This window comes from Bufo bufo, chromosome 3 (assembly GCF_905171765.1).
Source record: "Bufo bufo chromosome 3, aBufBuf1.1, whole genome shotgun sequence".
Taxonomy (NCBI): Eukaryota; Metazoa; Chordata; class Amphibia; order Anura; family Bufonidae; genus Bufo; species Bufo bufo.
The window spans coordinates 221,877,391-222,021,569 of NC_053391.1; the positions used below are offsets into that span (position 1 = coordinate 221,877,391).

General features: G+C 44.0%; 1 protein-coding gene and 1 long non-coding RNA gene across 3 annotated transcripts; one reads left to right on the plus strand and one right to left on the minus strand.

The window, feature by feature from the left end:
• Positions 1-7,440: 7,440 nt before the first annotated feature.
• On the plus strand, positions 7,441-77,023 carry SLC45A3 (solute carrier family 45 member 3). 2 transcript variants are annotated; one of them, XM_040421847.1, is made up of 6 exons: positions 7,441-7,516; positions 25,229-25,294; positions 60,181-60,600; positions 63,376-64,188; positions 65,731-65,996; positions 76,412-77,023. In XM_040421847.1, the coding sequence occupies exons 3-6, from the start codon at positions 60,429-60,431 to the stop codon at positions 76,805-76,807; spliced, it is 1,647 nt and encodes a 548-aa protein (XP_040277781.1). In that variant the 5' UTR covers positions 7,441-7,516; positions 25,229-25,294; positions 60,181-60,428; the 3' UTR covers positions 76,808-77,023. The 2 variants fall into 2 exon arrangements, with proteins under 2 accessions (XP_040277781.1, XP_040277782.1); XM_040421848.1 differs by lacking the exons at positions 7,441-7,516; positions 25,229-25,294 and adding an exon at positions 37,680-37,774.
• A 7,068-nt stretch (positions 77,024-84,091) lies between these two features.
• Positions 84,092-84,696, minus strand: LOC120993323. The gene is made up of 3 exons (XR_005777215.1): positions 84,530-84,696; positions 84,158-84,247; positions 84,092-84,126 (listed from the first exon to the last, which is right to left on the minus strand). It is a non-coding gene; the product is annotated as an uncharacterized LOC120993323 (long non-coding RNA).
• Positions 84,697-144,179: the final 59,483 nt, after the last annotated feature.

Genomic DNA, 144,179 nt, shown 5'->3' on the forward strand with positions numbered 1-144,179 from the left:
CCCTGTATACAGACCCCTAGACTAAAATCCCCCATTGGTTACAGACCCAAGACCAGATTCCCTCTCTACAGACCCCAGACCAGACATTTAAATAGACCCCGAACAGACCACATGCCAGAACCACTAAACAAATACAAAGCATTAATAAATGCAGATTTTCCCCCTAAAAAAGGCCTCCTAAAGAAATACAGACCACAGATGAGAACCCCCTCTTTTTATAGACCTCGGACTACAGCTCCCCTTGGGCATAACAAGGACTCTTGGGGCCCCATAGCAAAACTTGAAATGGGGCCCTGCACCACCATGAACACCTTAGGTAACATGAATATGAGAAAATGTTGGTATACCTAATGCACAGAGATAATGCACACAGTGATGTCACAATAGTGGGATAATGTTTTCCGAGACTTTAATACTGATGACCTATCCTCTGGATAGTGTCCAAAAAAATGAAGAAAGCAGCACTCCAAAGCCCGCAATAGGGTAAATAATACTCCCAGTACTCGGGTACCTGATGATGATTCAGGGTATCTTGGTGCCCGCGGTGTTAGATCCTGGCTCCGGGTCCCAGCATATAGGAAGAAAAGGGATCTGCAGCACTCACTTCAAGCAATGGTTATTTTTAGTGATGAGCAAAGCGAGCTTCAGATGCTACATCCGAAGTCGCTTCGCTCAAAACTTCGGATTAATGCTGTACGGAGATCCATCTCCGCATAGCATTAAAATGTATGGGCTCCGATGAGCCAAAGTCAGTTATTCGCAAAGTCACGTGAGACGCCAGTAGCCGGAAGAAGCGCAGTTGCGCGAAACGGCCGTCGCTACTTAGCGCTCTGGGAGAAGCGAGTCCGCCCCAGCCCTGCTTTTATCTCTACTCATATTGATGAATAAAGAAGATTGATGATTCCAGTGGTGAGTGCCGCCTGTTTATTCTATGCAGGGCCGGCCTTAGGTGTCCAGGCGCCCTGTGCGAGCTAACCTTGTGGCGCCCCCCCCCCCCCCCCAAAAAAAAAAAAAAAACACTGCTTGTTGCTGGCATCATGGCATAGGCTGGCTGACTATCCAACCAATTAGTTACCAGCCCACACACCCCAAAGGCCGGTGTAATGTTATACTTCCCTACTTCGTGAGATTTCCCTACCCTCGTCACTTCCAGTCGCACCGGACATGACGTGAGGAGGTGTGCAGCGCCGCGCAGGCGCACAACGACAGGTTAGGGAAGTTTCACAGCAGAGTGCGCATGCGCCAGGAGCCTCACCAGCGGTTAGGGAAGGGAAAAATTACGTACGGGCCAGTGCTTTTTCCCTACCCTAACCGCTGGTGAGGCTCCCAGCGCATGCGCAGTGTCGGCCGGTGTCCAGCTGAGAACATCCATCCGATCACCGCACCTGTGCACTGGCCCATAATTTTTCCCTACCCTAACCGCCGGCGAGGCTCCCAGCGCATGCGCACTCTGCTGTGAAATTTCCCTAACCCATCGTTGTGCGCAGTGCGCCCCCCCAATATAATAAACATTGGTGGCGCAGTGCGCCCCCCCAATATAATAAACATTGGTGGCGCAGTGCGCCCCCCCAATATAATAAACATTGGTGGCGCAGTGCGCCCCCCCAATATAATAAACATTGGTGGCGCAGTGCGCCCCCCCAACACCCCAGTATAATAAACATTGGTGGCGCAGTGCGCCCCCCCCAATATAATAAACATTGGTGGCGCAGTGCGCCCCCCCAATATAATAAACATTGGTGGCGCAGTGCGCCCCCCCAACACCCCAGTATAATAAACATTGGTGGCGCAGTGCGCCCCCCCCCCAATATAATAAACATTGGTGGCGCAGTGCGCCCCCCCCAATATAATAAACATTGGTGGCGCAGTGCGCCCCCCCTCAATATAATAAACATTGGTGGCGCAGTGCGCCCCCCCAACACCCCAGTATAATAAACATTGGTGGCGCAGTGCGCCCCCCCAGTATAATAAACATTGGTGGCGCAGTGCGCCCCCCCAACACCCCAGTATAATAAACATTGGTGGCGCAGTGCGCCCCCCCCAATATAATAAACATTGGTGGCGCAGTGCGCCCCCCCCAATATAATAAACATTGGTGGTGCAGTGCGCCCCCCCTCAATATAATAAACATTGGTGGCGCAGTGGGCAGTGCCAATGAGGGTTAAAAAATAATTAACTCACCTCCTCCAATTGATCGTCTTCTGTTCTTTCTTCATGACCTGTCAAAGGACCTGTGGTGACATCACTGTGCTCATCACATGATCCATCACCATGGTAATGGGTCATGTGATGAGCTCAGTGACGTCACCACAGGTCCTGAAGAAAACAGGAGACCGGCAGCTATGCGATCAACTGGAGGAGGTGAGTTAATTTTTTTAAATTATTTTTTAACCCTCACTGGCACTTCCCACTGTGCCACCAATGTTTCTTATACTGGGGTGTTGGGGGGGGGGGGGGGCCGCACTGTGCCACCGTTTCTTATACTGGGGTGTTGGGGGGGGGGCCGCACTGTGCCACCGTTTCTTATACTGGGGTGTTGGGGGGGGGGGGCCGCACTGTGCCACCGTTTCTTATACTGGGGTGTTGGGGGGGGGGCCGCACTGTGCCACCGTTTCTTATACTGGGGTGTTGGGGGGGGGGGGCCGCACTGTGCCACCGTTTCTTATACTGGGGTGTTGGGGGGGCGCACTGTGCCACCAACGTTTCTTATACAAATACAGGAGGCGGGTGCTGGAATCAAATAGCCGGCACCCGACCTTTGTGACAGGGAGCTGCGATCAGCGGCAGTTAACCCCTCAGGTACCGCACCTGAAGGGTTAACTCAACTGCAGCTGATCGCAGCTCCCTGTCACAGAGGTCGGGTGCCGGCTATTTGATTCCAGCACCCGCCTCCTGTATTTGTATTTCAGGTCAGTTTTTTTCCATTGGTGGCGCAGTGGCCACAGCCCCTCCCCTCCTCCTCCTGCCTCTCTTCTTATTGGCAGCGGCGGGGGCAGCAGGCAGGTCAGACAGGGGAGAGGGAGATGGAGGGGGCGCCCCGAGGGAGAACACAAGTGCAGCCTCGCCTGCCGCAGATTACATTGCGAGCTGTCGGCCGCCCAGCGCCCCTGTTACTATGGCGCCCTGTGCGGCCGCACAGCCCGCACACCCCAAAGGCCGGCCCTGATTCTATGTCTACAATCACGTGAGACTTCGCTGAATAACTTCGGTAGTTGATAAAGTGGAAAACCACTTTAAAATGTAGAACCTTCTCTCAGCTTTTCCTAGGCCAGTGACGACACATTCATCGATCACGTGGCCTAGACGCAGCTCAGCGCCATAGAAGTGAATGGTGCTGTGCGTGATACCCAGGGCCGGCCTTTGGGGTGTGCGGGCTGTGCGGCCGCACAGGGCGCCATAGTAACAGGGGCGCTGGGCGGCCGACAGCTCGCAATGTAATCTGCGGCAGGCGAGGCTGCACTTGTGTTCTCCCTCGGGGCGCCCCCTCCATCTCCCTCTCCCCTGTCTGACCTGCCTGCTGCCCCCGCCGCTGCCAATAAGAAGAGAGGCAGGAGGAGGAGGGGAGGGGCTGTGGCCACTGCGCCACCAATGAAAAAAACTGACCTGAAATACAAATACAGGAGGCGGGTGCTGGAATCAAATAGCCGGCACCCGACCTCTGTGACAGGGAGCTGCGATCAGCTGCAGTTGAGTTAACCCTTCAGGTGCGGTACCTGAGGGGTTAACTGCCGCTGATCGCAGCTCCCTGTCACAAAGGTCGGGTGCCGGCTATTTGATTCCAGCACCCGCCTCCTGTATTTGTATAAGAAACGTTGGTGGCACAGTGCGCCCCCCCAACACCCCAGTATAAGAAACGGTGGCACAGTGCGGCCCCCCCCCCCCCAACCCCCCAGTATAAGAAACGGTGGCACAGTGCGGCCCCCCCCCCCAACACCCCAGTATAAGAAACGGTGGCACAGTGCGGCCCCCCCCCCCCCAACACCCCAGTATAAGAAACGGTGGCACAGTGCGGCCCCCCCCCAACACCCCAGTATAAGAAACGGTGGCACAGTGCGGCCCCCCCCCCCCCCAACACCCCAGTATAAGAAACATTGGTGGCACAGTGGGAAGTGCCAGTGAGGGTTAAAAAATAATTTAAAAAAATTAACTCACCTCCTCCAGTTGATCGCATAGCTGCCGGTCTCCTGTTTTCTTCAGGACCTGTGGTGACGTCACTGAGCTCATCACATGACCCATTACCATGGTGATGGATCATGTGATGAGCACAGTGATGTCACCACAGGTCCTTTGACAGGTCATGAAGAAAGAACAGAAGACCATCAATTGGAGGAGGTGAGTTAATTATTTTTTAACCCTCATTGGCACTGCCCACTGCGCCACCAATGTTTATTATATTGAGGGGGGGCGCACTGCACCACCAATGTTTATTATATTGGGGGGGGCGCACTGCGCCACCAATGTTTATTATATTGGGGGGGGGCGCACTGCGCCACCAATGTTTATTATACTGGGGTGTTGGGGGGGCGCACTGCGCCACCAATGTTTATTATACTGGGGGGGCGCACTGCGCCACCAATGTTTATTATACTGGGGTGTTGGGGGGGGCGCACTGCGCCACCAATGTTTATTATATTGAGGGGGGGCACACTGCACCACCAATGTTTATTATATTGGGGGGGGGGCGCACTGCGCCACCAATGTTTATTATATTGGGGGGGGGCGCACTGCGCCACCAATGTTTATTATATTGGGGGGGGCGCACTGCGCCACCAATGTTTATTATACTGGGGTGTTGGGGGGGCGCACTGCGCCACCAATGTTTATTATACTGGGGGGCGCACTGCGCCACCAATGTTTATTATACTGGGGTGTTGGGGGGGGCGCACTGCGCCACCAATGTTTATTATATTGAGGGGGGGCGCACTGCGCCACCAATGTTTATTATATTGGGGGGGCGCACTGCGCCACCAATGTTTATTATATTGGGGGGGGGGGCGCACTGCGCCACCAATGTTTATTATACTGGGGTGTTGGGGGGGCGCACTGCGCCACCAATGTTTATTATATTGGGGGGGCGCACTGCGCCACCAATGTTTATTATATTGGGGGGGGCGCACTGCGCCACCAATGTTTATTATACTGGGGTGTTGGGGGGGCGCACTGCGCCACCAATGTTTATTATATTGGGGGGGCGCACTGCGCCACCAATGTTTATTATATTGGGGGGGCGCACTGCGCCACCAATGTTTATTATATTGGGGGGGCGCACTGCGCCACCAATGTTTATTATATTGGGGGGGCGCACTGCGCACAACGATGGGTTAGGGAAATTTCACAGCAGAGTGCGCATGCGCTGGGAGCCTCGCCGGCGGTTAGGGTAGGGAAAAATTATGGGCCAGTGCACAGGTGCGGTGATCGGATGGATGTTCTCAGCTGGACACCGGCCGACACTGCGCATGCGCTGGGAGCCTCACCAGCGGTTAGGGTAGGGAAAAAGCACTGGCCCGTACGTAATTTTTCCCTTCCCTAACCGCTGGTGAGGCTCCTGGCGCATGCGCACTCTGCTGTGAAACTTCCCTAACCTGTCGTTGTGCGCCTGCGCGGCGCTGCACACCTCCTCACGTCATGTCCGGTGCGACTGGAAGTGACGAGGGTAGGGAAATCTCACGAAGTAGGGAAGTATAACATTACACCGGCCTTTGGGGTGTGTGGGCTGGTAACTACTTGGTTGGATAGTCAGCCAGCCTATGCCATGATGCCAGCAACAAGCAGTGTTTTTTTTTTTTTTGGGGGGGGGGGGGGGCGCCACAAGGTTAGCTCGCACAGGGCGCCTGGACACCTAAGGCCGGCCCTGGTGATACCAATGTACGGCGCTGTGCCTGGTGAGCACGGAGAAGGCACAGGGGCTCCCAGAAGCACTGGTGCCTTCTCAAACAGCTGATCGGTGGGGGTCCCGGGAGTCAGACCAGTCCAGAGGACAGTCACCAGTATTTAAATCTAGGAAAAAGGCACAGTAATAATATGCACAGTGATGTCACGGTACAGCAGTAAGGCTCACAGTGATGTCACCATGCGTATGATAATACATGTGGTGATGTACAGTAATAAATCAGTGATGTCACAGCACAGTAATAATATGCACAGTGATGTCACGGTACAGCAGTAAGGCTCACAGTGATGTCACCATGCGTATGATAATACATGTGGTGATGTACAGTAATAAATCAGTGATGTCACAGCACAGTAATAATATGCACAGTGATGTCACGGTGCAGCAGTAAGGCTCACAGTGATGTCACCATGCGTATGATAATACATGTGGTGATGTACAGTAATAAATCAGTGATGTCACAGCACAGTAATAATATGCACAGTGATGTCACGGTACAGCAGTAAGGCTCACAGTGATGTCACCATGCGTATGATAATACATGTGGTGATGTACAGTAATAAATCAGTGATGTCACAGCACAGTAATAATATGCACAGTGATGTCACGGTACAGCAGTAAGGCTCACAGTGATGTCACCATGCCTATGATAATACATGTGGTGATGTACAGTAATAAATCAGTGATGTCACAGCACAGTAATAATATGCACAGTGATGTCACGGTGCAGCAGTAAGGCTTACAGTGATGTCACCATGCGTATGATAATACATGTGGTGATGTACAGTAATAAATCAGTGATGTCACAGCACAGTAATAATATGCACAGTGATGTCACGGTACAGCAGTAAGGCTCACAGTGATGTCACCATGCGTATGATAATACATGTGGTGATGTACAGTAATAAATCAGTGATGTCACAGCACAGTAATAATATGCACAGTGATGTCACGGTACAGCAGTAAGGCTCACAGTGATGTCACCATGCCTATGATAATACATGTGGTGATGTACAGTAATAAATCAGTGATGTCACAGCACAGTAAAAACGCTAAACATAATGCAGGCGTCTATTTTCCATAAACATCACTATCTGCACATTGTCTGGGTGGAGATGGGCCCCCAGTTATTGGGGCCCCACAGTAGCAGTTATGCCCAGTGCTTTACCAACTATCTCAAGTTGAAGATCTGTTCAGTAGAAACAGAAGGTTCCAGGGGATCCAGCCATGACACCTGCTAAACGTATGGGCTGTGGAGGAGAATTAAAGGAAGAGATTTTGTGTTGGGGATTGCTATGTAAGCAACTGCTTAGTACTTCATCCACAGAGTGCAGGCAGGAATGTGTATGGCTAGAGAGGAGCACTTTGGGTGCCGTGGAGAGAGGACTCCCCCTCAGGAGGTGCCCACACCTGTATTCTGGTCTGCCCTGCCTATGACAAGTGACAGCGCGGACTCCGTGTCACACCTCCTCCCTCACAGGTCTCGGTCGTGTAACCTCCCTGTCTCACACCGCGCATGCGCCGCCCCCTGAGCTTTAAAACTGCAGCCCGGAGTGAGAAGGTGCAGAGCTGTCGCCTAGGACACGTCCGGGAAGGTGGTCCAGGGGCGCAGGTACATCCCGCCAGGTGAGACATTTCCCTGCTATAGCCTTGCGCCATTCTCAGGAGAAGAAGCCGCGCCACTGTCCTCCGGAGACTTTATCCGGCTTCTTGTCCTGGAAGCGGTGACCCCCGGGTGCAGCCTCAATGCCCCTGTCATGGACCCCCTTATATTATGTGACAAGCCGTTTAACCCTTCCCTGCTCATCGTGTACCTGTAGATGCTGGGGAGAGTAGTACATCTGGCAGCCCCCCACTATTCCTATGCTGTCCCGGAGAAGCCCCGCTCTTCCCTCTCATCTTCCGGAGGAAGAATTGTGACTCACATCAAATGAATACTTAGGATGCTAGTTCGTCCTCAGTACTTCCCTGTGCCCTCCATTAACCCTTCCTTGCCACTGACCTATAGCGTCCTATAAGCCCATATTACAATGACCTTTATATACTAAAGAGCTTTAAGGGACAGTTCACACTGAGTTTTCGGTGCTGATTTTGGAGCGTTTCTGCCTCGAAATCAGCTGCAAAAAAACAAACGCCTCTAAACAGCCCCCCATTCACTTCAATGGGAAGTAGCACTTGCTTATTTTAAATATTTTTTTACACGTGGAAAAAAGAAGCAGCGTGCCCTATATTGGGGCAGAATCAGCGCTGATTCTCCCATTGAAATGAATGGGAAGCATAAAAGAACAGCTCCATGTAAGTCTTTACGCTTTTTCAGTGCATTTTCCATGCTTGGTTTTGGCGTAGATCCGCGTCAAAAACCTCAAGCTGAAAATGCAGCTTTGTATTGAAGTGAACAACCATTGGTTAAAAGAAGACACGTCAAAAAAACGCCCTGACAAAACCCACGCTGATTTTATTAAAGGGTGTCTTTCAAAATCAAGTTGTGTGAACTGGGCCCATGGCTCCCTGCACATATTGCAGATAACGTGCGGATTTCTGTGCAGAAAAAACGCGGCGTAATACAGTACAGTGTATGAGATCGGTCAAATCTCATGTGCACATTGCATATTTTGTACGCACGTAAAAAGGCCTGCCGCGAGGGGTTTAAAATCCGCAGCCTGTCATTTGTTAGTGCGATTCCGCACCTTAGGGCTCATTCACGGCCGTATGCTGCCCGCAAAAATGCTGATCCGTTTTTTGCAAACAGTTCAGCATGTCTGCAAAACAAAACGGATTGCATTCCACATTTTTGTGGACCCAAAGACTTCATTGGGGCCACGTCCTGATTTTCACTGACAAGTATAGGACATGTTTTATTTGTTTTGCGGAGCCGCAGAACGGAAGCAAAGAGCCCCATAGAAGAGAATGGGTCTGCATCTAATCCACAAAAAAACGGATCCGCATTTTTGCGGACAGCATACGGCCGTCTGAATTAGGCCTTATGTAGAGAGGTTTTCTCTATAGACTTTAATGCCATCATTAAAATAAGCAGAAAATCTGCAACAAAAACCTCACCAAAAGCACGATAAATAATGCGGGTTTGTGTGCGTTTTTTTTTTTCCCTGCATACAAATCCACACTATGTGCAGGTACCGGCCTCATCACACGAGCGATACGGATTGTGTCAGGATCTGTTCAGGGAAAAACGGATGGTTTTGCACGCGAGTTCAGTCAGTCTTGTCTGCGATTGTGTTCATTGTTTCAGTTTTTCCGCACGGATGTAATTAGTTTTGATGCGTTTTTCACGCACATGAAGTAAAACTGAAGAATAACAGCAACCATCCGTGAAAAACGCATTGCATCCGGATTCCTTACGTTTTTCACCAAAGCCCCATTCACTTCTATGGAACCAGAGCTGCATGAAAAATGCACAATATAGAACATGCGGCCATTTTTCCTGAACGCAGATGATCAATGAAAATGTTTGGGTCAGGATTCAGTCCGGATGCTATGCGTTCACTGCACGCATCGCACCCGGACAGAAACTCGCTTGTGTGAAATTAGCCTCGTCACACGTATTTTTGTTCTGGCATTTTGGGTTTTTTCTTACCACAAAAAAAAGCCATAAACCCAAAACTCCTTGTGTTTTTTTCAGTGGCTGTTTTTTTTCATTAGTTCGGTTTTTCCAGGAGAAATGTGTGGATGGCAAAATGTCAATTCAATATATTTGTGTTTTAGCGGGACATCGGCTATATGGTAATCATTTTATCTCCATAGGGGGTCGCACAATTACCCCTAGAGCTTTGAGTGTCAAATCTGACCAGATATGAGCGATATTGGAATAAGGATCCCTGCGCACACGTTTCATGTGCCTTCAGAATAACCGCAAGCAGGGTTTTTTTTTTAAGTTTTTTTTTGCAAACAGTGGCCCAGATTTACTAATCCTAAAGATGGTGCCGGACAGGCTGACTCCATCAGGACCAGATGTATCTCCGGGGATCAGGCAGGATGATAATCTGGTGCAGGAATAGGCACTTTGCGCTAACTCTATATGAACTCTTTTTACGCCAGAATTGTGGCGCCAGTTTGGTACAAAATGTAATATCCTTAGGCCCCGCCCTTTCCTGTGAAGCTCCACCCATTTCCAAGCCCCGCCGTTGTTGAACATTCAGAAAAAAAGTGTCAATTTCAAGCAGATTTTTGGCGCAGTCACGTTCTAAAAAACAAACAAAACGCAACTAAAATGCAGGTGCAAAAAAACATACCGAAAATGCAAAAGTGTAGACAGAAACAGCAAAAACCTATGTTGGAAAGCGCCCCAAGGGATATCCCCACCAGACCAGTGAAGGTCAGTCTATAGAAGAAGCAGTTGTAGCGCTTAGAAAGCAGAGCGCAGCTCTTGACCTGGTATAGGGCAATTCAGCCCGGACCACAGCAGTAACACAATGATTACTATGGCGGGCAGTGTATTTGGGTAGATTAACCATTTCTACCATCTCTAGGGAATTTGGGTGACTGTGGACGCTGTAAGGGTGGCCAGAAACGTGTGAATAAGTTGCCGTCCTTTGATAAATCTTTAGGTATGTCTTAGTGACTCTGATCAATGAGGGTGCGGGGGCAGATCGATGAAACAAGGGGGCAGATTGGCCCAGCTGAGCACCGTGCCCCTTCTGCTGCGGTTGGCTCTCCTTTCCAGTCACGTGATCTACGAATATCATTCCAATATTTGACATTATTTGGATCCATTACTAGGGATAGAAGACAATAATCAGGGTGTGTACAGTCCATACATCCCTAGAGCTTGGATCAAATGTCCTGTAATTATAGCAGAAGCTAATGAATACTTCACCAGTTCCCCGTATAGTCCTTTCACTTCTTATCTCAAAGGGATTCGCTTTCTTCAGTGCGTGAAGCAGCACATTCTTTATACGTATATGTGTTGCTGGAGGTTGTTTATCTGCTTGAAATATGGAAACAAATATTCGCAGAGTCTCACGTCACATCAGCAAATACAATCTTCCTTAAAGGGAACCTGTCATCAACGTTAGGCTGATCTCACTGAGGGCAGCATAAATCAGTGACAGAAATGCTGATGTCAGCGCTGTGCCACTCATGAGCTAAAAGTAAGTGGTTGCTGAGAACCAACATCATAATCATTACAGCCCAGGCCTTGAGAAGAGTCAGATCTACCTGAGAAGAGTCCTGGTTATACATCATCTCCTGCTCTCTCACCATCTACTGATGATTGGCAGTTCTCTCCTAGACAGAAAGGGAGAAAACAGTCAGTCATCAGTAGGTAGGTGGGAAGAATAGGAATTCATGAATAACCAGGACTCTTCTCAGATAGCCGGGACTCTTTTCCAGGCCCAGTCTGCAATGATTGTGATGTTGGTTCTCGGCAACCACTTACTTTTAACTTATAAATGACAGACCTCTGAAATCATCTCACCCGTCTATACTTTATGCTGCTGTTAGTATGGGCATCATATAGTTGATGACAGGTTCCCTTTAACACATTAAATTGCTGCATTTTTGTAGAAACTTTTAAAGGGGTTCTCCGGGATTTTGATATTGAGGTCCTATCCTCAGACCTCCAGGAGTCAGACCCCTGCCAATCTCATATTAATGACCTATACTAAGGATTGGTCATCAGTTTCTGATCGGTGGGGGTCTGACACCCTGGACTCCCCCCAATCAGCTCCGACACTCACAGTAGCGCCGTGGCCTTCTCGCAGCTTAGTGTAGGCCATGTGACGGCTCGCTCATCTGTCACATGACGTAGGCACAGCTCAGCCCCATTTAAGTGAATGGGGCTGAGTTGCGATACCAAGCACAGCCGCTATACAATGTACGAGCGCTGCTGCCTTCTCAAACAGCTGATCAGCAGGGGTCCCGGGTGTCAGACCCCCAGCCAAGGATAGGTCATCAACATGAAAATCCCAGAGAACCTGTTAAGGTCGCCAACAAGTAAAGGCAACATTAGGTTTGAACCAGCAACCACATATATCACAGTATTAGGCCTCATGTACATGACCGTGCTGTGTTTTACGGTCCGCAAATTGCAGATCCGCAAAACACGGATGCCGTTTGTGTGCGTCCCGCAATTTGCGGAATAGAACGGGCGACCTTAATAGAAATGCCTATTCTTGTCCTCAAAACGGATCTAACATTATTATTTTTTTTTTTCGGGGCCACGGAACGGAGCGACGGATGCGGACAGCACACGGAGTCCTGTCTGCATCTTTTGCAGCCCCATTGAAGTGAACGGGTCTGCATCTGACCTGCAAAATATGCGGCTCGGATGCGGACCAAAACAACAGCATGAGGCCTTAAAAAAAAAAATTTGATCCGTTATTTAGAGCTTCAGTCAGAGATCAGTTATTTTTAATGGGTGAAAAAGTACTGATCTCTGACAGAAGTGACACAAACGGATTATAACTGATGCTCTAAATAACGGATCCGATTAGAAAAAAAAAGTTTCTGTTCTTCTGATGGATCAGAAGAACGGAAAGCTAAAAGGCGATGAGAACCCGGCCTGAACTATCTTATCTATACAACCATAAATATGGTAATGGTATCCTGTGGAGATCAGGACATTTGCGGACTGTGCTCTGGTAATGTTGGCTATGACATTACTGAGGATTATCATATCACAATTCACTAACATTTGGTCAGTTTGCTCATTAGTGCTTTGCACTGCTTCTCTCCGGCCTATGTTATAGTCCACCGCTACAGCCATGGTTCTGCAGGGTGCACAGCATGAATTGCTTGCCCATCTGTTTTGCATTTTTTTTATGTAGTTTGTTTTCAGGGTAAGGCCTCTTGCACACGACCATATGTATTTTGCGGTCTGCAGAAAACGGAACCACAAAAAATACAGATAACGTCCGTGTGCATTCTGTATTTTGCGGAACGGAACAGCTGGCCCCTAATAGAACAGTCCTATCCTTGTTCATAATGCGGACAATAATAGGACATGTTCTATTTTTTTGTGGAACGGACATACGGTAACGGAATGCACAAGGAGTAACTTCCGTTTTTTTGCGGACCCATTGAAATTAAATGGTTCCGTATACGGTTTGCAAAAAAAACTGAATGTACACGGAAAGAAAATAAGTTTGTGTGCATGAGGCCTAAGGGAACGGCAACACTTTCAGTTTTTTTCATGCCGTTCTTTAATCCTAAATTAGGTCGGATCATAAAAGGAAATAAAGTATTAAAGAGGACCTTTCACTGATCCTGACATTGTGAACTAAGTATACAGACATGTAGAGCGGCGCCCGGGGATCTCACTGCACTTACTATTATCCCTGGGCGCCGCTCCGTTCTCCTGCTATGCCCTCTGGTATCTCCGTTCACTAAGTTATGGTAGGCGTAGTCTGCCCTTGTTCTTCTCTAGCGCTGGCCAATCACATTGCAGAGCTCACAGCCTGGGAGAAATTAACCTCCCAGGCTGTGAGCTCTGCGCTGCGATTGGCCAGCGCTAGAGCAGAACAAGGGCAGACTCCGCCTACCATAACTTAGTGACTGAAATCTCCGCCTACTATAACTTAGTGAGCGGAGATACCGGAGGGCATAGCGGGAGAACGGAGCGGCGCCCGGGGATAATAGTAAGTGCAGTGAGATCCCTGGGTGCCGCTCTACATGTCTGTATAGTTAGTTCATAGTGTAATAATCGGTGAAAGGTCCTCTTTAAATAGGTTGTCCTGTTTTAGCAGAAAGCCAGACAACTCAGGGGATCCACCTGCAATAAGGAAGTGATCATTACTAGGGTTGTCACGATATCAAAATTTTGATTCGATTTCGATAAAAAGTATTGCGATACTCTATACCATTCTATACCACGCGAAAAAAATGAAACACCAAAAAAGCCACGTGCATTCCGCATTTTATGGAACGTCTGGCCCATTATCGAACAGTCCGATCCTATTTTTGGGGGGGGACAAGGTGACAAAAAAATAGCGAATCGCCAATAGAGCTATATTAGGGTGAATAGGACTTTACACTCCTTTCTGCCCTGTGCTTTGAGCACAGGGCAGCAGGGAACTGACCATGGCTTCAGTAGCATCCTGGCTGCCATGGTAACTGATCGGAGCCCCGCGATTACACTCCGGGGGCTCCGATCTGAACTGCCACTGCACCACCAATGAAGAGGGGGGGGGGGGGGAGGGGACTCTGCGGCCACTGCCACCAATTATTTAATACTGGGGTGGTGTGGGGGGGACGCACTGCGCCACCAATGTTTTTAAACCATTAATACAAATACAGGGGGAGGGCACCGGCGGCAGAATCACATAGCCGGCACTCGACCTCCATGACAGGGAGCTGCGATCAGCGGAAGTTAACCCCTCTTCATTGGTGGCGCAGTGGCCACAGCCCCTTCCCTCCTCCTCCCCTCTCTCTCCTCATAAGTGGCAACGGCAGCAGCGGCACAGGGGGAGGGAGAGACTGCTTCCTTCTCCCCTGTGCTGCTGAGAGAACATGGCGCGCGCTCCATGTTCTCTGATACTAGGCTACACAGTAGCACAGCCTAGTATCGGTAAAGGGCAAATCCCGGTATCAGATCCGGGTTAACAGATCCCGGCCAAGAGAACCGGAGCCCGGTAAGCAATGATCACTTCTATATTTTTTTTTTTCAGTTACAAAGCAAGGGTTAACAGCCAAACAAAACTCAATATTTATGGCCCTGATTCTGTAATTTACAGAAACACCCCATATGTGGTCGTAAACTGCTGTACGGGCACACGGCAGGGCACAGAAGGAAAGGAATGCCATACGGTTTTTCGGAAGGCACATTTTGCTAGACTGGTTTTTTGACACCATGTCCCATTTGAAGCCCGCCTGATGCACCCCTAGAGTAGAAACTACAAAAAAGTGACCCTATTTTAGAAACTACGGGATAGGGTGGAAGTTTTGTTGGTATTAGTTTAGGGTACATATGATTTTTGGTTACTCTATATTACACTTTTTGTGAGGCAAGGTAACAAGAAATAGCTGTTTTGGCATCGTTTTTATTTTTTGTTATTTACAACATTCATCTGACAGGTTAGATCATGTGGTATTTTTATAGACCAGGTTGTCACGGACGCGGCGATACCTAATATGTATACTTTTTATTTTATTTATGTAAGTTTTACACAATGATTTCATTTTTGAAACAAAAGTTTTAGTGTTTCCATATTCTGAGAGCCATAGTTTTTTCAGTTTTTGGCCGATTATATTAGGTAGGGTCTATTTTTTGCGGGATGAGATGACAATTTGATTGGCACTATTTTGGGGTGCATATGACTTTTTGATCGCTTGCTATTACACTTTTTGTGATGTAAGGTGACAAAAAATTGTTTATTTAGCACAAATTTTATTTTTTATTTTTTACAGTGTTCCTCTGAGGGGTTAGGTCATGTGATATTTTTATAGAGCCGGACGATACGGACGCGGCGATACCTAATATGTATACTTTTTTATTTATTTCTGTAAGTTTTACACAATAACAGCTTTAAAAATAAATAAATGATGTTTTAGTGTCTCCATATTCTGAGCCATAGTTTTTTTTATTTTTTGGGCGATTGTCTCAGGTAGGGGCTCATTTTTTGCGGGATGAGGTGATGGTTAGATTGGTACTATTGGTGGGCATACGCCTTTTTGATCGCTTGCTGTTGTTCATTTTGTGATGTAAGCCGACAATTTTTTTTTATTTAGCACAGTTTTTATTTTTTACGGTGTTCATCTGAGAGGGTTAGGTCTAGGGATCGACCGATTATCGGTTTTACCGATATTATTGGCCGATATTCAGGATTTTGACAGTTATCGGTATCGGCATCTATTTTGCCGATATTCCGATAACGTATGGGGAACACAGATCGCGCTGCTCAGCGCTCTCTGTGTTCCCTCAGCAGCACAGGGGAGAAGGAAGCAGTGTCTCCCTCCCCCCTGTGATTCTGCTGCCGCTGCCGCCAATGATGAGACAGATGGGAAGAGGAGGGGAGGGGCTGTGGCCACTGCGCCACCAATGATGTTAACTTACTCATTCATTCAAATTGAACAGGAGGCGGGAGCTGGCTGCAGAATCACATAGCCGGCTCCCGACCTCTATGAGCGGTAGCTGCGATCCGCAGTAGATAACCCCTCAGGTGCCGTGGATCGCACCTACCGCTCATAGAGGTCGGGAGACGGCTATGTGATTCTGCAGCCAGCTCCCGCCTCCTGTATGTGAATAAATGAGAGATTTATGTTCATTGGTGGCGCAGTGCGCCCCCCCCAAGCCCCCCAGTATTAATCATTGGTGGCGCAGTGCGCCCCCCACCCCCGTATTAAAAACATTGGTGGCGCAGTGCGCCCCCCACCCCCGTATTAAAAACATTGGTGGCGCAGTGCGCCCCCCACCCCCACCCCAGTATTAAAAACATTGGTGGAGCAGTGCGCCCCCCCACCCAAGCCCCCCCAGTTTTAATCATTGGTGGCAGTGGCCACAGGGTCCCCTCTCCCCTCCTCCTCCGATCGGAGCCCCAGCAGTGTAAGCCTGGGGCTCCGATCGGTTACCATGGCAGCCTGGACGCTATTGAAGCCCTGGCTGCCATGGTAAGCTCCATGCTACTGTGTGCACAGAGCACAGGGCAGCAGGGACAGTGTGAGCTCCTATTCACCCTGATAGAGATCTATCAGGGTGAATAGGACAAGGGTTCTAGTCCCTAAGGGGGCTAAAGGTTAGTAAAAAAAAAAACACCAAAATATTAAGTATAAATAAAAAAGAAAGATTTACAAAAGAAAAAAAAACCTACACATTAACAATAAAAATTTACATTTTCAGCAGATTTGTGTAGGAATTTATTTTTTTCAAAAATGACATTTTACAGAATATCGGTATAAATTATCGGCTGATAGCACTCTACATCCAGCAATTTGCCTCCATGCTGGATGAGGCATTGGTGTACATTTTGGCCAAAGCGTAGTAAGCCACTCACCACGTCAAGGTCGCCTCTACTTGAGTGGTCCCTAACACTAGTTCCTACCTGCTTATGGGCCATGACAGCCACACAAAATCCAGGGAATGCAGGTCAGCGTGCACGCCAAGCACACTCTGCTTTTAACCCCGTCCGGTGCCATTACAGCTTTCATCGGATCCAGGGATGCAAGTACCAACATGCACGCTGAGCCCACCATATACTTCTCCTGGAATGGCTACTGGTAGGTTCTATATAAGCAGACTCAGTTTTATACTGACTTTAAAACCAGCCTCCAGGACAGATTGACTGGTCAGGTGTGCAATGACTCCAAGGAGATCGCCACGCCTCCAATATATATTACAAAGAAAAAATGTGGGGGATTGGGTCAGCACAACCCGTATGTGGTGCATATCACTATGGCGAAATACATATACAAACGGAAAATGCAAATGTGATCGCACACTACATCCAGCACTCTGCCCTGCCTCCGTGCTGGATGAGACATTGGTGTACATTTTGGCCAAAGCGTAGTAAGCCACTCTCCACGTCAAGGTCGCCTCTACTTGAGTGGTCCCTAACACTAGTTCCTACCTGCTTATGGGCCATGACAGCCACACAAAATCCAGGGAATGCAGGTCAGCGTGCACGCCAAGCACACTCTGCTTTTAACCCCGTCCGGTGCCATTACAGCTTTCATCGGATCCAGGGATGCAAGTACCAACATGCACGCTGAGCCCACCATATACTTCTCCTGGAATGGCTACTGGTAGGTTCTATATAAGCAGACTCAGTTTTATACTGACTTTAAAACCAGCCTCCAGGACAGATTGACTGGTCAGGTGTGCATGACTCCAAGGAGATCGCCACGCCTCCAATATATACTACAAAGAAAAAATGTGGGGAATTGGGTCAGCACAACCTGTGGCTCCATTTGGCTCCAGGAGAAGTATATGGTGGGCTCAGCGTGCATGTTGGTACTTGCATCCCTGGATCCGATGAAAGCTGTAATGGCACCGGACGGGGTTAAAAGCAGAGTGTGCTTGGCGTGCACGCTGACCTGCATTCCCTGGATTTTGTGTGGCTGTCATGGCCCATAAGCAGGTATGACAGTTTATGAAATCAATAAAGTGTGACGTTAAAGCCTCATAGCTATCTATATAACATATACTGTATACAGTACAGACCAAATGTTTGGACACACCTCATTCAAAGAGTTTTCTTTATTTTCATGACTATGAAGGCATCAAAACTATGAATTAACACATGTGGAATTATATACATAACAAACAAGTGTGAAACAACTGAAAAGATGTCATATTCTAGGTTCTTCAAAGTTGCCACCTTTTGCTTTGATTACTGCTTTGCACACTCTTGGCATTCTCTTGATGAGCTTCAAGAGGTAGTCCCCTGAAATGGTCTTCCAACAGTCTTGAAGGAGTTCCCAGAGATGCTTAGCACTTGTTGGCCCTTTTGCCTTCACTCTGCGGTCCAGCTCACCCCAAACCATCTCGATTGGGTTCAGGTCCGGTGACTGTGGAGGCCAGGTAATCTGGCGTAGCACCCCATCACTCTCCTTCATGGTCAAATAGCCCTTACTTTCAAAGTTTTCCCAATTTTTCGGCTGACTGACTGGCCTTCATTTCTTAAAGTAATGATGGCCACTCGTTTTTCTTTACTTAGCTGCTTTTTTTCTTGCCATAATACAAATTCTAACAGTCTATTCAGTAGGACTATCAGCTGTGTATCCACCTGACTTCTCCTCAACGCAACTGATGGTCCCAACCCCATTTATAAGGCAAGAAATCCCACTTATTAAACCTGATAGGGCACACCTGTGAAGTGAAAACCATTTCAGGGGACTACCTCTTGAAGCTTATCAAGGGAATGCCAAGAGTGTGCAAAGCAGTAATCAAAGCAAAAGGTGGCTACTTTGAAGAACCTAGAATATGACATATTTTCAGTTGTTTCATACTTGTTTGTTATGTATATAATTCCACATGTGTTAATTCATAGTTTTGATGCCTTCAGTGTGAATCTACAATTTTGATAGTCATGAAAATAAAGAAAACTCTTTGAATGAGAAGGTGTGTCCAAACTTTTGGTCTGTACTGTATGTGTGGTGTAATTCAGAAGGGGAAAGGTAATGTCAGTGTACTAGTAGGGGACAGGCAGGCGGGAATGATGTGTTCTACAGTAGGATACATGTACTGTATTGAGCCTAAAGGTGTAACAATTAAAAATCTACCAAAAAACCCCTCAAACAATGCTCCGGAAATAAAAAAAAACACAGGGAACGGCCACGTGAACAGAAGGGATCATTTATCACCGTCCTTCTTGAAGGAACTTCATAGATGCAGTGACCACTAACACAAATTTACTATGACACAAGCACGAACTGGTAACCCACCTGCGGAATATGTGGCGTATGCAAGTCCCATAAGGCTGGAATCACACCTGCAGTTTATAAAGGAATTTTTTGAGCCAAAACTAGAGGTGGATCCAGCAAGAATGAGATGTACAAGTCTATCCTTTATATTTCTCATAACTTTGGAATCCAGTCCTGACTGAGGATCAAAAATTACATAAAACTGCATTAAAACTTCCATTAAAAACTCAATGGGGGATTCCAGCCTTAGAGATCAGCACAGAACGTTGCCTGCGCTGCGTAACATTGGGCAAAATCATAAATGCAGAATTTCTCTTTGAAGGGGTTGTGCAGCCAGTACATATTATCGACCTATCCTCAGGATAAAGCTACATGCACACGAACGTTGTTTGTTTCCGTGTCCGTTCTGTTTTTTTTGTTTTTGCGGATACCATGCTGACCCATTCATTTAAATGGGTCCGCATTTCAGCACACCGTTTACACCCATTCATTTCAATGCTGTCCGCATCAGTATGTCCTTTCCGTAGCCCCGCAAAAAAAAAAAAAGAACATGTCCTATTCTTGTCCGTTTTAGGCATTGTTACAATGGATCCGCAAAAAAAACGGATGGCATACGGATGTCATTGTTTGTTTTTTTGCAGACCACAAAACACATACGGTCGTGTGCATGTAGCCTAAGTCATCAATATCTAATCAGTGGGGGTCTGATTCCTGGCACCCCCGCCAATCAGATGTTTGAAGAGGAGGTAGCGCTTGTACAAGCACTACTTCCTCTTAAAGATTACACTGCGACTCATCTTGGAAGAATGCGCAGTGTAATCTTGAAGAGGAAGCAGTGCTTGCACAAACACTGCTTCCTCTTCAAACAGCTGATCGGCGTGGGGTGCCGGGAATCGGCCTTCCACCGATCAGATATTGATGACCTATCCGGAGGATATATCACAACAACCCTTTTACATCTTATATCAATATTGCAATATCTGGTCTGATGTAAGAGGGAAAAAGACAAGCCCTTTTATGGATGTCATAGAGGGGCTATCCTCTCGTAGCGGAAAGCTGCCAAGAAAGAGTCGTCCTGCATGGCCCCTTTATGTTTTATATAGATGACCATTCATATCTTTGGCCTACATTTAACACCATTGGGGTCATTTATCAAACTGGTGGAAAGTAGAACTGGCTTAGTTGCCCATAGCAACCAGTCAGATTCCACCTTTCCTTATCGTCCTTCAGGCAGCACACACACAAATGGTTAATGTCTTGCTCCTCCTGTCTAGGACAGAAGATAAATCATTAGTAAATCAGATTAATTAACCCCCTATAAAGGAGTGCACACCCCACTAGGCAGACATGTTTTTTTTATTTTGTTTAGGACAATGAAGCTCACAGATACAGAGGCTCCTGCGGCTGTGGAGGCCAGTATGGTTACTAAGCCTGATATTATATAGCTGGAAGTGGTTTCCAGAGTATCATATGAGGTGCTGGAAGTGTGTCCAGAGTTATATGCATGTTATAGCGCTAGAGGTGTGCTCCAGAATTTACTGCATGACATGACTGAACTGGAAGTGGTTACCAGAGTTTATTTGCCCCATCGGGTGTTCCATTGGATGATTGAGCTGAGATTTATCCTGGAGTGGTCCTGGTAAGTTTCTCATATGCAGCGGGTGTTCCCTGCAAGCTATCAATGTATGTTTCAGGGTGTGTCCCTGTGAGAAGTACTGGTTTGGCTGTTACAAGCACAGGTGCAATTTTGGAGTATATGGGTGCAGCTGAGCTAAACTTGATGGGTAACATGTTAATAGGGATGAGCGAACCGACTTCGGATGAAACATCCGAAGTTGATTCGCATAAAACTTTGTTTGAATACTATATGGAGCGAGCGCTCCGTACAGTATTAGAATGTATTGGCTCAGATGAGCCGAAGTTATTACGTCACAAAGTCTTGCGAGACTTCGGGTAATAACTATAAAAATTAATTCCTACTGTTTAAAAACCTTTTCCCAAACGCAGGTTCAGTTCCAAGGTACCACTTGGAACCAAACCCAAGTTCGTGAAAAGTTTTTTAACAGTAGAAATTAATTTTTGAAGTTATTACCCGAAGTCTCACGAGACTTTGCAAAGTAATAACATCGGCTCATCTGAGCCAATACATTCTAATACTGTACGGAGCGCTCACTCCATATAGTATTCAAACAAAGTTTTATGCAAATCGACTTCGGATGTTTCATCTGAAGTCGATTCGCTCATCCCTACATGTTAAGTAAAGATCGGTTATTCCCTGTGAGGGATCTTCTAGTCAGAAAGATTGTTTCTCTGCTGAAACATAGTAATTCCTTGTCTATGACAGTGCGCAAAGCGTCTTTGGCTTCAGTCTCCTAGTACATAGGGATTACTTTCCCAAGAAGTCTCACTTAGTCACTAAGATGGGGGTCCATTCACAGAATCATATTCGATTTTGCGGATCCATAGGACACGGATGCCACAGTGTGCATTCTGCATTTGCAGTTCAGAACATCCAGCCCTATGATGGTAATACCTATTCTTGTCTGCAATATGGACAAGGGGGGTACATTTCTATCTCTTTTTGGGGCTGCGGAATGGATGAGCAGATGTGGACGGCACACTGTGTGCTGTCCGTGTCTCTCGGTCCCATTGTAATAATGGGTCCGCATGAGATCTGCAAATTGCGGGACGTGTCGGAAAGAAAAAATACTTTCATGTGAATGGGCCCTGAATGTGCCTCTGAGTTCATGTGATCCCCATAGACACTCTGTGCAGAGGGACATTCTATTAGCGCCATTTTGTTCCTCACCAAATTAATTCTATTTAGAATCAATCGCTGTTACAGAGGGGTCTCCTTTCCACAATAGACGTCTAGGTCTTGTTTCATTCTTGTCATTTTCATTCCAAAGATCACCTAAGAGGGTCTCAGAAGGGGCAGATAGAGAGGAGTAAGTTCTATGTGTTCAGGCTCTCCAAGCACTAGAAAGTAGAAATTTGGTACAGGGAAAACTCGAATTTAGGAACATCAGGCTTCCAATTGGAGCAAGATTACAGAACCTTTTCTCAAATTGTGCAAGGATTACGTCAGACACCTGCAAATTGATTCTTGTACCCAGGTTACTTCCTCAGGTTAAAGAAATTGTTCCTCAGGACAAAATAGTCAACCCTTCACAAAGCCTCATATGGTGGTTGTTTCAGGACTTCACAGGAAAATCTTGACCTCTTTCCAGGAAAATTCTGGGGTCTTTTCAAGAGTCTATGGAGTGCCAAAGCCACAGGTAAGATGGAGGCTAGATCTGATGTGTCTAAACAAATACCTTATCTGAAGAAATTCATGATGTGAATTTCTGTTTTGTTATCAACATTCGCCAACAGGACGATTTTATGGCCATCACTCACCAGGGTTTTTTTTTATCTTCAATTCACTGGCCTTTTGTTTATCGCCTAGTGTTAGTTGTGGCACTAACTTAGCCCTTAGCTTCTAGTTAGACTCCAGAAATTGGCTGCTTAGGCTCTCACAGGAGCAGATCCAGAAATCAAGGTGGATGTGAGATCTAAGGTCCCATCAACAAGTGGCAGTCAGGACCAAGTGGAGTAACTAGAAATAACATAACTTAGCCCTGCAGCAAATATTTGAAAATGGCTCCCCCCAGCAACTTCTGTGCAAGATCCCCCCCCCCCCTCCCGTGCAACCGCCACTCCTGTCGCTATTCAAGATCGCTATCAGATAAGGCAGCCGCTCTGTCTACAAATATATACTTCCTGACCTCTTTAATAGAAGCCGTAACATGTGCATTAGTGTACATTGCAAACCAGCATTGTTTCAGGAAGAAACCAGTGTTTATCGAGTCTGGTTCGTCTTGTGGTGATCAAGCCAAAAACTCGGGAAGACCTGTCTTGATGGCTTCATCCGAGAAATACTGAACAAAGTAGATTTTTCTGGCCATTCCAATAAATCTGGTCAGATCTTCATTTAGGTCAGGCTCAAGAATCAGTCAGTGGTGGAGCAAACAGATAATATCTCCACCATGTGCTTCATCAACAGTTGGCACGGGACTCGCTCTGATCCACAGATCAGTCAATACAGTCAAATTATGACTTTGGCAGTGGAATGTCAAACCGTAGACAGCCATCCACATTCAAGGTATTCTGAATGTTCAGGCTGATCTGTTAAGCAGGTCACAGTTGAAGTCTCAGCGACTGTATTTTTAACAGATTGTGTGCAGATGGTGTACCCCTATTTAGATGCAATGGGGATAGCCTCCAATATAAAGCTCAAAAAGCTCTGATCCCTGAATCCAGCGGATCCACCAGAAAGAATAGATGGCCTGTCTTTCAGTTGGGAAGGAATTTTTCATCCAGATTTTCCTCCATTTTTCCTCATATCCTGAGTGCTCAGGAAAATGAGACGAGAGTCTCAGCCATAGCCAGGCCATTATCCCTCACTGGCTACAGCTTTGCAGAGGAAATTATTGGAGATACAATCCAGCCGAATCTTCTGGTTCAAGCAGATCTACAGCATCCACACCGGAGATGTTTCAGCTTACAGCCTGAAATCTGATGGTTCAGGACTGAAGAAGGGCTTGTAAGATGTGGGGGTGGAAACTTTGCAGAATCCTGATCTGTCTGAAGTCTTACATTTTTTTACAGAAAGGTTTCCAGTTTGGGTTAAAACCTAACACTGTAAGAGTTCTTTTCACGACTGCCACTGCTTGCATAGATAGAGCCTTCGTGCATTCATGCTTTTTTTTTTTTTTTCTTTTACGTTCTTTATTCAGTTTAAATTAATTGGTTAAGCCTCCTATTCCAGCCTGAGATCGGGCTGTTCTCCTCAAGACCCTGGTTGAATCTTTATTTGCGCCTCTTACAGGGGCACCACTAAGGTTTGTATCTTGGAAGGTTTTATTTCTGTTGGCAATTGCATCAGCCAAGAAGGTGTTAGACTTTACAAGCTCTATCATGTAAAGGGCCATATCTGAAAGTACATCAAGAAGACTTGATTTTAAGGTTGATGCCCTATATCAGTGGTGGCGAACCTATGGCACGGGTGCCAGAGGTGGCACTCGAAGCCCTCTCTGTGGGCACCCACACCCTGGAAAAAGTCTGAGTGTACCAATATGCCTTAGACCTTTCCTGCCATTCATCAGCGCAGGACGCACCATGAACAGCACAAGAAGCGCACTGAATGTAGACAGGCTATTATAGCTACTACATGATAAAGTACATGAAAGATATACTATATTGGACTGTAGGATTCAGGTTAACTTGCCACGTTGGCACTTTGCGATAAATAAGGGGGTTTTGGGGTTGCGGTTTGGGCACTCGGTCTCTAAAAGGTTCGCCATCACTGCCCTATATCATACCAAAGCTCTCATCTGACATGAATGTAAGTTAAGAAATTCATCAGAATCATTATTTAGCAAACAAGACAAGCTTCATCTATTCATCTACTGGTCATTGGAGAACCAGGGTCCTTGAGGTTGGCTGACCAGCTTTTTATAGAGAAGTATAAAAGCCAGCAAGCCTACACTGCTTGGATTAAGAATACTATTAATCTGCTTCTAAATTTTAAGTACTTCAGTTACCATGTGAAGTTACAGCACACTCAACTCGGTCCACTTAGTCGCTTGGGCATAGAAAAAAAAGGGGGGGGGGGCATTGGTACAAATCTGCAGGGCCGCTACATGGTCTTCTCCATGCACCTTTACAAAACAATATAAGTTGGATGTATCTGGTGCTTGTGATTCAGCCTTTGACAAGCAAGTGATAATTAGGGCTGCGATTTATTCCCCCCCCCCCTTGTTTAATTCTGCTTTTCAGATCCCTCTGTGTGTGCTGCCTGAAGGACGATAAGGAAAGTCTAAATTTGCTTACCAAAATGTATCTTTCCTTGAGTCCAAAGGCAGTACAATATATCCCTCCATGAATAAGACATTGCTTGGAAAAAACACATCTGCCTAGTGGGTGTGCCCTCCTTTATAGGGGGTTAATTAATCTGATTTACTAATGATTTATCTTCTGTCCTAGACGGGAGGAGCAAGACATTAACCCTTTGTGTGTGCTGCCTTTGGACTCAAGGAAAGATAAATTTCGGTAAGCAAATTTGGACTTTCATTTTCCAAAGGAGCTGTGTAAAATGAAAGGTGGAATCTGGTTGCTATGGGCAACTAAGCCAGTTCTACATTACACCAGTTTGATAAATATCCCCCTATATCATCAGGGCTGTAGTAAATGAAGTCAGCATGAGACAATCCATTTACATGCACCTTATATTAAAGACAGCATATATAAAGAAAAGTATCAGTATGCTCCAATATATGCCTACTGTCCATGGGACACCAGTGAGCTAATTTGCAGTATTACGGATGTAGCAGAGTTAACACACATGCTTTATGAGACATGTTATCTAAACTAAATGCGTTAAGCAATTGCTTTTCAATGGCTTTTGTTTCAAGATAATGCAATGAGTTAAGAAATTTGAGTGTGTGTGTGTTACCCCTGCTACATCTGTATTTATCTCTTTGCCTTCCAATAGCAAGTGCAGGAGAAGGCAGAGTTATAGTACAATATTCATGGGGTAGCTTTTTTTAAATACAGATGAAAAGGGATGTTACACTATGTAGCATCTTTAGCATGAACTTGACATACGCCGTGTACAGGGTATTACTTCTGTGTGCTGTCTTGCTGTCCGAGTTACATCAGCAGTAGTTTCTTGGCCTGATGCTCCCCATACTGCCACCACAAAATGGTTAATCATTAACTCGTATCATGTTTCCTTCATATCCACTGACATGGAACCTGCTGTCCTTTCCTCCCTCAGCTGTGATGCTGTGTCATCACTGAAGATCTGGAGTAGGGATATGCGAATCGACTTCGGATGAAACAGTCAAAGTCGATTTGCATAATACTTTGTTTGAATACAGTATTAGAATGTATTGGCTCCTATGAGCCAAAGTTATTACTTTGCGAGACTTCGCATTATAAATAAATAAATAAATTTCTAATGTAAAACAACATTTCCCGAACTCGGGTTCGGTTCCAAGTGGTACCTTGGAACCGAACCCGCGTTCGGGAAATGTTTTTTTACAGTAGAAATTGATTCATAGGAGCCAATACATTATAATACTATATTTACTTGCTCCGTACAGCAGGGCTCGACAAATCCCAGGCGCCAGGTCGCCATGGCGACCAGGAATTTAGTCCTGGCGCTTGGGTATTTGTCAGCCCGTTTTCAAAGGTGCCCGGGCGATGGGTGCGGAGCTGCCGTTCTGTCCGGGGGCAGCACCGTGTGAAACAGCTCCGTCACAGCACACAATAGCAGAGACGCTGGCAGCAGGGAGGGGAGGGACTCGGGAGGAGTGTAATCTGATCCTAGAGTGGAAGCTGCTTCTGCCAGCCCCTCCCCTCCCCGCCCACCAACCAATCAGAGCTGAGGCGAGGCAAGGCAAGCACTAGCAGCTCTGAGTCACTGACACAAGTACAGGGAATCGAATGAGTCTCAGGTTAAGAATCTAAAGATCCGATTAGTTAGTGACTCATTCGATTCTTTGAGTTAAAAGAACAGTCAGTCAGACTCTAGAACAGGTTACACTGAGGCTGTGGCTGATGCTTTCGCAGCAGTGATAAGATTAAGGGACAGGAGCAGAGATATGTGAGAAGTGACAGGACACAGTTTAGATTACAGTTTGAATCAACCCTTTAGGATCAAATTGGCTTCTCAAGGAGATCTATATGTTAAAGGCATCCCCCCTTCTGTCTCATTCAGTAGCTATAGAACTAAGGGTACTTTCACACTTGCGGTAGGATGGATCTGGCAGGCTGTTCACCCTGTCGGATCCGTCCTTCCGCTGTTTCGCCGGACCGCAGCTCTGTCCCCATTGACTATAATAAGGGCAGAGCTCTGGCGCAGCACGGCAGTGCATGGTGAAAGGCCGCCGGACTAAAAGTACTGCATGTCCAACTTTAGTCCGGCGGCCTCTCACCGCGAACTGCCGTGCTGCGCCGGAGCTCCGCCCCCGTCCCCATTATAGTCAATAGGGTCCGGGGACGGAGCGGCGGTATATGTAACATGGTATACAGCATTATTGGGGGGGCTCTATGGAGAAGTGGGGGGGGGCACTATGGGGGCACCTACTAGGGGCTTTATGATGCGGCTCCGCCTGGCTCCTAACTTTTTTAGCTGGCTCCTAGATTCCAAGGAAATTTGTCAAGCCCTGCCGTACAGTATTCAAACAAAGTATTATGCAAATTGACTTCGGATGTCTCATCCCAAGTCGATTCCCTCATCCCTAATCTGGAGCATCATCCAGTGTAAGATAGGCCTAGCATATACCATATATGCTTATTAGAGTGTTTGGGGAGTCACAGATGCAATTTTCAATGCAATTGTTTTAGGAAAAGTGTTAATCTTTCCTTTATACTCTTACATTTTTACAGCCTCAGTTGCATTCAATGATAACTGTATAAATCCCTGTGCACAGAGCTCCCCCCAGTGGTGGCTGCAGGCAACCAGTTTTATAATATAATATGTGAAGGAAGGAAAGAGGCAGAACTGTAAAGGCTGTATTATACGGGCCGACTTTTTGACCGATAATCGCTAACATCTCGTTAGCAATCATCTTGCAGTGTAATACTGCCGCCGACTGCCCGATGAACAAGCAAATGCTCGTTCATCGGGCAATTCTGATTTTTAAGCATACTTTAAAATCTGTGTTGCCGATGGCAGACCGTGCTGTCTAATAGCCATCTGCCGCCAGCAAACCATTATACAGCATGGGGATGAGTGATGGCATGGTGATCGCTCTTCCCCTTGCTGCAGAGGAGATTACTGCATGTAATAGCAGCAGTCTCCTCCCCTAGCGAGCAAGTGATTGCCGGGAGGGAACGCTTCTCTCCTGACAATCGCTTACTCAATGGGCCCGGGTACTATTCATGTATTTATTCCAGTTGTCTGGTTTAAATACATTGAGAAAAGTGGTGTTCAGAATGGGTGCCATACTTATGAAGCACCAGTTCTACTTTTTCTGACATAGAAGTCAATTAAAGTGGGTGAGGCTGAGCACAACTTTTTTCTTTTCTGTTTAAAAAAAAATCTTGCGCTATGGTGTCCTATTTGATCTTTCGTCTTGACTACCATGGATATTGGTGTTAACCCCTTTACAACTGTTGACCACCAATCCACACTAGGAATGTTTTTATTACCCCTTCACTACGATAAGCCACCAAGTTTTTTACCATTAACTACCCTAGACCTCCATGGATATAAACTTCACCCCAGAGAGGCAATATTTTGCTGGAAGGAATAGAAATTGGGCTGCATTGATTTATCTTGATACTCTATGCCAGTGATGCCCAACCTACGGCCGATTGCAGGCACAGGCAATGCTGCCTGTGCCTGCAATCTCCCCGCTCAGCGCCGCCTCCTAGCTAATTTATTCACTGCACTTGCCTCTCTGAAATTGAAGAGAAGCGCCGTAATCTTGCACAGGCGTACTGGCAGAGGCATCGAAGTGCGCATGCACCGTCTTCCTGGCCTCTGCCAGTGCGGCTGTGCGAGATTACGGCGCTTCTCTTCAATTATACAGAGGCAAGTGCAGTGAATAAATTAGCTAGGAAGCGGCTCTGGGTGGGGAGGAGATCTGTGGATGACACTGAGGGGGATATCTGTGGATGACACTGAGGGGGATATCTGTGGATGACACTGAGGGGGATATCTGTGGATGACACTGAAGGGGATATCTGTGGATGACACTGAGGGGGATATCTGTGGATGACACTGAGGGGGATATCTGTGGATGACACTGAGGGAGATATCTGTGGATGACACTGAGGGGGATATCTGTGGATGACACTGAGGTGATATCTGTGGATGACACTTAGTGGGATATCTGTGGATGACACTGAGGGGGATATCTGTGGATGACACTGAGGGGGATCTAGGGAGGGGTGTGGGGATGTTGGGGTGGGAGGTCCTGGAGGGGTGTTTGGGTGGGAGGCATGTGGGGGTGGGAGATCTGGGAGGGGGGGCCATAATTTTTTTTGCTATGGGGCCTAGTGATTTATAGCTACGCCCCTGATTGGTAAGATTGGGCGGGCACTGGATCGATAGAGTGCCCTGCTGTAGGAGAAGCCGGCGGGAGATGAAAGGAGGAGGGGCCAGCTCCTGGTGGTGTCGGGCACACGGCGCAAGCATGGCGGTGGAGGATCTGACTGAAGCCTAAAGACCAGACATCAAGGTAGACCTGACAGCGCAGCATGTGATGTATACGTGTGTGTAATGTATGTAGTGCAGTGTGTGATCATCACATACTGCACTACATACATTACACACATGTATACATCACATGCCCCCTCACAGTAATAATGCCAAGATATGTGCCCCCTTCACAGTAGTAATGCTCACACATGCCCCCTCACAGTAATAATGCCAAGATATGTGCCCTCTTCACAGACGTAATGCTCACACATGCCCCCTCACAGTAGTTATGCCCAGATATGTGACCTCTCAGAGTAATAATGCCAAGATATGTGCCCTCTTCACAGACGTAATGCTCACACATGCCCCCTCACAGTAGTTATGCCCAGATATGTGCCCCCTCACAGTAGTTATGCCCAGATATGTGCCCTCTTCACAGTAGTAATGCTCACACGTGCCCCCTCACAGAGTTTGCATTTCTTTCTGGCAAAGCTACCTGGTTCCGGCCCGCGAAATATATACCAAGTCTAGTGTGGCCCTCAGACGAAAAATGGTTGGGCACCACTGCTCTATGCAATATTCAACTAGGTGCAGCATGAATTATTTCTGTAGATCCTGTAAGAAAACTATCTGGGCACAATGTGAAACTGTTTATGTGGTTGCTGTTTAGCCTATTATGTAGGCACTGTATTACAGTATTTATCTAGCGTTGATTGAAGAGGTTTTAGAGGGAAAGGCGCCCAGGGAACAATTTTTATAAATTACTGCTATTGTAAAGTAAATGACTGTAACCCTGAAGAAACTGTAAAACCAGAAAAAACACTTTTTACTTACATAACCATAGGAGGATCGATACAAGATTCTCTTGCACATGCAGCCTTATGTAGTTAGTTGTGGAGTCCCCAATACCTAATCTATTGACCTAACCGAATGAAAGGATTCCTTAAATACAAGATCAGTTTCAACAGAATATATAAGATGCCAAAAAGATAATGCTGATGGCTATTAACATATAACTACTCTTACTAGAAATTGTAGCAATGATAATAACAGTGACTGTTCAGTGGCTGTAAAATATCCCTTAGGTATTTACAATGTCAAGCATAAATCGTTCATGTTATGCATTTATGTCTTCTATTAAAGGGGTTGTCCAGCCTTTTTTTAAGTGATGGCCTGTCATGAGGATAGGCCCTTACTAGCTGATCGATGGGGGTCCGACACCCCACAACCACGCTGTTTTGCTGCTCCCATTGCTGGTGTTGATAGTGCTGACTTCTGGCAATGGCGCTACACAGAAAAGCTGATTGTGAAGCTGTGGGGTGTCAGAACCCACGCCAATCTGCCAGTGATGGTGTATCTTCAGGACCACTTAAAAAAGGCAGGACAAGCCCTTTAATGTGATCTAGGGGGGAAAAAAACATAACAACAAATACTTTACATTTGTTGAACGTTTCAGCTTATTCTTATATGGCTATTCTGGTTGTGAGAACGGTTGAACCCAGTCTGATATCCTTTTATGGTTTGCACATACAGTTGTTTTCAAAATTATTCAACCCCCACTGAAATTGAGTGTTTTGGCCAGTTTGACATTGATTTTGATCATTTCAGTCATCTTGTTTACAATTAAATCAAAGAGGCACTTGTAAGTCAGACAAATATAACATAACATTTATAATGAAATAACCACAAATGTCTTTTCTGTGCTCACATCATTATCAGTTTTATTCAACCCCCAAGTGACATTCAATCTTAGTGCTTAGTACAACATTCTTTTCCAGTTATAACAGCTTTTAAACGTGAAGCATAGCTTGACACAAGTGTCTTGCAGCAATCTACGGGTATCTTCGCCCATTCTTCATGGGCAAAAGCCTCCAGTTCAGTCACATTCTTAGGCTTGCGCGCTGCAACTGCTTTCTTTAAGTCCCACCAGAGGTTCTCAATCGGATTTAAGTCTGGTGACTGCAATGGCCACTTCAAAATGTTCCAGCCTTTAATCTGCAACCATGCTCTAGTGGACTTGGAGGTATGCTTGGGATCATTGTCCTGTTGAAAGGTCCAACGTCTCCCAAGCCTCAGGTTTGTGACGGACTGCATCACATTTTCATCCAATATCTCCTGGTAACGAAGAGAATTCATGGTACCTTGCACATGCTGAAGCTTCCCTGTACCTGTAGAAGCAAAACAGCCCCAAAGCATGATTGACCCCCCGCCATGCTTCACAGTAGGCAAGGTGTTCTTTTCTTCATAGGCCTTGTTCTTCCTCCTCCAAACATAGCGTTGATCCATGGGCCCAAACAGTTCTAATTTTGTTTCATCAGTCCACAGAACACTATCCCAAAACTTTTGTGGTTTGTCCACATGACTTTTGGCATACTGCAGTCGACTCTTCTTATTCTTTGGAGACAGCAGGGGGTGCGCCTGGGAGTTCTGGCATGGAGGCCTTCATTACGCAGTGTGCGCCTTATTGTCTTAGCTGAAACTTCAGTACCCACATCTGACAAATCTTTTTTCAGTTCCTCAGCAGTCACACGGGGACTTTTCTCCACTTTGCGCTTCAGGTAGCGCACAGCAGTCGAAGTCAGCATCTTCTTTCTGCCACGACCAGGTAGCGTTTCAACAGTGCCCTTTGCCTTGAATTTGCGAATGATGCTTCCTATGGTGTCTCTTGGTATGTTTAACATCTTTGCAATCTTCTTATAGCCATTGCCCTTCCTGTGAAGAGAAATCACCTCTTCTCTTGTCTTCCTGGACCATTCTCTTGACTTCACCATGTTTGTAAACACACCAGTAAATGTCTAGAAGGAGCTGAGTATCACAGTTCTTTTAAATCTGCCTAATTGGTGCTTATTATGCTTGATTGCTGCTCCTTGACATCCACAGGTGTTTTCAATACCTGATCGAAAACACTTGAATGAACCTCTGTTCTTAAGAGTGGTAGTCTTTAAGGGGTTGAATAATTGTGTCAATGAAGAAATCACAAAAAAAACATTTAATACTGTATTACAAAAACAATAGTTGTCATTTTAGTTGCATTTGGTTCTTTAAAAAGTCCTTGTAAGATTTCATTCTGAACACAATTACAAATGTACACTAAATTCCCTAAAACCCTTTACAGCATTGGGGGTTGAATAATTTGGAACACAACTGTATGTTATAGTCTCAGATGCAGTTACCTGCTGGTCTTTCAAGGACAGAAAATTAAAAGAACGATAGACGCAGTCTGAAATTTTGCTCAGGATCTCATTTCAACACGAAAAGATAAAATATATTCACATTATCAACAAACTGTTACTGATAAAATATTGCCTTTGCCTTTAATAAAATCCAAAGGTTTACCACATAAAATAAAAACTTTGTGGGAGATTTATCAAATTGGTGCATAGCAACCAATTGGAATCCAACTTTCATTTTTCACAGCTTCTTTGGAAAATGAAAGGTGGAATCTGGTTGCTATGGGCAACTAAGCCAGTTGTACTTTACACCAGTTTGATAAATCTACCCCTCCTCCTCCAGATTCAACAGGTCTCGTTCTTTCTTATTTAGTCATTGGCTATCCAAATGTGATACGGTCTACTTTTCATGGACTCACTAGTTCAGTATTGATAAATGAATAGTTAAAAGGGAGTAAATCGCACGACTGTATATATAAGCATACCTTTCATACCTTCTGAATCATAGGTTTATCAGAATAACTTATTGAGAAAACTAGCAAGGATGTGGGATAACTAACTGATCAGTGGGGTACAATCGCTGGGACTCCTGTCAATACCGAAAATGCCTGCAAGCCCAGGAGGAGTGGAGCAGAGTACAGGAGTGGTAGTGGTTTTGGCTGCCACAGCTATTCACATAAATCACAGTGGCGTTCCTCAAACTGATGCTCCATAGGGCCAGGGCAGTTAATGGAGGGTGCACTTTGATGTTGGGGCTCCTCCCTGATGGTAGTTGGGGTGCCCCTGCTGGTATGATTTTGGTGCAGGTGTAAGGCAGGAAATGTAGGTGCAGTGGCCAGAAAATGATGCTGGCGTCAGTAACCAGGCCAGTTGTAGAGAGTAGATAACTCTGTCTCTACAAATGTGCAGAATGGGAGGTGTAGTACATCCAACGGTATGAAACACAGTTCCAAACACTTCACAACTTTCAAATCTTCCTCAATAGTGATGTATGGATACAGGCAAAGGTGGAGGTTGTAGTGCTCCTCTTCTCTATGTTTCCAAGGTCTCTCTCTGCAGAATCTGTGCCTGGCAGTAAGGTTCTTGCATTTGTCTGTAACTCCCAGCTGAAGGGTAGAGGATTAAGATATGGCTGGCCAGGACTGTGTCAAAGTGCAAAGGGTGTATTAGCAATGTCCCTTTCCCTGCAGTAAAGTGTTAAGCCTTAAATAGCGAATACCTTACTGACTGACCTTCTATTTCTTTCTTTCTCTCTGGAGTATTGTAGAGTAGAGATGACATTTCTTGATGCAAATATCTCAGAGATAGTGATTCTCTGGTACTTAAGCCTAGTCTTCTGAGTAATGAGCACACATATGTCCTCTTTCTTCCTCAGCTAACGCAGTCTAGTAGTTGGATTACCGGAACAACAATTTGGCTGGCTGTTCAGGTGTTTTTATGGAGTTTTTGAAGCCGAAGCCACGAGTGATGTGCACATGACATATTCATCTCTCACTGTTCGCAAATGTGTGCAGAGCCTGAAATACTAAAGATGTGCAAACCTATGGATGACGTGGACATGTGGTTATCTCTGATAGGTGACATTACAGAGTTTTATACACCACAGGTGCAAAGTTGATGCACCCAGTATATTAGTAAGTTGATTATTTTCAGATTTCATTAAAAAAATAAAACTAAGATCTTCATTTCCTCCATAGCAGGGATAGTCACGATGTTGAGCAGTATGAAGAGAAATCAAGGAGAGGGAACAGGTGAAAGCTTGGTCTTTGAGTAACACACCGGCTCTTTGTCAATAACCAGATCTTCCAGGATGTGGTTTCCTTTTTTACGTTTTCTTTGGACACAGATTTCTTTTCTTACCTCACTGATTTTATTTTAAGTATATTATCTTGTATGCAGTATTATTACTTTATCTTGTGATAAGCCTGTGCTAAAATGTGTACTTTTGCATGCTATGTAAATGGAGTATGAATAGAAGTGTGCATGAAGTATAGGTGCCTTCCTATGGCTGTAACATGGGTTCATTTCGGCATTCTGGATTGTGACCGGAATACTCGGACCTCCCACATTTCTACTGGATTGAATTTCGATCACCATAGACGTGTTTTTACCACTAACATATGGAAAGATCCACATTGCACAAGTACAAAGTGACAAACATAGTTGGCCATTTAGGATTGCTCATGGTTGGCCAATTACATCATACACATTTCATTTTAGATACCATTTCAGCAGACAGTGACTGAAGTGTCATGTAAAACTTTCATTCATTCGCCAGCCATCTTTAGTTAACATGTACGGGCAGCTTTTCTGTAAATATGTATTGTACCCTCCTCAGCTACTGTGTTCAGAGTCCACTGTAAAATGTACACAGCATATTACCTTGCTATTGCTGCCCAGGGTGAGCCTCTTTCACATGTCTGTGATAACATCTGTGACCAGATGGTCAATGGTTCATTCGTGCAGATGTCCGTGAATAATCTGTGTTTAGTCTGTGTGTCATCTGTATTCCACGGACACTGCTAAACTGAAAATGTATTTCCAGAGCATCTCCTACCAATGGTCCGTGATGACCACGGACGTATTTGTGTTGTGTCTGTTTTTTTCACAGACTCATAAATTATAATGTGTGTGTGTGTGAGGGTTTTGTAATAGGGCATGCCTCTGTAGTGACACCGTGGACCCAGGGAAAACCGCTGATGCATGAATACACACATTAGAGTCAATGGGTATGTGAGATGTCCGTGGAGACCAGACAGCAGACTTCCACACCACGATTCACTGACACACAAGGCCTTACTTGCAGAATTGCACGGTTGTTAATCAATTTGAGGATCAAGCTGGTTTGCAGCAAAAAAAAATATATGGTGGCACAGATTGCTGCGTCATTGCGGCTGCACTGTGTATGAACTTAACCTAAAGGTCCCCATACAACTTAGGGCTCATGCACACAAACGTATTTTCTTTCCGTGTCCTTTCCGTTTTTTTGCGGACCATATGCGAAAGCATTCATTTCAATGGGTCCGCAAAAAAAAACGGAGTTACTCCGTGTGCATTCCGTTTCCGTATGTCCGTTCTGCAAAAAAAATAAAATAATAGAACGTGTCCTATTATTGTCCACATTACGGACAAGGATAGGACTGTTCTATTAAGGGCCAGCTGTTCCATTCCGCAAAATACAGAATGCATACGGACCGCAAAATACATATGGTTGTGTGCATGAGCCCTTATACTTTTGTTGTCTGAATATGCTGTTTTCAGCAGGACTGGTCAGCAGCCTAAGGGGCTGTTCACATCTAATTTTTGCTGTATGTCAAACGGATAAATTAGTAAACAGAAAAAAACATATAGAAACTTATGATTTGACATACCCATAGACTGTAACTGGGCGTACGTAGTTCAATAGTGCATACTTTTGGGTCCGTTTGACATTTGTTTGAATTTCTGTACCTTTTTTTTTATTTTTTTTTGAGTTCTGAATAACATAGCATACCAAACTTTTCTGTCCTGCAAAAAAACCAGAAACATGCTTTTTTCTTTTTACATTGCAGAGAATGCAGTGAACATATCGGCTTTTATCCAGATACTTCCCACTTCCTTCAAATCTTTATTTAAAAAATAGGTTTCACAAAAATCTATACTTTTTTTAAATTTAAATAAAGGTCACAACTGTCAAACGTATATGTTAAAAAAAGATAGATAACCACAAAATGACATACATCTGTGTACTTTTTTTTTTAGTGTATGTCTAAACGTATCTACTTGTACAGCAAAAACGAGATGTGAACAGCTCCTAACATGTGTTGGTACCCCTGACTCTCCCCCGACAGATGTTATTGGTGGAGAGAAAGACCAGGTGCTTTGAAATTTAACTCTTGACCCTCTTGTTCTCCAAGGAGATAAGCTTCCACCAGCTTTCTCCTGTCTCATCATTGAAAACACACGTATCTGGCCGAGCATTTATGTATATAGGGGGTTGGGAGTGGTAGCTCATTAGGTCGACAACTTTTAAAAATGTATGGGAACCATGAAGGGGTTGTCCAAGATAATTAAAAAATTCAGATAAGCCCTGCAATAACTTAAAATAAACAAGTCATCTTATACCAACCCTTATCTCCAGCGCCATTCTGTGTTGCTGTTCCAATCCAAACCTGTATACAAGCTGCAGCAGTAACATGTAGGTATATGGTACATGACTGTTGCAGCCAATCACTGTCTAGCATGTTCACATAACAAAGCAGTGGCAGGAGGACTGGATCGGCACTGGAGAAGCGGGTGATCATAAGTTAATTATTTTAGGCTATTAGAGGGCATGTCCAAGGGTTTTAATTATCTCAGACAAACCAGGGGTGGGATTCAGTCAGCTCTGCCCGGTTCTCCCCATCCATTTGTTAAAATTACAACCACATTGCGGAACAATTTGCTGGCTGAATCCTGTACCGGTGCTGTGTACTGCTGTCAGTCACAAACAGCAGTACAGAACACATTGCCAGTCAGACAACTGTATCACCACCTGGAGCAGTTGAAGACTGCGGTCCTCTCCGTTCACCCTCACATGCTTCAGACCACTAGGCCTCAAGCCTCTTAGGCAGTAAAATAGCGCAGGCAGTGGTGACGCAATTACATCATTGTGACTGCCTAAGCTAGGTCTTCGCAACCACCTGCAAAAAACTACTGGGGGCATTATGGGGGAATAATAATTACTGAGGGCATAATAACTACTGGGGGAACTATGGGGGCATTATAACTCCTGGGGAACTTTGGAGAAAATAATTTCTGCTTTGGAAACATTATTACTACTATGGGGGCATTATTAGTATTGGGCAGAATATAGAGGGCACTACTACTAGCTGGTGCACTCTAGGGGAGCATTGTCACTATTAGGGGCACTGTTTCTAATGAGGACACTTTGGTAGAGAAATATTACTATTGGTGGGACTTTTAGGAGTTCTATTACTATAGGGGGGATTTTTTTGTATAGCACTATTTCTGCAGTATAGTATAAGGGGGAGCACAGCGAACAGAATTTTGGAAGTAGCTGCAGGACAGGGGCACAAGAAGGGGGAGGATGATGGAAAAGTGAAGAACCTAAGATGCCTGTGTGGCAGACTCTGCAGAGATGAAATGTGGCTGAGAGAAGTTGTCTGAATGGAGAAGATGAGGAAAGAGAACGTGTTGAATCAGAGGAGATGTTGCTGGATGAAACAGGTATTTGGTGCTATATGCTTTTGTACATTTGGCATCACTAAATATAATGTCCATTCAAATGTCTTTTGTGCTAGGACTTGGGGTCAGTTGGATTGAGAATTTGGCAACGGCCCTCCTGTGTTGCTGTTTCGCATCCTGCCTATGTTTAGCAGCTGCAGTGGACAATAATATATATGTGTGTGTGTGTGTATGTATGTGTGTATATATATATATATATATATATATATATGTGTGTGTGTACTGTATATATGATGTATTTATATGTGTGTGTAGTGCATATATGGTGTATGTATATGTAACATTTATGTGGTATATCTGTGTGTGTAGTGTATATATGGTGTGTGTGTGTGTGTTTATGTGTCAGAATCATATAACAGAAATGTCACTATTACAGTGCCAGTAAGGCTCCATTCAGATGTCCGTAGTGCATTGCAGATCCGCAGTACACCCGGCCGGCACCCCCATAGAAATGCCTATTCTTGTCCGCAATTGCGGACAAGAATAGGACATGCTCTATTTTCTTGCGGAGCTGCGGAATGGAAGATCGGGGTCGTGCTCCGGAAATGCACATAATGTGCTCTCCGCATCTCTTCCGGACCCATAGAGAATGAATGGGTCCACACCCGTTCCGGATAATTGCGGAATGGATGCGGACCCATTCTACGGACGTCTGAATGGAGCCTAATCATGCACAAATTACTCTACTGAGACCAGCGGTTCCATGCTGCTAGTAAGTAATGGTGCTCCGCGTCATCAGACAGTGATAGCAATCATTTGATATAATAATATAAGAAAATCCACATGCTCACGATTAACAGTAGCGGCAGCCTTTATGTTTAGTGTCTCATTGCAGGTAACACATGGGAGGCAGACACATGGAGATCATGTTTTGTGTCCTCTGATGCTTTCTGCAGACTGATCTCCATTTGTGTTTGTCTCCCTTGATACTACTAAAACTAAGGATTTGTGATGTTGGTAAAGTGGTAAGTGCTGCACACTTCTATTTTAATGGTTATTTATGCCTGTGTATGGCGTATATGATGTGTATACGGTATTTATGTGTGGTGTTTGTATATATGTGTCTTGAGGCTGCACGTCTGCCGTTTCCCATTGGATAGAGAACCTGTTATTAAAAATTTTAATCCCACCCCTGAGACAACCCCTTTAATGTTCCCTACACATACAAATTTGCACTGGCGTTTTTGGGGGCTGTAAATACAGAATATTTTTGGCCAACTGCATTTTTTGCCGCATTTCTTGTGGCATTTGCATTTCATATTTCCCATAGACATTCAGCTAACATCTGAAGCTATCGTTTTTTTTTCTGTTTTGTTTTTTACTACAATAAATGTATCAAAAACGCATTAGGTGCCAAAAAATGCCAGCAAAAACCTACGGGCGGACCTTCCCTCAGTCTATTCATAGCTGTCTATCCGTTCACAGTTTTCACCTGGGAATCTTTTGTATCTAGCAGCTATGAACTTTGCTTCAGCAAACAATGCAGTGATAAGGCATGAGGAAAATAGCGATGGGTGGAGAAAGTGCTAATCTGAGTCTTAACTGAAAAAGGGCATAGTAAGGATTAATATCCATATCACTTCCGGATTTCCCAGTAAAAAAAGACATACTCAAACAAGTTCCGATTGTACTTTTCAGATTATTTCTGCTCAGGTTGGCTTGACCTTAAAGAGGTTCTCCAGGAATTAAGAAAATAAAATTACTAAAAGTCCTTAAGTATTACTTTATTATAAATATATTCCCAAATACCTGTGATTAGTTAATAGGTTGTTTTGTCTGGGGAGCAATCATCAGGGGAAATTAAATGGCCGCCATCCTATTAGTGCACACATAACCTGTCCTAATCACACAGGAGGACAAGTTACTTCACAACACAGAGCTATAGAGCTGCCTAATCCTTCTTTCTACTCTACTTGTCAGGGATTATAATACTGAATACAGTTTAATATGATCTTCAGCTGAATACTGTGGGAATAGAGTTCATGAGGAGACATGGAGTACAGAGAAGACGTAGAGGACAGACTGTGGTAATGGAGACTGCATACAAGTGCGGCTCATTACCACATCCTCACCTCGTCCCTGTACTCCATGTCTCCTCATGAACTCCGTTCCCACAGAGATTCAGCTGAAGATCATTTTAAACTGTATTCAGGATCATAATCCATGACAAGCAGAGCAGAGAGGAGAATAAGGCAGCTCTTTAGGTCAGTGTTGTGAAGTAACTTTTCCTCCTGTGTGATTAGGACAGGTTTTGTGTGTACAAATAGGACGGCGGCCATTTTATTTCGCCTAATGTTTGCTCCCCAGACAACATGAGCCATTATAACTAATGAAAGATATTTGGGAAAATATTTATAATAAAGTAATATTTAGGTATTTTCTTTTTCTTGATTCCCAGAGAACCCCCTTTTAAAAGGACTTGTCACCTCTCTTGACTTGTCTGTTTTAGTAACTACTTGTATTCCCCGTGTAATAACAATTCTGGAGCATCTATGCTTGTAACTGTAAATTGCTTGGTTCCTTTATTATTCCTACTAGAGGTATTAACTAGCTGTCTACAGTTGGAGGGAGTCCCTTCTTAGTCTGCCATTGCCAGCACGTAGTGTCACACTGTGAAAGGCACCCACACTGTTAATACTCAGTCGTACCTTTATTGATAAACCTCTGGTAGGAATAATAGAGGAACCACACGACATAGAGCCATAAGAATATATGTTCCAGAATTGTCATTTTATGTGTAATGCAATTATTTACTATAGCAGACATGTTGAGAATTGTGAGTTCCTCTTTAAATAGGTTCTCCAAGCTATATGTTTGTTTGTTTTGTTATTTTTTTTTGTTGGCCCGCTTTTTAATAAAGGGAATGTGTCAATTTTTTCTGCCTGTTAAAACCTAATAGTAGATTTTTTTATTCTATTTCCTGAAGATGATTATGGGGTCTGCCGTTTTGCCCGAGCTCTTGCTTTACAGCAGCTATCATGGTCAGGAGGGCAACTTCATTGACTTCTATAGGAGAGTTTTCTGTGTATGTGTATTCTGTGGGGAGAGGGTAAAAAGCAGCTGCCAGACATCTCTCCCAGGAGAACAAAAGGATCTGTTGAAAATATCCATTTCACTCAATATTTCTCTCAAAAGCTCCCTACACACATAAGGCTGTCGGTCGAACCTGCTGTTCTTGGTGAGTTTGGCCGACAATCTGTTAGTGTGAATGGTGGCCTTTTATGGCCAGTACAAAAACCGGCAGGAGTTTAGGTAATCTTCTTACCAGTGACTGTACTTATATTAGTTATAACCTCCCTTCTGATCCTCAGCTGTGTCACGTGACCAACACTCTGATCTCCAACTGACACAAGACAGGAAGTCAGTTACTACTTTATTCATTCCCATCAGACTGACATTAAGGCTTCCATAGGAATACATAGAGAAACTGACTTCCTGTCCACACATAAGATGCTGTGTTATTTGGAAAGTCAGAGTGTCGGTCACATGACACAGCTGAGGACCAGAAGGGAGGTTATAACTCCTAAATACAGGCACTGGTAAGAAAATTACCTTCCCTTACAGTTTACATCATGTACCTTGGTCAGAGAATAAAAAATTTTGTGGGAGTCCTTAAATATAGATAGCAACATGGAAAATTAAACATAAAATCACCAAAAATTGATTGAAAATATGTTTAGCATAAATGAACTGTCATATTTTAATACATATAGGTGGATGCATTTCTTACTACACAATACATAAATGTATAATGGGGATTGCAGTTTGTATGCAGCGTTCACATAGTTACTATACTGCGTCATGGATTTTGTATTTTCATCCTGTCATTTCCTGATATGTTCTTTTGCTCTTGTCACTAGATGTTGCGGGTGTGATTTTTGAGGCCTTTTATAAAGGGCTCAGTGAACAAGGGTGCGGTTTTTCTAGTGAAATACTGTTGGGAACACAGGGGTCAGCAAAGTCAGCATGTATATCTGTGAGGGGATGACTTGCATATGTAATATCACTTGTACTATAGATGTATACTCAGCTATGACTGGGTTACAAAGCTGACGTACAAGAGGCACGGCAGTGGAATGTAGAAATACCTGCTGTTCTGAAAAAGAGAATATGGTAATTCTCCCTCCTTCTACAGTGTCGGGTGCTTTGTCATCTGCAACTGGCAGCCCTAAGTATATTCCCTAGAAATGAGGGTGTTAGGCTACTTTCACACCTGCGTTAGGTGCGGATCCGTCTGGTATCTGCACAGACGGATCCGCACCTATAATGCAAACGCTTGTATCCGTTCAGAACGGATCCGTTTGCATTACCATGAAAAAAAAAATATATATATATTATTATTTTTTTTGTTCATGATAATGCAAACGGATCCGTTTTGACTTACACTAAAAGTCAATGGGAGGCGGATCCGTTTTCAATTGCACCATATTGTGTCAGTGAAAACGGATCCATCCCCATTGACTTATATTGTAAGTCAGGACGGATCCGTTTGGCTCAGTTTTGTCAGACGGACATCAAAGCGCTGCAAGCAGCGTTTTGGTGTCCGCCTGCAGAGCGGAATGGAGGCTGAACGGAGGCAAACTGATGCGTTCTGAGCGGATCCTTATCCATTCAGAATGCATTAGGGCTAAACTGATCCGTTTTGGGCCGCTTGTGAGAGCCCTGAACGGATCTCACAAACGGACCCAGAAATGCCAGTGTGAAAGTAGCCTAACAGTGTGAACAGGAAAAACTAATCCTGGGCCACTGCAGACAATGGACTAAAGTGACTAAAGGTTCCTTTACACGAGGCGATGATCGGTACGATTGAGCGGAAAGCGAGTTGTTTCTTGGTGTAGTGAACGTTTCAACAACGACCCTTTAGAGCCGCAAATTTTGACTGCATATTCCATCGTTTGTAAAGCAAACTGTTGCATTTACACAAAGCGAAATCTGAGCGGCGTGCAGTGAACGATTCCTCTTTACACGTATAAAATCATTATCGTCCATTGATGATCTTTGTGCCCACACAAGAGATCGAACCAATGAGAAATCTACCGATTGTCGCTCTATTGTTCATTTCTTTTACTACTCGATAATCGTTCAGTTTCGCTCGATTTAACTATAATTTACACGATAATCTGCTTGTGTAAAAGTGCCTTTAAAGGGAATCGGTCACCAGCGACCTCCCCGTATCCAACTGTTTGTATAGACACATACCTGATTAAAAGGCAGTTTTTCTGTTGATCTGAGGCTTCGTTCTCGAGTTATGATATTTTTATATGCAAATTAGGCCTGTGATGCAATGAGGGTGTCACTATTGCTCTTGTTGCACCCAGGCTCTGCCCCTTTCTGTGGCTGGCCCCCCCTCACTGCTTTGATTTACACACAGAAAGGAGTGGAGCTTGGGTGTACCAAGAGCAACGGTGACAGCCTCATTGCACCAAAGACCCAATTTGCATAATAAGAAAAAGCATAACGCAGGACTGGAGCCTCGGATCAACAAAAGAAAAATAACATTTTAATCAGATGACCTTTGGTTATGTGTCTATGTAAACAGTTGTATAGGGAAGTCACTGCTGACAGATTCCCTTTAAAATCACAATCAAATTGCAGTGCCAAAGACAATGCCAATCTGTGTGGGCTCTTCATTTTTGGCTGCGAGATCCAGATAATGATGCTCACACCTTTTATGCAGCACCAGAAATCACTGTTTCTCACCAGTACATCGCCCCATGTAAACAGGTATGTGGTGCTGACAGCATGCACACTGCTTGTATTGGGCTATCTGCATTCAGTATACCGCTATCTACATGTGACACGTAGAAAGGCTCCTTTGGACACCAGATAAGGCTCCATTACTGTACCTAGAAAGTGATTTCCAGCTTCCAGCAGCCCTTCTGTTAGGCCTCATGCACATGAGCGTTGTTTGGTTCTGAGCCGCATTTTTTGCAGCTCGGATATTGACCCATTCACTTCAATGGGACTGCAAAAGATGCAGACAGCACTCCGTGTGCTGTCCACGTCCGTTGCTCCGTTACGTGGCCCCGCAAAAAAACAAAACAGAACATGTCCGGACAAATGTAGATTTTTTTTATTTTTTTTATTCTATTTCTTGCACATGATTATGGGGGGCGGCTATCATCCTGAACTGTTATGAGCCATGGAGACAACAAACTGGAGGTCTGGGAGAGTTTTCTAGGCATGCTCTGTGACCTGTGCAGAGGTGTTTGTACAAGGAAAGAATAGATAAACTTTGACAATCAGCTATTGTGAATGGTAGATCCTGTTATCTATACAGAGGTATTAGCTGTCATTGTAATCTTGCCTGTTCTAACAGGGGAAAAGTGATCTGTACAGACCAAGAAGTGGTACCTATTAGGCCAGTGTACGTGCCAAAACTGCAGGATTTTTCAGTTTCTAATTACCTTTTTTTTTTTTTTCTTTAACTATACATAATGACATGGAAAATTTAAAAATACTGTTTTCCGGAACATAAGACCCTTTCCCCCCCAAAAGTGAGGGAAAAATGGCAGCGCGTCTTGTAGTCCCAAGGCTAATGACTGCTTCTATTATCCCGGAAGAAGACCAGGGATGGTGAGTGAGTGGCAGTGCCGTCCGGAGCAAGCAAGGTAAGTTTGTTTATTTATTTTTTTAATGTCTGATGGGGGGGATATCTTCTGAGGCTGATGGGGGGGGGGGGGGATCTCTTCTGAGGCTGATGGGGAGATCTGTTCTGAGGCTGCTGGAGCTTAGGGGTCTGATGAGGATTGGGAGGTCTGATATCTTTTGCATGTTACTGTCTGCTGCCTGTTCACTTCTGTCAAGCCTCATCTGCTTACTGCCTCCTCAGCTCTGTCATTTCATGTCCTCCTAACAGCTGCCTTATCTGATTCTTCTGCCTCCCCATGACTTCCAGCCAAGTTCCCCATAAGTCATCTTTTACCTCCTTAAATCCATCATTACTAATACGTTTCTTTGCCCCTCCCCTTTCCAAGCCCCCAATTTATGATACAAACCACCTATGTTAAAGTAAGGGAGGCTCATACACATGTATTATGTCATCTTACTGCCCCATACAGGCTCAGAGTTGTACAGCATAGTAATATGTCACCAATAAAAGACTCTGGGGCCATACTGTACCTCTGTATGCCTCTGATGTCATACACAGGTATCGTGCATGGGGGGCTCTGATGTGTGCATTAGGCCCAAATGAGCAGTCCTTGATATGTCAATTGAATGTCTTTCTTTTTTTCAAGATGTCTAAAACGAACCTGGCAGGAATTTCAAAATGCCCTTCTGGCTTGGCTTGATAGACAGGTCTACGTAAGGGAGAAACCTGTCATTCCGCATTTCAGAGTAGAACATTTGTGGAGCTGGTCGGTATTCCATGCTTTGGGCAGCGTGCTGCCCCTGACAGGGTCCCTTTAAGTTTTCCTCTGATTCTGTGAAACCATAGGTGGAAATATGTTAAATACTGGATCAGTTGGCCATAGTAGCCAATCATATTGAGCATTGATTAAAAAAAAAATCACCTTTTGTATAACAAAAGGTCACATTTGATTTGTTGCCATGGGCAAGCTCTCATTTGTCTATTGTACCAGTTTAGAAAAATCTTCTCTGTGTATTAAAGGGGTTGTCCCATATGGGACATAAAGGACATATCGTTGGGGCCACAAATGTCAAATAGGTGCAAGTTCAACCTCTGAGACCAGAGCGGGGTCCCCAAAGTGAATGGAGAGCACACCACCATACCTCTGCTGTTTTCGGAATTCCGACAGCAGTAAATGGAGGTTGTCTCACATGCACGGATTGCTCTCCCTTCACTTCGGGGTCCTGTGCTCAAGATAGGAAGGGCTTCCAGAGGTGGGCCCCTCACCTATCTGACATTTATGGCATATCCTAACTATATTCCATAAATCTTCCAGATGGGAATACACCTTATAATCGCTTGAATAGGATCTATTAATATGGGAATTACAATGTGCACCAAAACCAGACCCATGTGTTATCACTGGAATATTGTGTGGAAAAGATGACAGCAGTCTGGCTTCAGGCAGGGAAGCTGGTGGTAGGTTCCCAACTCAGTTACACGTCTAAATAAACTTCTGCAATATTCTGCCTATCAGGGCAATGGAAATATGATGGAATGGAGGCTAACTGAAGTCAAGGCAGGTACCTTTAATATATCACATTGAATTCTGTACGTTTTTCGGTAAAATAGATGAAATAGAATAACGCTTTATTCACTACCAGAAAATGAATCCATGAAAAATGGATAGCACCTGGATGGCTCCCATGTGCGTTTTGTTTTTACTTCACTTCTGTACCTTTTATATATATTTTTTTTTTTATTTCGCTTTCAAAGAATTCACCTTGTTCTTATAGAGTTCAAATAGACCAGACATGGAAGAGAAAAATGGCATGTGAATAAGCCCTGCCATCACTGAAAAACACTAATGTTAATGGAGCTTTACGTCTCCAGAGATCTTAAAGGGTTATTCCGAGATTTCAATTTTTATTCTTATTTTGCCCCCACTGGTGTGTGTGTTAATTTTCTAATAGACAGTAATTAAAAATTTGCTACTGGGCCAGTGATCTGGATCCCAGTCACGTGGTACACTCCCCTGCTTCCTCCTTGCTTCAGGATCAGGTGTGGTTCATTGTGCATGTGATCCTGGCTGCCTTGTTCCATCCCACAATGAACGTGTCAATCATCCCTGAGACACCTTCATTGCCCTCCCCCTGCCTGTCCTTGTTCTCCAGCCCGCAGAGTTGCCAGCGCTAGTGCAGAGAGATAGTGGTGTGCTGTCTCTGAAGTACAGCCCTGCTGTCTGCAGGGAGACTACTAAGGGGGTATTCTTATATGAAGTGGGACCACTAAGGGGTCTATGTACTGTAAAGAAGGCACTATGTGGCTATTCTAGTATAAAGGTAGCACTGTGCAAACAAAACTACTGGAAAAGAAGCACTAAGGGGGCAAAACTATTGTGAAGGGGACATTCTGCTATGAAGATGGTACTCTACTATGCAGGGGGAAACTACTGTGAAGGGTGCCCTCTACTATAAAGGATAAAGGGTGCACTAGGGGATAAAACTACTCTGAAGGGGGCACTAAGGGGCATTCTACTATAAAGGGGGTATTAATGGAACATTATAATATGAAGGGGGAATTCTACTATAAAGGGGGTACTAATGGAACATTATAATATGATGGGGGCACTAAGGGGCATTCTACTATGTGTGGTAGCACAACGGGCAAAATTACTGTGAAAGAGGCATTCTACTATATAGTGGCTGATAACAGACAGCAGCGGTGACTGAGAGATGTAATATATATACCGTATTTTTCGCCCTATATGACGCACCTAGGTTTTTGGGGAGGAAAATAAGAAAAAAAATATTTTTAACCAAAAGGTGTGCTGTGTGTTTGGTGGGTTTGGAACTAATGGTGGTCTGTGGATGGCACTATTACTGGGGATCTGTGGATGACGGACACTGTTATGGGGGGGATCTGTGGATGACGGACACTGTTATGGGGGGATCTGTGACGGACACTGTTATGGGGGAGGATCTGTGGCTTGCACTGTTACAGGGGGATCTGTGGATGGCACTGTTACAGGGGGGGATCTGTGGATGGCACTGTTATATATGTGCCATCCACAGACCCCCCCAGCCCATAACAGTGCCATCCACAGACCCCCCCCCAGCCCATAACAGTGCCATCCACAGACCCCCCCAGCCCATAACAGTGCCATCCACAGATCCCCCCGCCGCAGCCGCTCCAGTATACTAATATAAGATGTCTTATTCAATTAATAGTTATTAAACATGCCCCCTCACTCCTAATAGTACCTTACATCCTAACCGCTTCAGTAGAACCCAGGCAGGCCGGGCGGCCGGCGCGTCCCTCACTGACGTCACTTGCCTGCGCCGGCTGCTTCATTCATAAAGTAGGCGGCGCAGGCACGTGACATCAGGGAGTTACGCTGCCGCCCGCCCGGCCTGCCTGCCTGCATTCTACTGAAGCTGTTAGGATGTAAGGTTCTATTAGGAGTTGGGGGACATGTTTAATAATTCAACTAATTGAATAGGACATCTTATATTAGTATACCGGAGCGGCGGGGCGGGGCTATACTACACTGACTGCACCGCCCCGCGGCTATTGCCGGCCCCCAGCTCCTCCTCCCCGTCCCTCCCCGAGTCCCCGCTAGCTCCTACATCGCAGCTTGCGATGTAAAACTGTAAGCATTCGCCCCATAAGACGCAGGGGCATTTCTCCCCCATTTTGGGGGGAGAAAAAGTGCGTCTTATGGGGCGAAAAATACGGTATATATATATATATATATAGATATATAAATCCAAGTAAAATCAACGCAGCACTCCTCTTGTAAAAAAATGCAGTGTCTTTATTCACACATGTGACACAAAATAGGCAACGTTTCAATCCCCTTCCGGGATCCTTCTCAAGCCAAGGTGGCTACTTTGAAGAACCTAGAATATGACATATTTTCAGTTGTTTCACACTTGTTTGTTATGTGTATATAATTCCACATGTGTTAATTCATAGTTTTGATGCCTTCAGTGTGAATCTACAATTTTTATAGTCATGAAAATAAAGAAAACTCTTTGAATGAGAAGGTGTGTCCAAACTTTTGGTCTGTACTGTATATAGTTCTGTCTTCATACACGTTCACACAGTGTGCAGTCTGACATTCAACATAAACCATTCCTGTCTTCCAAATAAGAGGACTGTTCTTTGTAGTCTAACTTGTTTATTAGGAAACAGGATTGTTGATTGGCAAAACAGGATTGTTTGGTAAAACTACAAGCAAGTATAAGTATAAAGTATAGATAGCATGTACTATAACATTTACATTAACACTGAAGCACGTGGTAAAATGTCTGCCTGTACATAAGATTAGATATCTAGCTAACAGTAGTAACAACTCCCAGAGTAACAATTACAACTGACTGAACAGCTCTGCATAACATAATATCCCTGAAACAAAGGTAGATCTCTCACCAGATTTGCTTTTACAAGGATGGTGGAGTTTAAGAAGGAGATATGCAAAAGGACAGATCTTCTGATGTGTCCTGGAGACTGGAGGCTTCTCTTTCCCAGGATGATTTGCACTCCCACAATGCTTTGCACCACCCACAATGCAGCAGTCTTTGTAACAGGAAAAACAAATTGTAATACAACTTAACACCGCTAGATGGTGCTATAACCACACTAATCACTACAGAAATACCAAAACTGAGGCAGACGTGATCTGTAATGATTCTCAACTCAGCTGGGCACAACACTCCCTGTCTGGCGTCAACAGACGCCACTACTAGGTCCTTCATTCTTAGCAACCCATTTTGGTCAATGATGGGATTAAGCTCCTTCAAAGCTCCTCCTTGGGGACTGTTTGGTCTTTGCTAAGGTAGTCTATTTCTTTTGCATAACATTCATGTTGTATAGTGTGAATTATTATGTTTTTGGACTTTTCCAGATTAGCAGTGGTAAAGGCATGTTTGCAGTGATGCCAACCTTTGCAGGGCTTCTGGCTCACAGGTAATGTCGATTTTGTAAGACTGGGCTATATGAACTACACAGGCTATACCACAAAGGAGCAACATCCAGGTGGGGAACCTGTTGAAACTATGGGATTTGAGTTGGTTGTCCAAAGTCTTCGTACGTAGAACAGATACTTCAGGTCGGTTTTCTTCATCTGCATCTGGATCTACCAATTCAAACGTGTCGGATCCGATGATGCAAGACGTTGAACGGTACAGGAATGCAGAACCCATAAACCATGTGTCCTTAAGGTGGCTTGGGGAGACGGATCTAGTCGCATGGTCCGCAGGATTATGCTGTGTAGGCACGTAGTGCCACTGGTTAGGACAAGTGGATCTTCTGATCCTTAGCACCCAATTGCAGACGTAGACATAAAAGCATCTGGTTTCGTTGAAAATATATCCTAGGACTGCTTGCTGTCCATGTAAAACTCAACTTCCTCGATTTCCAGGTTCATTTCTGTTATTATAAGTTCAGCTCATGACAAACCCTATATGGCATTGTTGTTTAACATCAATGGTCTTTAGGTATGCTACGGCTGCAATCGCCTTGACTGAAGCGTCGGAGAAGATATATACACTGCGTGCATAATTATTAGGCAAATGAGTATTTTGACCACATCATCCTCTTTATGCATATTGTCTTACTCCAAGCTGTATAGGCTCGAAAGCCTACTACCAATTAAGCATATTAGGTGATGTGCATCTCTGTAATGAGAAGGGGTGTGGTCTAATGACATCAACACCCTATATTAGGTGTGCATAATTATTAGGCAACTTCCTTTCCTTTGGCAAAATGGGTCAAAAGAAGGACTTGACAGGCTCAGAAAAGTCAAAAATAGTGAGATATCTTGCAGAGGGATGCAGCACTCTTAAAATTGCAAAGCTTCTGAGGCGTGATCATGGAACAATCAAGCGTTTCATTCAAAATAGTCAACAGGGTCGCAAGAAGCGTGTGGAAAAACCAAGGCGCAAAATAACTGCCCATGAACTGAGAAAAGTCAAGCGTGCAGCTGCCAAGATGCCACTTGCCACCAGTTTGGCCATATTTCAGAGCTGCAACATCACTGGAGTGCCCAAAAGCACAAGGTGTGCAATACTCAGAGACATGGCCAAGGTAAGAAAGGCTGAAAGACGACCACCACTGAACAAGACACACAAGCTGAAACGTCAATACTGGGCCAAGAAATATTTCAAGACTGATTTTTCTAAGGTTTTATGGACTGATGAAATGAGAGTGAGTCTTGATGGGCCAGATGGATGGGCCCGTGGCTGGATTGGTAAAGGGCAGAGAGCTCCAGTTCGACTCAGACGCCAGCAAGGTGGAGGTGGAGTACTGGTTTGGGCTGTATCATTAAAGATGAGCTTGTGGGGCCTTTTCGGGTTGAGGATGGAGTCAAGCTCAACTCCCAGTCCTACTGCCAGTTTCTGGAAGACACCTTCTTCAAGCAGTGGTACAGGAAGAAGTCTGCATCCTTCAAGAAAACATGATTTTCATGCAGGACAATGCTCCATCACACGCGTCCAAGTACTCCACAGCGTGGCTGGCAAGAAAGGGTATAAAAGAAGAAAATCTAATGACATGGCCTCCTTGTTCACCTGATCTGAACCCCATTGAGAACCTGTGGTCCATCATCAAATGTGAGATTTACAAGGAGGGAAAACAGTACACCTCTCTGAACAGTGTCTGGGAGTCTGTGGTTGCTGCTGCACGCAATGTTGATGGTGAACAGATCAAAACACTGACAGAATCCATGGATGGCAGGCTTTTGAATGTCCTTGCAAAGAAAGGTGGCTATATTGGTCACTGATTTGTTTTTGTTTTGTTTTTGAATGTCAGAAATGTATATTTGTGAATGTTGAGATGTTATATTGGTTTCACTGGTAAAAATAAATAATTGAAATGGGTATATATTTGTTTTTTGTTAAGTTGCCTAATAATTATGCACAGTAATAGTCACCTGCACACACAGATATCCCCCTAAAATAGCTAAAACTAAAAACAAACTAAAAACTACTTCCAAAAATATTCAGCTTTGATATTAATGAGTTTTTTGGGTTCATTGAGAACATGGTTGTTGTTCAATAATAAAATTAATCCTCAAAAATACAACTTGCCTAATAATTCTGCACTCCCTGTAGTCTTTGCATCTTGACTTCGGTTGATGGCACGGAAGCATATGGTCGTGCCACATGAAGGCTGGACAAAGCTTCGAGAGACTTCTTCTGACCTGTCCACAGGTCCCTTTTTTTTTTATCGGCAAGCTGGTTATTCCAATCGGACGTCTCTGTGATGAAGTCTCTTAATATCATTTTGCCTTAGATAGACCCAGGCGCTACGAATCCCAGAGGATCATATAAGCTGTTTATGGTGGACAGAACTCCTCTGCGTGAGAAGGGCTTTTCTTCCTTGCTAATTTGGAAGGTTAATGTGTCTGCCTTTAAATCCCAGAGCAAACCGAGGCTCCGCTGCATGGGAAGGGAGTAGTTGCTAAGATTCAAGTCTTGATTTTAGATCACTTGAATGGTCTTGGGTTGAGAAGGCCTCCATTAACTCACGGCTGTTGGAGGCTATTTTGTGCAACCTCAAATTAGATAAAGTGAGCATCTCTTGAGCCCTTTTCAGGGGACTGATTGCGGTCTTGTTCATGGGTGTGGATTTCAATTAGTCATCCATGAATAAATATTTTTTCACAAAGGATCTGACATCTGACCCATACTTTGCCTCACCCTCTTGGGCTGAATGTCTGAGACCATAGATAGCGACTGCAGGGGAAGGACTGTTTCCGAAGATGTGCACTCTCATTCGGTACTCTACAATGTCTTCATTGGGGTCGTTGTTGCGGTACCAGAAGAACCTCAAGTAGTTTTTATGTTCTTCCTTGATGAGAAAGCAGTGGAACATCTGTTGTATGTCGGCCATAAATGCTACGGAATCTCTGCGGAAGCGGAGAAGTACCTCTAGTCTAGAAGTCTGTTGTTGAGGTCTGGACCAGACAATGAGACCTCAGTTAGCGAGACGCCTTCGCACCTGGTGCTTGAGTCGAATACTACTCGTATCATTTTTTAGGATGATACATGCCGAAAATGGATAAGTACCAACACTCCTCGGAGTCTTGGAGTGCGGGTGCCATTTCTGTATGGCTGTTTTGGAATATTGTTTCCATGATGGTAAAGAAATGTTCTCTCGTCTCTGGTGTCCTCTGAAGTTTGTGTTTGAGAGAGATAAATCAACTGTAGACAAGTTCTTTGTTAGGTAAGCGTTGTCTCCGGGGTTTAAATGGTAAAGGTGCAACCCAACTTTTTGACTTGTCTTTTACTATTCCTTGATCCATGATATCCAAGAACAGCCTGACTTCTATGGACATTGCGACCCTGTTGTCTTCTCTTGTCCTGTGGAAGACTGTGCACCCTAAGTGATCTTGCTCACCATTGCAGGCGTGGTCTTCACAGGAGGTATCTGTGAAAGGACAAGGCACAGGAGTACTGTGTGGCAGTTCTTTTATCAGGAAACTACTGTGACAAGGCTGGAATAAGGACGTCCATTTTCAAGTGTGTTGGTGAGCATACTGTTGACTGAGGTCGGCTTCTGTGCTCCTCCTAGACAGACGTCTCCTATGATGACCCATCCTAGGTCAAGTGTCTGGGCGTATGGAGCATTTTGGGGACCATTAATCTGTCCTCTAGCCTTGTGAACTTTGTAGTATGTCTCTTCCAAGGAGTAAGACTATCGGGGCTTTTGGGTCCAGTTTCGGTATCAGGTGAGCTATATGCCTCAGGTGGGGGTGGTATGCTGCTACCTCTGGTGTAGGTATCTCTGACCAGTTGTCAGGAATGGGATTGCACTCCAGTATGGTTGGCAGGGACAAGCAGGTCTGACCATCCATGGACTCTACCTTGTACCCACTTGCTTTCCTCCCCACCATCTCAACAGTACCAGCACATGTCCTTAAGGAGTAGGGAGTACCGGGCCCTACGATATTGAAGGTGTCGAAGAAGGTGGATTTAGCTAAAGACCGGTTGCTTTGATCATCTAAAATTGTATATACCTTGATTGCCTTATCTCGGTGGCCGACCGGATAAACTCTGACAAGGCAGATTTTTGATCAGGACTTCCCTCCTGCAAGTCCTTTACAGATCTCTGTACAGTGAGAAGTGACTACTGCGGTGTCTATCTGCTTTCCGTCATGCTCCTCTGTCTGGGGTGATACCTGAGAGGGTGGTCCAGGGTGTAAAGCTGTGTTGTGTTCTGTGCTACCGCATTCTGTGCATGTCACACTGACCTTACAGTTCCTGGTGAAGTGCGATGTTGTATGCAGCACCTGAAGCAGATGTTTTTTTCTTTGAGGAATTCTTTGCAGTCTTCTAAAGACTTCTCCCTGAAGACTCTGCATTTTAGTAGAGAATGTGGTTTCTTGTGCAGGGGCATTGTTTGGTAAGATCTTTGGGTATGTTCTCATCTTGAGAAAACTTAAACTGCCTGTAAGAAGAACCTGTGGAGGAAACATTAGTTTTGTGGACTGCCATTGGTGTTTTATGAGGTTTGACACCAGGGGTAGTGGGACATGACAGAGTAAAGTCAAAACTGGGATCATTTCTAATCCTTGCCTGTTGAGTAACAAAGTCTACAAACACCACGAAGGGGGAAATGGTACATTATGAAACTGTTTATAATGGGAACCATGCGTGATCCACTTCTCCTGTAGGTTATAATGGAGATTTTGGACAATCGGGTTGACACCTCTGGCGGTGTCCAGGAATGCTAGCCCTGGCAGATCTCCTTCTGCCTGAGCAACCTGTACCTCTATTAACAAGTCACTGAGTTCCCTGAGCTTCTGGTAACCCCTACCCACTATTCTGGGAAAATTATAAATTTTCTTTTATATAAAGCATTTTCTATAGCTTCTATTGACCCATAATACTCATCAAGCCTTTCCCACATCATCTTTAGGCCTTTGCCTGGATAGTTTGTTAATGTCTCTGTTTCTTTTGGCGTGTTCAGCAGACTCACTTCCAAGCCACTTTACCAAGAGATCTAACTCCTCACTACAGGAAAGATCTAAGTCTCTTATGGCAATCTGGAAGAAGGCTCTCCATGCCTTGTAGTTTTTGGGATGATCAGTGAACTTTATAAGTCCTTTGGTAACCAGCTCCCGTTTATCAAACAACTTAGTGAAGTCCATGGCGGCCTAGTTAGCGCCACTACTACCCGGTGTGTTGTTGCTATGCTGTATGTGTGGTGTATCGCAATACCTTTTAGGGGTTTCTGGCTTAGTGAAGTCTGTATAATACCGTTCTGACGTGAAGGTTGTCCCTTTAAGTCGAAGCGAAGGTTGTAGCTTTCGTTCTGTAGGGCGGTAGTTGTGGTCAGCATCGTTTTGTCGCATACCATCCTGCTCGAGGTACTGTGGTTCAAAGTAGGATCTTTGACACCCTGTATAGGCTGGCTGATATTCTGGATCATAGTCATCATCTGTCTTGGGATGCTGATGGACGTTTTCTGAGACATGCTGTGTTGGATCTTGTTCATCTAGGTCTGGCCCAAGTACTTGGCTGTGTTTATCAGATTCGGGAAACTCCAAGGCTTCTAGGAACTCTGCTTTGGCCACTGCGGCTGCCGCTGCTTTCCCTGCAGTGAGTTTTCCCAGTAATGTTTGCAGGCATGCAGTCTCTTCTTCCAGTGACGCTTGCAGGTATGCTCTCTCTTTTCCCTTTGATGCATTGAGGCGTGCTGTCTCTTCTTCCAGTGACGCTTGCAGGCGTGCTCTCTCTTTCTTTAGTTCCATCTCTTGTGCAGCAAAGGAAGATCTTACTTTTGCAGCCTCAGCTTCTGCACGGGCGAAAGCAGCCTTTTCTTTTATTGAGGACTTGCTAGAGCAGCTTGCTTGTGACCTGGTCCTTTATGATGATGCCTGGCTAGTGGACATTGTCTGCCTTTTCTTGGCTGCTTAATGTCTCTGTGCAAACTCAGTCTTGGTAGGAACGGACTCCAGCGTGGCTGTATGGCAGCTGCTGCAATCATGTACGCAGGACTGCATGGCCGAAGGTGGCTCCATATAGTTAGATCCACTATCCCTGGTGACTAGCATCTGTTTTACTGTTCTGTCTTTATACACGTTCACAGAGTGTGCAGTCTGACATTCAGCATAAACCATTCCTATCTTCCAAATAAGAGGACTGTTCTTTGTAGTCTTTTCTGGTATTGAGTTCCGTCACAGGGACTCAATACCGGAAAATGGTATTGAGTTCCATCACAGGGACTCAATACCGGAAAAAAAACTGAACAGTTTTATCCTAATGCATTCTGAATGGAGAGCATTCCGTTCAGTATGCATCAGGATGCATCAGTTTAGTCCTTCTTATGTTTTTTGGCCGGAGAAAATACCACAGCATGCTGCAGTTTTCTCACCGGCCAAAAATCCTGAACACTTGCCGGAATGCCGGATCCGGCATTAATTTCCATTGAAATGCATTAATGCCAGTGTTCCGGAAAACATTCGGTTTTTGCGGTCTGCGCATGAGCAGACCTTTTAAAAATAAGAAAAAAATAAATACCGGATCCGTTTTTCCAGATGACAAACAGAAAGATGGATCCGGTATTGCAATGCATTTGTGAGACGAATCCGGATCCGTCTCACAAATGCATCCGTTTGCGTCCAGATTGCTGGACCGCCTGCCGGAATCCTCTGCCGCAAATGTGAAAGTACCCTAACTTGTTTATTGGTAAAACAGGATTGTTGATTGGCAAAACAGGATTGTTTGGTAAAACTACAAGAATGCAAATAGCAAGTAGAAGTATAAAGTATAGATAGCATATACTATAACATTTGCATTAACACTAAAGCACATGGTAAAATGGCTGCCTGTACATATGATTACATATCTAGCTAACAGTAGTAACAATTCCCAGAGTAACAATTACAACTGACTGAACAGCTCTGCATCACATAATATCCCTGAAACAAAGGTAGATCTCTCACCAGATTTTCTTTTACAAGGATGGTGAAGTTTAAGAAGGAGATATGCAAAAGGACAGCTCTGCTGATGTGCCCTGGAGACTGGAGGCTTCTCTTTCCCAGGATGCTTTGCACTCCCACAATGCTTTGCATCACCCACAATGCAGCAGTCTTTGTAACAAGAAAAACAAATTGTAATACAACTCAACACTGCTAGATGGTGCTATAACCACACTAAATCACTACAGAAATACCAAAACTGAGGCAGAAGTGATCTATAATGATTCTCAACTCAGCTGGGCAGAACATATATAGTGGCTGATAACAGAGAGCAGCAGTGCACAGCATGACTGAATACCACAATACTAATGAGGAATATGCAGTCAGCTCACATGCAGGGTCTTAAGAAGTATGAATAGTCAGATGGCTAGCACAGTCTTTATTACTATGGTGTGAAATTGCTCCTGTGAATCACTGGGATATCATCCAGGAGGCTGATGGAAAGTTAAAATCCCCAAAAGGCTCCATGCTGCACCATGAGAAAGGGACTGAGCATGCTCTGAGGAGTACTGGGCTGTGGATGATGATGTAATGGGTGTGGGCGGGGAAGTATCAGAGGAGTAGGGGACGTGGAGCAGCAGTGCTGGAAAGGGGCAGTGGGAGGATACAGAGACGAGCAGCTCCATCACTGCTGAAACTCCTACAGGTGGCGGCATGGAAGAAATGAGGAGAGCTCAGCTGTATCAAAACCTGCATCAAGGTGCTCATATAGCTATAGTCTGTCATATAATAAGCAACTGCAGTGTTTTTTTTATTTTTATAGACTCAGGAAAACCCCTTTAACAAAAATATCTTCCTGCTTCTTACGACCTGCCTGTTTTACAAGATTCCACTCCACCTGTAGAAGTTCCTGGTCCATCTGGTTTATCCAGCTTTGACTGCAGTGCTACTCCCAAAATAATATGATTGAAAGTAGTTGTGTCTTTATAACGTAGGAGTTAATATGGTGACCTCAGTCCCCTTCTTTGAAATGTGCCCTGACTTGACAGTCTTGAAGATGAAGAGCCCTTAATCTCCTGCGTCAGAGTGAGCAACCACTGAGGTATCTATTTGGTATTTTTGCCAACCTAAATTACCCTCCCACATGCAAACTGGGCTAGCTGTGCGCTAGTGCTGGTCAGGCCGCAGAAAATTCTGTAAATAGTTATCTCCTAAAGGCTGAGGTGCAAATAATATTCTTCGGGGCGTACCTGCCCTTGTGTTGGCAAGGTAATTTCTTTTCAGACGGAATGCTTATTAGAAGCTAGAATAAATGCAGATTGCTATGACATCTAATATATATTTATTGTACTTTCTTATACAGGGTGGCCTACGAAACTGTAACCCGCCTCCAATATCTACCTGTTAGTAAATCAGTCTTAGTTGTCCATAGCAACCAATCAGAGCTCAGCTTTCATTTTCTTCAGAGACCTGTAGGAACTGAAAGCTAAGCTCTGATTAGTTGCTATGGACAAGTAAGACAGATTTACTATTAGGCGGTAAACAACATACTCTGTAGAGCTTTATATATATTATTATCACTGTTCCCAGTGGAGCTCACAATTAGCGATGAGCGAAGGCATCCTAGATCCGAAGTTGCTGCACTCAAAAGTTCGGATTAATGTTGTACAGAAATTCGTCTCCATACAGCATTAAAATGCACGGGCTCCGATGAGGTGAAGTCAGTTATTCCCGAAGTCTGGCGAGACTTTGGTGAATAACTTTGGTATTTGATTTTTAAACTGGAAAATCACTTTAAAACTTGGATCTGAACTCTCCGAACGTCTTCGGTTCTGAGGTACCAGCTCCTTGATTCGTAACCAAATAGTTTTTACACAGTGAAGAATTATACTTCAGTATGTTGAACCACCAACTCCAAACCCGTAGAGTATCTGTTTCTTAAAGATTTAATTGCTACCAGCAACCTTTGCCTAGAATGCGAGCAGGACTGGCTGCTTCCTCTTGTAGAGCTGCCCAGGGTGGATGAGCGGTGAGGGGGTGGGCCTCTCTACATACTACACTGCTCTACAGTAGATAGTAATGATGAGATCCTGCCAACGTTATACCATCATGACTGAGTAGCCTGACAGGAAAACTCACCAATATGTAGTATATGAAAATGAGTGTAGTAAAGCTCCCTCACCCACCTAGGCAGCTCTGCAAGTGGAGGCAACCAGTCCTGCTCACATTCTAAGACAGGTCACTGACGCCCATTTTAGATCATTCCCAGAGCACTCCTTTAAACTGAAGACACTGATGTACCCATGTTCTTATAAAGTGGTGCATCTAGGCTTTCCCCTTCTTTTTTTCAACTCTGGTGAAATCCATTTTCTCTCTTCTACCAAGACGTCACTAGACACTTTAGTGTGAAATCTTCAGTTTCTGGACATTACCTTCCTTTTGCTGAACTAAATCAGACTAATGTGTTTACAGAGAAAGCTGTTTGTTTTCCCCCAACTTTCCCCTCTTAGATTTGAGGTCTTAGGTTGCTGCCACATGTTAAGGTTTTCTGATGCGATTTTTTTTTTAAGCCAAAATCAGGAGTGGATTATAAAAGTAGAGAAAGTATTAGGGACAGAAGTGACCTCTCGTTTTTGGATCCACGCCTGGTTTTGGCTTCAAAAACTGCATCAGAAAACCTGAATGTGTGGTTATATCCTTAGGAACATAGTGAAATAAATGCCTTGAAATAGATTCTGTGAATAATAAATTATAATGAGATAATTTCCAGCAGTAATTGCCATTTGCAACTTTAGTCATGGCTAGACGATTATGGGAGCTTAATAAGGGTGTCCATTCACATGAGTTACCACTAAATGCTGTGGTTTCAAATGGAAAGTACCGATGCAGGCTGGAAGTTAGCGGTAATCCGCATGCGGATCCAGCGGCCAGGCCACACTGTGTACTGTTGCCTTAGCAAGAAACGTTCTTAGAATACAACCATTTGCACACTATTATGTGTGTTTACTTGACTAACTGTAATTAAGTAGACAGTTTAGGCTGAGTTCACATAGGCACTTTGAATTCCGGCTGAGCCTATATGTCGGCTTTCGGTCAGACAAAAAATACAGGCAGCAAAAAGCCAAAAGCGGCTGTATCCCATGGTGAACTATGTTGGATACAGTGAACTCCGGCAGTCGTTTCTCCACCAGAACAGACCGCCGGGATTCATAAAGTATATGTGAACCCAACCTTAGGGAAATTATACGCCATCTGTAGATAAAGCATATGGAACTGAATGGATTATAAAAGGGTAGCTGTAATTTTTTTTTTTATTTGCTAGTTTATTAGAGCTAGGCATGTATACCTGAGTTAGTCTGTCAATGATTGTCAAAACACCTGTAATTGCCTTATAATAACAGCTTTCATTAATGTCCTCTGTCCCTTTCCACTGCTCCCTTTAAAAGACTGTTCCTATGGCTCATCTGTCTCCGGCTAGGAAGACGAGGGGCGTTCCTTCACACTGCATGCCTGCATTAGGCTTCAGAGTTAGGAGGCGTGTCTCTCAGTAATCCAATCTGATTGGCTGGCAGGGAGCTGCTGGCTACAGCAAGTTTGTATGTGACCTGAGTGAAAGCAGTTTTGGCCTCAGAGAACTGGCAGAGGAGCCATCTTGAGAAGGTCCTCATATTGTAAATGTTTAAACAGCCGTAACTAAGGGAAAAACTCAAGGAAAACATGGTATGTGAAGAAACTAAAGATTTCTTTATGCATAATGCTTCTGCAGCAGTAACATATGCTAAAATTGATTTTTTTGGGATGAAAACATGACAGTTACCCTTTAAAACCACATATACATTTTATGTGTACTATATGTTGTGTTAACATTTTATTATTTTTCTTTCACAGGAGATGGTATTGACATGCTGGATTTAACCTCATGGAAATTGAATGTGCAAACACAACTTCAGTGCTTCAGGACATCAACTTTTGCGTTCATAGCATATAGAATCTGCATAGTTTGAAGCACCACATAATACCAGGACTCTTTCATAGAAATGGGCTTCTGTCAGCCCAAACAGAGTGGCAGCCCCAGATTGCACTCCATGTTTATCAGCGGTTTATAGGATAATCAAGGTGCACAAACTACAGTGTCCATGATGCAGAAGGCGGGGATCGTCGAGGCCCTTCGCAGTCCTCGTGCACAGCTCCTACTGGTTAACTCTCTGACTTGTGGTCTTGAAGTTTGTCTAGCCGCAGGGATCACCTTTGTTCCACCTTTGCTTCTTGAAGCTGGAGTGGAGGAAAAATTCATGACCATGGTACTAGGTAGGTAAATCTGCAACCTGGTGAATTCAAGGTGTATCAGGCTGCTTTAGTTATCCATTATAATGGCGGGTGTCTAGTTAAAACGGAGATAAAATTCTTGCTAATGTGATCTCACTGGATCATAGCAAATCATAACTAGTTACGTGACTGAAATTACACGTCACCGCCTAAGCAAATCACTTCCTGTGCCGAGCTGTTAGATTTCATGTCGTGTAAGGCTAGATAAAACCAACATGATTATGCCACCATAAAAAGAATAATTGTGAATGTAGGGACCATTTACAACAGCTATTACTGTCTAGTAATAGACAAAAAATAAGGAAAAGAACGAACAGCAGGTGGCGCTATACAGACTTTATTGAATAGCTCAGTGGCTATACTAAATTACATACTGTATTTTTTGCCCTAGACGCCCCCCCCCCCCCCCAAAAAAGTGGGAAAAAGATAGCAGTGCGTCTCATGGGGCGAATGCTGCAACCGTCGGGTGTATCGGCTGAGAAGGAGGAGGGGCTGGGGGCCGGCATCTGGTTCTGTAATGGCAGCGGGGCCCGGTGCAGTCGCTGTATTCTACTACACCGGGCCCGGCTCACTGTAATATAATCATATCTAACTTGTGGGTATTGTTAAAGTATTCAAATCATCTTAAATCCAGCGCTGTACTACTTACTACTAACTTCTTGTCAGTCAGGAGGCCGGGCGCTCGCAGCGTAGCTCACTACATCACGCGCATTCTCCACCCACTTTATAAATGAAGCAGGCGGCGCAGGTGCATGACGTAGTGAGCTATGCTGCGAGCGCCCGCCCGGCCTCCTGACTGACAAGAAGTTAGTAGTAAGTAGTACAGCGCTGGATTTAAGATGATTTGAATACTTTAACAATACCCACAAGTTAGATATGATTATACTACAGTGAGCCGGGCCCGGTGTAGTAGAATACAGTGACTGCAACGGGCCCCGCTGCCATTACAGAACCAGATGCCGGCCCCCATTCACTTCACAGGGACACTGTTATGGGGGATCTGTGGGTGGCACATTAGATAAGATGCTATAAATGTGCCATCCACAGATGCCCCCATAACAGTGCCATCCACAGATGCCCCCATAACAGTGCCATCCACAGATGCCCCCATAACAGTGCCATCCACAGATGCCCCCATAACAGTGCCATCCACAGATGCCCCCATTAGTTCAAAACCCACCAAAAGCACACCTTTTGGTTCAAAATATTTTTTTTCTTATTTTCCGCCTCAAAAACCTAGGTGCTTCATATGGGCCGGTGCATCTTATAGGGCGAAAAATGCGGTAAATGGCTGAGTGGAATTATTTTTGAATTTTTAATGTGACGTGAAAGAGGATCTGTCACATCTCCTGACATGTCTGTTTTAGTAAATAGTTATATTTCACATGAAATGAAATGACAATTCTGGAGCACTATAGCTCTATGTTGTGCCGTTCCTCTATCATTTCTGCTAGATGTTTCAGAATAAATTTAAAATTGGATGTTACCAGTTGGAGGTGTATCCCTTCACAGTCTGTCCAGTTGGTGCCGGCAGTTGCAGACTGCGCAGGGACACACCTCTGATAAGGGGGTATGCTAATGCCTAGTTGTACATCTATCCATAAAGTTTTAATGGGAACAGTATTGGAAACGCACAACATAAAGTTATATGAAAAAATCCTCGAATTATTGCAAGCTGTCACTAAAAGAGACATGTCAGACGAGGTGACAGGCCCTCTTTAACCCCTTAATGCATAATCATGTATGTGATTAGCATTAAGGGATTGTATGGTGCAAGCTCACATGCTGAGTTTTCTTCATACATGACGCTCTCAGATGCTGCTGTCAATAGCGACTGCGGCATCTGTGGGGTTAGACTGTCCTTCCACCTGAGTCCCCACGGGATTCCAAATGGCTGCCATGACAGCCTAGACCCTGTTCTGGCCAGAGCTTCTCATGGAGCCTTTCAGAATCCCATAGACTGGAATAATATTCTAATGCAGTCTATAGGACAAGTAATCAGAAGATCTCATGTTGAAGTCCCCTTAATAAGACTAAAAATTTAGGTGTAAAAAGTTTTAAAAAATGAAATAAAAAAACACAACAATATTGAAAATTCAAATCACTCACTTTCCCAATTTTACACACAAATATAATAAAAAATAAACAAACATAACAGGCATTGCCGTATGTATCCGAAAACATCCAAACTATTAAAATATGAAAATATTTTTTCCTGCACAGTGAATGCCTTAACGGAAAAAAATCCACAATTTGCTGATTCTTGGTCACCTTGTTCAGTGATCAAAAATACCTTGAAATGGTTCCAATAAAAACTACAGCTCATCCCAGAAAAAAAAGCCCTCAATACAGCTCTGTAGACGCAAAACATAATAAAACCTATACAAATTTTGTGTCGCCATAATTGTACTGACCCACAGAATTAAGCAGTCATGTCATTTTTAATGCATAGTGAACACTGTAATATCAAACCCCCAAATAACCTTTTTAAATACTCTGGGTGAGAGTCATCAAAACTGGTGTAAAGGAAAACTGGCTTAGTTGCCCATAGCAACCAATAGGATTCCACCTTTCATTTTTCAGAGCTCATTTGGAATATGAAAGGCGGATTCTGATTGGTTGCTATGGGCAACTAGGACAGTTTTCCTTTACACCAGTTTTGATAAGTCTCCCTCTTTTTTATATAAGTGGGGTATGTAGTTTTTATGCTAGCAGTGTATATATTAAGTCTTGTTTCCTTAATGTCTCCACTTCTAGGTATCGGGCCCATTCTTGGTCTCTTAGTTGTACACCTAATAGGCTCTGCAAGTGACCATTGGAGCAGCAGATTTGGCCGTCGGCGGCCCTTCATCTGGCTTTTATGTTTTGGAGTAATACTGTCCCTCATTATCATTCCTTTTGCCAAACATTTAGCCAGCTTTGGAGGTCACCACTATGCCGGCATGGAGGTGTTCTTCCTTATATTGGGTGTTGGGCTGCTAGATTCCTGTGCACAGGTTTGTTTCACTCCTTTGGAAGCACTGCTCTCTGATCTCTTCCCTGAAGGAGAAGCCTGCAGAAAAGCCTTCTCAGTGTACGCCTTAACTGTTGGACTAGGAGCATGCATTGGATTCTTTTTGCCTTCTGTGGACTGGAGTGACAGCTGGCTGGCACACCAGTTAGGTGGCCAAGAACAGTGCCTTTTCACACTCCTACTTATTATATTTTGCGGATGCATCTTTGCTACATTCTTTGTTTCCGAAGAGGTCTGGATAAATGCTGGACACTCAGATATAGAACCAGCAGGCAAGGGATGGACTTGCACAAGGACATGTCACCTTTGGTCTCTACCACACAGGGTTTGGCGAATGGCCCTAGCGCTGCGAAGTATGTGTGCTCTGGTATCACGCTTCAGGACGTTTTGTTGCAGAGTTCCTGACGCTCTGTGCCGCTTGTTTATGGCCCAGCTGTGCTCATGGATGAGCCTTATGACCTTTTCTCTCTTTTACACTGACTTCATTGGGGAAGGACTTTATCATGGTGTGCCAATAGCAGAACCGGGGACGGAGGCTAGACTTCAGTATGATGCAGGTCAGTCATAGTACATATGTGATTATACCTTAAAGGGCATCTGTCAGCAGATTTGTACCTATAAAAATGGCTGACCTGCTACATGATAATTGAAAAAATCTGCAGCACTCCTCCGTTTTTGTAGAAAATTCCGGTGACTTTATTTAGTTAAGCAGCATACAATTGCGATGTTTCGGCTATAATAAGTCTTTATCAAGCAGTTACATGGGCACTTGGCAGCAGAAGGCATCTGTTTTGGTTCCATGTTCATATGTGCCCGCAGTGCTGAGAAAAATGATTACTATATGCAGCAAAACCATCACAATGCATGGTCCTGTCAGTCAAAGTGCAGAAGACGCAGCAGTTGCTGAGAGAGCAGAGTCTCGAGGAGTAACGGCAACGTCCCCATTGCTCCTAGAGGCTCATTTACATACAATACAGACCAAAAGTTTGGACACACCTTCTCATTCAAAGAGTTTTCTTTATTTTCATGACTATGAAAATTGTAGATTCACACTGAAGGCATCAAAACTATGAATTAACACATGTGGAATTATATACATAACAAACAAGTGTGAAACAACTGAAAATATGTCATATTCTAGGTTCTTCAAAGTAGCCACCTTTTGCTTTGATTACTGCTTTGCACACTCTTGGCATTCTCTTGATGAGCTTCAAGAGGTAGTCCCCTGAAATGGTTTTCACTTCACAGGTGTGCCCTTTCAGGTTTAATAAGTGGGATTTCTTGCCTTATAAATGGGGTTGGGACCATCAGTTGCGTTGAGGAGAAGTCAGGTGGATACACAGCTGATAGTCCTACTGAATAGACTGTTAGAATTGGTATTATGGCAAGAAAAAAGCAGCTAAGTAAAGAAAAACGAGTGGCCATCATTACTTTAAGAAATTAAGGTCAGTCAGTCAGCCGAAAAATTGGGAAAACTTTGAAAGTAAGGGCTATTTGACCATCAAGGAGAGTGATGGGGTGCTGCGCCAGATGACCTGGCCTCCACAGTCACCGGACCTGAACCCAATCGAGATGGTTTGGGGTGAGCTGGACCGCAGAGTGAAGGCAAAAGGGCCAACAAGTGCTAAGCATCTCTGGGAACTCCTTCAAGACTGTTGGAAGACCATTTCAGGGGACTACCTCTTGAAGCTCATCAAGAGAATGCCAAGAGTGTGCAAAGCAGTAATCAAAGCAAAAGGTGGCTACTTTGAAGAACCTAGAATATGACATATTTTCAGTTGTTTCACACTTGTTTGTTATGTACATAATTCCACATCTGTTAATTCATAGTTTTGATGCCTTCATAGTCATGAAAATAAAGAAAACTCTTTGAATGAGAAGGTGTGTCCAAACTTTTGGTCTGTACTGTATATTAAAACATAATTTTTTGCAATGCGGGCACATATAAACATGAGACCAACACAGATGCCTTCAGCTGCCAAGTGCACATGCAACGGGTCAGCCAGTTTGGTACAGATCTTCTGAGAGATGCCCGTTAATAGACAGTATGATGTCATATATTTCATAAGCTTACATTTTGATTTTTCATTCTTCTCCAGGAGTCAGAATGGGAAGCTTGGGCCTCTTCCTTCAGTCTGCGACATCAATAGTGTTTTCGTTCTCCATGGATTACCTGGTGAAGACATTTGGAACGCGAATCGTCTACCTGTTTGCCGTTTCCTGCCTCCCGGTTGCTTCAATAATCACATGCTTTTCCCATAATATTACAGTGGTAATAGCATCCGCTGCTATGACAGGCATCCCATTTTCTGTACTGCAGATCCTGCCATACACTCTTACCTCACTTTATCATCATAACCGACAGGTAAGTCATCACATCGGTGAAGTCACCCATGTATAAAGCTCACACCTACATTTCATTGTATGCAGATACTGTATACCATGTTCTCCATCAGCTTTAGAAAAATGGAGCCAGTTTTCTCACAGAAATGGCACATATCAGTTGCTTTTCCAGATTCGTGATCTCTATACTCATTTCCATGATCTATCAAGTTACATTACAGCTGTTATTTTGTATCAGATAAGCAATGGCTACAACTTGTGTAAGAAACATTTTACTTTTCCACTGGGGTGCAAATCTAATTAGGTCAACCGAAAAATGTATTTTATCTGTATAGTTAAAATTTAGATTGCTATAAAGATGGTGTATTATTTATCAGATTTTTTGGAGATGGCATCTTGCTATAAACTTACAGCAGATTAAAATTTACGTCAAGGCAGAGAACAGAAGAAGCGTTACTCTTTGTATCCTGCACTGTAGCAATGATGTCCAGCAGTGGCATCCCCAACTATCCCACCTGCCTGCTGCAGCCACTCCCTGGCCTCAGTGGGCACGTGGAGCAGTTGGACATGTCCATCACTGCAGAGAGACCGGTTTTATTTCAGCGTTAAAGCGACCCTCCGGCTCAAAAACAATTCACGTTCCTCCTTATTTTACTAGTCACAGGTCCGCTAATTCTTGGGCTCCTCTTCTGCCTTCCAAGATGGATGCACCACTTCTCAGACTACCTGATTCACGCTGTGCATTGGTAGCCCAAACCATTTCCTACTTTGTCCTGCCCTGCTCTTGGATTGGCGAGCACTGTTCATGTGAGTAGTGCTGGGTAGTCCGAGGGCAGCAGGAAGTTTCATGCTACGAAATGCACAGTACGCATCAGTCAGTCTGTCAACCTGTGCGGCCATCTTGGAACCTGAGAGTTGACCGATCTGCAGCTAAAAAGGATGAAAAGGAGAGCACCATATTAGGTGCATTTACAGGGAGTGTTATAAATGTAAAATTACTTGGGGTTCTGGAGAACCCTTTTAAGAAACTTTGAAATGTAATCAGTTAGAGCTGGATGAAATTAGCGCTATTTCAATCAATTTTCATTTGATATTGGCAACATCAAATAGGAGGAATGCCTTCTTTAAATATCCGTGAATAAGATTGAGTGCCTTTGAAGTGTCACTAACTTTAAAAAAAAATACTTTTGATGCATTATAGAGAGATCGAAAAAGTTTTGATTGGTGGGAGTCAATCAATCTCCCACGATCTCCAGAACAAGGAGAGAGAAATGCGTAACGTTTAATTTACTCTTGCTATGCTTTAATATAAAAACAATGTTGCTAAAGGCTAGAACTCACATGTTTAATAACAGGGTGGATTTCATTTAAATCAAAATGATTTAAATCATGATTTAAATCTAGTCAGTAAGGCTTGATTTAAATCATAGTTTTTTTACATAAAGACTAATTCTTGCTGGTATAACTTATAAAATGGAAGGAGATGAAGAAGATTTTTAGAATAACAACTTTTCATATTAGTTTGATTAGGTTGATTCTGCATTCATAGGTTTGTAGAAGTTAGGATTAAGGTATTTTTCTCAAGTCTGTTGTTCATGTTATAACATTTTTGCTGTGAAGAAGAGGCATGTGATCTCTGCTGAGTCAAATTCAGTTTTGAGAACTTCAAAAGTAAACCAAGCATCTGTGATAATATCTTGTAGGCAGAGAGACTGTGCCATTAATCTTACAAAAACCTCTGGAAGAGCATGACATTGTGAATGGATTAATGGAATTTATTTACCAAAAAAATTACACATATAGAAACATAGAATGTGTCGGCAGATAAGAACCATTTGGCCCATCTAGTCTGTCCAATATACTGAATACTATGAATAGCCCCTGGCCCCATCTTATATGAAGGATGGCCTTATGCCTATCCCATGCATGCTTAAACTCCTTCACTGTATTTGCAGCTACCACTTCTGCAGGATGGCTATTCCATGCATCCACTACTCTTTCAGTAAAGTAATGCTTCCTGATATTAATTTTAAACCTTTGCCCCTCTAATTTAAAACTATGTCCTCTTGTAGCTAGCAGTTCTGCTAGCATTTCCTGCTGCTCTATGACATTGTCTGCCTACCTTTAAGTCTTCTGAAATAATGACCCCTAAATCCCTTTCCTCAGATACTGAGGTTAGGACTGTATCACTGATTTTATATTCTGCTCTTGGGTTTTTACGCCCCAGGTGCATTATCTTGCACTTATCAACATAAAATTTTAGTTGCCAGATTTTTGACCTCTAGTTTTCCTAAATCCTTTTCCATTTGGTGTATCCCTCCAGGAACATCAACCCTGTTACAAATCTTTGTGTCATCAGCAAAAAGACACACCTTACCATCGAGGCCTTCTGCAATTTCGCTGATAAAGCTATTAAACAATATGGGTCCCAGAACAGATCCCTGAGGTACCCCACTGGTATTAAGACCATGGTCTGAATATACTCCATTGACTACAACCCTCTGTTGTCTGTCCCTCAGCCACTGCCTAATCCATTCAACAATATGGGAGTCCACGTACAGCCTTATTCTACATAATTAAAAAATTAATCTTTATTTCATGATGGAATAACCTTTGGATGGTAAAATATTTTCCTCAAAAAGCATTTTATATAAAAAAAAAATCAGATTTAAAGAGGACCTTTCACTAGAATAAAATATCTAAACTAACTATACAGACATGGAGAGCGGCGCCCAGGGATCTCCCTGCACTTATTGTTATCCCCGGGCCCCGCTCCGTTCTCCCGTTATAGCCTCCGGTATCTTCATAGTTAGGCTCCACCCAGGGGAACCTGCCGGCGTTTCATTCTCCCATGCTGTAGTGCTGGCCAATCGCAGCGCTCAGCTCATAGCCTGAGAGGCTTTTTTTTCTCTCAAAAAAAATGCAGGATATATAATGGCCAAATTTAGTAGCAGAAGACAGCACTGTGGGGGAGATTTATCAAACTGGTGTAAAGTAGAACTGGCTTAGTTGCCCATAGTAACCAATCAGATTCTACCTTTGATTTTTCACAGCTCCTTTGGAAAATGAAAGGTGGAATCTGATTGGTTGCTGTGGGCAACAAAGTCAATTCTTCTTTACACCAGTTTTATAAATCTCCCCCTCTGTACTTTCTTATATGATTAAAGGATGATCCTTTAAAATATTCTCCTATGTTTAGTTCTGGGCTGTGGTCACATGACCATGTCCATGCAGCTCTTTATTTCCTGTGATGGTATGTCCATGGCGTGTCAAAGCAGCAACAGGGGCAGTTATAGGGGAGTGTCTATGTAACTAGTGGGTGGGAGGAGCTATAAACTAGCTGGGCGGTGTTAGGGGAGGTGCTGGAGCTGTGGCAGAGAAAGGAGAAGTGCATCATGGGTTTGGCTGGATACAGCAACAGGAAGTGCTACATACAGGATGTAACAAACCAGAGGGATTGGTTTATGTAGTGAATACAGGTCAGGAGAGTCCCAATTGAAAATAAAACATGGGGAAAATGTACATGACATAAGCATATCTTTTAAAAACCATAGTACTCCCAGGAAAACACCCCTTTTAGTGTTCATTATTTAATCCAGCCAGATGTTCACAATGTACAAACAACTGCAACATTTCAGGCTATGAATTAGAGCCCTTTTTCAAGCTGAAGGAGCACAGAGCTTAGGGTGTCTAAGTAAATATTAAAGGGATTATCCAAGAGCAAGTCCCAGAGTGGCCGACCCACTGTGGAGATCATACTTACCTGGTCCCCACCACTAGGTCCAGAGTCTGATGCTCCCAAGCCGCATGTTCCTCTCCCTGCCACGCTGAAATCAACATCCGTCGACAGGGGGATCATGTGACTGCTACAGGCAATCACAGGCCACACCGGTGACCTGCTCCCCTTACGTCACAGCGCCGCCATCTGCAGAAGGCTTCACAGGCGAAACAGCGTTGGGCAGGGTTTGACCAAGGGGCCGACACGCAGCATCTGGTAATACACTTTTATTCTCTTTTTGTCAGTTTAATTTTGACTGCCAGCTTGTGGATCCTTGTACCTAGTTTCTTTGAAACAGGTTCATTTAAACTCGTTTTTTTCTGCCTCTTGCTGGCAGTCTTGTTTATCATTATTACTATTATTATTTTCACTCTATTTTCAGCCAGAATTTTTGCTGTGGCCGACCCCTCGGCCTTCCCCTGGGTCCATCAGTCCTTTACTGTCTGTTCTTATTTGCTGCTTACTCTAGTATTTAATTATGTTGTTCTATCTATGTGATATCATTCTTTTAAAAAAAAAATTGCTTAGTTGCTGTTGCAGATATTTTTTATGATATCATTTTCAATAAATTACTAATTTAGTAAAATATCTATGTGTGGAGGTGTCCAACGTTTGTTTGGTTTAGTGACTATGTATTTTGTCCTCCCGAGATTATTACACATGTATATAATTGCCCGGCTTTTCTAATAGGTGTGATGTTGTTTCAGGTGACTATTCAGATTAATCTGTTGTGTGTGTGCAGAAAAAATAACACTATATCTGTCCATTGGACACCAGGGAACAATAGCCTTAACCAATGGCTTTTATATGTGCGTGTCTTGAATCCTGTCTCACCAACAGGTAAATATACAACCATACTCTGTGCTCCTTACTTGTAACTTGCCTAAGTGTTCAATTATTAAACCAGCCAGATGTGCACAATGTACAAATAAATGCAACATTCCGGGGCTATAAATTACATCACTTTCTAAAGCCGAAGGACTACATATGAGATACATAAACATTATAGTATATATGCAAATACTTTGAAGTTACATAAGCATGAGATGCATATGAGAAATGAATTATTAACTATGTCAAGTAGACCACATAATGATGCAAAAGAGCTGGAAGCCCCAGTACATGCACTTCAAAAATAATAGGGTATATATAACATATACAGGCAGCAAACACAATGTAATAATATCAGAATAAATAGCACATGCTGTTTGGAAACATATAAACAGGTCATGGATGCAAAAGTGAAAGCCATATTATATATGCAGAGACTGTGCAGTCGGAGTCACAGTATGTGTATATGTAGTCAAATAGTAACAGTGTAGCTCTGTGGGAAGCATGCCACGTATGTCCACATGACTACATAAGACGGTCCGTTTTAACCTGAGGACGCAGATACAGTTGTATACAATAATGAAGCATAGAGCCACAAGCTCTCTTCTCCACCATTCCCCAGCCTGTGCTCTTCTCAGGAGGCAAGTATGATGCAGTCATCAGTGTGCCTGCTGAGAAGGAGAGCAAAAGCCAGGGAACAATGTTCTCCATTTGTCAGGGGAACAGGGCCAGGTGAGTATATTTTTTCAGGAACTTCACAATTGTAAGGGGGCACTAAAGGGGCAACCCTATTGTAACAGGGGCACTAAGAGGGGCATGACTAATGTGAGTTGGTACTAAGGGGTATAACTACTGTGAAGGGGTATTAAGGTGGCATAAATAATGTGAGGGGGCACAAACTACTAGAGGGAGTACTCTATTGTGGAGGGGGCACTCAGAGGGAATAACTACTGTGTGGGGGCAGTAAGTGTGAGAGCTACTGTGATGGGGCACTAAAGGACCATGACTACTGTGTGGTGCATGAAGGCAGGGCCGGCGCCACCCATAAGCAGAGTAGGCAACCGCGTAGAGCCATAGACTACTTGTCATCCATCTGACATCATCTCCTTCTGTTCCTGTACTTGCTGGCCGGATGCGCTGCAAGCATGAGTTTGTTCACTTCGGGCAGAGAGAGCGGCACGCAGCTGACACACAGCTACGAGACCCTGGTGTAATTAAATCTCATTTAGGTTTTCTTTCAGAAAAGTTTCTCCTGGGATTCGAACTCATGACCTATCACATCAGAGGCAAGGCATTTACTCTCACAGCTATGAAAGCTGTATTACCAGTTGCTTAAAAAAAATAAAAATACTTCTACTGTAGGTAACTTTGATACCTAGTGTACATCCATACACATGTCAGCTGCCCCAACACATCCAGCTCTGCTACATCCATACACAGTGTACTGGGGTAGCTGTCATGTGTATGGATGTACACTAAGTATCAAAGTTATCTACAGTAGAAGTCTTATATATATATATTTTTTAAGTAACCGTCTATACAGCTCTCATAGCTGTGAGGGTAAATGCCTTGCCTCTGATGTGAAAGATTGTGAGTTCGAATCCCAGGAGAAACTTTTCTGAAAGTGTTTTTTTTTTTTTTTTTAAATACCGTACTGTTACTTTACTGCCAGGGAAGGGGGGGCTATTGGCGCCATGATACTGGCACATGGAGTGGGGAGGAGAGAGGGACTTGATACTGGCACATTAGGGGGCAGGGGGAGAGGATGGCACTATGATAATAGCACATGGGGGGGGCAAGAAATGGACATGAATCATGAGGGCCAGAAATGTGAAATGGTGGGGGGGGCAAAATGTACTTTTGCTTCTGTTGACAAAAATTCTTGCACCGGCCCTGACTTCGGGCGCGCAATCCCGCGAGACCAGTGACCTCCAGAGGTGGGTCTCGCGGGATCACGTGCCAAAGACACATGATCTTGGCAAGAGCCAAGGCAATGTGGACCTGGAGCACAGCGAGGAGCAGAGCCTGGTGAGCACCCCTGGCAACCGCACTCTGACAACCTGCACTAGGGTGTCAGAGGCTGCAGGACAGTGACTGGCAGCAGGGTGGCACACACTTGTGTACAGGGGTCAGGGCACACCTGCTGCTTGACTAGGGGCCATAGATTCTGACTGGCACAGGGTGCCCAGCAGTGGCACATGGAGCCTAATAGGTGGCACAGACTGTCTAAAGGGCAATGAATGGTACAGGGTGCAGGACAGTGCCAGACTGGCAGAGGGCTCAAGGCAGCATACTGTTTTATGTTGCCCTGGTGGCACAGGATTTCAGACAGTGGCTGAATGGCGCCTGGCAGTGAATAGGTGGCACTGCTCGTGTTTGGTGTGCCAACCTGCTGAACAGCGCAGAGTGATTGGCATCACTGGGATGGTACTAGGTGGCAGACAATGGCTGGATATTATATATACATGACCATAGTCAGACTGGCACAGGGTACGCGACCATAGTCAGACTGGCACAGGGTACATGACCATAGACTGGCACAGGGTACACGACCATAGTTAAATGTTGCATGCAATAGGTGGCTGAAAAAGGGGTGTGGTCAAGGGGGCGTCAAAATTAGCTTTTGCCTAGGGTGGCAAAAATCCTTGCACCAGCCCTGCATGAAGGGGGCATAATTTCTGTGTAGGGGAAGTAAAAGGGTTCCACTCATGAAATGTATCCACTGGTCCCACCAATGTGTTAAAACTGCCCTGTACATAAGTTGTCGTTTAACACATTTAAAAGGATGGATCCTCTGCAAGGTGTCAGTCTAATGAACAATTAACTAGGGAGAGTGTAGAGCCGTGCAAGATACAGAGAAGGTGCTTTAGCAAAGAATGTGCACACAACGTGGACTACAGGTCAGGAAGAGTAGTTTGTGTATATGGGCAGGAATTCCTAGTAAACACCTTAGTGGGAGGGGAGTTAGCGTGTTTGGCCAGCACCCTGCAAGTGAGCTCACCACAACACTAATCCATTTCTCCGTCATGAAGCTATTCAGTGGTTACGTCCACTGTGTAAGGGACGTGCAGGAGTACGACCGCTCAACTCCGATTCCAGTGAATGAGAGCTGGGCTGCATTACGCCAGCGCCGGAAACTGAGACTTCTATCCGCTATATAGTTTTCAGCACTGACAGCTGCCAAACAGTAGAACGTTGGGGCTGTTGGACCTCCATCAATCACTTTTGCATGCATGACCGGTTTATATGTTCCCACACAGAATGTTATCTATTCTGATATAGCATTGCGTGATTGCTGCCTGTATGGTATACATGCTCTTATATTACCAATTATTATTTAAATGTACTGCATGTAATGGTACTATGATGTAGTTGCAGTTTATCATACATATCTGCATCCAACGCTATGTTACGTACCTTCATCATATACCTTTGCATGCATACGTTAATGTTTACTATGTATACCATGTGTACACCTTCAGCTTAAAAAAAGGCTCTAATTCGTAGCCCAAAATGTCTCATTGATTTGTACATTATGCACATCTGGCTGGTTTAATAAATGAAATCTTACGTATAGCTGTCTTCTATTAGAGTATGGTTGTATACTTACCTGTTGGTGAGACCGGATTCAAGACGCGCACCTATACAAGCCAGTGGTTGGGTTTTACCCTGGAATCCAATGGCCAGATTTAGTGTTAGTTCTTATATATACACATGACAGCTGTAAAAGGTGCCAGGTGCAGAAGAGCAGATATCATATACAGTATCTTCTGGTGGCATAGTTGTCTTCAGCTTTGCTGGTAGGGCAACCGTCATTTAACCCTTGAAAATCCTAATCAATCCGCTAGTGTAAAATATTGAGACAGTGGGTTGCCGCTTATTGTTAGGAGAGAGACCGTATTCTATACTCGATGCCCACCGATTGGGTAGGCACTTGGAGTCCCCAAGAACTCCCCTGATTAGAAGCAATGGTATGAGGCAGGAACTAATAAGAGTCGCAATTAACCACCAAGCCCATTGGCTTAAGATTATTGAATGACCCAATCAGGGAGGAGTTATACATGGTAACTAATGCCCTAGATGACAGAGTGCCAGACTCTTCTGTTGCCACACAGCATGCCATGGGCACATGATGATTACTTCATCCATGTACCTTCATAGTAATAGAAAAGAGAGTCTTGCCATTACCGGTACCTTCCTGGTAACAGTCTTTACTTTGCTTTACTCATTTCCTTCAGACGTCCCCCGATTAGTCAGCCTACACTGTGTGGAAAAGGGACATACATGAATCGATTCCTGCATGGGTTAACCCTTCTCAGGGAGGTGTATCCATGACAAGGATTTTCTGAGTAGTAATAAAGAGACAAACAACCTTGACTGCCCTTGCAGTACAGGGAAAGCAGCCGTATATGCTTGAAACTTATCTCCAGATCAAGTATTATACAATGCCACTGGACGTTGGGAAGACGATTCCCTTTTTTGTTACTATTTTTGCATTATATATGTATCGGGAGGGTATCTGATATTTGTTTTTCTGCATTTGGCAATTTATTTTGCACTGTAGCATTGGTGGATACTTGTGATACATTTGAGCCTTTAATAATAATGAGAAACTATTTTAAATGAGGTTTTTTAGGACTTTATTATTGATGACCTACAGTATGCTTAGGATAGGTCATCAATATCAGATCGGTGGGGGTCTCCCAGAACCCTCGCCCGTCAGTTGTTTGTAGGAGCCACAAGTGAATGGGAGAGAGCGGCAGTAACCAGGCACAGTGTACAGAGCTGTGCTTAGTTCCGGCACACTGGAGCTCCTGCAAACATCTGACCAGTGGTGGTGGGTTTGACACTCAGCATTGATGTCGATGATTTATCCTACGTTTAGGTCATCAGTGTTAATGTCTCAGAAAACCCATGTAATGATGAAATAAAGGTTATGTTTGGAGATTACTCTACAATCTAAGTAATTAGTACAGAGTGATGGTGCTTATTGTGATACAGCATAATATTACATTGGAATACTGTCTTGTAAATTTTGACCAGTAAGTAATCGTCCCTTTACACAGGACGATATTACAACATATTGTCAGGAAGGAAGCGTTTCTTCCCGACAATCTGCTGCTCACTGGTGGAGGAGACCGCATTTACATGCAGCAATCTCCTCCAGAGTATGGGGGGGAGGTATCTCTAACGCCATTGCTCTTCTCCATACTGACTCGTCGATTGTGTTTACACAGCACGATCCGCAGTTGGGAAACAAGGATTTGTGTGTTCACACAAACTATCCAATTTCCCAATGAACAAGCGGGTAATCGGCGGTACATTTACACCGCCAGATCATCGCTAACAAGCATTACTATGAAAGCTCATTAGAGATGATCTATGCGATTCTCAGCCTGTGTATAGGGCCCTTAAGATACATGGAAACTTGTCTAGAAATCCTCTAGCTCTAATAGAATCGTTCCTGTTTTTGACGTTCACCTCCATTTATTCTCTTGTTGAATGTATTTCTCCATCTTCTTATCTCTCTTCATTTCCTGCCTTCTGAATGGTTATTCTTTTCTCCTATCCTGCTTACCTTGGAAGGCCATCTGCTCATGGACTACAGAAAAGGTTCCTTCTGTTCTGTAAGTTTTTCACCTCTTGCTCTTCTTCTACACGTCACGTTATATAGAGTACATATTTGTGCCTATGGTTTTTCATATTGTTGTGATATTTTACTTCAATCATATGCTTTCCAGCCATGTTTTACTTTTTCTTGGTGCAAAACATTATTATTGTAATGTAATAGTATTTTCCAGATATGAAAATGTTTATCTTTTCCACAGGTGTTTCTCCCAAAGTATAAGGACGTGGCTGAGGAGGAGATAAAGGAAAAAGAGCGAAAGCCTGGATTCATGGAAGATGCATCAAATAATAATAGTGTTGCAATGTTTTCCTCACACTCCCCATCTATGTGCATTGGTCCCTCCTGTGACAACTCTGTCATGGTTGGAGGACCTACTACTCCAAACAATGGGATATGCTTGGATATGGCTATACTAGACAGTGCCTGTCTTTTGTCTCAGGTGGTCCCCTCCCTAGTTATGGGCTTCATCGTACACATGACACAGACGGTGACCGCCTACATTGCATCAGCTGCAGCTTTTGGTTTGATAGCTATATATTTCTCCAACAAAGTTGTCTTTGATAAAGGTGATATAGTAAAGGTTACCCCTCTATAGGACCATGGACATTTTAATGTTTGACAACAGGTACAATATTTATTTTGTAAATTAAACCACTATATTTCCCAGGGTGGATTTTTCCACCAATACATCTTTCCAAAATCCTGTCGCTGTTTTACTAGTAAGAGATGGTTAACTCTGCCTTGTTGATTTACTTAACTGATAGTATTGAAAATGTGCAGTCATGTGATTCCTCCTCTCCATTCATTTCTGATTTGCATTTGTTACACTTTATTGCTTCAAGTAAGGCTACTTTCACACTTGCGTTGTTCTTTTTTCCGGCATAGAGTTCCGTCACAGGGGCTCTATACCGGAAAAGAACTGATCAGGTATGTCCCCATGCATTCTGAATGGAGAGTAATCCGTTCAGTTTGCATCAGGATGTCTTCAGTTCAGTCGTTTTGACTGATCAGGCAAAAGAGAAAACCGTAGCATGCTACGGTTTTATCTCCGGCTAAAAAAACTGAAGACTTGCCTGAATGCCGGATCAGGCATTTTTTCCCATAGGAATGTATTAGTGCCGGATCCGGCATTCAGAATACCGGAATGCCGGATCCGTCCTTCCGGTATGCGCATGCGCAGACTGAAAAAAAGGTGAAAAAATAAATGATGGATACGTTTTTGCCGGATGACACCGGAAAGACGGATCCGGCATTTCAATGAATTTTTTCGACTGATCAGGCATTTTTAAGACTGATCAGGATCCTGATCAGTCTTACTAATGCCATCAGTTAGCATACATTTTGCCTGATACGGCAGGCAGTTCCGGCGACGGAACTGCTTGCCGGATCTCTCTGCCGCAAGTGTGAAAGTAGCCTAAAAATATACGTCTTGGCAGGGGCGGATTGGGAACTAAAAGTGGCCCTGGAAAAAAAAAAAAAAGTGGCCCCGTGTTGCAGGTGGGTCCAAATTGACAGAAGGCAAGGCAACATAATAAGGCAGAGCCAGCAATATCATGGTGTAGAGCAATATACCACCCAAGCTAAACCCAATACCAAAGTGCAGTACAAAATACTGGCACCTGTGCCACAGTATTGAAGTATACTGCTGCCCTGAGGATGTCAATACAGTTGAATTCAGGAGGGCACCTGAAGCTGCTGGTCAGGTGCATAGGAGAGAATCAGATCATTATGTACCCGGCTGGCGGCCGTGAGGAGGGCTTGGGTGGACCTTCTAGGCATCGGCCCACCGGGAAATTTCCCTGTAAGGTCTATGGCCAATCCGCCCCTGCGTCGTGGTCTGTCAGCACGGATATCACGCCTGCAGTGGCGGTGAACTTACCTCTTTGGTTATAAAGCAAATTTTATAACTCAAAAGAGGTATACTCCTAATTTCCTGGGAAATAATTTACATAATATTGTATTCATCTGGTTAAAACAATTCTTGAGTATGTAAGCTGGTTCACGGAGAACACCGACTGCACACATACCCATTGATTTTAATGTGTGCATTCACACATCCGTGTTTTAGCACGCTCTACGGGTCCGTGGTTTTAGCATGGAAGCATGCCCAACTTTTGTTCTTGTTTACGGATCCATCACGCTCATTATTTTCATGGACCCAACACAAACGCCATCAATGTTTCGTCTGTGTTTCACAGGGCAATTAATTAACTGTGCAGTGTCCGTTAAACATGGATGATGCACAGAGAGCAAAAAAAAGGACATATGGACCAAACATGGATTTTTTACGGAGGAATCACTAACCCTATTATCGTAGATTACATCATGGACACGGACGTGTGAAAAAGACCTTACTCAAGAAACCGTGCAGCCACTAACAATCATTTTGTTGGTTCATGTGGTTACAGGAAAACTTGGGTAGCCAATTAAAGGGGTTATCCAACATTATCAGACCTCAAACCGTGGTGGGGATCATTGTTACCTGGTCCCTGCCGCTGGATTCAGTATCTCACTCCACAACCGGGTCTTCATCTCCCTGGTGCGCTTATATCAACATCTTGTTAGTGAGGTGCACGTGACCAGCTCCCCTTGCTTCAAGACAAATAGTCACGTGATGCAAGTCACCACTGTGGCCAGCTATTGGCTGCAGTGGTCACATGTCCCCCTGTCAGCAGGATGTTGATATCAGGGAGATCCCGAGCCAGCTGTGGAGCGATAGAGACCTAGCCCAGCAGTGGGGACAAAGTAAGTATGACCACCACCATGGGTCGGCCACTCAGGGAGGTCTGATATAATGTTGGATAACCCCTTTTAACACTTTATTTGAAAACCCTGCCCAAGTCATATGGCAGTGGTTTCATCCAAATGCGGCTGCTGTGGCAAGGACGCCTGGCCTAAGTACTCAAGAACTAAACTAAATTAATACAATATAATATCAATTATTTTCTAGCATATTCAGTTTTTTTCTGGCACAGTGTGTAAACCTATGTTTAGTGCCACATTCAAAGGGTCTGTGTTGATGCTGTATATGGTGTAACTATAAATGAATAGGCCCCACAGCAAATTCTTTAACTGGGTCCCCCAGCAACTTCGCCACCCTCTCCTCCCATGAAACCACCACTCCTGTGGCTAGTCAAGATCGCTTTCTCAGATGAGACCCATCAGCCACTCCATCCATTTCCTACAGTGTTGCCTTATATAATGTAATGTTAAAATACTGCTGAGGGGGCACTGACAAATCTTTTAGTCATCCTCCTGGGCGGGCCCCTTCTGAGTTCGGGCCCCAAACCATACGCTTCCCCTGATAACCCTATAGGTACGCCCCTGTCTGGTCCAGTTTTTGTAAGACTCTGTCTGGTCCAGTTTTTGTAAGACTTGCCAATGGACCTTTGATATGGGCATATAAATGAAGTTTTTTGTACTGGTAATATATGTTGGCAGTTGGTTACTAAATATTTTATGGTTTTATGGAGTTTTTCTAATAGTTGTTTAAAAAATATATATTGCAGAAACAGTAATTTATTGTGATAGTGTATATTAAAAAAAAGGCTAACATCCATCCTTAATAGCAAAGATAATATTTTAGAATATATTAAAATGAAGGAGGATATATATATATATATATATATATAAAATACAGTTCTAGAAGTTATTTATTCTTTTTACAAAAAGATTATGCATTCTCTTCTGAAAACGAGATTACCTCAAAGTGAACTTGAAGATTGTTTGTACTGAAAGTGACCTCAAAACCAGTAGATTATTTGACTGGCTTACCCTATGGCCCAGATTTACTAAACCTGTAGATGTTGTAAACTTAACCTATCTCTTCTATCTCCCTCCCGCTTCCCTATATACAAACACGTTCGGCTTGGCGGAACGTTTCTGTATACACTATGGGCAAAGCGGAGAAAACCGCTGCTATACACTTCTGGCAGAGGCTTATCTCCCCGGACAACCAATATCGGGAAAGCTCCATACACGTTAGGCTGGGTTCACATTAAGTGCCCTATGATTAACGTAAACGTTGGGGGGGGGGGGGGGAGATACAAAAACCTAGCACACCGCGTTTTTCTATTCTGAGTCCGGTAAAAAATGTTATATGTTAACGTGTGTAATTTTTTACAATGGAAATCTAGGGTGAACAGATGCCACTGTATGGCATGTGTATGGGGCATGCGCTAACATATATGTTTTTTTTTTTTGTATATATGTATATGTAAACGTGATGTGAACCCAGCCTTAGTGTGTCGGCCGTTCTCGGCAGGATTGGCCGACGAAGTATAATGTATAGCTAGCTTTAGGGCTGTAATAAATGATGTACGGGAAGTGCAGAACATCCACCGGCCTGATTACACAGTGACCAGCCAATGCAAACTACGTCTCGGAGGAACAATTGCTTCTGCAGACGTTCCCCCCATAATCAGTTTCATTTATTATCGGCAGCACATCCCTGATTGAACAAGGAGATGTGCTGCCAATAATGGGGCAGCTTTCATCCTGATAAAAGAAGTGACAGCCTGCCTAGACGAAATGCAACAGGTTTATCACAGTGGCTCAGGCTGGGGAATAAATGTGGTGAAGGGTAGAAACTTTAAGTCTATATGATCTATCAGAGTGTGGCGCAATTGTGGCTAAAAGTGGGGTATGTTAGGCCATGTCCCTCTCCTGCAAAACTTCACCCCCTTCCCACCAAGTCCGACCCCTTTTTAAGAAAATTGGGAAAAAGTGTGTCAATTTGCACCACTTTTTAGATGGATTATATGTGAACTGCAGGCACATTAGTAAATCTGGGCCAATCTCTTTAAAAATGTTTTGACCTGAATTTTACTTTGTAAAGGTAACAGATATGAAGGTTATTTAATGTGTTTATATGCAAGTAAAAAATAAAAAAAAGTATACTGTATTTTTCCTAATTCCCAAATCGTAATTTTATCATAACTATTTTAAAGTGTATGTTTTCCAAGATCTAGAAAAGCGGCGGCATTCACCATATGTCGAAACTTTAGTGCTTTATTCTTTTAAAAAACAATGTGCTCAGGGATGCGGGTGACACGTGGCAGTGCCGGCTTTTATACACGTTTGTATACATGTTTAAAGTGCATGTTCGCCTTGAAATGGTATTAGGATATTTACAAATCGATATAATCTGTATGAAAACTTCAGTATTTAAGGACATGCATTGTATAGAGCCCAGAGCTGCAATCAGATCTCTTCTGGTTGCTACTGGAATAATCACACTCCAGTCAGCATAATGCGTAATGGTGAACTGCATTCTGGGAAAGACTACACCTGATACCGCACGGTGCCTTGTATAAAAATTCAGTGAATGCTAAATTTCCATATCAAACTTGGCACAGACACTAAACAAGGAAGGAAAGCTGGGTAATTTGAGCTCAGAGTCTTGCAGAATTATAGCTTTGGCTGAAGTATTTTGTATCTTAGTTGTTTAAAGTGTACCTAAACTTACAAACTAACAATACCAATGTGGCACGGAAGCTATTAGCGGAGCGAGCGCAGGGCAGGAGCTTCATAGCACATTGCCCTCTGTCTGTGCCTGCTCTGCTAAAGCCTGACATAGCCCATCTATGCCAGGCTTTAGCAGAGTAGCGCTGGTAGAGGCAGGAGCAACGATTGCTACGGAGCTTTATGCCAATCTGTACAGTGTACAGGAGTACGGATTCTAAAGCTCAATAGTCTGAAGTTCAGGTGCTTATTTTACTAAGAAAAGTAAAAAAAAATAAAAAAAATAATGGAAGCGTATTACGGAAATTAATTTAGTCACTTATAGAGTGGGTTTGAATAAGGTTAATTTGTAAGTTTAGGTATCGTTTAACTTTTTTTATGGAGATAACCTCTATATATTGTATAAATTTGTGAACTTGTTTTAATACAGTAGTTTCCAGTAAATTGATTGATCAAAGCTTATCTGTGATTACAGGTTGTAACATTAATAAGAAAGTTCTATTAAAGGGGTTGTCCAAGTTATTTTCAAATAGGCGGGGGGTCCGACACCCAGCACCCTTGCCGATCAGCTGGTTGAAGAGAAGGCCGCACCGTGTCACCGCAGCCTTCTCTTCATTGTTTACTTGCTCACCGTCGCAACAGCAGTGGTGAGCAGGTGCAATTACACCTAAGCCGTCCCATTTATTTCATATACACTGGGAAACGAACGAGTCGTCCCATTGAAGTGAATATGACGGCTTCTTGTAATTACACCTGCTCACCGCTGCTGCTGCGACGATGACCAGGTCAACAATAAAGAGGAGGCCGCGGTGTCTCGACACGTGCCTTCTTTTCAACCAGCTGATCTGATATTGATGACCCATCCTTAGGATAGTAATCAATGAAAATAACTTGGACGACCCCTTTAAGTGTTACGCTCTTGTTCAGCTTTATTTGTGACCACAACAATTTTAGTTCGGATTATCTGAAAATAGGAAAGTGCAATCAGATTATTTTCGATATTGTCTTCTGTCTACTAATTAAGTATTCTGTATAAATCCCACATAAGGGTGCATTCACCTTATGTATTTTGTGGTCCACAGAACATGGATGATGTCCATGTTGCATCCGTTTTTTTTTTGCAGACCCATTGCACCAATGCCGATTCTGGACTTCAAAATGGGGAAGAAAAATGGGTCCGTATACGATCTGCAAAAAATGCGGATCAGATGCGGAGCAAAAATACGGTCGTGTGAATGGGGCCTAAATCACATTTGACCTGTGTAAGGATGAGGCCACATGGGGGTGGTAGTGATGCGGATACGATGCATAAACCACAGCAATATACAGTTTTTATTTGTTAAATGGCCACATTATTTGGCTAGAAAACAAAATCATTTGGTATTGGACTATGCGGTGAAACAGCAGTTTTCTGGCATTTATATGCAGCTATTTAACTATCAAATTAAAAAACACAGTTGTTGGCCGCATCACAGTGCCGCTCCGTGTGGCCTTGCTAGGAAGCTGTCTTACATTTAGAACTGGCACTGAATGCGCCGAAGTTATGGAAAAGCCTGCGCCTCTTCCTTAACTTCAATGCATCCAGCGCCAGCTATGGGCCTTTATTAAGACCTGCATCTAAAATATGCCCCTAAGGCCTCTTGCACACGACCGTATGGCTTTTTCCCTATTTTGCGTTCCGCAAAAAACACGGATGACGTCTGTGTGCATTCCGTTTTTTGAGGAACAGAACAGCTGGCCCCTGATAAAACAGTACTATCCAGTATATTATTTTTTTGTTTACGTTCTGTTTTTTGCGTTCCGTATATGGAAATCTTCATTAAATGGATCCTCAAAAAAAAACGGAAGGTACTCCGTATGCCTTCCTTTTCCGTATTTCCTTTCAAATATAGAACATGTCCTATTATTGTCCGCATAACGGACAAGGATAGTACTGTTCCATCAGTGGCCAGCTGTTCCGCAAAAAACGCAATGCACACGGACGTCATCCGTATTTTTTGCGGATTGCAAAATACTGAAAAAGCCATACAGTCGTGTGCAAAAGGCCTAATAGGACATGTTCTATCTTTGAACGGAAATACGGAAACGGAAGGCATACGGAGTACCTTCCGTTTTTTTTTTGCAGATTCATTGAAATGAATGGTTCCGTATACTGAATGCAAAAAAACGGAATTGAAAAAAAAGACGTTCATGTGCAAGAGGCCTAAGGCCTCCTGCACACGACTGTATGGCTTTTTCCGTTTTTTTGCGGAACACAACAGCTGGCCCCTGATAGAATAGTACTATCCTTGTCCGTTATGCAGACAATAATAGGACATGTTCTATCTTTGAATGGAAATACGAAAACGGAAGACATACGGAGTACCTTCCGTTTTTTTTTTTTGCGGATCCATTGAAATGAATGGTTCCGTATACGGAACGCAAAAAAACGGAACGTAAACAGAAAAAAAACTTTGTGTGCAAGAGGCCTAAGTGTTTAGACAAACATACGTAAATGACTATGGAAGAAAGAAACATTGATACTGATTGTAGATTTCACTGCCTTCTGGAGCATTCTACTGAAGCCTTAGGCCTCATGCACACAACCGTTGTGTGTTTTGTGGTCCGCAAATCGCGGATCTGCATAACACGGATGGCGTGATATAACTGCCTATTCTTGTCCGCAAAACGGACAAGAATAGGACAGGTTATATTTTTGGGCGGACCATAGACGGAGCAACGGATGTGGACAGCATATGGAGTGCTGTCCGCATCTTTTGCCGCCTCATTGAAGGGAATGGGTCTGCATCCAAGCCGCAAAAACTGCGGCTCGGATGCGGACAAAAACAACGGTCGTGTGCATTAGGCCTTAGACAAAACCTATTGTTCTAATAGTTACACTTCATCCATAACAGTTTTTGTAATTGGTAACTAATGTTGGTTACCCATAGTGTGAATTTTCTATTGCCCGGGTCAAGAATTCAGATCCAGTGATACGAATTGCTAGATAATGTGCATCAACTTTTTTTTTATTATATCAGAATGTCCAGATCCTTTCATTTTCACATAAAAAATGGAAGGGCTCCTTCCCATTGTACAACGATATGCCAGAGGAATGAGATTTCTTACTAACCCTCCTTGTTGGTGGGACATCTGCTTTTCTGTTCCTTCATCTACAAGTGCAGTTATCTAGCCAAGTAAAATGAAACTTACATTCTTTCCTTCATGACCCTGTGCAGAAATGATTGTTACTGTTACTTTGTACATGCTATTTATTTTCAGAAGCAATAATATATTCCTAGAGAAATAAAAGTTTGGCCATTTTATGTTACACGGTGTGTGTATTGTTTTTCATGTTTCACCCATGGGCCCTTGTAAATTATTTCAGTGGGGAGAGGGGAATAAGCCACTGCCAAACATGTCCAGTCCTTCTTTTACTCTGACATCTGTCAGGAGGTCCCAATACACATTAGATCCTCCTAAAGTTGGCGTGTTCAGAAGACATTTATCTAATGTGTATGGCCAATTATTTAAAGGGATTATGCCATGACAGATGCAAAAAGTGAAAATCAGACATCATATAGTACATGACAATCTCTCTCACAAACCTAGAACCAAACCTAGAACCAGGGACGTTGCTAGGGTCTCAAAGATCCGGGGCCCAAGCCACAATGAATATGGCCCAGTTCGCCAAGCCCCCCCCCCCCACACACACACACATACAGCATTTTCTGTACTTGCTATACAGCAGCACATACCTCTCACATCTAGGCCTCCAGGTGACGTCTCCTCTGATGTAGATCTCTGTCATCATCTTCTCCATTGGTCCGGACACTTCTCTCAGCCGCCTCATCTCTGCAGAGTGGTGAGACACAGACATCTTAGCTTCCACACTTTTCTATCGTCATCTCCCAACCTGGAGTCCCAACAGTGTTATCCTGCTGCTCGTTGTGCTCCCCAATACCCCCAAATACTATCCTGAAGAAACATGAGTGCCCCCATATAGTCTCACTAATAATAATTCCCTTCTAGAATGCCCTCATTAGTAATACTGCCCCGTACAGTGCCCAAACAGTGATAATGCTCCCAAGAGAGCCCCTATTAGTAATACTGCCCCTACAGTGCCCCCAACCGTGATAATGCTCCCCAAGAGTGCCCCCATTAGTAGAAGAGCCCTCCAGTATTAATAATACATCACACCATCTCTCCTGCCCTCTCCAAAATATAGTCCTATGTAAATAACATCTCTTCCTTAGTCTTCTATAACATACAGTCCCATGTAAATAACATCACTCCCCTCCCTTCAGCCCTCCAATATATAGTCCCATGTAAATAATACTATTCCCTCCTCCGCCATAGAGTTCCATGTAAATAACATCACACCATCTCTCCAGCCCCCTCCAATATTCAGTCCCATGTAAACAACATCCCTCTCTATCTACGGCCCCTCCAAAATACAGTCCCATGTAAATAACATCACCTCCTCCCCAGCTGCCTTCAACATACAGTCCCAAGTAAACATCACCCCCTCAACAGTCCTATGTAAATAACATAATTCCCCCCCCCCCACCAGCCACCTTCAACATATAGCCCCATGTAAATAACATTGCCCCCTCAACATTCAGTCCCATGTAAATAACATCACTCCCTCCCACAGCCGCCTTCAACATACAGTCCCATGCAAATAACTTCACTGCTCCCCAGCCCCCTCCAACATTCAGTCCCATGTAAATAACATCACTCTCTCCTACAGCCACCATCAACATACAGTTCCATGTAAATAACTTCCGTCCTTCAGCCCTAACATACAGTCCAAGTTAAATAACCACAACTCCCAGCATTGCTCTGCCTCTCCCTTCACTTACCTCTCCTCATGTAGCAGACATCACCACAGCTTCTTCCCCCAGGACTTCTCTTCACTGCCGTCCTCTCCTGCACTGGTCACATGATGGTGACATAATTGCAGGTCCTTCTCAACCACTGCCTCTTTTACTGGTCACATGACCTGTCATGTCATCACAGGTCCTTAAGCTCTTCCAGTGTATTAGATTCAATTGTATTGCTGTCCTGAGGACAGCAATACAGTTGTATCTAGCAGGCTGGACATTCGGGGACTGGGACAAAGCATCAGGGTCACAGGCTCCGACTGTTTTAACCTAGCAACGCTCCTGCCTAGAACCACATCTGTACCTCATATGGATCCAGAGATCTCTTCATTCATTGCTCTGCTGTATTTACATCAGGGCTTTTTTTCTGGCGGAATGCACCGGAACGGCGTTCCGCCACCTTTTGACATCGCAGCCTGCCATGCTCCAGCATCGCAGGCTGCGATGTATCAGCGGGGAGGGACTGGGAGGAGGAGCTGGGGGGCCGGTGCGTTCACTGTGCTCCGGCCCCCAGCTCCAGTACAGTTATAGAATGTGTAAAATTAATAATGATTCTATTCATGAGGCCCCCTCTGTAGTAGAACATTCAATATATCCATCCTACTCACAGGGCTGTTATCGTAATCCAGGCCGGCCGTGCAGACGAGCGGCAGCGTCACTGACTGACGTCACGTGCCTGCCCGGCCTACTTTAAGAATGAAGCAGGCGGCGCAGGCACGTGACGTCAGTCAGTGACGCTGCCGCTCGTCTGCCCGGCCGGCCTGGATTACGATAACAGCCCGGTGAGCAGGATGGATATATTGAATGCTCTACTACAGAGGGGGCCTCATGAATAGAATCATTATTAATTTTACACATTTTATAACTGTACTAGAGCGGCAATGGGGGTCTGTGGATGGCAGTGTTATGGGGGGGGGGGTCTGTGGATGGCACTGTTAAGGGGGGGGGCCTGTGGATGGCACTGTTATGGGGTGGGGGGGTCTGTGGATGGCACTGTTATGGGGTGGGGGGGCTGTGGATGGCACTGTTATGGGGTGGGGGGGGCTGTGGATGACACTGTTAAGCGGGGGGCTGTGGATGGTACTGTTATGGGGTGAAGGGGTGTCTGTGGATGGCACTGTTATGGGGTGGGGGGGGTCTGTGGATGGCACTGTTATGGGGTGGGGGGTCTGTGGATGGCACTGTTAAGGGGTGGGGGGGGGTCTGTGGATGGCACTGTTAAGGGGTGGGGGGGGTCTGTGGATAGCACTGTTAAGGGGGCTCTGTGGATGGCACTGTTAAGGGGGGGTCTGTGGATGGCACTGTTATGGGGTGGGGGGGTCTGTGGATGCACTGTTATGGGGTGGGGGGTCTGTGGATGGCACTGTTATGGGGTGGGGGGGTCTGTGGATGGCACTGTTATGGGGGGGGTGTCTGTGGATGGCACTGTTATGGGGTGGGGGGGTCTGTGGATGGCACTGTTATGGGGTGGGGGGTCTGTGGATAGCACTGTTAAGGGGGGTCTGTGGATGGCACTGTTAAGGGGGGGTCTGTGGATGGCACTGTTATGGGGTGGGAGGTCTGTGGATGGCACTGTTATGGGGTGGGGGGGGGTCTGTGGATGGCACTGCTATGGGGTGGGGGGGTCTGTGGATTGCACTGTTAAAGGATGGGGATCTGCGGATGCCATCCTCAGATCCCCCATTAACAGTGCCATCCCCATCTGGGGGGTTTCTTTGCTGGGCTGGACTTTTATAGTCCCCCCAAATTTTACATGCATCCCTGTTCTCTAAAGGGGCGGTTTTAGGGGGCGGTCCTAGGGGTGGGTAGGGGCGTGGCCAGGAGAGGGGGGGCTGAGTTCCACCACCTTTTCTCTGAGGAAAAAAGCCCTGATTTACATACCTCCCAACCATCCCGGATCTGGCGGGACAGTCCCGAATTTCAGTGGCTGTACAGGGGAGGTGTAGTGTCCACTAGATAGGCGTGGGCACTACACAAGGGTCAATTGGTGTGCGCGTTACTCCTACTCACAAGGGACAGAAATGTTATATTTAAGTGTGCATTTAATGTATTTTCTAATGTGTTTTTATATGCAATATTCCCCTGTGTAATGGTGTAAGCAGGCCTAGTTAAGGTGTAGTTAGACATCCCAGACACTAGAGGGAGATAGGGAGCCCCTAGTATAAAGGTTCAGGCCCAGACAGGGAGAGTGAGTTCAGAGTCAGGAGTCTGCAGAGACAGAAGTTAGAAGGCACCAGCCAGAGACAAGCTGAGGGCCTCCTCCTGACATGCAGCTAGACAGCCCAGGCTACTAGTTGTTACCAGGAGGCTAGTAGAGGGATCCTAGCCTACCTGCGGATCAAGAGAGCCTTAGTTAGCTCTGAAGACACCCCAGTTGCAGGACAGCACCTCCTGGGAGAAACCCGCAGTCCTTCCTCATCCAAGCAAAGATAAGTAACACTGATGGGCAGATGCTATATAGAAAGAAAAGCAAGGATTTAATACGAGAGGAAGATATATATATACCATCAGGCCTGGTCCCTACATACCGAGTGTGCCCCAGAGGAACTGTGTCTACTACCTCTTCTTCACTGCCGCATGCCTGCCCAGGGTTCTCCAATACAGTGAGCAACCCTCGATTGCCCATAACCGTGACCTCGCTTCGCTATACCCTGCAGGTCTGGCGTGCTGCAGAGGTATGTCCCGCTTTTGGCAGCTGCCTCTGCGTCCATAGGACGCAGAGACCATTGCCATAATGAAGCAGAGAGCCGGCACCGGCTGCCTGCTTCATCATTCCTCCCCCCTGCCAGCTAGCCACACCTCTGGTCTGTGCGGGGCCGGCTGGCAGTCAGCCTCGGCTCCATCTCCTCCACAGACCAGAGCAGCCGATGCCCTGCTGCTAGGAACAAGGTAAGTATGTGGTGTTTATTTTTTTTTACATTCTGTGAGGGGCACAATGTGCGCATATTACTGAGGGGCACAATGTGGGCATATTACTGAGGGCACAGCTGGGCATATTACTGGGGGCACAGCTGAGCATAATTCTGTGAAGGAGGCACAATGTGGGCAAAAATACTGTGCAGTGTCATGAAGGGGGAATAATTACTATGTGGGGCATTAAGGGGACTGGGTGGGATTTGGTGTATAGTTATGTTTTGGGTGGAGTTAGAGGCGTGGCGTAGTGCAGAAAAAACTTGCTGCTTCGCGCGCAGCACAATGTGTCCCTCTTTGTATATTTGCAAACTTGGGAGGTATGTATTTATATCAAGCTGACAGTACAGGGGGCATGCCTTTTCTTGGGGGGGTATGTTTATTTCTGCTGCAGTTCTCTGTCACAGCTCAGGGGTGTGTCCATTATGCTGCAGCTCTCTCACAGCTCAGGGCCTGGCCCTTCTGCTGCAAATCTCCCTATGGGCTCATGCACATGACCGTATGGCTTTTTCAGTGTTTTGTGGGCCGTTTTTAACGGATCTGTTTTTTGTTTCAGTAGTGTTTCCGGTTCCGTTCCGTTTTTTTGTATGGCATATACAGTAATTACATAAAAAAAATGGGTCTGAGCATAAAATTTCCTATAGATGGCTCTGCAAAAACGGAACGTACATTCCGTATGTGTTCCGTTTTTTTGCGGACCCATTGACTTGAATGGAGCCATGGAACGTGATTTGCGGGCAATAATAGGACATGTTCTATCTTTGAACAGAACGGAAACTGAATACACACGGAGACACTTCATTTTTTTTTTTGCTGACCCATTGAAATGAATGGTTCAGTATAAGTAATGCATACTGAACTAATAAAACTGCCAGTATACTGAACGCAAAAAACATTGTGTGCATGAGCCCTATGTCAGCTTAGCAGAAAGGACACGCTCCCAGAGCTGCAAGCCGAAAGTGATCTAATCAGAGTAGTAGCATTTAAATTTTTATAACGATCGACTAGCATAACCCCTTTAAGAGTTCAATTTAATAATGTATCCCATCTTTTTAACCTCTTCAGGACACAGGGTGTACCGATACCCCTGATGTCCTGGTACTTAAGGACACAGTACAGGTACGTCTTGTGTATTTCCGATCACCGGCGGGCAGTGATCGTAACCCGGTGCCTGCTCAAATCATTGAGGCAGGCACCTTGGCTAAATGCGCGGGGGGGTCCAGTGACCCCGCCGTGGTCGGCGATCGCTGCAAACCGAAGGTCAATTCAGACCTGCGGTTTGCTGCTTTACTTGCGGTTTGCGGCTTCTGGCGGCAGTGCCATCGGGTCCCCATGCGGCTGTAGGGGGGACCCGATGGCATGGAAGGCAGCGCGCTGCCTTCCGGTGACGAGCCTGTGAGATCCAGCCCCCTGGATCTCACAGGCCGGAAGCTGTATGAGTAATACACACAGTATTACTCATACAGCCAATGCATTCCAATACAGAAGTATTGGAATGCATTGTAAAGGATTAGACCCCCAAAAGTTCAAGTCCCAAAGAGGGACAAAAAATTAAGTGAAAAAAAAAGATGAAAAAATAAAGTTTTCCCCCCCAAAAATTAAAAGTTTCAAGTAAAAATAAACAAAAACGTAATTTTTCCCAAATAAAGTAAAAAATAATTAGTAAATAGGGGGCGGGCGGGGAGTATACATATTAGGTATCGCCGCGTCCGTATCGACCGGCTCTATAAACATATCACATGACCTACCCCTCAGATGAACAACGTAAAAAATAAAAACTGTGCTAAATAAACCATTTTTTTGTCACCTTACATCACAAAAAGTACAACAGCAAGCGATCAAAAAGGTGTTTGCCCACCAAAATAGTACCAATCTAACCGTCACCTCATCTCGCAAAAAATTAACCCCTACCTGAGACAATAGCCCAAAAAATAAAAAAACTATGGCTCAGAATATAGAGACACTAAAACATCATTTTTTTTGTTTAAAAAAAGTTGTTATTGTGTAAAACTTACATAAATAAAAAAAAAGTATACCGATTAGGTATCGCCGCATCCGTACGACCGGCTCTATAAAAATATCACATGACCTAACCCCTTAGATGAACACCGTAAAAAATAAAAATAAAAACTGCTAAATAAACAATTTTTTGTCACCTTACATCACAAAAAGTGTAATAGCAAGCGATCAAAAAGGCATATGCACCCCAAAATAGTGCCAATCAAACCGTCATCTCATCCCGCATAAAATGAGACCGTACCTAAGATAATCGCCCAAAAACAGAAAAAAACTATGGCTCTCAGAATATGGAGACACTAAAACATGATTTTTATTTCAAAAATGATATTATTGTGTAAAACTTACATAAATAAAAAAATAATAACATATTAGGTATCGCCGCGTCCGTATAGACGGCTCTATAAAAATATCACATGACCTAACCCCTCAGATGAACACCGTAAAAAATTTAAAATAAAAACTGTGCTAAATAAACCATTTTTGTCACCTTACATCACAAAAAGTGTAATAGCAAGCGATCAAAAGTCACACGCACCCCAAAATAGTGCCAATAAAACGTCATCTCATCCCACAAAAATCATACCCTACCCAAGGTAATCGCCCAAAAACTGAAAAAATTATGGCTCCCAGACTATGGAAACACTAAAACATGATTTTTTTTTGCTTCAAAATGAAATCATTGTATAAAACTTACATAAATTTTAAAAAAGTATACATATTAGGTATCGCCGCATCGTGACAACCTGGTCTATAAAAATATCACATGATCTAACCTGTCAGATGAATGTTGTAAATAACAAAAAATAAAAACGGTGCCAAAACAGCTATTTCTTGTACCTTGCCTCACAAAAAGTGTAATATAGAGCAACCAAAAATCATATGTACCCTAAACTAGTACCAACAATACTGCCACCCTATCCCCGTAGTTTTCTAAAATGGGGTAACTTTTTGGAGTTTTGCAGTTTATGACCACATATGGGGTGTTTCTGTAAACGACAGAATCAGGGCCATAAATATTGAGTTTGGTTTGGCTGTTAAACCCTTGCTTTGTTACTAGGAAAAAATGAATTAAAATGGAAAATTTGCCCCAAAATTTAAATTCTGAAATTTCATCTCCATTTGCCAATAACTCTTGTGGAACACCTAAAGGGTTAACGACGTTTGTAAAATCTGTTTTGAATACCTTGAGTGGTATAGTTTCTTAGATGGGGTCACTTTTATAGAGTTTCTACTCTAGGGTTGCATCAGGGGGGCTTCAAATGGGACATGGTGTAAAAAAAAACAGTCCAGCAAAATCTGCCTTCCAAAAACCGTATGGCATTCCTTTCCTTCTGCGCCCTGCCTTGTGCCCGTACAGTAGTTTACGATCACATATGGGGTGTTTTCTGTAAACTACAGAATCAGGGCCATAAATATTGAGTTTTGTTTGGCTGTTAACCCTTACTTTGTAAAAGTAAAAAAAAAAATTAAATGGAAAATCGCCAAAACAGTGATATTTTGAAATTGTATCTCTATTTTCCATTAGTTCTTGTGGAATACCTAAAGGGTTAACAAAGTTTGTAAAATCTGTTTTGAATACCTTGAGGGGTGTAGTTTATAGAATGGGGTCATTTCGGGTGGTTTCTATTATGTAAGCCTCGCAAAGTGACTTCAGACCTGAACTGGTCCCCTAAAAATTGTGTTTTTGAACATTTCTGAAAATTCAAGATTTGCTTCTAAACTTCTAAGCCTTGCAACATCCCCAAAAAATAAAATATCATTCCCAAAATGATCCAGACATGAAGTAGACATATGGGGTATTAAATTAATAACTATTTTTGGAGTTATTACTATGTATTGTAGCAGTAGAGAAAGTTAAAGTTAGAAATTTGCTAAATTTTGTCAAATTTAGTAAATTTAGTATTTTTTATAAATAAAAATGAATTTTTTTGACTCAATTTTACCAGTGTCATGAAGTACAATATGTGACTAAAAAACATTCTCAGAATGGCCTGGCTAAGTAAAAGCGTTTTAAAGTTATCACCACATAAAGTGACACTGGTCAGATTTGCAAAAAATGGCCTGGTCCTTAAGGTAAAATAAGGCTGTGTCCTGAAGGGGTTAAGGACCAAACACACTTTTTATTTTATTAGTTCACTGTATTCTGAGAGCCATAGTGCTTTTATTTTTCCATTAACCTAGCTGTATAAGGGCTGTTCCAAAGTAATTCCTCAGTCGAATCAGCATCCGTTACATCTGTAGACAGATTGTGCTGGTGCTCAGTGTACAAATGCAGAGCAAGGCCCCTTCACACGAGCAAGTTTTCTGTTCAATGCGTTTTTCACTGATGGTTGCTAAGAGATGTTATTTGTAAACCTTCCATTTTTTATCACGCACGTAAAAAACGCATTAAAAGCGCATTGCACTTGTGCGGAAAAAACGGAACAACTGAACGCCATTGCAGACAAAACTAATTGAACTTGCTTGCAAAATGGTGCAAGTTTCACTGAACGCAGCCGGACCTAAGGCTAGGTCTACACGACGACATTCGTCGCGCGACATTTTGTTGCACCAATGTCGCGCGACAATTTTTATAATGGCAGTCTATGGTGTCGCACTGCGACATGCTGCGACTGCGACGCGACAGTCGCAGAAAATCCATTCGAGATGGATTTTTCTGCGACTGTCGCGTCGCAGTCGCAGCATGTCACATGTTGCAGTGCGACACCATTGGTGCAACAAAATGTTGCGTACCTATCTGTCGTGCGACTTATTGTCGCGCGACAAATGTCGTCATGTAGACCTAGCCTAATCCGTCACGCTTGTGTGAAAGAGGCCTAAGTAAGTAAGTGATTAAAGGGGTTGTCCAAGTTATATTTATTGATGACCTATCCTCAGGATAGGTCATCAATATCAGATCGGCTGGGGTCCGTCACCCGCCACCCCAGCCGATCAGCTGTTTGAAGAGAAGGCGGGGGCCGTGCCAGCGCTGCCTCCCCTTCATTGTTTACCTGCTCGCTGTTGCATCTATGCAACAAGTGTATAGAAGCGATCCTTACCATTGAAATGAATGGGACGGCTTGGGTGTAAAAACACCTGCTCAGCCTGCAGATGCACGGCTAGAAGGTAAACAGCAAAGGGGAGGCAGCGCTGGCACGGCCCCCGCCTCTCTTCAAACAGCTGATGCGTCTGGGGTACGGGTGTCGGACCTCAGCCCGATCTGAAATTGATGACCTATCCTGAGGATAGGTCATCAATAAATATAACTTGGACAACCCCTTTAAGCCAAAATGCCCTCGGAAAGACATCACGGAACTCATCATTTGATCAACTTATCTTTTTGCATTGCATAAGGTTACAGACAGTGGAGTAGGTCAGACGACAGCCATTTTGTATAAATGGGTACATTTCCTTGGGCCACAGTTAACCACACCTATTTTTATATCCAGCTTTAGGCCTCATGCACACAACAGTGTTTTTTTTCACTGTCAGTGATTTGGCTTCAGTAGTCCGTGTCCGATTTTGCTTCAGTTGTGTTTTCCTTGTGTCTTCCTTTTTTTTTGTCTGCCAGGAAAAAAAAAGGAAGGTTAAGAAAAGTGTCCTTTTATTGCACCAAGGTCTTGTAGAAAAAAACGGACACGGACACGGATGACATACCAGTTGTGTATCCGTTTTTTTTGACGGACCCATTGACTTGAATGGGTCCGTCCTCCATTTTTCCACTGACAAGAATAGGACATGTTATATTTTTTGACTGACTGGAATCACGGATCACACGGACGCGGAGAAAAAAACGGAGGGACTATCAGTTTTTTTTCACAGCTCCATAGAAATGAATGGAACCTCGGATAAACTGTGAAAAATGACGGAACGGACGCGGATGCACACAACGGTCGTGTGCATGAGGCCTTATTGATACATATGTATGTAGCTGGCCAGCTACATATGTATGTAGCTGGGCTCTAATTCATTAGCTGCAAGTACTACCTTCAAGTACTACATTAAGTACAGTGAAGAGATATTGGCAGGAGACTGAAGAGATTGAAGAGATACTGCAAGAGATTGGCTTGGAGTTTGCAACTGGCTTATCTGTGTTTTTTTTGCTGACCAATGCTGAGAAGAGGTAAGGAATTTGGTCAGGTGTTTGCTATTGTGCGTTTGCTAATGAGCCTAGCTCACTAAGGGTGTACATTTTGTTGCCTGGGGGAGGAGCTTGTGAAGGAGGTGTGTGTATATATAGAGACAACTCATTAGCTGGCCTAATTCATTAGCTGCAAGTACTACCTTTCAAGTACTACATTAAGTACAGTGAAGAGATATTGCAGGAGACTGAAGAGATTGAAGAGATACTGCAAGAGATTGGCTTGGAGTTTGCAACTGCTCATCTGTGGTTTTTTTTGCTGACCATTTCTTGAGAAGAGGTAGGGATTTTGGTCAGGTGTTTGCTATTGTGCGTTTGCTAATGAGCCTAGCTCACTACGGTGTTACATTTGTTGCTGGGGGAGGAGCTTGTGAAGGAGTGTGTGTATATATAGAGACAGACTCATTAGCTGGCCTAATTCATTAGCTGCAAGTACTACCTTCATGTACTACATTAAGTACAGTGAAGAGATATTGCAGGAGACTGAAGAGATTGAAGAGATACTGCAAGAGATTGGCTTGGAGTTTGCAACTGGCTCATCTGTGTTTTTTTTGCTGACCATTGCTTGAGAAGAGGTAAGGATATTGGTCAGGTGTTTGCTATTGTGCGTTTGCTAATGAGCCTAGCTCACTAAGGTGTTACATTTGTTGCTGGGGGAGGATCTTGTGAAGGAGTGTGTGTATATATAGAGACAGACTCATTAGCTGGCCTAATTCATTAGCTGCAAGTACTACCTTCATGTACTACATTAAGTACAGTGAAGAGATATTGCAGGAGACTGAAGAGATTGAAGAGATACTGCAAGAGATTGGCTTGGAGTTTGCAACTGGCTCATCTGTGTTTTTTTTTTCGCTGACCATTGCTTGAGAAGAGGTAAGGAATTTGGTCAGGTGTTTGCTATTGTGCGTTTGCTAATGAGCCTAGCTCACTAAGGTGTTACATTTGTTGCTGGGGGGAGGAGCTTGTGAAGGAGTGTGTGTATATTAGAGACAGACTCCATTAGCTAGCCTAATTCATTAGCTTGCAAGTAGTACTACCTTCAAGTACTACATTAAGTACAGTGAAGAGATATTGCAGGAGATTGAAGAGATACTGCAAGGAGATTGGCTTGGAGTTTGCAACTGGCTCATCTGTGTTTTTTTGCTGACCATTGCTTGAGAAGAGGTAAGGAATTTGGTCAGGTGTTTGCTATTGTGCGTTTGCTAATGAGCCTAGCTTCACTAAGGTGTTACATTTGTTGCTGGGGGAGGAGCTTGTGAAGGAGTGTGTGTATATATAGAGACAGACTCATTAGCTGGCCTAATTCATTAGCTGCAAGTACTACCTTCAAGTACTACATTAAGTACAGTGAAGAGATATTGCAGGAGATAGTCAGGAGGTAGGCTGGAAGGTGGAAACAATACAAAAAAAGGTAAGATTTTTTTGTTTTGATTTAAATTTACACAATTTTTTTTTTTCCTCTTTAAATGGCAGACTTGGTTTCAGTGCAGGAATTGTTGTGCATTTATTTCATGTTCCACTCTTTAGAGATTCGGATGCTGTCAGATCTGTAGACAGTTCTCCTTACTGCAGCAGAAAATTGCATTTTTGAAATCTGAGATATTTAAATTATCTGTTAAACAAACTCCAGCTAGGACTGCTGCAATGCCACTGCCAAGGAGGACCCCAGAAATGCAGATGGGTTACTGTAGGTTCTGGAAGACTTAGAGTGGTGGATAGAAGACATGTCCCACAGTCCGGTGGGTTCTCCATAATTCATTTGCAGCACTCTCAGAATGTAAGGACAACATGGATATGGACTCAAGCACAGAGGGTGAGAAACCATCGACTCCTATGTCTAATGTATGCAAGACTGCAGCCAAGGACAAAAAAGATAAAGTGAAGTCTCAAAGGAAGCAGCTGTTGCTGGGTGATTCAATCATAAGAAGTGTGGAGCTTAAAGAAAATGGTTTTGTGAGATGTCTCCCTGGGGCTACTGCTAGAAGAGATAGAAGACGTATTATTAATATTGTTAAGCAAGCAAAGCAGGAAAGGGACGTGGATGTTCTTGTCCATCTAGGGACAAATGACCTGGCTTGCAATGAAGTGTCAGAGGTGAAAAAATCTTTTATCACACTTGGTAATGACGTACAGGATTTTGCATCCACCATTTCATTTTCTGAAGTTCTGCCTGTGCATAATGTTCAGAATGATAGGCAGAGGCGCATAAAGGAGTTCAACATATGGCTTGGTAAATGGTGTCAAGAGCAAGGATTTGGCTTTGTTTCTCATGATAGCTCTACTTGGAATAGAAAGGAACTGTACAAAAAAGATGGTTTGCATCTTTCTCTCAAAGGAACAAATGTACTTAGTGAACAACTCCAAGAATTTGCGAAAGAGTATTTAAACTAGGAAGGGGGGGCAAAAGAGTGAAAATAAAAGAGGTCCAATTGCCCCCCGAAACACTGCCAGAACAGGTCAGAAGCACAGAGGTTAGAGAAATTGATAGCTCAGAGTCTGTCTACAAATGCTCGCAGTTTAGGTAAAAAATCAATGAACTTGGGTCAATATGGCATCTGAGAATGTAGATTTAGTGGCTGTTACGGAGACATGGTTAATGAAAGAAATGACTGGGACATTAACCATACAGGTACTCTTTATACAGAAGAGACAGAGAAGGCAAGAAAGGAGGAGGAGTGGCCCTGTATGTGAAAGATAGGCATTAAATCTAACCTAATACAAGTTGGTGAGGCCAACATAGAGTCAGTTTTTGGGGTTACGTTGCAGTTTGCTAATCAGCAGTAACTCGTGTAGGTGTGATATATGGACCACCTGGTCAAGTTAAAGAACTAGATGATCTACTAGTTGAAGAAATAGCTAAAATGACAATGAAAGGAGAAGTTATCATTATGGGAGATTTCAATCTTCCAGATATAAACTGGAAAACCAAAATAGCAAGTTCTACCAGGAGTACAGATATTCTAAATTCCCTACTGGGGTTATCTCTACAACAAGTGGTTGAGGAGCCAACCCGGAGGGAGGCCATTTTGGATTTGGTATTCACAAATGGGGATTCGGTATATGATGTCATTATAGGCGAAATCTTGGGATCTAGTGATCACCAGTCAGTGTGGTTTAATATAAGAACTGTGAAAGAGTCCCACCACACAAAAACAAAAGTTTTAGATTTTAGAAAAACAGACTTTTCAAAAATGAAATTAGTCATAAATAAGTCCTTATCAGACTGGAACGGATTACATGGAGTCCAGGAGAAATGGGACTACTTAAAAGGTGCATTATTGAAGGCAACAGAAAATTGCATTAGACTTGTTAGTAAAAGCAAAAAAAGGAAGAGACCACTGTGGTACTCAGCAGAAGTGGCCCAAATCATTAAAAATAAAAAGCTAGCATTTTGTAATTATAAAAAAAACCCAGAGCAATGAAGATAAGGAAATCTACAAGATTAGACAGAAAGAGGCCAAGCAAGTTATAAGAACTTCTAAAGCGCAGGCAGAAGAAAAACTAGCTCAGTCTATGAAAAAAGGGGATAAGACATTCTTCAGATATATAAATGAAAAAAAGAAATTAAAACAAGGAATAACTAAATTAAAAACAAAAGACGGAAGGTATGTAGAAGAGAATAAAGGGCTAGCCGACTGCCTTAATGAATACTTCTGTTCAGTTTTTACAAAAGAAAAAGAAGGACCTCCACTAGAAAGGATGACTAATAAATCGTTTGATGCATGTGTCTTTACAGAGGAAGATGTTCTAAGTTTGCTGTCTAAGGTGAAGACAAATAAGTCACAGGGGCCTGATGAGATACACCCAAAATTATTAAAAGAGCTTAGAGGTGAGCTGGCAAAACCGTTAACAGATTTATTTAACCAATCATTAGTAACAGGAGTCGTCCCGGAAGATTGGAAATTGGCAAATGTCGTGCCCATTCACAAGAAAGGTAGTAGGGAGGAATCGAGCAACTATAGACCAGTGAGTCTGACATCAATAGTAGGCAAATTAATGGAAACCCTATTAAAGGATAGGATTGTGGAACATCTAAAATCCCATGGATTGCAAGATGAAAAACAACATGGGTTTACTTTAGGGAAATCATGTCAAACAAATCTTATAGATTTTTTTGACTGGGTGACTAAAATAATAGACGGTGGAGGTGCAGTAGACATCGCATATCTAGATTTTAGTAAGGCTTTTGACACTGTCCCACATAGAAGACTTATCAATAAACTGCAGTCATTGAGCATGGACTCCCATATTGTTGAGTGGATTAGGCAGTGGCTGAGTGACAGACAACAGAGGGTTGTAGTCAATGGAGAACATTCAAAACAAGGTCATGTTACCAGTGGGGTTCCACAGGGATCTGTACTGGGACCAATTTTGTTTAATATCTTCATAAGTGATATTGCAAAAGGCCTCGATGGTAAGGTTTGTCTTTTTGCTGATGACACAAAGATATGTAACAGGGTTGATGTTCCTGGAGGGAAACGCCAAATGGAAAAGGATTTAGGAAAACTAGAAGAATGGTCAGAACTCTGGCAACTGAAATTTAATGTGGATAAGTGCAAGATAATGCACCTGGGGCGTAAAAACCCAAGGGCAGAATATAGAATATTTGACACAGTCCTGACCTCAGTATCTGAGGAAAGGGATTTAGGAGTAATTATTTCAGAAGACTTAAAGGTGGGAAGACAATGTAATAGAGCAGCACGAAATGCCAGCAGAATGCTTGGATGTATAGGGAGAGGTATAAGCAGTAGAAAGAGTGAAGTGCTTATGCCGCTGTACAGAACACTGGTGAGACCTCACTTGGAGTATTGTGCGCAGTACTGGAGGCCATATCTCCAGAAGGATATAGATACTCTAGAGAGAGTTCAGAGAAGAGCTACTAAACTAGTAGACGGATTGCAGGATAAAACTTACCAGGAAAGGTTAAAGGACCTTAACATGTACAGCTTGGAAGAAAGAAGAGACAGAGGGGATATGATAGAAACTTTTAAATACATAAAGGGAATCAACTCGGTAAAGGAGGAGAGCATATTTAAAAGAAGAAAAACTACCACAAGAGGAGACAGTTTTAAATTAGAGGGGCAAAGGTTTAAAAGTAATATAAGCAAGTATTACTTTACTGAGAGAGTAGTGGATGCATGGAATAGCCTTCCTGCAGAAGTGGTAGCTGCAAAAACAGTGAAGGAGTTTAAGCATGCATGGGATAGGCATAAGGCTATCCTTCATATAAGATAGGGCCAGGGACTATTCATAGGATTCAGATATATTGGGCAGACTAGATGGGCCAAATGGTTCTTATCTGCCGACACATTCTATGTTTCTATATACAAAGAAACACTACATTACAACAGAGTTAGAGGGGTACTTGCACAGATACAATATTCAGCACAAATAAGGGTACTTTCACACTAGCGTTATTAATTTCCGGTAATGAAATCCGGTAAAGGGTCTCAATACCGGAAAAAAAACGCATCAGTTTTGTCCTAATGCATTCTGAATGGAAAGCAATCCGTTCAGTATGCATCAGGATGTCTTCAGTTCCGTCCCTTGTATGGTATTTGACTGGACAAAATACTGCAGGTTGGTGCGTTTTTTTTTCCGGACAAAATCCCGGAACAATACTGCACTTGCCGGATCTGGGATTAATTTCCATAGTGATGTATTAATGCCGGATCTGGTACCAAGTGTTGTGAAAATTGCCACATCGCCGGCTCCGGTTTGCCGGTCTGCGCATGCGCCGGGATATAGGAGGAGCTAGTTTTGCTTTTTATCTTTGTAAAAATTTTAACACCGGATCCGTTATACCGGATGATACCGGATGAGGTGGATCCGGTATATCAACGGATCTGGGGAAAAAAAATCTATCTAACAACGCAAGTGTGAAAGTACCCTTAAAATGCATTCTGATCATCAAGATTGAGCAGTTCTAGTGTCTCCAGTTTAGCTTCTTTCTGGAGCAATATTTATGTCTATTTACCTCCCCCCATTCTGCACACATATCAAGCCCATGAACTGCATGAATATTGCATCATTATTGTGACGCTCCTGTATATGCTGTATCAAACCCTCCCCATTTGCAATAAGTGTACATGACTACCTACATACATAACGTACTTGGTTTTATGGGTCATAAACTTCTTCAGCTCAGGTACGTACTGCGCCTAAAATTATTGCAAAATTTATATTGACCTCATATATAATTGCCTGTCAAAAACCAGTTCCGCCATTGCTGTCTGATCAAAGAAAATAGCACAAGCCCTGAATTTCTGTACAGCTGCGTGCACTGCTAGGACCAGTGGTACTACAGGAATAAACTATTTAGCTGCGGTGCTCAGTGAACAATGGGTCAATCACAATGTTCCATCAGAGAGCAGAAGGATAATGCCTCTTTGACACTACCGTTTTTTTTTTTTCGTTTTGCGGGCCGTTTTTTTGCGGTCCGTATACGGAACCATTCATTTCAATGGGTCCGCACAAAAAAACGGAATGTACTCCGTTTCCGTATCTCCGTTCCGTGCAAAGATAGAACATGTCCTATATTTGGCCGCAAATCACGTTCCGTGGCTCCATTAAAGTCAATAGGTCCGCAAAAAAAATGGAATGCATACGGAAATGCATATGTATGTCTTCCGTATCCGTTCCGTTTTTTGCGGAACCATCTATTGAAAATGTTATGCCCAGCCCAATTTGTTCTATAATTACTGTATACTGTATATGCCATACGGAAAAAACGGAACGGGGAAACGGAACGGAAACACAACGGAAAAAAAAACGGAACAACGGATCAGTGAAAAACGGACCGCAAAACACTGAAATAGCCATACGGTAGTGTGAAAGAGGCCTAAATCCACGGCACTCATCAGTGATGAAAAGTAAGAGTATTTAGGCTAGGGCTACATGCGACATTGATATCGCACCAAAGTCACACAACATTTTTTTTATAATGATAGTTGCAGCATGTCGCACTGCGACGCGACAGTCATAGGGGGGGGGGAGTTTTAGTTGATTTTTGCAGTTTTTGCCATGCATTTTTGGAGCTTTTTTAAAAATAAATTACCACATCCAGGGAAGTTAGTTTTTTCTTTTTTTAAATGACAGCTATTGAAATTTTTTCCCTACATACTTTCCTATTGGGGAAAAAAGACTTGAAAAAAACATGTCAAAAATGTGTAAAAAAAATTCCACCAAAAAATGACATAAAAATGCATGCAACATGAAAAACTGTATGCATCATTAAAGGTGTTTTTTAGCTTTAAAAAAATCCAAACCAAATTTATGTGTGAAGGAAGCCTAAACCATTGTTCTCCTTCAATGAATCTTTGTTAAGGCTTTTGTTTTGTTCTTTTATTGGCCCAAATTTGTAGTGCATCAGATTTTTTCATTATTTCATTTTTTTTTGTAGAGGTCTGTTTTTATAGGCACCTACATTTTTACTGCATTTACCATGTGGGTTAAATAATGAGATGTGCATTTCATTTTTAATAGTTTCATAGTATAATTTTTGCTATGATAAAGTTTGTTTTAATTGGGAGGTTTTATGTGTTGTTTATAGTTTTTTACATTTTTAAATATTTTATTAAACTTTTTTTGAGTCCCACTAGGGTACTTCACCATTAGAGGACTTGATCATTGTCCCATGGTTCTCATAAGAGCTGAAGGTAGGCAACAATAAGAGTGTCTTCACACACGACAGAATTTGTTGCAGAAAATGTCTGTGACTGAAAATCTGTTCCATTCATCTGAATGGGGCTGGCAGAAATCCATGTGCTTGACTCCAAACAACCCCATTCAGATGAATGGAATTGATTTTCAGTTACAGAACTTTTCTGCAACAAATTCTGCCACGTGTGATGGCACCTTAATGCTCATCACTCTGTGAAGGGGAAGCTCCTAGTAGGGATCCGTTGAAAATGTCCCTCAGGAAACAGTTCAATGCCATGTAAAAGATGCTATCACTAAATATATGGACCCATGTGGCTTAATCATGAGGGAACAATATTCAGAATGCATTACACACAGTTTGTGCCACATCAAACTTGCCTATTATCTGGATTCTGGATAAATGTACCTTAGTGTCTATTGTCCTGTATGACTACTGTGTGTATAAGGATTTGATATTTCAGAAAATTTCTCAATAGTGGCTGAACTCCAGCAAGGTTATAAATAACTCTTTGTTAGGCCCCTTTCACACGAGCGAGTTTTCCGCGTGGGTGCAATGCGTGACGTAAATGTATTGCACCCGCACTGAATCCTGACCCATTCATTTCAATGGGTCTGTGTACATGTGCGTTTTTTTTTACGTATCAGTACTGCGTTGCGTGAAAAACGCAGTATGTTCTATATTCTGCGTTGTTCACGCAGCCCTGGCCCCATAGAAGTGAATGGGGCTTCAGTGAAAAACGCATTGCATCCACACGGAAAAAAATGAACAACTGAACGCAATCGCAGACAAAACTGAACTTGCTTGGAAAATGGTGCGAGTTTCACTGAACGCACCCTGAACGCATCCGGACCTAATCCGTCACGCTCGTGTGAAAGAGGCCTTAATGTCCTACAATACTAGAAATAAGCTATTGGCAAAAAATTATTTAGGCAAGAGGTGTACATCTCAGATCAAATACCCTTCAGATTAATCTGGTCAGACAAAAAAAGGGCGTTTTCACATTTCTTGTACAGTATCTGTTGATTTTTAGAGCCTTAGGCCCCTTTCAGACGAGCGAGTTTTCCGCGCAGGTGCAATGCGTGATACGAACGCATTGAGCCCGCACTGAATCCGGACCCATTTATTTTAATGGGTCTGTGTACATGAGCGTTGTGTTTTTAACGCATCACTTGTGCGTTGCGTGAAAATCGCAGCATGTTCTATATTCTGCGTTTTTCACGCAGCCCTGGCCCCATAGAAGTGAATGGGGCTGCGTGAAAAACGCATCGCATCCGCATGCAAGTGCAGATGCCATGCGTTTTTCACTGATGGCTGCTAGGAGATGTTGTTTGTAAACATTTAGTTTTCTATCACGCGTGTGAAAAACTCATCAATGCGTATTTCACCCACGCAATAAAAACTGAACAACTGAACGCAACCGCAAACAAAACTGACTGAACTTGCTTGCAAAATCGTTTGTGTGCAAGAGGCCTTAGAATATATATTTTTCTAAAGAGCATTGTATGCAATAGCATATCCTATGTAGGATCTCTTCAAGAGATACTTTAGAATAAGTTGGCTGATTTTCAGTGCCTTGAATTTTTCAAAAAATTTTCACGTTACACCTACAAACCTAAATGTATTTTATTGGGATTTTATATGTTAGACCAACACAAACTAGCAAGTATATGTGAAGTAAAAGGAAAATCATACATGGTTTTCAAAAATGTTAATGAATAAAAATCTGGAAATGGTGTGCGTGAGTGCATTTGATTTCAGCCCCCCTGAGTCAATACTGTAGGACCACCTTTCGCTGCAAGTATTTTGGGGCATGTCTCTACCAGCTTTGCACATCTAGAGGCTGAAGTGTTTGCCCATTCTTCTTTGCAAAATAGCTCAAGCACAGTCAGATTGGATGGAGAGCGTCTGTGAACAACAATTTTCAAGTCTTGTCACAGATTCTCAATGGGATTTATGTCTGGACTTTGACTGGGCCATTCTAACACATGAATATGCTTTGATCTAAACCATTCCATTGTAGCTCTGGCTGTATGTCTTTGTCCTGCTGGAAGGTGAACCTCCGCCCCAGTGTCAAGTCTTTTGCAGCCTCTACCAGGTTTTCCTCAAGGATTGCCCTGTATCTAGCTCAATCCATCTTCCCATCAACTCTGACCAGCTTCCCTGTCCCTGCAGAAGAAAAGCATCCCACAGCAAGATGCTGCCACCACCTTGTTTCATAGTGGGAATGGTGTTTTCAGGGTAATGTGCAGTGTTAGTTTTCCACCACATATAGCATTTTAGCCAAAAAGTTCAACTTTGGTCTCATCTGACCAGAGTACCTTCTTCCACATATACATAATTTATAAAAGAGGAAGACACCGCGCTAAACCTAATTCACCTGACCCTTATTAACCTCTGGTTCCGTTCGTGTGAAACCTATCCACCTCAGTTAGCAAATAGCAAAATTACCTTGGTTCTGATGTGTGGGATTAGGGGACCACCTTCTCGGGCGTTCCAATACACACGTTCTCTTCTGCGCAGAGGCAAATAGCAGGTAGAAAATAGGCTGTATGGAGTTCGCCCCGGCCGGTAGCGAAACTCCGTTTGTACTTACGCTCACAAGGGGAGCTGGTGACGTCACCTGTTGAGCTACGGGCTGCTGTAAGCACCAAAAAACCTACCTACGCGTTTCGAGTGCACGGCACTCTTCGTCAGGGAATCACTCTAGTGCCTCCAGTAGCTTCCTTTTATTCTACGACTGAGTAAACATATATATAATATAAAAAAAAAATTGAAGGGCACCCTCTGTCCAGACATTATACAGCAAAGCACAATGGAAAATTTAATGGATCCTCCTTTTTTGGTATACAAACAGTTAAAATGGACATACGGGGAGGCGACTTTATTAAAAATATGTCAAAAAAAGAAACCCAATGGATTTTTAATATGAACACACTGGTCCCGCCGAATGGTTTAAACTCAGAAATTGAGTTATTTGGTTTCGATTAAACATATTTAATATATCCTTATCGTTGAACTTCTGCAGCTGGAGCTAATTAAGATTATGAGCGGGTAGAATAAAAGGAAGCTACTGGAGGCACTAGAGTGATTCCCTGACGAAGAGTGCCGTCGTAGGTTTTTTGATGCTTACAGCAGCCCGTAGCTCAACAGGTGACGTCACCAGCTCCCCTTGTGAGCGTAAGTACAAACGGAGTTTCGCTACCGGCCGGGGCGAACTCCATACAGCCTATTTTCTACCTGCTATTTGCCTCTGCGCAGAAGAGAACGTGTGTATTGGAACGCCCGAGAAGGTGGTCCCCTAATCCCACACATCAGAACCAAGGTAATTTTGCTATTTGCTAACTGAGGTGGATAGGTTTCACACGAACGGAACCAGAGGTTAATAAGGGTCAGGTGAATTAGGTTTAGCGTGGTGTCTCCCTCTTTTATAAATTATGTGTATAACCCGTTTATAACAGCTATTGCGGAGCTGTTTTTGACACTGCTGCTTTAATATTGTAATCAGCGCCGGTGGTATATCTTTGTATTGCTATGTTTAGTTGTTCTTCCACATATATGCTGTGTCCCCTACATTGCTTGTTGCAAACTGCAAACAGGACTTCTTATGGCTTTCTTTTTGCCACTCTTCCATAAAGGATAGATTTGTGGAGTACACGACTAATAATTGTCCTGTGGACAGATCCTCCACCTGAGCTGTAGATTTCTGTAGCTCCTCCAGAGTGACCATGGGCCTCTTGGCTGCTTCTCTAATCAGTGCTCTCTTTGCCTGGGCTGTCAGTTCAGGTGGACAGCCATGTCTTGGTAGGCTTGTCTTAGGTTATTTTTTTTTATAACCTAACCCTGCTTTACACTTCTCCACAACGTTATCCCTGACCTGTCTGGTGTGTTCTTTGGTTTTCATGATGCTGTTTGATCTCTAATGTTCTCTAACAAACCTCTGAGGCCTTCATAGAAAAGCTGTAGTTACACTGAGAATAAATTACACAAAGGTGGACTCTGTTAACTAGTTTGGTGACTTCTGAAGGCAATTGGTCATACTGGATTTTATTTAGGGGTATCAGAGTACAGGAGGCTGAATACAAATGTATGCCACACTTTTCAGATTTTTATTTATGATTTTTTTTTAAAACCGTGTATCATTTTATTTTCACTTCACACATACTTGCTACTTTGTGTTGGGACCAAAGCGAGGAGGTGATTGGGATAGGAAGGTTTTACAGAGGGAGACTTGGTGGATCTTTCAACTCAAAACGGTGGCTCTGATGGGGTTAAATGAGCAATTGTCATTCAGTTGTTACATTGAGCCCTGAATTATCACTTGGACCACCGTTTTGTGGGTCCACCTTTCTCCCTCATTTACATCATGTATATACATCTCTGACCCTCTGTATATAATGATGCTATCTCATTGTCCCTCTTTGTTTTTTGTTTGGAACTTTTTTGACTTTAAAAGGGGGGTGCATTCTTTAGCTTAATCACGCCAGCTATTTTGAGGCTCAACCATAAAAACTTCAATAAATTATCTGGAGATCTATGACTCTATGGATCTCCGTGATATGACTTTATTGTTCAATGTATTTGGTGAACCTGTCATGCCTGCTGGTGTAACTGATACATTGGAACAAACCCGCATCACAGTGATGTCGACAACCCTGAGCAATTTGAGGTGGCGCTATGGCAGTGACAGCCGCAGTACTGATAGCTTACTGACGTTTATCTCCACCCCCTGGAGACGAATGTTGCTTGGGCGGTTGCCAGGAATAGAACTGCTTGCCGAGCGCCTCCTACCTCTTGCCGGGTCACCTGACCGGGGAACGATCATGTGCTGTCGTCACATGACCCGATCAGATGAGCTAATGACTTCACGGGGCGGGAAATGGGCGGAACAGTACGGCTATTTAAACATGCCGCGAACTCACCCTTGTTGCTGCTGCCATACGCGGGAAGCCAAGGAGTGACATCCGCACCTCTCTGTGACCAGTCGTTTCATCAAGACTGCACAGCTAAGTATTCAGCTGACTCTGTGCCTGTACACCATCATTGCCTAGCGCTCCTTCTGGACACAGTATTGAACGGCTGTGAACTTAAGTTGGTGGGTCATATTACACCAAGAAAGCCGATTCAACACTGGAGAGCCAGCTTTTTCTTTGATTTGAGTGCAATTCAATCCAGGCTATCTATGTTGTCTTTAACCTGGACTTTGATTATACCGGTGGTCCATCTAGTACATCGTATCTCAAAAGTGACCCTGAATGAGGTGTTCACTGGAGATTTTGAGCCACTTGGACTGGAGTGGCTCCAAATCAGTTTGATTGATTGATGACCAATGTAACTGGTGACCCTGAAATAAGTGGTCACTGGGGATCCTGAGCCACTTGGACTGGAGTGACTTAGAATCTATCGGTCTGAGGATTTCTGTACACCATGAGATTGGCCGTTGGTCGGTTATCTTAGGGCTATACTTACAGAGCCTGAGACATTTGACTGAATCTGTGATGAATTATATCTGTCTACAATCCAGTTGAAATAGTGACCTATATACTTTAAGGTTATAGTCCCCTGAAGAATTGTCAACCTTCAAGGAAACGCGTCGGGACATCTGTTTTTGTTTACTATTGGGATCTATCATTGACCCCAGAGGACTATGTATGTACACTTCACCATACTGATACATAATTTAGTTTACCTCACACCTGTTTTTTCGTCAGTCCATATCTTCCGCCCTCCTTTTTCTGATAGATATTGCCCTTTGTAGATCTCTGGGACCACACTCTATCTTTCGGACAAAGCTGGGCAGTCCACGTTTAGGCAGGGGAACATAGGGCTAGTGGAGAGTTATAGATTGGTTAGGAGGTAGCGCTAGGGACTCCTAGGGCCTTTGACCCAGCAGTGTGTCCCTCTCACTGTGCATTCCTTTCCCTCAATCTATCCTTTACTCTATCCCTCATTTTTTGGTTCCCCCCCTTTTTTCATTCCTATATGGGCACACGCCAATAGGATATATATAGGCAGCATTTCGATTGCATATATTAGAGATTTTTTATCTATACCCAAGGGCCTATTATTTTAATTATTGATACTATTAAATGTTAAGTATTATTTAGCTACCCATATTGTTAAACTTCATTGGATTAAAGGGTTTAGCCCAATACACTTGCACCAGTCTGACCAGACTTTCATTTTGGTTGTGTTTATTGACTTCGATTCACTTGGAGTATGGCTGGATTCCTCTCCACTGGTGTTGACAAAAAATTACTACTCTCTGAGGCTAGTGAGGTTTTCTCTGAGAAGGCCCTAGTCCAGAGTAAATATGCACCTTCATTTAAAGCGGCGTTTAAAGATCTCACCAAAGTTTATAAGGAGCAAATTACCTCCTGGTGGGAGATACAGTCTATTGAAAACTATCTTAAAAATAAAATTGTACCTAGGGGATTGAGGATCACGTTGATACCGGCTAATAGATGTAGAACCACCTCACTGATAAGCAAGTGGGAAGAGGAAGCGACCAAAAGCTCGCTACGGTTTATGCAACTATTACTGGACGAGGAAAGGATCAATCTTGTAGCCCTTGAAAACAAACTAAGGGATCAGATTGAACTAACACAAAAATTCAAAACTGAGACTGATTTTAATAACAAGGAATTACAACTTAAAAATATGTTGGAGAAGTTCCAGTTCCATCTAAAAGAACGAAAACATCGTCAGTTTAATCGAGATCTTCAAGACTTTAGGGACAATCGAGTCTATTCCACCATAGACCGAAGTACACCACAATTTAAACGACCAGACACAGATATTACATCTAGTGAGACTGATGCCTCTGAAAATGAGAAAGAGGTAGGTTACTACAATAAAGGTAGGGGCAGAGGTCGACAAAGGACAAGAGGCCGTAGAAGTGATAGGAACAACCAAAGAGGGGGTCAGACTGGTGGTGGGCTAGATTTTTTAGAGACACCTTATCCACTCCGCAGTCGGGGCCCTCAGAAATTACCGTCACAAACAACAAGGCCGCAGGGAAATCCAACCAAATAGTCAATCTTTCTAGTCAGGCATTGCAGGATTCAGAGTTATGTATCCTAAGCAAGGGCTTATCCTTTGTTCCTGTGTCAAATTTCAACATTTTCAATTGGGTTAGCGACATCCACCTCTTTGCGAGGAAACTCAAGTGGCGGAAACATTTTGCGTTAACTGAGAGACGTGAAAGCAGAGAGATGGGTGTCTCACCCAATATTTTGAAGGATGTTCGTTTATTATTTAGTTTGAGTGAGAGTACACCTCAGGAGGGTAAGGGTCCATTCACTTGCCTCAAAAATAAAAGTGTTAAAATTCCTCCCTCAGGGGACCCCACATGTATAGACGTATTTGTCAACCAGGTATGTCGTGACTTATTGAATCTTACTCCATCCTCACATGGCTTCAACTGTAGTAGGGCCGAGTATAAATCACTGCAAGACCTAGAACACAAGAAAAACCTGACCATCAAACCTTCTGATAAAGGAGGAAACATTGTCTTGATGGACACTACTGATTATAGGGCAATGTGTCAGACTCTGCTCAGTGATAGAGACACATATGAAAGACTGAGCAGCGATCCCACCAGCCTATTTCAGCAAGAACTAGTCCTTATATTACGTGAGGCCAAGTCAGATGACTTGATCTCAGGGGAAGAATTTGATTTCTTATATAAAAAATATCCAACTTTAGCCACCTTTTATAGTTTACCAAAAACTCACAAAGGTGGCACCCCCATAAAAGGACGCCCCATTGTGTCAGGTGTCAACAGCCTGACACAAAATGTGGGGATCTATCTAGATCGCATCTTGGCACCTTTTGTTAAGACATTGCCCTCATACCTGAGAGACACGAGTGATCTCTTGGGCCGCCTGGAGGGGGTATCTCTGGAGGAAGGTACATCTTTGGCCTCAATTGATGTGGAGGCCTTATACTCCTCAATACCCCACACTCTGGGAATAAGGGCAGTAGAAACATACCTTAGCATGAGGGGACGTCAGTTCCATCAACACAATACGTTTGTTTTATGCTTGTTGAACTTTGTCTTGACAAGGAACTATTTCCTATTTGACGGGGTCCTTTACTACCAGCTCAGGGGCACCGCGATGGGGAGTTCCTGTGCCCCGTCGTATGCAAATTTGTTCCTGGGCTGGTGGGAAAGGACCCTGGTCTTCAGTGATACACCCGGCAGATACATCCCATGTATCATAACGTGGGCCAGATTTATAGACGACATTTTTGTCGTCTGGAAGGGCAATGAAAGTGAATTTATTGAGTTTATACAGGAACTAAATTTAAATTCCATCAATATGAAGTTCACGTCAGAATTTAAAAATAACACCTTGCCCTTCCTCGACATTGAAATATCAAGAGATAAAGATAACATGTTGCTGACTAAAACATTCAGGAAGCCCACCTCCACGAATTCATTGTTACATTGGACGAGTCACCATCCACAACCCTTGAAGCGAGGGATACCGGTGGGGCAGTACCTACGTATCAGAAGGAACTGCTCCACCTGGGGTGACTTTAAAGAACAAGCGAAAGATCTACGGCGTAGATTTCGTGAGAGGGGGTATCCGGATGTTGTCCTACGATCAGCATACAAGAGAACTTGTGAGAGCAATAGGGATGAACTACTATACCCCAAACCAAAAACAACTACAAGTGGCCCTATACGCTTGATAGGCACTTTTGATGGTGCCGCAGATCAAGTTAAACGGGTATTGAAAAATCATTGGGAGGTTCTCTTGCTTGACCCTGATATTAAAAATGTTGTCTCAGATACAGTACAAATCACGTATCGTAGGGGCTTGAGCCTCAAGGATCGCCTAGTCCACAGCCACTTCAGCGAGGACCAGGAGGGTGGAGCAACATGGCTCCGACGTCCTATCGGTAGTTTTCGCTGTAGTGGCTGTGTAGCGTGCCCGCACATTTCTCAAGGACGCTCATTTTGTGGTAATGTCACTGGGACTATGTACCAAATTAGACATTTTGTGAATTGCCGCACAGTGGGCGTGATATACAAAGCTAATTGCATATGCGGCCTGGAATATATAGGCAAGACCACCCGCGAGCTACGGCGGCGGGTGGGCGAACATCTGGGCGACATTAGAAATGGCAGCCATACACGTGAATACTGTACATGGTGGTGACACCTCTGGCCTGAAGTTCATGGGAATTGAAGTGGTCCAAAGACCAAAGCGAGGAGGTGATTGGGATAGGAAGGTTTTACAGAGGGAGACTTGGTGGATCTTTCAACTCAAAACGGTGGCTCCGATGGGGTTAAATGAGCAATTGTCATTCAGTTGTTACATTGAGCCCTGAATTATCACTTGGACCACCGTTTTGTGGGTGCACCTTTCTCCCTCATTTACATCATGTATATACATCTCTGACCCTCTGTATATAATGATGCTATCTCATTGTCCCTCTTTGTTTTTTGTTTGGAACTTTTTTGACTTTAAAAGGGGGGTGCATTCTTTAGCTTAATCACGCCAGCTATTTTGAGGCTCAACCATAAAAACTTCAATAAATTATCTGGAGATCTATGACTCTATGGATCTCCGTGATATGACTTTATTGTTCAATGTATTTGGTGAACCTGTCATGCCTGCTGGTGTAACTGATACATTGGAACAAACCCGCATCACAGTGACGTCGACAACCCTGAGCAATTTGAGGTGGCGCTATGGCAGTGACAGCCGCAGTACCGATAGCTTACTGACGTTTATCTCCACCCCCTGGAGACGAATGTTGCTTGGGCGGTTGCCAGGAATAGAACTGCTTGCCGAGCGCCTCCTACCTCTTGCCGGGTCACCTGACCGGGGAACGATCATGTGCTGTCGTCACATGACCCGATCAGATGAGCTAATGACGTCACGGGGCGGGAAATGGGCGGAACAGTACGGCTATTTAAACATGCCGCGAACTCACCCTTGTTGCTGCTGCCATACGCGGGAAGCCAAGGAGTGACATCCGCACCTCTCTGTGACCAGTCGTTTCATCAAGACTGCACAGCTAAGTATTCAGCTGACTCTGTGCCTGTACACCATCATTGCCTAGCGCTCCTTCTGCACACAGTATTGAACGGCTGTGAACTTAAGTTGGTGGGTCATATTACACCAAGAAAGCCGATTCAACACTGGAGAGCCAGCTTTTTCTTTGATTTGAGTGCAATTCAATCCAGGCTATCTATGTTGTCTTTAACCTGGACTTTGATTATAGCGGTGGTCCATCTAGTACATCGTATCTAAAAAGTGACCCTGAATGAGGTGTTCACTGGAGATTTTGAGCCACTTGGACTGGAGTGGCTCCAAATCAGTTTGATTGATTGATGACCAATGTAACTGGTGACCCTGAAATAAGTGGTCACTGGGGATCCTGAGCCACTTGGACTGGAGTGACTTAGAATCTATCGGTCTGAGGATTTCTGTACACCATGAGATTGGCCGTTGGTCGGTTATCTTAGGGCTATACTTACAGAGCCTGAGACATTTGACTGAATTTGTGATGAATTATATCTGTCTACAATCCAGTTGAAATAGTGACCTATATACTTTAAGGTTATAGTCCCCTGAAGAATTGTCAACCTTCAAGGAAACGCGTCGGGACATCTGTTTTTGTTTACTATTGGGATCTATCATTGACCCCAGAGGACTATGTATGTACACTTCACCATACTGATACATAATTTAGTTTACCTCACACCTGTTTTTTCGTCAGTCCATATCTTCCGCCCTCCTTTTTCTGATAGATATTGCCCTTTGTAGATCTCTGGGACCACACTCTATCTTTCGGACAAAGCTGGGCAGTCCACGTTTAGGCAGGGGAACATAGGGCTAGTGGAGAGTTATAGATTGGTTAGGAGGTAGCGCTAGGGACTCCTAGGGCCTTTGACCCAGCAGTGTGTCCCTCTCACTGTGCATTCCTTTCCCTCAATCTATCCTTTACTCTATCCCTCATTTTTTGGTTCCCCCCCCTTTTTTCATTCCTATATGGGCACACGCCAATAGGATATATATAGGCAGCATTTCGATTGCATATATTAGAGATTTTTTATCTATACCCAAGGGCCTATTATTTTAATTATTGATACTATTAAATGTTAAGTATTATTTAGCTACCCATATTGTTAAACTTCATTGGATTAAAGGGTTTAGCCCAATACACTTGCACCAGTCTGACCAGACTTTCATTTTGGTTGTGTTTATTTACTTTGTGTTGGTATATCACATAAAATCCCATGTAAAAAATAAATTTAAGTTTGTGGGTGTAACGTGAAAAAAATTGGAAAAATTATAAAGGTATGAATACTTGTTCAATGCTTTGTAGGTTGTGTGCATGAACATGTACATTTAGTAAGTCATTTGGCGTCAATACGCTGTCTGTAGTGTGCCCAGGATTAGTGGCAAGCATAGGAATAGGAAGAGGTGAGCATATGAGACAACCAGGAGATTTTACAGATCTTCTAGGAGATAGCTTCCATTTCTCCTGTACATTTAAAAAAAGATGGCAAGTATAAGGTAGTAATGCACTTTAATACGAACTGTTTTTGAAAGAAGGTTTGTCCCTCTATTCAAAGTATTGCTTTCACAGTAGTCTCAATAAGATTCCGAGGTGAGACTTGGATCCTGAAACAAAATACACTTAATACCCAAACCATGGCCTTCTGTCTTGACATAGTATTTTTTCAAAGAAGCTTCTGATCTCCGTTGTTTCATCCCTCTGTATGCCACATATCAACACTTATGACAGCATAAAAAAGGGAGGAATTCCTTGTGATGTGTTGTGACTAAGCCCCTAAACAAACTAAGTTGAATAAAATTAATGTCAAGGAACTACAAATATATGTTTGCCAGAATGCCAAGAGAAATTTTTTTTTTAAATGGTTCATGTCCTCAAGGTCAAAATGGCTTAGTCCTCTTCACACAAGCAAGTTTTCCATCCATGATTGAATCTTGATTCATTCAATTTGTGGGTCTATATACATGAACATTGTTTATCACTGATAATCTCTGTGTTCAGGAACAATCGCAGGATGTCTATGTTGTATGTTTTTCCTTCAGCTCTGGTCCAAAAGAAATTATGGGGATTGCATGAAAAGCTGAAGGTTTTAAGACAGATTGTCATATTACATAAAGTAATTTTTTTCAATACAATGTTGTTTTAGCCCCACATTTTGTATATTCACAAGCAATGGATAAAAGGATAAAATGTTTGTTACATAATTTTTCCTGAATATGGCAATACCCTGTATGTAGTCATAAACTGCTGTCCAGGCACATAGCAGAGCTCAGAAGGGAAGGAGTGATATTTGGTGTTTTAAGCGCCAGATTTTGATTGGAATGCTTTTAAGCACCATATTGCATTTGCAGAAGGCCTTGAGGCAACCAATACAGTGGAAATGCCCAAAAAGTGACCCCATGTTGGAAACTACATCACTCAAGGATTTTTATCTAGGGTTGTAGTGATCGTTTTGACCCCACAGGTGTTTCACAGAATTTGTCAACACTGGACTGTAAAAGTGAAAATTTTTATTTTTTCCATTAAAATGTTGCTTTAGACTCGCGTACATTTTGCTTTTTCACAAGGGTAAAAGGTCCAAAAAGCACCCCACAGTTTGTTACACATTTTCTCCTGGATATGGCAATACCCCATATGTGGTCATAAATTGCTGTATGGGAGCACAGAAGAATTGAAGGAGTGCTATTAGGCTTTTGGACATCAGATTTTAATGGAATGCCTTTTGTACACCATGTCACATTTGCAGAGACCATGAGGTATCAGTACAATGGAAACCCTGAAGAAGTGGACCCATTTTGCAAACTTCACCCCTCATGAAATTTAACTAGGGCTGTAGTGAGAATTTTTACCCCACAGGTTGTGTGCAATTATTCCACAGATATGCCTTTCAGTACCCAATATGTTGAGCCCAGTCTGCATAAAAGTTAGCCCTCTTATCATTACGCTGGCGTTTCCGATTTTTGAAAAACCCTACACGTGACCATAATCTGATGCTTGGAAATATGGCAAATGCAAATTTGAGACCTAATTTGGTCATTTACCACAGAACCGACAATTGCAGAGGCTCTGAGGTGAAATAAAAAAAGAAACTCCCAAGAAGGGAACCTATTTTGAAAACTACACCCTTAGGCCTCTTTCAGACGGGCGTTGCGGGAAAATGTGCGGGTGCGTTACGGGAACACCGCGATTTTTCCGCACGAGTGCAAAACATTGTAAATTTGCACTCTGCGTGAGAAAAATCGCGCGTGCGTTTGGTACCCTAACCTGAACTTCTTCACAGAAGTTCAGGCTTGGGATCGGTGTTCTGTAGATTGTATTATTTTCCCTTATAACATGGTTATAAGGGAAAATAATAGCATTCTGAATACAGAATGCATAGTAGTAACATCGCTGGAGGGGTTAAAAAAAAATATTTTTTTTTTTAACTCACCCCTGTGACGAGGGGACAACCTCTGCGTTTTGGAGGAAAGAAGGTTTGTACACAAACATAGAAAAGGATTCTTTACGGTAAGAGCAGTGAGACTTTGGAACTCTCTGCCTGAGGAGGTGGTGATGTGAGTACAATAAAGGAATTCAGAGGGGCTCTGGATGTATTTCTGGAGTGTAATAATATTACAGGATATAGCTTACTAGAGAGGGGGTCGTTGATCCAGGGAGATTATTCTGATTGCCTGAATTGGAGTCAGGAAGGAATTTTTTATTCCCTAAAGTGAGAAAAATTGGCTTCTCTACCTCACAGTTTTTTTTTTGCCTTCCTCTGCATCAACTTGCAGGATGACAGGCCGAACTGGATGGACAAATGTCTTTTTTCGGCCTTATGTACTATGTTACTATGCTACTATGTTAGTCCACTTGATCGCGATGCCCGGCATCTCCTTCTGTCTCCTTTACTGAACATGACCTGTGGTGAGCATTCATTACAGGTCAAGGACCTGTGGTGACGTCACTCCGGTCATCACATGATCCATCACCATGGTAAAAGATCATGTGATGGATCATGTGATGACCGGAGTGACGTCACCACAGGTCCTTGACCTGTAATGAATGCTCACCACAGGTCCTGTTCAGTAAAGGAGACAGAAGGAGATGCCGGGCATTGCGATCAAGTGGACTAGGGTGAGTTAAATTATATATATATATTTTTTTTTAACCCCTCCAGCGATGTTTTACTATGCATTCTGTATTCAGAATGCTATTATTTCTCCTTATAACCATGTTATAAGGGAAAATAATAATGATCGGGTCTCCATCCCGATCGTCTCCTAGCAACCGTGCGTGAAAATCGCACTGCATCCGCACTTGCTTGCGGATGCTTGCGATTTTCACGCAACCCCATTCACTTCTATGGGGAATGATATGGGGAATATACAGGGAGTGCAGAATTATTAGGCAAGTTGTATTTTTGAGGATTAATTTTATTATTGAACAACACCCTGTTCTCAATGAACCCAAAAAACTCATTAATATCAAAGCTGAATATTTTTGGAAGTAGTTTTTAGTTTGTTTTTAGTTTTAGTTATTTTAGGGGGATATCTGTGTGTGCAGGTGACTATTACTGTGCATAATTATTAGGCAACTTAACAAAAAACAAATATATACCCATTTCAATTATTTATTTTTTTACCAGTGAAACCAATATAACATCTCGACATTCACAAATATACATTTCTGACATTCAAAACAAACAAAAACAAATCAGTGACCAATATAGCCACCTTTCTTTGCAAGGACACTCAAAAGCCTGCCATCCATGGATTCTGTCAGTGTTTTGATCTGTTCACCATCAACATTGCGTGCAGCAGCAACCACAGCCTCCCAGACACTGTTCAGAGAGGTGTACTGTTTCCCTCCTTGTAAATCTCACATTTGATGATGGACCACAGGTTCTCAATGGGGTTCAGATCAGGTGAACAAGGAGGCCTGTCATTAGATTTTCTTCTTTTATACCCTTTCTTGCCAGCCACGCTGTGGAGTACTTGGACGCGTGTGATGGAGCATTGTCCTGCATGAAAATCATGTTTTTTCTTGAAGGATGCAGACTTCTTCCTGTACCACTGCTTGAGAAGGTGTCTTCCAGAAACTGGCAGTAGGACTGGGAGTTGAGCTTGACTCCATCCTCAACCCGAAAAGGCCCCACAAGCTCATCTTTGATGATACCAGCCCAAACCAGTACTCCACCTCCACCTTGCTGGTGTCTGAGTCGGACTGGAGCTCTCTGCCCTTTACCAATCCAGCCACGGGCCCATCCATCTGGCCCATCAAGACTCACTCTCATTTCATCAGTCCATAAAACCCTAGAAAAATCAGTCTTGAGATATTTCTTGGCCCAGTCTTGACGTTTCAGCTTGGGTGTCTTGTTCAGTGGTGGTCGTCTTTCAGCCTTTCTTACGTTGGCCATGTCTCTGAGTATTGCACACCTTGTGCTTTTGGGCACTCTAGTGATGTTGCAGCTCTGAAATATGGCCAAACTGGTGGCAAGTGGCATCTTGGCAGCTGCACGCTTGACTTTTCTCAGTTCATGGGCAGTTATTTTGCGCCTTGGTTTTTTCCACACGCTTCTTGCGACCCTGTTGACTATTTTGAATGAAACGCTTGATTGTTCGATGATCACGCTTCAGAAGCTTTGCAATTTTAAGAGTGCTGCATCCCTCTGCAAGATATCTCACTATTTTTGACTTTTCTGAGCCTGTCAAGTCCTTCTTTTGACCCATTTTGCCAAAGGAAAGGAATTTGCCTAATAATTATGCACACCTAATATAGGGTGTTGATGTCATTAGACCACACCCCTTCTCATTACAGAGATGCACATCACCTAATATGCTTAATTGGTAGTAAACTTTCGAGCCTATACAGCTTGGAGTAAGACAACATGCATAAAGAGGATGATGTGGTCAAAATACTCATTTGCCTAATAATTCTGCACTCCCTGTAGAGCATGCTGCGATTTTCACGCAACGCACAAGTGATGCGTGAAAATCACCGCTCATGTGAACAGCCCCATAGAAATGAATGGGTCGGTATTCAGTGCGGGTGCAATGCGTTCAACTCACGCATCGCATCCGCGCGGAATACTCGCCCGTGTGAAAGGGGCCTTAAGGAATTCATCTATGGTATAGAGAAAACTTTTAGTTTGTGAAGTGACACCCCTCAAGTATTTATCTAGCAGTATAGTTAGAATTTCCGTATCATCCCACATGATATACCGTATTTTTTGCCCCATAAGACAAATTTCCCCCCCTAAAAGTAGGGCAAAAATGCCCCTGCGTCTTATGGGGCGAATACTAATGAGCACTTCCATTATGGAAGCGCGCATTAGTACCAGAGGACCAGGAAGCTGTGAAGGCTTTGTACTCACCACTTCCTGGTCCTCGGCTGTCGGCTGTTCAGGGCTGCGCACAGAATGAGGGCACACTGTGACCTCACGCTGTGCGTGCCAGTTCACAGCACAGCCGGCGGCACAAGGAAGAGGATCGCGCTGGAGGAGAGGGGCGGGGTCGTCCGGAGCGGGAAAGGTAAGTGCTTTTTTATTTTATTACATATGAGGCTGATGGGGGGCTAATATAAGGATACTGGTGGCTGCTATAACGCTGCTGGGGGCTAATAAAACACTGCTGGGGGCATGGTGACAGGCACTGATGGCTAATATAATGCTGCTGGGGGCATGGTGACAGGCAATGGGGGCTAATATAACGCTGCTGGGGGCATGGTGACAGGCAATGGGGGCTAATATAACGCTGCTGGGGGCATGGTGACAGGCAATGGGGGCTAATATAACGCTGCTGGGGGCATAGTGACAGGCACTGGTGGCTAATATAACGCTGCTGCGGGCTAATAAAACACTGCTGGGGGCATGGTGACAGGCACTGGTGGCTAATATAATGCTGCTGGGGGCATGGTGACAGGCAATGGGGGCTAATAAAACACTGCTGGGGGCATGGTGACAGGCACTGGTGGCTAATATAATGCTGCTGGGGGCATGGTGACAGGCAATAGGGGCTAATATAACGCTGCCGGGGGCATGGTGACAGGCACTGGTGGCTAATATAATGCTGCTGGGGGCATGGTGACAGGCAGTGGGGGCTAATATAACGCTATTGGCGGCATGGTGACAAGCATTGGTGGCTAATATAATGCTGCTGGGGGCATGGTGACAGGCAGTGGGGGCTAATATAATGCTGCTGGGGGCATATTGACCGGCAAAGGGAGCTAATATAAAGCTGCTGGGGTGGATAACAGGCAATGGGGGCTGATATGAGGCTGCTGGGGGCTGGTGACAGGCAATGGGGGCTGATATGAGGCTGCTGGGGGCTGGTGACAGGCAATGGGGGCTGATATGAGGCTGCTGGGGGCTAATGAGAGGTAATGGGGGCTGAAGAGAGGCTGCTGGGGACTGGTGAGAGGCATATGGGGCTCTTATCTGAGGTCTGATTGGGGGACATTCACGTTGGGAGTCAGATCTGAGGTCTTATTAACATTGGGGGTCTTATTGGGGCTGTCAGCTGAGGTCTGATTAACATTGGGGGTCTGATTGGTGGTCTGACCAGAGGTCTAATGAAAAATATTTTTTTTCTTATTGTCCTTCTCTAAAACCTAGGTGTGTATTATGGGCCGGTGCGTCTTATAGGGTGAAAAAATACACTACATCTAGGGTATAGTGGAATGTTAGTTTGTGAGGTGACATCTTCTCATAGTATTAAATAGGGGAACAGTGAGAAATTTTAGTTAGCTAACCAAGGGCAACTTGAAAATCTTGCACTAGGGAAAATGAGAATGGAAAATCCCACTTCCAACCTACCCACCCTTCCATATAAAATACTAGGTGACCAGAGGGGTGAAATGGCCACTGGTCAGCAATGTGTGAATGCTGAGGAGGCAGATGGTTCCCAACCCCCCCCTCCCCTTTTTTATACTTTTACTTCACACGGGGCCTTTTCACAGGCTCTTCAGCAGCACTCTACTACTCTGACAAGATCTATGAACTGAACTTGTCAGAGTTGGTGATGCCAGTAAATCCAGTGTTCAGCTCTTTTATTGGCCAGTCTGTTACTAACTGGTCAATTACAGCAACCGCCGGCATGAGAGTTGGAGGTCTAGTGCCTAGGGCTGTACCTTTAGGGAAGGGGGGGGCATTGATGCAAGGTGTCTTTCTGGGAGGGGAGCAGGAGCCAGCTGCAGACTTACTGAGGAAGTGCTGCCCACCTGTTGTAAGTCAGACCCATTACAGTTAAAGAGCATCTGTAAGCAAATTTGTATCTATGAAACAGAATGACCTGTTGCATGTGCACTTGGCAGCGGAAGGCATCTGCGTTGGTCCCATGTTCATATTTGCCCTCATTGCTGATAAAAGTAAGGTTTTTATATATGGAAATGAGCCTCTAGGAGCAATGGGGGTGTTGCCGTTACACCTAGAGACTCTGCTCTCTCTGCAACTTCCACGCCCTTTCCACTTTGACAGTGCCAGGCATTATGATATTTCTACCGCCTGGTCCTGTCAATCAAAGTGCAGGGCATGCAGCAGTTTCAGAGACAGCAGAGCCTCTAATTGTAATGGCAACGCCCCCATTGCTCCTAGAGTCTTATTTCATTACAGAGTGGGGGCACTAATGGACACCATTACCTAAACCTCTAGGTTGTCACTAATAGTGGAGGCACTTTTACAATCTGTGGAAGCACTATTACTGTCAGGAGAACTAAAGGGGCAGAATTATTGTGTAGAGTACTATATGCGGGGACACACACGGTGCACTGATCCTATGTGGAACATAAAAAGGGGTACTACTGTGGGGAGCACTAGGAATTCTCTATTACTGTGCATTATAATCGTGTGGTGCACTAATGGAGGCAGTAAACTCTCCAGAGGCTAATGGTGGCTAGGAGAAGTAGCCATAGGGTTCTGTGCTGGGTGGAGGACATGCAGAAAGAGAAGACATCTCTTGTGAATCATTGGATATGTTTATTCTGCCGTTGCGTCTGAAAGACAAGTAGAGCCAGCACTCCATAGCAATGTAAACCAAAGATGTGTGATTTATTCCAATGCTTGAAAAAGTCTCTGCGACCAAAAAGTTGCATCTTGAATAAACAACACACCGTTGCTTTATATTGCTATGGATTGCTGCCTCTACTTTTTGTTTGGCGTTAGTTGGACTAAACCCCACATTGATGACCACCCACTCTACTTTTGATTTTTGTTTGTTTGTTAGGGTGCTGTGCCCTCTATTTTTGTATTTTGACTGTGTCTAATCTATTTGTAATTCACCAAAACAAGATGATATAATAGCATATGTGAGCTTTGCCCTTGGTCTCCACTCCCTAATAATTTGACTTCCACAAACGAGAATGGAATTTGGAAAAAATGAAACGTAACTATTATTAATTCATGTTAAAAATGCAAAAAGTGTGAGTTACGTGCCAACATGTGTACAAGGGGAGCAATAAACATGTATATAGGTCACAAGGAAAGTCTGTGGGGCTGAGTCATATTTCAACAATAAAGTAGTGTATGAGAACAGGCCCCCTCTCAATGGACAATGAATAGATATAGACATCAGACAATTGTGTCCGTCACGATGCCTCTGGTATTTGAACTGGAGCTGTTGTATGAAGTGAGTGATAATTATTACAAGAGTTACGATGTGCAGAACCTCTCCACAGGCAAAGGATGTAGTGCACAACGATAGCTGAATGGGCAAATAATTCATAGTAACATAGTAACATCGTTTATAAGGCCGAAAAAAGACATCTGTCCATCTAGTTCAGCCTGTTATCCTGCAGTTGATCCAGAGGAAGGCAAAAAAAAAACAAAAAAACTGTGAGGTAGAAGCCAATTTTCCCCACTTTAGAGGAAAAAAAATCCTTCCTGACTCCAATCAGGCAATTAGAATAACTTCCTGTTATTGCCCTTGCTGAATTATTAAATATTCATCCTGAACTATATTTTATATTCTTTCATATTTCAGTCTAGTCTGTGACCAGTCTGGTGATTGGTGATACTCTGGTACCTGAGCACTATATGGTCATTGTAATTCAGTCTCTGTATATAGCCAATATTCACTTAAAGTACAACGGTCATTTTGGTATTAAAGGGGTTCTCTGGGAATTAAGAAAATGAAATACTTAAATATTACTTCATCATAATATATTACAAAATACCTTTCATTAGTTATAATGGCTCGTTTTGTCCGGGGAGCAATCATTAGGAGAAATAAAATGGCCCCCATCCTACTAGTCCACACAAAACCTGTCCTAATTACACAGGAGGACAAGTTAAAGATCTGCGCCATCTTCCTCTCTTACTTGTTAGGGATTATGATCCTGAATACAGTTTAATATGATCTTCAGATGAATCTCTGTAGGAATGGAGGTCATGAGGAGATATGAAGTACAGAGAGGAAGTGGGGGTGTAGATAATGAGCAGCAGCACTTGTATGCAGTCTCCATTACCACAGTGTGTCCTGTCCTGTCTGTACTTCATGTCTCCTTATGAACTCCATTCCTACAAAGATTCAGCTGAAGATCTTATCATCTGTATTCAGAATCTGTCACGAGGGTGTCAAGAACCACGCCTGACTCTGTTATACCCGGGGTCAGGAAGTCGCAGCGGTTGGCTGCACGCTCTATGTAAGATAGGGCTGTTTCCTTATGGTAGCTTTCTGGGTTTGCTTTGCAAACCCTTTTGGCTCACTCAGGGATCCGTAGCTCCTTCTCCTCAGCTGTTCCTTGTCCAGCACTCCCAAACCTCCTTATATTCCCCTCTCACACTTCTCTGGTTGCCAGATATAGAGCTTCCTGCCTGGACATCTATTCTGACCCTCTGGAGCTGTGTTGCTGCGTTCTCTGGTAGTTGGTCCAAGAACGCTACCCTCCGGATCCCTGTTGGACCTTTGTGGTCTATTGTGGTCGCCCACCTGGGTGTATGTGTTTGTCTGTTTTGTCTGTCCTCTCCCTGGTGTTTCCCTCTTAGTGACAGTGGTGCGGACTAGCGATCCCACGGCCCGTTCACTATCAAGGGCTCATTTTAGGAAAAGCCAGGGTTTAGGCACGTGATCGCCGCACGGGTGAGGAACCCGTATAGGGACGTCAGGGCAGTCAGGTGCCAGCCGCAAGGTGAGTTAGGGGTCACCACCTTTCCCTCTCCCTTGGGCAGGGCTTTCCTTTTTCCTCCCTGTGCGTGACGCGGTCATTACATTATATCTGGCCTTATTTTGTGTCGGTAAAAAAATTAAATAAAATAAAAAAATTTTTTTTTTTTACCTACTTAGAATCCAGTATGGATCAAAATTGCTGCTCTGCCCAAACAATTTCATGGCCCTGTCTTTGGAGGTGGCAGGATTGAAGGCGTTGGTCCTCCAGCAACAGCAGCAATTACAACTGACCGCAAGCCCAGCGGTTGCTACTGGTAACCAGGTTGTTGCGGAACCCAAGGTCCCTCTCCCTGACAGATTTTTCAGGGGGAAGGGACAAGTTTTTGACATTCCGTGAGGCCTGTAAATTATATTTTAAACTGCGGCCCTTACTCCTCTGGTAATGAAGACCAGCGGGTGGGGGTTGTTATTTCCCTGCTGCAGGGGACCCGCAGTCCCTGTGCGTCTCTTTACCTACTGATTCCCAGGCTCTTCGGTCAGTGGATGAGTTTTTCGGGGCCTTGGGTTTCATATATGACGACCCTGACCGAGTTGCACTGGCTGAATCAAGATTACGGAGACTCTTACAAGGAGAGCGGCCGGTAGAGGAGTATTTCTCTGAATTCCGTAGGTGGGCTACGGATACCCAATGGAACGACCCGGCTCTCAGGAGTCAGTTCTGCTCTGGGTTATCCGAAAGGGTTAAGGATGCGCTTGCATTATATGAGACCGTCTTTTCCCTTGATGCGGTTATGTCCCTTTCTATCCGAATAGATAGACGCCCTTAGGGACAGGTTGAAAAAACCGGAGCAATTGGTAACCCCTCCCAAGCAGCAGTTAGTCTGTACGGACTTAGACGAGCCTATGCAGCTAGGAGGAACTACTCGTCAGGTCCGTCCTCCTGAGGCTCGCCGTAGGCGTGGGGTTTGTTTTTTTTGTGGGGAGAGGGGTTATTTCATTAATGTCTGTCCTTCTTTCCTCAGAAACAAAAGACCCGTCGGAAAACTACTAACCCCAGGCTGTGTGGAGGATGTCAGCCGGGGGGTATACGTTTCCTCCATACGTACATCGCAATTTGTGTTGCCAGCGGTTATTGTTTTTGGTGATAAGACAGAGACTATTTCTTTCTTTCTAGACAGTGGAGCAGGGGTAAATTTGATAGATGCCCATTTTGCCCGCACTATGGGTTTGTCTCTCTGTACGCTACAGAGACCTATTCCCATATTCGCTATTGATTCTGCTCCTCTGTCTCAGAGAAACCTCACCCACGTTGTTCATAATTTACACCTTTGGGTAGGGTACTACCATAACGAGATACTTTCATGTTATGTTCTGGAGGGGCTTCCCACTCCGGTAGTGCTGGGTCTTCCCTGGTTGGTAGCGCACAATCCAGTGGTGGATTGGCAGGCCAGGGAGATATTGGAGTGGAGTGAGCAGTGCAGAGAAAATTGCTTAAATAGCAATTGCTTAGTCGCCTCCATAACTACCCTACCTACATTTATTTCGGATTTTGAGGATGTTTTTTCTGAAAAGGGTTGTCAGAAGTTACCATCTCATCGTCCTTATGATTGCCTGGTTAACCTTATTCCCGGCGCAAAGTTACCCAAGACCAGGTTATATAATCTTTCGGGTCCAGAGAGACAAGCCATGAAAGATTATATCTCCGAGAGCTTGGGCTAAGGGACACATCAGACCCTCTTCTTCACCCGTGGCTGCAGGGTTTTTCTTCGTTAAAACGAAAGATGGGGGCCTGCGTCCTTGCCTAGATTTTCACGAATTAAATCGGATAACCATCCGAGACCCATACCCTCTTCCTCTCATTCCTGACCTGTTTAACCAGATTGCGGGTGCTAGGTGGTTCTCCAAACTTGATCTTAGGGGGCCTACAATCTGATTCGTATGAAGGAGGGGGATGAGTGGAAGACAGCTTTTAACACCCCTGGGGGCATTATGAAAATCTAGTTATGCCTTTCGGTCTGACCAATGCTCCTGCCGTCTTTCAACATTTCGTTAATGACATTTTTAGTCATCTAATCGGCAGGTTTGTGGTAATATACCTAGATGATATTTTAATTTATTCGTCTGATCTGAGAACACATGAGGTGCATGTCAGACAAGTACTGCAGGTCCTACGGACGAATAAATTATATGCTAAAATTGAAAAATGTGTCTTCGCCGTTCAGGAGATACATTCCTAGGTTATTTTTATCTGCTTCAGGTTTCCGTATGGATCCTAGAAAGGTCCAGGCAATTTTAGATTGGGATCTTCCTGAGAACCTCAAAGCACTACAACGGTTCTTGGGCTTCGCGAATTTCTATAGGAAATTCATTAAAAATTATTCACTTATTGTAAAACCCCTTACTGACATGACTAGGAAGGGGACTGATTTTCTAAATGGTCTGACGCCGCTAAAGTTGCTTTTTCCTCTCTAAAAGAGAGGTTTACCTCAGCACCTGTACTAGTCCAACCTAATGTCTCTCAGCCTTTTATTGTTGAAGTCGATGCGTCAGAGGTGGGAGTGGGGGCGGTGCTGTCTCAGGGTCCGTTTCCTGGCAAATGGCGTCCTTGTGCTTTCTTTTCTAAAAAACTATCTGCAGCAGAAAAGAACTACGATATTGGCAATAGGGAACTATTAGCTATTAAACTTGCGTTTGAGGAGTAGCGTCACTTTTTAGAGGGGGCAAGGTCCACCCCGTCACTGTGATTACGGACCACAAAAATCTTCTGTACCTCGAATCAGCTAAGCGTCTCACCCCTAGACAGGCTAGGTGGTCGCTATTTTTTACCAGGTTTAACTTTGTGATTACCTATCTTCCTGGGGCAAAAAATACTAAGGCTGATGCACTATCTCGTTGTTTCCCTGGAGGGGGTAATGTGAGTGATCCGGTGCCCATTCTTCAAAGAGGAGTGGTTGTTTCTGCGGTACACTCTGTTCTGGAGGGGAAGGTGTTAGAGGCCCAGGGGGACGCCCCGGTCTCTTACCCCTCAGAGAAATTGTTTGTACCGTTGAACCTACGTTTCGAATTATTAAAGGAACATCATAATTCGGCACTTGCTGGGCACCCGGGTAGTAAAGCAACCTTGGAGCTATTGTCTCGTAGTTTTTGGTGGCCAAGGTTGCGTCAGGATGTATTGGATTTTTGTTTCTTCTTGTTCTACCTGTGCGCGCGCAAAAGTTTCACATACACGTCCTGCAGGGTCTCTATTACCACTCGTCATTCCCAATAGACCGTGGACACATCTGTCAATGGATTTTATCACTGACTTACCTTTGTCTGCGGGTAAAACAGTTATTTTGGTAGTAGTGGACAGGTTTAGCAAAATGGTACACTTCATTGCGTTACCCTGCACTACCTAATGCTAAGACTCTTGCTCAGGTATTCGTCAGTGAAATCGTGAAGCTTCACGGGGGTCCCTTCCGATGTTGTTTCGGATCGGGGTACCCAGTTTATTTCTAAATTTTGGAAAGCTTTTTGTTCCCGTTTGGGGGTACACTTGTCCTTTTCCTCAGCTTTCCATCCTCAGTCGAATGGACAGACTGAGCGAACCAACCAAAACCTTGAGACATATCTAAGATGTTTTGTGTCTGAAAACCAAGAGTTGTGGTCATCATATTTACCGTTAGCTGAGTTTGCCATAAATAATCGTCGTCAGGAATCCACTGGCAAGTCACCATTTCTTGGTGCATATGGTTTTCATCCCCAATTCTGTACTTTCAAAGAGGGGGGTCTTCTGGGGTTCCCGAAGAGGAACGGTTTTCGTCATCTCTTTCATCGGTATGGCAGAAGGTGCAAGCTAACTTGAAAAATATGGGAGGTAAATACAAATGCATGGCTGATAAGAGACGGTCGCCAGGTCCGGACCTAGAAGTGAATGACTATGTGTGGTTGTCTACTAGGAATATTAAATTGAAGGTTCCCTCTTGGAAACTGGGTCCTAGGTTTATTGGCCCTTACAAAATTGTAGCCATCATCAACCCTGTGGCTTTTCGCCTGGAGTTACCTCAGACTTTTAAAATTCATAATGTTTTTCATAAGTCGTTACTCAAAAAATATGTTCCACCTCTAGAACCGTCACCGCTGCCACCCCCTCCTGTTGTTGTAGATGGTAATCTAGAATTTCAGATATCCAAAATTGTTAATTCTCGTCGGGTCCGCCGCTCTCTTCAATATCTGGTGCATTGGAGAGGTTACGGTCCCGAGGAAAGAATGTGGGTTCCTGCGCCTGAGGTAAACGCCGACAGGCTAGTTCGGGTTTTTCATGCCTCTCATCCTGAGAGACCTGGTCCTGAGTGTCCGGAGGCCCCTCATAGATAGGGGGGTACTGTCACGAGGGTGTCAAGAACCACGCCTGACTCCGTTATACCCGGGGTCAGGAAGTCGCAGCGGTTGGCTGCACGCTCTATAGGGCTGTTTTCCTTATGGTAGCTTTCTGGGTTTGCTTTGCAAACCCTTTTGGCTCACTCAGGGATCCGTAGCTCCTTCTCCTCAGCTGTTTCTTGTCCAGCACTCCCAAACCTCCTTATATTCCCCTCTCACACTTCTCTGGTTGCCAGATATAGAGCTTCCTGCCTGGACATCTATTCTGACCCTCTGGAGCTGTGTTGCTGCGTTCTCTGGTAGTTGGTCCAGAAAGCTACCCTCCGGATCCCTGTTGGACCTTTGTGGGTCTATTGTGGTCGCCCACCTGGGTGTATGTGTTTGTCTGTTTTGTCTGTCCTCTCCCTGGTGTTTCCCTCTTAGTGACAGTGGTGCGGACTAGCGATCCCACCGGCCCGTTCACTATCTAGAACTCATTTTAGGGAAAGCCAGGGTTTAGGCACGTGATCGCTGCACGGGTGAGGAACCCGTCTAGGGACGTCAGGGCAGTTAGGTGCCAGCCGCAAGGTGAGTTAGGGGTCACCACCTTTCCCTCTCCCTTGGGCAGGGCTTTCCCTTTTTCCTCCCTGTGAGTGACGCCGGTCATTACAGAATTATAATTAGAGATGAGCAAATTTTAAAAAAATTCGTCCGGTTCGCCGAATTGTTCGCAAAAATTTGGTACGATTCAAGTTTATTTGCGCCGAATCGCGTTAAAAAGCGTCTATTTCCTGGCTCCAGAGAGCCTTTATAGTGGTGTAGAACACTGTGCCTTGCAGTAACACGCATAGGGAGTCTGCTGTGGTAGTGAAATAATACTGTGAGTCAGTATGACATACAGATGACAGGCGTCACTCAAATAATTCAAATATGAACTCAGCCTTACAGGTTGATGTTAGCGGCAAGAAGAAGCGCACTCCTTTTACACTGTTGTCAGCTGATTCCACATAGATGTCTACAGAACCTGTTCTATTAAACGCTTATACAAGTAGAGGCCCCCCGACAGAGTGGAGAGGGTGTCAGCAGTAAGTTTGTGTTGACGTCACAGATTATTTTGCCCTTCCTCTAATCCGTCAGAACAATAACCCCCAAAAAACGGATCCTGTCTATTGAGCATCCCCCTTTACTCTGTCAGAGGCCTCATCGCCCTGTAGCTCCTCTGGCTGCTCCTGCTCCTCCTCTCCTGTCACCTGTGTGTAAAAACCACCCATTTCTCTACACATTGCTTGTGCTCCAATCTCCTCCTCCTCCTCCTCCAGTTCAGCCCCCACAGGGCTCATGTGGCGCTGTGAGATCTAGGCGCCACATCTCCAGTCCCCTGACCAGCCAGATTTACCAGCATCTGTTCCAGGACATGAAGCAGTGGAATGACGTTGTTCACCCCGTAGTCCTGACAAATAACGTGGCCTCCCCAAAGGGCCTGAGCAAACGGCAGCTGTCACGCATGAGCTGCCACTGGCTGACATGGAAGTTACACAGAGGTGTACTCCTGTCTGCTTGAATCATCAAGAAATCGCTATATGGCCTTTCTCTGTTCGTATAGTCGGTCCAACATATTGTCACGACCATGGTTATGGTCGTGACTCCTGGACCCGCATGCAGTTGCCCGCGGTCTGGTATTGTTGTTCAACCACTGGTGAGTGCTGTTACTATGTTGCCTCACGTGTGGTTGCCGCTGGCAACATGTATTGGCAGTATAGCAGCCTGAGCTGTTGCTAGGCAGCTTGCTGTCAAGTGCATGCGGTTGCACCTGGCAACCTCTCTTTGTAGGTGTGCCTTTTGTCTGTATGGTGTGCACTGTGACAGTTTCTCTTCACTGGTGGTTGTCCGCGGCAACGTGTTGTTTTGTGTGCATGTGGTGGCAGTGTCTCGGCCTTCTGGCTGATTCCCAGGACATGGTTTTCACGCATGCCGTTGCCGGCGGTAACAGGTGGAGTCTGTTGTTTATATGTGTGCACTTTCCCTGTCTGGTGTGCACGGGGTTTATTGTGTGTGTATTCCCCTTTAAGTGGCTTTCTTCCCTTGCCTGGTGTAGGAAGGGTTAACTCCCTTCTTTGTGTGAACACTGGGTGTGTCTGTGTGTGGGTGTGGCTACTTGGGGCTATTTAGCTCCTGCTGGATGCCTGCATCTGAGGGGTACTTTAGCCATGGTTAGCTGGAGTCATCCTCCTGGTTATATTCCACCTCTCCAGTGAGGGCCACCCTTGCGATAAAAAAAAAACAATGTATGATGTCAAGTTGATGTGTTATCCTTTCCGTGTTTATTACAGCTATGGATGTCCTGGTTACCTGTGTGTTTTGTGGTGTGCTGTCTCCTTGGTGTTTGTGTGGACAGCAATACTGGTGCATGGGTTCCAGTCAGCAAGGCTGTGGCAGGTAGGTTTGGAACTAGTGTTGTTCACCTGCCATATCCATATGTCTGTATGTATTTCCCCTTCCTTGCAGCTTGGCCAGTGATACTCCTGTTCCTCCGTGTCCTGGAGGAACAGGTCGTCTTACCCAGCTCTTAGTTCAGGGCCACCCTGAGGGCTAATAGGGACCCCAGGTTCCGGAGTATGAGCCCTCCCACCATCAGGGTCGGCTCATACAGCTAGGAGTCAGGGTCAGATTAGGGACGCGATAGGAGGTGACCTGCTCCCTAATTCTGTCGTCCTGGTCGAGCAGCGACCAAACATCTTCTGGCATCGCACGGCTGAGGGTTTCCCCCATCCTCAGCCGTGACACATATGGAGGGTGTAAACGTCGCATATCAGCCTATGTTGGGGGATGCCGTTCCTCCGCTGCAGCTCAAGGAGGGTGTGCTTTGTGGTATACGAGTGGCTGAAGTGCATGCAAAGTTTCCTGGCCATTTTTATGATGTCTTGCAGATGGGTGGAAGACTTCAGGAACCGCTCGACAACCAGATTGAACACGCGTGCCATGCAGGGGGCATGACTCAGCCCTTCTTGACGCAGCACCGACACCATATTCTTCCCGTTGTCGGTCACCATGGTTCAGATTTTAAGTTGTCGTGGAGAAAGCCAGGATTCGATTTCTTGATGAAGGACACGGAGCAGTTCCTCCCTTGTGTGACTCCGTTCGACCAGGCAAACGAGGTGCAGAACAGCGTGACACCGCAGTGCTCTGCACATGTGGTATGCTGGAGGGGCACTGTGAATTGTCCCTGCAGTGGAGGCTGAGGACACGGTGGAGGATGAGGAGGCAGAGGCGGACATTGTCGCAGGACCAACTGCGTGACAACGTGGAGGTGGAAGTGGCGTCACCTGGCCAAGTTGCTGGTGTGGCTGTGCAGGAACCACATTCACCCAGTGGGCCATAAAGGACATGTATTTTCCCTGACCGTAGTTATAGCTCCACGTGTCGGCGCTACCGTGCACTTTGGCAGACACCGATAGGCTCAAGGACTGGCCCACCTTCTGTTCTACATGTGTGTGCAGGGCTGGTACTGCATTTTTGGCAAAGAAATGATGGCTTGGGACTCTCCACCTCGGCTCAGCACAAGCCATCAGTTCTCTGAAAGGTGCAGAGTCCACCACTTGGAAAGGGAGGGACTGCAGCACCACCAACTTGGACAGGAGCACATTCAGCTTCTGCGCCTTTGGATGAGTGCACGCATACTGTTGTCTCTTGGCAATCGCTTTGGTGATCGATTGCTGACGGAATGGCTGATGAGGAGGAGCAGGAGCATTAGGACCAACAGATGATGGAAATGACAGACAGCTACCTTCAGGTGAGGTGGTGGAGCCTTTACTGCCTGAAACCGGGTGTGTGCCACTGGGTGACGCAGCAGTTGCTGCGGCAGGCTGGACCACCACATCGAAGCCACGGTTCTCCCAGGCCACTTTAAGGTGACGCTGCATATGTTGACGCAGGGCCGTTTTGCCAACATTGGTACCCTGGCCACGCTTCACCTTCTGCCCACAGAATTGTATTCTACATATGGCCATGTTCACCTCCTCCGGCGGCTTAACAAAAAACGGTCACACCGCCGAGTAGGTGATTTTACCCCCAACACTACGCACTGACTGACTTCTACCGCCGCTGCTTTCATGAACCCGTGCACCACTACTTTCCAGGCAGGTACGCTCCTGCGAAGTGGGTGGTCTACCCCAGGCACGTTTGGCTACCAACCTCCCACTGCTGCCACCCTGCTGACTCCCGGCCCACACTAGCGACTTGCTGCTCCGCCGCTGCCTCACGGGCAAGCTGCCACCCTCTTCTTCCGATGATGATGAAGCCCCTTCGTCACCCGGCTCCCAAGTGCGATCAGCTACATCATCATCATCGAGTACTGTCTCGATGCCACTGATGTCCTCCTCAATGGTCTCTGGGTCAGGAGCCTCACCGCTCCAAACACCAGCCCTCATGCCACTCTCCTCATCACTACTTGCCCGCCTAACGGAGGAAGCGGCTGATGTCTCCTCCACATCTTGGCTGGCCAGTAGCTGCTGACTGTCCTCTAGTAGCTCATCCTCGCTGTATAGTGGGGCTGAGCCCACAGCATATAATACTTCTCTGGCTGAGGGAACAGAAAAGGACAGAGGCAGGTTGAGGACAGGTGAGGGCACAGGGCCTGCTCCCAGGCTATGCCAACTAAGGGTTGTGTCTGACGAACCCACCGACTCTTGGCTAGGGGTGTCTGATGTCACTTGGGACGAAGTGGATGACTGAGACAACTATTCAAGAACCACTGGGTTGCTGGTCAAGACACGACCGCTAGATGGGAGCTCTGTACTCTCGCTGCGACTCCTGCTGCCACGCCCCCTTACTCTGCTGCGACCTTTGCCTGCGCCAGAAACATTTAGGCCTCTGCCACTCCCCTGTGCAGGGCCTGGCACTTCTCTGTCTGACATACTGTTAGATCAAATAAATAAATAAAAAGGAAATTAAAACACCCGAAAAAAGTCTGTAATTTTCTCACTTCACCACACAACGGCTAATAAGCCCTTTTTTCCCCCACTAATACACGCCAAATGGGCTGTCATTTTTTCACTTCATCACACAACGGCAAATACTTTTTTTGTGCCACTAATACACTCCACAAAAGGTTTTAGAACATATAACTGCACCGCTGAACGGCAAATATATTTATCTTTTTTTCACTCATACACTCCACAAAAGGCTTTAGAACATATAACTGCACTGCTGAAGGGCAAATATATTTTTCTTTTTTCCACTTATACACTCCACAAAAGGGCTTTAGAACATATAACTGCACCGCTGAACGGCAAATATATTTTTCTTTTTTTCACTTATACACTCCACAAAAGGCTTTAGAACATATAACTGCACGCTGAAGGGCAAAATATATTTTTCTTTTGCCACTAATACACGACAAAAAGGGCTTTAGAACATATAACTGCACTACAGAAGGCAAAAATATTTTTCTTTTGCCACTAATACACAACAAAAAGGCTCTAGAACATATAACTGTGTGAGATTGTGAACAGCTCTTCCTGTATAATGTTTGTGCCTAATTGTATTGAAACTGTAATTTAACATTCCGGGCACTAGAGGCCACTGTTTTGCAGCTACAATTCAGCACACTCTGGGATTTGCATATGTAAAGCAGGTGATGACTCATGCAGGCTGCTTCTGAAGAGAACCAGGAAGTGTGAGCTGATCTGACATGGTGGAAGCAATGTTCTGTGAGAGACTGAATCCGATTCCATCTTGGCTTCCGGGTGTCCAGGAGTGAATGGGCATGAAGAGGAAGGAGACTAGTTGTTGTTCCTTACTTGGATCGGCTCTTTGAAAGGGAGATTGTTCCAGGAAGACCATTTACAGCGTGTGAGCAGAAGTCTGATTACCAAGCAAGGCCACACGGTTGCTGAGAGTTTGGTGGCCATCCCGGGTAAGTGGCATCCTCGGGCCCAGAATGGACGCAGGTCAGTACACCTGGTTATTCATAGATTTATACTGTGTGGTGCCTGAAGTAACAGAGACTAGCCTAGGCTGAAAGTAGTTAGATAGTTAGGGTTATATGCTTTGCTAGGCCGTACAGAACTGTTCTGCGGCGCAGTATTTGACTTGCAGGCTCTGCTGCATCAGCCACCAGCTAGGTGTGTCTCTTTAGCGGCACAGCACGACTTGCAGGCTCTGCTGTGTGCGCCACCGGGCTAGGCCTGTCCCTCGGACAGGGACAGTGATTGGGAGCCTGGGGCATAACTTAGTCTGTGTATATTAATATTGCTATTACTATTGTTAAAGTAAAGTTTCTGTTCTGCATACAAAGCTGGTGTCAGTGTCGCTTTTCTTGTCTGTGGCTTTGCTGTATCCTGGGGAGCCCACCCTGGTACACGGCTTAAAACTGCACTGCTGAACAACAAATATATTTTTCTTTTGCCACTAATACACACCAAAAAGGGCTGTCATTTTCTCACTTCACCACACAACGGCTAATAAGCCCTTTTTTTCCCACTACTACAAGCCAAAAACTGCTTTAGAACATATAACTGCACCGCACAAGGGCAAATAAGACGTATAAATATTTCCTTGTAATAAACCCTGCAATAACAAGAACGGTTTGCTGGATTCCCAGTCAGTGCAGCAAGGTGTAATAGGATTGTTCCTATTACCCAGGCTGTAACCTCCCCTACTGAACCCTGTTCTTCCACGAAGCGTGAGGAAATTCGGATTCGGTGCGAATCGAATTTTTCCTGAAATTCGGATCGAATTCCACTTCATCAACTTTGATTAGCTCATCTCTAATCATAATCCCTGACAAGCAGGTCAGACAGGAGGATGAGGCAGCTCTTTACCTCAGTGTTGTGAAGTAACTTGTCCTCCTGTGTGATTAGGACAGGTTTTCTGTGTACTAATAGGACGGCGGCCATTTTATTTCTCCTTATGATTGCTCCTTAAACAAAATGAACCATTATATCTAATGAAAGGTATTTGCGAATATATTTAACTAAAGTAATATTTAAGTATTTTCATTTTCTTAATTCCCGGAGAACCCCTTTAATGTAATATGGAGGTATCAGTTTTGGTATGTGGTTTTATACACTATGGGTGTATTCATTATTAACAGTATGGTGATATAATTCAGGAAAGGTATGGTGGCACTATTCAGTCACATCATATATTATTATTGTGCAGAACTCGACTTCACCTATAGTAGTTGCCTTTCCCAAGTCCTAACTAAGGCTTTTGGTACTCAGATACCCTCAGACTTGAGTAGAGCAGAATTATGTAACAACTTGACAGTCACCAAAAAAGATATATGAAGCACATCAGACTGACAGGCAACAAATACAGAATAGTGAACTCATGGGGGAAGATTTATCAAACAGGTGTAAAGTAGAATTGGCTTAGTGGCCCATAGCAACCAATCAGATTCCACCTTTCATTTTCCAAAGGAGCTGTGAAAAATGAAAGGTGGAATATGATTGGTTGCTATGGGCAACTAAGCCAGTTCTACTTTACGCAAAATACTTGCATCCCTGGATCCGATGAAAGCTGTAATGGCACCGGACGGGGTTAAAAGCAGAGTGTGCTTGGCGTGCATGCTGACCTGCATTCCCTGGACTTTGTGTGGCTATCATGGCCCATAAACAGGTAGGAACTAGTGTTAGGGACCACTCCATAGAGGTGACCTTGACGTGGTGAGTGGCTTATTACGCTTTGGCCAAAATGTACACCAATGCCTCATCCAGCATAGAGGCAGGGCAGAATGCTGGTTGTAGAGTGCTATAACATTTGTATTTTGCGTTTGTATATGTATTTCGTCATAGTGATGTGCACCACATACAGGCTTGTGCTGACTCAATCACCCACAGTTCTACTTTACACCATTTTGATAAAACTCCCCCATGGAATACAGCAATGGAACAGATGGCAGACAGCAATGTCATATAGGTGGAGAGTGATGAATGTAGGTAAGAGGAATCAAAACTAGCAGAAACTGACTATGGACTGTCCAACAAGACAGTAGAAAATCAAAACCCGAAAGCAAATATAAAGCTAAACCCACAACAAATACAATTATAATACAGGCAACAATAAGTCTGTGAAACTACAAATCCCTGGATGCACTCAAACAAAGCCAATGCACAAGGATTCATGACTGTTGCGCTGGTGGCCCATACCCTTCACTGCTCTGCTCCTCATAGCAGGCATGGGTGCCGCATTACTCACCCAGCTGGCTTCTCTGCTGTCCCTGTGGTCTAGACCCGCTAGCCCTCCTCTACCCTTCAGCTTTCAACATGTTTTCTGCAGGCCACAGCCTGTGTTCCTTGACAGGTCTGTAGCTAGGGTGAGCGCACTCTCTCAGGCTCTTAATGGACCAGTGTGTGCACCATAATCTTCAGTCAATGGCTGGCTGCCTCTGTGTACTTAAGACACCTTCCCCTAAGGGAGGGTGCCTGAGCAATAGGTAGTCTAGCCTGTTAGTTCCCTGCGAAGGTGTGCTATTTTGCTCATCTGCCTGTGTACCGACCTTGCCTGTTTACTGTATTGATAGATTGTCACCTGCCCTGACCTCAGATTAGTTTCATGGATTAGCACATACTATGCCCACCCTGACCTCTGTCTGTCACTGACTACTGAGTATTGCCTGACCCCTCACACTGGGACTATTCCAAATGGTAGCAGCCAGGTGCCTCCCTTAGGATTAGCCCTAAGTCAAACTGGTTGGTTCTACACCCACTGCCCATGACAATGACTATAGAAACAAACTGCACAAAACTACCACTATACCCGGCAAAGCAACACAAAAACGAATGGTATTAAAAGGCATAACAATCAAAAAGCCCCTCCCAGCAAATGTCAGACTAAGCAGTTTGATAGCAGAACCAGAGTCAGGTGTAAGGCAGTTGTATATCAACTTTCTCAAACAAAATAAGAAACAGGCAAGACTTCCCTGTTACTCAGCCACAGAATGCCGGTATTATTCAGTCACTGTATGGTGGTAATATTTAGCAGTGGTGTACCTACCAAGGAAGTAATACAGTAGGTGACTGCTAAGGGCCCCAGAGGAAGGGGAGGCCAGCACTGAAATGCTTCTACTGGTCCCTACACAGATTCACTGTATTTTCCAGGAGTGACCACTAGGGTGGAGCTCTGCACAAAGAGATTATTTGCAGTTTCCATTTATACCAATGGTAACTATAGACACAGGTGGCAATTCATTGTGCACTGACCCAAAAGGGAAGGAGCTGGGATGGAGAGTGGAGAAGAGGGGAGTTGTGGCAATGAGGGTGGTTTCAGTCCTCACCCCAGCACCAGTGCTTTCCTAGGCTGTGTGGGCAATGAATGGAGAGGAACCCTTTAGGCTTGGGGATCCTGCTTGGTGGCAGCTGGTGTGCCCTTGAGGGTGGATGGTTGGCAAGAGGACAGGTACAGGGGCCTGTGCATGGTTGAGTCAGTGACCACGGCCGCTTGGTTAGTACATATAAAGTCTCTCTTTACTGAACAGATGATGAGGGTTGCAGTACAAATATAAGCAGTAGGCACGGTTTTTAAGTAATTCTCCAGAAGGCTCTGTATTAGGGATATATAGTATGATTTCCCCCTCTGTCAGGGGTGCACCTACCCTTTCTGCTGCCTGAGGAGAAAATTGAGCACCACATATCTCTTATATCCAGTGATGTCTCCTCTGATGTTCTCTTTCCTCATCTTCTCTATTCAGACCAGACTGCCTTTAAGACTTCTTTCAGCCGCACTTGCTTCAGCAGAATTTGGCACACAGATATCTTAGGTCCCTCATTTTTAAAACATCTTCCCCTCCTGGTGCCCCAACAGATTTATCCAACAGCTATCCCCAATACTTTGCCCACTGTGCTCCCCAACTCCTCCAAATATAGGGGGAGTCAAAAGTCTTAGGACACCCTTTAATTTCAGAAATGAAAGGGAAAATGAAATATTTGAATACCCCAGTGAGGGGGCCTATCTTTTGGGCTATTGTCCAGAACATGGCTCCCATCTTGAAAGCCGCCATATTGTATCAAGGGCAAATTTTTCCAATGGGAAGGGGGTCATGTAGCATATACCGGAAATTTTTTCAGAAATTGATTGCCGCAATCAGATTTGCAATATCTCCTGTGGTTCAAAAGTTATAACACAGAAAGTTGCAACAACAACCGGGAACGTTCCCTGTGATGCACAGCTAGTTGACTTGTTCAATGTGTTCTCCCTGATGCAGAACACAGAACTTTGAAGTTTTGAACTTTTTGTGTTGATAACTTTTTAACCACAAGAGATATTGCAAATGTGATTGCAGCAATCGATTTCTGAGAAAATTCGGGTCTTTCATATCCTACATGACCCACTTCTCATTGGAAAATGTTGCCTTTTATCCAATATTGCAACTTTCAAGATGGCAGCCATGTTCTGGACATAGCCTAAAAGATAGGCCCCCTCATCCATTACTCAGGGTGTCCTGAGAATTTTGATTCACCCTGTAATATACATATAAAATAATAGTGCTGTACAGATAGTCCTGCCCATAGTAATAGAGCTCCCCAAAGTCCCACTAATAATAATTCTCTCCCAGGCTGCCTTTAATAGTAAATATGCTCTCCCTACAGTACCACCAATAGTCATAATGCACCCCAAAAGTGCCCCCATTAGTAGCAATGCCCTGCATATTGTTTCAAATAATAATGCCCCCACTGTATCTCCATTACTAATAATGCTACCATAATGTCCCTGGTAGAAATAAGGCCCCCTATAGTGCTTCCAGCAGTAACAAGACTCGTCTCTAAGGCACCTCTATAGAGTCCCCAGTAGTAATGCCCCCTATAATTGCTCCAGTATTTATAATGCCCCAGTAGTCATAATGCCCCTGCAGTGCCCCCTGTAGTCATAATGCCCCCTGTAGTGCTGCCAGTATTTATAATGCCACTGTAGTACCCCCAGTATTTATAACCCCCTGTATTATAATGTCCCCGTCATGCCTTTATGTATAATGCCCCCACATTGCCCCCAGTATTATAATGCCCCCCTGTAGGGAAGTGAATGAGTCAATGACAGGATCCCTGGTAGTCTAGAGCAGTGAAATCAGTTGTGTAGTGAACACAGTGGCAGATCACACCAGGGCCCAGCATTGACATTTTCCTTAGGCTAGATTCACACGACCATATGTGTTTTGCAGTCTGCAAATTGCGGATCCGCAAAAAAAAACGGATGATGTCCGTATGGCATCCGTTTTTTTGTGGATCCATTGTAACAATGACTGTCCTTGTCCGCAAAACGGAGAAGAATAGGATATGTTCAATTTTTTTTGCGGGGCTATGGAACGGACGTACGGATGTGGATAGCACACAGTGTGCTGTCCGCATTTTTTGCGGACCCATTTAAATGAATGGGTTCTCATTCAATCCGCAAAAAAAATTTAACGGAAACAAAATACGTTTGTGTGAATGTAGCCTTAAGCCACTACTAGTGAGAGGATTTATAGCTGTATAAGGAACATTTATCAAAGCATTTATGGCAGTTTGATACTATAAATATGAGAAAAAGTTTAAAAAAAGAGTTCGGACTGAGCATCACATTTATAAAGCACTTGTTTAGGCCAAATGCACACGGCCGTTTTCCGCGGCCGTGAGCGGTCCGTGGTATGCCGGCCTGGATTCCTGCTGACAGCAGGAGCGCACGGCATCATTGGTTGCTATGACGCCGTGCGCTTCATGCCGCCGCTGCACTACAGTAATACACTCGTATAGATCATACCAGGCCGGCACCGCCATGTGCATTCGGCATTAGGTAAAGTGGAAGAGTACAACAGTTTTTTTTTTTTATTAAAAATCTCAACTTTTTTACTTGGAAATGTGTTGGAAAGAAGATTAATCAACAGGGTTTGCGGCATGGTGAGGGGGATACTGGCTCCGCTCCTGCACTGTGTATTAATGCTAACCCCTTCGTGATGCAGCAATTTTCCCGGAGCCATAACTTTTTTTTCCCCCATTCACATAGCCATATGAGGGCTTGTTTTTTGCGGGACAAGTTGTACTTTCTAATGACACCATTTAATATTGCATAAGATGTAGTGGGACTGGGAGGCTAGAAAAAAACTCAATTCCACCATAGTTGTATGGGTTTTATTTTTATGGTGTTCCCTATGCAGGTAAACTGATATGTTTCAAGCATAACAGCCGCTCTTACTCATGCTCAAAATGTTTAGGTTTTCTATGTTTTTAGTAAAGGCATTTTAAATTTCATTGATGCTAGAACTGAAATCCTACATTTTGGTGTACACATAACTTACTAATTTACTTTTATTAGGTAACACTTTTTTTTGTGGGATGAAAAAAAACAGCAATACTGCCACTGAGTTTTTACATTATAAATTTTGTGGCGTTAATTTTTCGGCATAAATAATATGATAACTTTATTCTCTGGGTCAGTACGGTTACAGTGATGCCAAATACATGTAATTTTTTATGTTTTATTACTTTTGCACAATAAAAACCCCATAAAAAAAAATATGAAAATGTTTTTGCATTGCTGCATCCCAAGGGCTTGATTTTTGCGGGACAACTATTAGTTTTCATTGGTATCTTTTTGGATGCTTTTTATTCATTTTTTTGTGGCAAATAAACCAAAAACAGCAATTCTGGGATACATTTTTTTTCTGAGGGTCACCATAAATATGTTGAGGACATTTTATTTTTGCAATTTCTTCAATTGAAAAGCTTTTTTTCTGTCTGTATTACATATTTATTTCAACAGGGCCGCAACAAATGCAGACAGCACACTGTGTGCTGTCCACATCCATATGTCTGTTCTGACATCCTGCAAAGAAGATGGAGCAGGTCCTATTCTTGTCCATTTTCCGGACAAGAATAGGCATTTCTAACATAGGATGGAATGTGCATAATGGAAAAATGCGAGATGCACGTGGCCGTTATCTGTGTTTCTGTGTTTTGCGGACCCACAATTTGCAGACAGCAAACCAGATAGGGTCATGTGCATGGGTTCAAATACAGACAGATAAGACAGCCGCCATGCAGATGTGTGAATTCGGCTTTATAGTTGAGTTTGTCACTTGGAACAATGGGGGTTAATTAGTAATGCAAAAGTGAGGTAAAATAAAAAGGTGCAAGACCCTGTTTTGCAACTTTTTAATGCCCGTGTGATAAAATATGTTTTTTACTCCATCCTCGCCACTTGGCACCGAGTGGAGTAGATTTTCACTCCATGCGCACCGACTGCTGTAGAAGCGACTAATGTATATCGAGGCATACGTCTCATCATAAATTATGCACATTCTCCAGCAGCACATGGGGGAATCATTTTGTGAATGACCCCTAATGTGTTGAAATATCAAAATATGATGATTATTTCCTCTATAGCCGGGATGCTCAACCTGCGGGTCTAGGATTGCAGTTGGAAAAAAATGATAACCACCGGCATTCATGCATTTAGATGTCAAATGTCTGAAGAAAATGGACTTTCAAAACTAAGGTCTAGCAAAAATAGCATGGCACTGTGTTAGCCACAAAAACTTGTGATGTTAAATACTTTTACTTTAAAAAAAGACAAAAGAATTATAGCAATGATACCTTTATTGGCTAACCAGAAGAATTATGTTTGCCTATACTGAGGTCAGTATAGAACCTGTAATTACAAAGTTTACCACCAGATGGCAATAAAGTATTCATACATGGATTTAGAGGCTAAGGCCCCTTGCAGAAGAGCGTGTCCAGATTAAGTCTGAATGTGTAGTATCTGCGATCAGGGAAAATTGTGCGAGTAGGTACGCAATTGCAGTCAGTTTTGACTGCGATTGCGTTCCGATGTTCAGTTTTGATCGCACGGGTGCAATGCGTTTTGATCGCACGGGTGCAACGCGTGTGATAAAAAACTTACTGTGGTACCCAGACCCGAACCCGGACTTCTTCACTGAAGTTCGGGTTTGGGTTAGGTGTTCTGTAGATTTTATTATTTTCTCTTATAACATGGTTATAAGGGAAAATAATAGCATTCTTAATACAGAATGCTTACAAAAATGTGGCTTTAGGGGTTAAAAACTAAAAAGAATTAACTCACCTCATCCTGTTGTTCGCGCAGCTGGCATCTTCTTCATTCTTCTTCTTTCAGGACCTGCCAAAAGACCTTTGATGACGTAATCGCGCTGACCACGTGGTGAGCGTGGGGACATCAGCGCAGGTCCTGCTGAATGAAGATTGAAATTCTATCTTCATTCAGCAGGACCTGCGGTGACGTCACCGCGCTCACCACATGGTCAGCGCGATTACGTCATCAAAGGTCCTTTGGCAGGTCCTGAAAGAAGAATGAAGAAGATGCCAGCTGCGCGAACAACAGGATGAGGTGAGTTAATTTATTTTTATTTTTTAACCCCTAAAGCCACATTTTAATAAGAATGCTATTATTTTCCCTTATAACCATGTTATAAGGGAAAATACTACAGCAAATTGACTTTTATCAATTTACTTACATCGTCGCCTAGCAACTATGCGTGAAAATCGCACCGCATCCGCACTTGCTTTCTATGGGGCCTGCGTTGCGTGAAAAACGCAGAATATAGAACATGCGTGAAAATCACCGCTCATCTGAACAGCCCCATTGAAGTGAATGGTCACAATGATGTTTCCTTAATTTGGCGTATAAAAGGAGAAGCCTTCAACCCAAAGAACACCATCCCCACTGTCAAACATGGTGGTGGGAACCTAATGCTTTGGGGGTGTTTTTCAGCCAATGGACCAGGGAACCTAATCACAGTAAACGGCACCATGAAAAAAGAGCAATACATGAGGATTCTCAACGACAACATCAGGCAGTCTGCAGAGAAACTTGGCCTTGGGCACCAGTGGACATTTCAGCATGACAGTGTGAGGACTGCACTGTGAATGTTTACATGGTGTGTTCAATAAAAACATGGTAACATTTAATTCTTTGTGTGTTATTAGTTTAAGCAGACTGTCATTGTCTATTGTTGTGACTTGATGAAGATCAGATCCCATTTTATGACCAATTTGTGCAGAAATCCATATCATTCCAAAGGATTCACATACTTTTTCTTGCAACTGTATATATAATTAATTTCTGTTGTCTGTTCTTTATACATGGCCAAACACCTCGACCAATCTGCACAAAACTTGCCACATAGATAAATTAGGCACTTCTGAAAGTTTTACACCGGTTTTCAGCTCTCTAGGATCTAATGTTCTCGACATATTCACAAAAAATTGGAATATAAAATCAAGTATGGTACCACTGGCAGGGGCAGTTTCCCAGTGGACCGATGCACAGGGGGCCGCCCAAGCCCTCCTCATAGATGCCAGCCCAGGTACATAAAGATCTGATGCTCTCAGTATTAATTAATGTAGGAGCATCAGGCACGTATGCACCTGCCCAGCGGCCACAGGTGCCCTCTTGAATTCAACTGTATTGCCATCCCAAGGATACAGTTTCATCCTGTGTCGCAGGTGGCAGTATTTTGTGCT

What these genes read in the sequence shown, in the direction of transcription:
- SLC45A3 (XM_040421847.1), top strand. Translation starts at nt 60,429, where the DNA reads ATGATGCAGAAGGCGGGGATCGTCGAGGCCCTTCGCAGTCCTCGTGCA. An exon ending in ATTCATGACCATGGTACTAG is followed by an intron (nt 60,601 to 63,375) that starts GTAGGTAAATCT and finishes CTCCACTTCTAG; the next exon opens with GTATCGGGCCCATTCTTGGT. An exon ending in TAGACTTCAGTATGATGCAG is followed by an intron (nt 64,189 to 65,730) that starts GTCAGTCATAGT and finishes ATTCTTCTCCAG; the next exon opens with GAGTCAGAATGGGAAGCTTG.